Raw genomic sequence first — 142,461 nt, 5'->3', positions numbered from 1 at the left:
TTTACTCTGGGAGTAGATGAAACCCCATCATTGACTTTATAATCATCTCAGGGGCTTTCTAGAGCATCCATCCTGTCCATTTTACAGCCTGGAAATTGCATCATAAAATTCATGCAGCCATATGATCTTCCCTTGCATTTATCTCTGCCCCCCAACCTCTACGTAGAGGGGGGGCCTGGGCTTATTTAACATGAATGGCAGCCTCTGCTCTTGGTCCCACAGCCCGCGCTCAGCAGCTCTCCGGCAGGAAGGGTACAAGTTCAAGCCCATCTGCACCACTGTTTATCCTCTGCCCTCCCTCCCTACAGTCAATTAGACTTTCAGAGGAAATGGTTATCAGCATCACAAGTCCCCCCAGCATTTAGCAGAGGCAATATTTTTAAAGATTAATGGCCCACAGCCAAGACTGCTTCTCCCTCTACTCTGTATTTCTTTATGCAATTTACCTCTTTAAATCCAGTTGAGACAATTCCACATGACGAGGTATTTTTTTCCTGCAATATTTTGAAATTATTTCTTCACTGTCTTCACGACCCCATTGCTGTTGCTGAGATGTTTGATGCCAAGGAGCGTTGTGTTGCTCGGCAGCGGGTCTGTCTTCTCTTTAGAAACTTTTCAAGGAGGGGAACCCGGAGTTTAAGAACCAGGTACCAGAGCTGCCCACGTCAAGTCCACTCCCCCGTGTGCTGATGGTAAGATCTGGGGAAGTTACTTAAACTCCCTGTGTTTCCATCTGCTCGTGGATAAATGGGCATCACGACAGTCTTCACATCTCGGGGTCACTGTAAATGCTCCATAAATTCGTGCATGGGAAGTGCTTAGGGCAGGATCTGCCAGCTAGCAGGACGGATAAAGCTATCTATTACGGATGTTCGGATTTTCTCTTTTCCTTCGATAGACTTAAATTTTTCTCTCACATTTAACACTGTTTATCCCTAGCCCCTGTCTCTCACTCCGTGAAAACTTTCCATCAAGATGGTTCATCATTCTTGAATTCCAAGCCCTCCTAAGTCGCTATTTCTTCAATTCTCCTCTCCCCTCCGTTTATTTTCACCTTTCCTTCTGGGACCTCGGGTATAAGATTGCTGACGCTTCCTCAACGCTATGCCTTTCTGATGGTATAAAAGAGAGCAATCTGTCCTTCCAGCCCGTTTGTTCTCGACTGCAGGCATTTTTCTGTGGGGCCCATCTATCTATCGTGTTCTTAATTTGAATGTCCTGTTTTTCTCACCATGCATTTCAACTTGATTGTGTTTTATTAACTTCTTGCTCCTGCTTCCTATTACCAATAGCCTCTCTTATCTCTGTGGGGAAAATTATCATGCTTATTTTGAATTTATAACCCGCCTAGACCATTAATTTTTACTTTCAGAATATAGCTGAATCTCAAATTCTTGCCTTTGTTCTGTAATGGCTGTGTCCCTCAGATGTGTGGTTTGCTTTCCCCGTGACATTATTTCCCCTGGAGAGCAATAGACATTAGCTCGTGCCACACACAGTAAGGATGCATTCACTGGGTGACACTGCCTTCTGGGACAGATAACTACACAACTGCAATGTGTTCTAATTACAGAATTTTGTTGCCTGCTACCATCTGTCATGTCCAATCATTATGTCCCCTAGCGATTAAAGCCCTCTCCTTGGAGACTAAAATTTCCAGACCATCAGAAGTCTAAGCATTGAAGATGGAAAGCAAAATCCCTGCGGTATAGTAAGAAACAGCTACCACTGTCCAGTGCACCGCTTGATTGCTGGGTGTGTGTATACAGGCTGTGGCAAAGACCGAACTCTCTCTGTTTCAAAACACATACTTCATCATGTTGTATGGAACCCCAACTCTTCAAGGTGTTGTCTCCTAACTGTCAATACATCTCCAGGAAGCCATGCCAATTTCAGTGAGGTCAGGCAATCAGGCTGATGTGGGGCACAGTGGTGCCAGCTCACTCCACAGATGTGAGTCCACTGCCACCCTGCTGGACTTGGAGATGTGCACCCGGTCAGAAATGATACTGCACAAAGGCATGATGGTGGAAAAAGCATTCTCTGAGCCAGGGGCAGAGATGCTAGTATAACCACTACTCAGAGTAGGTGCCCAGTGTAGTGAAGGTAGATCTTTGTCCCCTTCGTGATGGAAAAAATCCAAGGTAATTAATACCACTCAGTGATTGGCTGGTCCCCCAGGGAAGGGTGCAACACCAGGGACTTATTGTTCCACACATTTAGGAAATTAGCCATTTTAGCAGTAGGGTTAGCCTGTTCAGTCCTAATAACACTGGGTCCAAGTTGCTGAGCCCATAGACTGAGGGGAAGGAGGTAGTGCATCAGGAGTTGTGCAAATTTATCTTAGCCATCTGCTCACACAACATATAGAAGCTTCCAGTCACAACCAGGCTCAGTCCCTCATGTGCGATTTGCCCTAGAGGACAGCCCGATGCTCTGTGCATTCCAAACTTATGGGTAAGTGGACCAGAAACACTCAAGTCATGAAAGGAAGTTCAGCCCACATGGTCCCCTGATGTCTCGTGGTTATGGTTTCAGTCTCTCCCAAGGTCCAAGAGCTAGAACCTGGTTCTCAAGAGAAGAAATTCCCTCTTTGCTGAAGAGGGAATAGACTTCCTGCAAAGTTGTAGGTCTGCACTGTGGTCCTTCTATTGATGCTGCACAGAGGCTTCATACAGTCTGTACCAAGGACACTTTGGTATCACTGGATCTGCTCAAGCATGGGATTGTATAACACACTTGTGTTACAGCCTGAACTTGCTACAGAACCTTCTCCTGCTCTGGTCTCCAAATGAAGCAGACAGTTTCAGGTGTATATGCATATGGGTCGAGGCACCACACTCAAATGTGTCAAAAAATCCAAAAAGGATTTTATGCACTGTGCTTGCTAGGGAAGCTCAGCATGGAAAGCTCAGCTATGTGAGTATCACAACATTTTCAAGACCATTAAACACCCAGAAACTTCTCTGAAGGGAAAGGAACTCAATGTCTGTAGCGTTTATATAAACTATAGTGTATATATATGTATATGTATATATACAATAACAGTACTCCAAAATTCCCCCCAAGGGATGCAATGTGGCTTTGGTTTTTCATCATGGTAGGAAGAGAGAATCTTGAGGACCTCCACTTAGCCCTTCCTGCAGGAATGTCTCTCACTCCCGGGGGGAGAGATTCAATATAAAGATTCTTGAAATTGCCAAGTTTATCCATGGTCCTTTTACTAGACAACTGGGGGGCTGGCCACAAGGCAGGCCCATGAAATAGCTGGGTGCACTGCAAGCTGGATGTGAATTAATCCCCTGACCGCCATGAGCTCCTGCTTTGAAGGATGAGCCACAGTGTCATTTGTGGGCTCAGAAATCAGTGCTAAGTCATTGTGCCCAGTAATCTCCAAAAGGCCTGGGCACTTTCTTTTCCCAGAACACAATTACTTTAGTGAATAAATGGCGACATGCACAAGAGGAGAAAAGCTTGGCAGGAGCACAATAGGTGGTTGTGGAACAGCCCCACACTCAGGGAGGGGTTCGCTTTACCTCTTCCAGACGTGGACTTGGCAGTGAGGCGGACTTGGCTCAGAGCTTCCTGCTCCGCCACCTTGTTAATTCTGTGGCCCAGAATAGAGCTGCTCGTGCCTCTGTTTCTTTGTTATAAAGCAGGGAACAGTGTGGCCGTCATAAATCAAGCCCCTACCTACCAGTAGTCGGCAGCTGCCATGGATGTGACAGTCAAGCACCTAAGCCCCAGGAATCTACAGTGGCAAGACAGACACAAGGCACAGGGACAGGGCTGCGGCAGAGGCAGAGCCTGGGGGTCACAGTGGCTTCTTCATAATCCTGCATCACAATCTCTTTCCCCATTGATCTCTCAGCCTGAAATCAATTGCTAACTCAAGCTTTCGATAATCACAGCACAATGCGATTACAGCAGCTATTTTAGGGGTACATGATCAAACCCAGAATCTGCAATATGCCCTTTCTTTTCTGCCTTCCACAGAGAGCTCTGGTCAGCAGTCAGAGGGTTGGGCTCCCTCTCCCTTGGCACCCCAAGACTTCCCTCAGACCTTAGCTTCTGCCACAGACTGCATAAGCAGGTGGGCCGGAGCCTGGGGCACGTGGAGACCTTGAAGCCTGTGTCCAAGGAGATAAGAGAGAAGAGCTCCATGTCATTGGTGGGACCAGGCCAGGGGAACAAATGCCAGCTGCGGGACGGTCCCAGGCCCAAATGGCACGGGTCACATGCAGCGTTCAAGGGAGCAGGGAACATGAGGTCACTGTGGCCCTGGCCGTGCTATGCAGGGACACTCCAGGAACAGAAGTGGGGAGAGGCAGGAAAGTGGGGACAGCAGGTAAGACACCGTGCACGGAAGGTGAGAGGGGATAATGGGCAGCCTGCAGCCAGACAGAGGGAGCAAAGGGAGCCCGCCATGGCTCTCATGCCCAGACAGCCGTGACTCCAGGGGGGCCACAGAGCACAGGGCGCCCCTCCACAGAAGCAGGGTGCCGTCTGGAGTAGTCTCCCTCTTACCTGTCCAAACCTAAGGGGTGCGGGATTCAGAGCACAGGCTTCACCATCAAATGGCCGTGTATTTAAACCCCAACCTGCCCCCCCAAATATACATGGCTGGAGATCCAGCCATGGAGGCAAAGCCCTGGGGGCACAGGGATCTGGGGTGTCTCCACACAATTTAGCACTTGATAAACAGAGCTGGTGTTGGTCAGAGCAACCCCCTCCATCAAGCATTGGCTAATTGGGGAAGAACCGTTGGAAAGAAAAAAATGTGTAACACGGGCTGCGCGCACCTGCCCACGGCGCACACGGCGGTCCGGCCCGCGGGGTCTCCCCATGTCCACTCCGCGGTCGGCGAGCTCCGGCACCTCCAACCTACCCGCCAGTCCGCGCTCAGGGCACACACCCCGGCACACACCCCGGGCGCGGCACCCCAGCAGCTGCCGCGCGCCCCTGCGTCCCGGCTCCGCGCGTGTCCAGGCCGCGCGCTCTCCCGACGGAAACCACAGACTGAGGCCTCCCCGACAAATGGGGGCCGGAGGGGTGCTGGGGCGACGCTCCCCAACGTGGTGGAGCAGAATCATCGGGACAACACGCAGCGCCGCGGGGTCCGGACACGCAGGAGGCGCCCACCCCCCGCTGCCTCCAGGCTGCGCGCCCTGGGCAGGCTCCTTCGACTCCCCGCGCTAGGGCGGTTTTCCCAAAACACCCACCGTCGCGCTCCTGCTCTGCTGAAGACCGTTCAAAGCTGCTGCTTCTCCGACAAGCGAAGCTCAAATCCCCGCCTGGACCCCACCCCAGCCGCCCGGTTGGTGGGGTTCTCTCCACGACCCCCAGCACCCCGCCTTCTGCAGAGGCCCGGCATGCGTCCTCACCCACCTTCTCCCCCTTCAAAGGCCGGCTGGGGTGCTCTGCCCGCTCCCTGGAGACAGGGGGGGCACCCCCACCATCCCCCACCTCCCCGAGCGCTCCCACAGCGCTGTGCGCCCCCGCGCCCCCACCTGCGTCTCCAGCGGGTCAGTGCTTTCCTCGGCCACGACCACTTTTATCTAAAAAAGAGACGGCATCTGGCGTATTAGGAAAACACTCGGGCTGGAGGAGGGCATCTTGGGGTGGTGATGGGGAGCGGGATGTAGAGCCTGTGCGCCCCGCTCTCTCCCTGGGGGCCCTGGCTGCTGACTGAGCTCCTCAGAGCAGATGGGGCTCCACGAAGGCCCCGCGCATCATTAAGGAAACAGGCTCGGGGAGGGAGCGATAGTAATGCCTGTTTTATCTTGTCTCCTGTATTGTTTCAAGCACGACCCTGGTACATATTTGTTGGAAGAATTAATGAATAAATTAATTAATAGACAAACAGACATGGGTTCTTCCCAGCCTGGAGGTAAACTCTCAAAGGCAAGATTCGCAGGTTCCCTTGGCCTTGTGGAGAGGCAGTGCGCTAAGAGCTGAGTCTGTAGCCACTTAATCTTTCCCTGGAGAAGCAGACTTGGGAAGAAGCCAAAGACACTATTTACAGAAGAAGCCCAGATTCTGCTCCGTCTGACACATTTGCTGCAAACTCGGAACCAACTGAAGATCTTGCTGTCCTAACTTCAGATGTCTGTGACCGGCAGACGGGCAGAAATGGGCACTGGTATTAGCGTTTTAATAAAAGTGGAATCTAGCAGGATCACCTGCTCCTTGCCTTCCACTGGGGGGTGAGCTAACAACCAGTCATCCATCTAGGATCTGCGGGCATATCAGGGAGGTGGGGTTTTAACACATACCTGGCCATAAGTATCCACAGACAGAGGTCTAGAATGTTCCATGTCACTCTAAAATGCTCCATGCAAGCATGCACACTTTGCATTGCGATACCTACAGTGAGTGTCCCAGGAGGATGCTGAGTTTATTTGGCTAACTAGCAGGTGTAACACCAAGCCTAGAGATGGAGAGAGTTGGGTTGGATCCCAGTTTGACTTTTGACGAAGAGATGGTAACAGGTGACTTAACCTCTCTTGGACTTATTTGTAAAACAGGAATAAAAAAAAACAACAACAACAGTACCCACCTCATAGGGTTGCTGTGACAACGGGAGGATTAAATAGGATGACACACCTGCAAGTAGGCCAAGCCACATCCCACCAGCCAATCCCTGATGCATGAGCACCAGCCCAGCTGGGCACAGCGAGACCTTGGGGAGGGGTGGGTCATCGTCATTTGGCTGTCATTTGGATCTGGAAGGTGCCAGAACACCCTGCCCCTGGCAGAAGCTACCATGTCTTCATGCAGGTCTGGCAATGGAACCAGGCTGACATCTGCTGGGGCCAGTCTAATGAGGAAGCCCCGTCCCCAGACCAGGTGAGAGCTCCGGGACCGCTGAGGAACTGTGTCAGTGCCCCTTCCCACTGTAGGGGTGTACGAGGAGGCAGTCCAAGGGGGGAAGGTGACCTTGATGTGATCTCAGCAAAGTAAAGTCCCGAAATCCAGGCGAAAGCAGGGCCTTCCAGGACCTTCCAGAGTTCAAGCGCTGGGGGTGTTCCCAGCTGCAGCTTGTTAGAGGTTGCCGGGAAGTCTCCGATGGAGTAGAGATGGGATTTCTCCACAGCTAATCCCTCCCTAATGCTCCGCAGGCCTTTATTGATTTCTGTTTTAAAGGAAGACACAGCTCACAAAAGCGTTGAGACCTACCATGCAATCAGGGAAGGTTCCTCGGGCTAAATTACAATAGATTATGTGATTTTTTGCCTCAAGGTTGCCATTCAAAAGGACTTAGGAAAACACTGGAGTAATTAGCCACGCTGATCAGGTATGTTCGGGAACAAGGACACATTATTTCTAGAATGCACACTTCAAAGTAATTTCACAGCTCATTCCTGATTCCATCGCCTCATCCTAGCTTACCCAATTTAGGAAAACAGGCATTTTTAAGCACATCACCCAGGAGAGGAAACTGAGGAGCGATAAGATAAAAGCTCAAGTCACCTAGCAGTGAGTGACAACACCCACTGCACCACATCACCGGCACCTTCTTGGATAAAGATAGAGGAACTGCATTAAATGTGGGAGTGGGCCAGGCCAGGCCTGGGGCAGGTGCACACACCATTGGCATCGGACCCAACCCACGCAGTCTGCCATGGATACTGCAGATGGCACGTAAACAACAGAAGTGTACCTGTCAGTCTGGGGGCTGGAAGTCCAGGGTCGAGGCGCTGGCAGGTCGTGTCTGGCGAGGCCCCATTCCTGGCTCATGGCTGGGATGTCTTCTCTCTGTGTCCTCACGTGGGCGCTCTCGGGGTCTCGCTTATAAGGGCACAAGTCCCATTCAGTACCATTGGGATAAAATTAGAATAATTATGCCAAAGCCCACCCCCATCTGCCAGTACCATCACAGTGGGGGCTGGGATCTCAACATCTGAACTGGGGGCACAATATTCAGGCCTCAGCAGCATCCATGTCATCACGGCAACTACTCCAAGGAGTAGACGTTGCTGACCCCATCTTGTAGAGGAGAAAACTGAGGTTTGAAGTAACCCATAGTGCAGTGCTGGCCAGTGGCAGACCCCAAGTTGGAGCAGAAGGATGAAAGCGAGTCACAGTCCTATCCAAGTAGGTCTGCGCCCATGCGTGCAGCTGAATGAGTTGGTGAGAATGAGGACGTCACATCACGTCACAGAGGACCCTGAGCTCCCAGAAGTGGGGTTAGGAATGGATAGAAGCACCGTTGTCGCCAGCCCAGATGCAGGAAGTCCCATCTCCAGACACAAGATCAGTTTACCCTTCCCTCACTGACTTGATGTTCAGAAAATCGCGTCCTTTTCTTAAAACCTGCCTGAGGGAATAAACACAATTAATTTCTTGATTAAAATTATTAAATCAAGTACCATCTGCAGTAAGAATATGATGAGAAGGAAACGCAGAGTATAAATAGGCTCCGTGATGGTGTCCCGTGGGTGAAGAGGCCGCTGAGCAGGGAGCAGGTGCTGCAGGCAGGCCAGCAGGGCCCGACCGGCGGCCAAGTTGCCGGTGTCAGGAAAGAACCAGACTCCTGGAGGCTGAAGTTCAAGCCATTACTGACGCTGACCTTGGTAATCCACCTAAACATTCTTCCTCTGTCCTTCCTTTTCTCTCTCTTCCCTCTGTTTCTCCACTTTCTTTTAACACATATTTGGGTAGTTACTATGTGCAAGACGCCAGTGAAAGAAGAGCAGTGGGCCCTGGGGTCTACACCAAAATGGGGAGGCAGGCATATAAAGTAACTGTCACAGGTGAACGTGAAATGGCACTGCGGGGCAGCGTGATGGAGAATGAGGCCCCCTGAGAATGTAGAATTAGAGGGTCTGATCTAGGCAGAGAGGGAACGGGAGGTTTCCATGAGGAAACGCACCTGCACTGAGACATGAGCCACAGCAGGATTAACTTGAGCAAGAGAGTAAGAAAGAACATTCCATGAGAGACAAAGTAAGTCAGAAAAATAAAGACTGGGTGATTTCACTTATGTGAGTAAATAAGGAAGCAAAATAATTATAAGCTGGCAGACACTGGTAACCGAACTGAGGTTTCTGAGGTTACAAGGGGGTTGGAGGGTAAGGAAGAAAGAGTCAAAGGGGTCCAAAGGATGGTGGGGTGAGGAACAAAAAAGAAATTCCACTCTTGGGCATTTTCCAAAGAATAGGAAATCATCAGCACAAACCCACATGTTTCTCACTGTTCACACAGCACTGTTGACAAGTCAGGACATGGAAACTTCCTAAATGTCCATCGCTGAATGATTGGACCAAGATGTGGTATAGTCACGCCATGGAGTATTATACAGCCCTGAGAAAGGATGAGATGCAGCCATTTCTAACAGAATGGAGGGAGTTGGAGAGAATTACGTGTAACAATGTAAGACAGGATGATAAAAATAAATACTGGACCTTTGCCTACCATCAAATACTTTGAAAAACCAGTGGGTGTCAGTAAACACCCTGAGGGCTCTGAGGTTAAAGGGCAGGGGGAGAGAAGAGGGCAGGGGACACAAGGGATGGTGGTGAGGAAGAAATAAAAAGTAGAAATAAAGATTCCTGGGAAGCTCCTCCATGGCCCTTTTCCGCATATCTCTATGGCCAGAATTCAGTCCCATGACCGGAGGTGAGGACTTAAAAGACGTCGTGCAATCTTAATGTTGAGCAACTACACACCAAATAAGCATTTTTATTATTACAGAAGCAGGAGGGAGGGAGGCAGGCAGGAAGGAAGGGCGAGGAAGAGCAGTAGAGGCAGGTGGAGAGAGGGCGTGGCAGGGTAGGGCAAGAGAGTAAGAAAGAGCAGGCCGTGAGAAACCAAATAAGTCAGACAAATAAAGACTGGGTGATTTCACTCTTGTGAGTAAATAAGGAAGCAAAATAATTATACGCTGGCAGGGGAGGGCAGGATGACAAGCCTGGGGCAGAGGAAAGCAGACAGGCTGCTGTAGGACATGTTAAAAATGTGAATGTTTTATCCTAAAACTAGGCTACAGCTAAAATCAGCAGACTCCAAATGGTGGAAGGATTGTAAAAGCGGGTTGCTGGGCAAACACGACCAGGAAAAGACACCTCAGCTGCCGATCTTACAAAAAGCGGCAAAAATACACCTCGCAGAGTTGAGGAGCACATTCCAAGGTGTCAGATGGAGGAAGGGGGTGGGACCAGCTGGCAGCAGGAATTCCCTGCGTTGGGGTGAATTTTAAGAAGTGGGAGACACAGTGCAAAACAGACGAAGACAAATTTGTTGGAAGCTCTACCTGTGAGCAGTGGCCTAAGGGAAGAGAGGCTTGGCACTGCAGCCAAGCCACAGAACACACTAACTGCTCATCTTCATTAACAGAGGGAACTCGGGCCTCCCTGATGGCCTGGGGGTTAAGTCTCAGCACTATCACTGAGGCCAGGGAGCTGATCCACATCATGCAGCAGACCTCTCCTATTTCCCCACTGTTGCCCTCAGCAGTGTAGATCCGCCTGTTCTGCTCCCCACTCTGTCTCTGGTGAATCTTCTCACCCCCGCACCTCTGGCCTGCACCCCAGCTCTTCTATGCAAAAATAATTAAAATCTTTGAAAAAAAAAAAAAAACAGTGGAAAGTTACATGATCACACACATGTGCACAAGACTGTGAGTCACAGTACATCATTCTAGACAACTTGGGTGTCCTAAAAGATAGTCTATAAGAGAGAAAAAAAAGTATTTGATACTAGAATAGAAGGTAGACCAGCGCAGAATCCTTGTCATGAGAAGGGTGAACAGAACAAAGAACTTGAATGGCAAAGCCGTGGAGTTGGGCACTCTACCAGAGGCTCCCCATGCTTTCTCTGCTGTCTTGAAATAGAGTGCCCAGCACAACAGATGCTCAGGAGAGCAGGCAGCTAACAATGGCCACCACGAGTGCAGATCTCCCAGGCCCCAGGTAAAGTCCTCAGCTCTTGAAACAGTTTCTCATTCCTGTCCCACAATCACCCCCCATGAGGACATTACTATTATTGCTCCAATTTAAGAAAAGAATAAATTGAGGCACAGAGAGGTTAATACCATACTGAAAGTCACACAGCTACTCCGTGGCAGAGCAAGGATCAAAATTCAGGCAGATTTAACCCTACCTGCCCTGCCCCTCACAGGGTAATAATGTGGTGGTGGGAATCACCTGTTAGAATCACAGGCTCTTAGGGAAGAAAATAAGCCTAGGCTTTTACTTATTCAAACACACTTTTCTCAAGGGCAGTCTCTGTGCCAGGCATCTGGCCAAGAACAGGGGGTACAGTCATGGAGGAAAACTACACTTCTCCTGCAAATTCATTTTCTCTTAGAATTCCTAACTGTGGGTAGAAAGAAAAGAGGCCACACTAGGGCCTGGAGCCAGCTCACGGGGACTTGCAGAAGCTGATTATTCCATTTTCAGAAATTTTATAAATGTGGTCATTATTGAAGGTCTTAGATAAACTCACAATAAGTTATCTTAATAACACAAATCACCATTTGCTAATTGGTGTACTTGTTTACTATATCTGGGCTTCATGCTATTTGCATCGGTTGTCTCTATGGTGGAAAAACTATGTGCGTCTAAACATCTCTGCCCGAGTTCACATTCCACACCTATCACACTGATATCTTGAAATCGGCCACGGAAGTTTATACCACAGAAATCAGCAGACGCTACAAATCAGTGCTTGATTTATTGTTTTGTTGATTGTCTAGACTTGAGAAAGTGAATGGAGAAAATGTCCACAATGCAGATTAAATGTCAAAGTATATTGGTTCTGTTAACACAAAAATTTGAAGAATTGTCTAGCACTAAAAAGTGCTGACCTGGCAAAGAAGTGGCTCACGCCTTTGAAAACCAAGGAAAATTCTGACATACGATTCCATTGTTTCCCATTCATCTTGCTTATTAACAGATAAAATTTTCAACAAATATTCATATGAAACTACTATTCATTCACCAATTATAATAGGTTAGCTACAGATAAAATCAACAATATACTAGGGAATCAATGACCCAGGAAGTAGCCTTCATGATGAATGGGATTCAATGGAAAATATTCATTTCTTCACTTTGTTGATGGGGAAATTCTGAGGCACATTTCTGACTGTGTCTCCAAACTCTACATAGAAATCTCCTTCAGTCATAATATGATCATCTTCCTTCCCTTTCTTGATTCATTTTCTCTACTCCCCTACTGGTATTTCCCGGATTATCTCCCACTAGGCAAAGGAGGAATCACAGCTTCATGGATGTTATGGATTGATTAAAATACAGCCCCAACTTATCACCTCTTCCCTTATCCAAATCCTTTACAATGTGACTTTATAGCTCCTCCAAGCAGCCTTGAGTTTGCCTTCAGTCAAAGGAATACAGAGGAAGGTCATTGGCTGGTTTTCAACTCCAGCTTCAGAAAGCCTTATGCATTTTCATTGTCTCTCTTTCTCAGTCCATCATTAGAAAACACTCAGTTATCCTACTAGAAAATGACACAATTTGAGCAAACCACCCCTGTTGTGTAAGTTGAGGCCCCAGATATCTGAGAGAGTCCAGTCCAGAGTGACAAAGCTACCTAGCCAAATTTCAACTGTATGTATGAGCCCAGACATGCCCAGTTCAGTTCAGCAGAACCTGTCAACTGATTCAAAGACATGTAAACAAAAATAAATGCTTATTGTGTATGGTACCAATCTTTTGTGAATAGTTATTACATGCAATATTATAACAAAAGTTAACCTGACTGTATATCACATTTTCCCATCTAATAATTTGGAATTGTATCCTAGATATTTCTAAAAGATATACTGTAGAGATTCAGGATTCTGTTATATTCCTCTCAAGCTTATTCATTTAGCCGACAGTTAACAGTTAACTTGCTTGGATTCAAACTTCAAACCTTGTTTTCCCTTCAGTAACCAGCAGTGAACTTTCTATCCATTTCTTTCATTTTATTTGTATTACTTGGAATTTGCAAACAAAAAATAGCATGGTACAGCAAGAAATTTGGGCAGTTTATACACAGAATTTAGGTTGCTTCCTCTGTTTCTCTCATGTATAGATTTCTCTTCTCAGTTTAGCAATGTGGTGGTTTTTCCAAACTTAGTTCTCTTTATCTCTCAACCAGTAAGACTTCAGGTGTCTTATCTGAACTTTTGCCACAACTAGAACTGCTGTCAGGTGCAAATTTATAAAAATGGTAAATTCAGTCAGGGCTTATTCTTTCTTTCAGATGTCACATTCCCTCTTGGCATTTTAGCCTGTCTGCTTTTATTTTTGTTTTTTCATTCTGCAGGGCTGTCACAATTTTTTTTAAAACATAATTGGTCCAGAGCTTATAGTTTTATTAGGAGATGGGTTGATCTAGTACAAACAACTTCACAATTGCTAGAAGAAAACTTCCAGCAATAGATACTTGATAATGGGTTAAAAGAACCATAGCTCTTTTTATCAAGGTAGCTTACATTTAAATAAGAAAAGTTGGGAAAAGACCACTGGAGTCATCTAGTGTTTGCCAAAATCAGGGACTCAATTGATGTTTGCTGAAGCAAACTGAATGACAAATGTTGGGATTTCAGAGACTGATTTGTACATCTGTAACATGGTTCTAATCAATGGTTTATTGACTGTTGTCCAGATTGATGCTGCAGGAAATGTCTGAACTACTCATGAGAGCCAGAAGATCAAAAGACCTGCAAGAACTGTTTGCTTTTACCCTGCAAGGACAGGCTGGGAAATCACCTCCCACTCACAACAAATTGTCACAGTTCTAGCACTTTTATGAAAGTTTACTTAGTTTATTACAGAGAGTTACAGTTCCAATAAATTTAAAAAGTCTGGGAAATTCACAGACCTTAACAGGAGATGGAAAAATCATGAAGGAGTACTGTTTTTTGGAGCTTCTGAGAACTAGAAGTTGTATTACAAGGAAAATGTCCTTCCATAGTGAGATATGCATATTTGATCACACAGTTTATCATTCCAAGCAAGTCATTTGTGAGTGTAAAGGGAGATTCTAGTAATAATTATCCCAGGACAATGGGAAAAAAATTATAATGACCCAGCAAGTTGATCCTATAAGACTAAAGGTGTTGCATGCCACTGCTCTGTCATGGGCATATTAGAAGATGGTGTAGCCTAGATGTCTTACAAGCTATAAAATGGTGGCTAATGCAGATAACCCATGCCATCTTATACACTGACATTATAGCTCTGGTACATGGGTCCTGAAAATTTCAGCTTTGGGTACTTGGGGAAGGCAAGAGGTTGAAACAATACCCTGGCGCCAAGAGCTGGTTGGGTTTCAAGCTGTCTTCCAAAGATAGCCGACATCCCGTGTTCAGTATCCTGAGAAGCCTGGAAAAGTGGGCTCAAGCCACGTAAACACTGATATCCTATGTAGGTAAGTCCCGCCATTCTATGGCGCTTCTAGAAGCCATGGTGCTTCTAAGTAGTTTATTTATCTACTCATTCATTTACCAAGCTGGGGGCCTAGACTAGGGGCTGAATAGATAGTGGCAGCTCAGAGGGCACCCCAGTTTATAGGGGCCAAGGTCTGACTTAGACACTGAGGCCTCGTGGGTTGACCAGGTGGTCAGGCTTCTGCTGGGCTCACCGAGGTTCAGCCCCACCTTCAGGGTGAGCAGAGAAGAGGCAAACAAATAGGAATGTGGGAAAACCCAAGCAGCGCCTTGGGATGAGAGCTTGGAGTAGGGGAAGTTGCTGAGCTTGCAAGTATTAGGCTCACTCCTGGAACTGCTGAAGCTGAAGCTGAGAATCCCCAAGGACCCCCACCTTACCTGAAGATGACAATGACCTACCAGGCAGGTGGAGGTGCTGAGCCTGATGACTGATGCTCTGCAGAGCTGAGGAAGTGGGGCCAGCAGCTGACCTGAGAGGCAGGAGCGTGACCGTGACTGAGAATGGGGAAGAGGAAGGAGCCATCGAGGAGCACCAAGAGAGTGGAGACAAGACTGGCCACTTCTCCACGCCCCTGGGTGGCAGCCCACGGCAACAGACCCAGGACTTCCTGGTTCAATCTGCTAATCCTCAAAGACATTGGCATCAGCTGTTTTTGTTTTTTTTTTTTAATACAAGAACCAGGGTACAGGCCAGATGCGCAGGAGGGTGAGAGGATTCAGTAGAGACAGAGTGGGGAACCGAACAGGCAGACTGACTGAAATACACTGCTGAGGGGAGCAGCAGGCAAGACAGGAGAGGTCTGCCACGTCATGTGGGACCCTCGCTGGCCGCCTGGGATCGAATTGGCGCTGCAGAGGCTGCGGACAGCTTCACAGCGCGTTGCTCAACTGCCTGCGCCACCAGGGGAGGCCCGCATCAGCTGGTTTTATCTGGCCATTTGGGACTGGTGACTGACTCCCCGTGTGTGACTTAGATAAGTGGCAAGCTTGGGCTGGCTTGTGTCTTTCTGTTTTCCTTCTTTTGTCTCTCTTCCCATGCTTTAAATTCCTGCTTTTAGGATTTAAATTCACCAATAAAGAGTCTGAGACATCCTGAGACCCAATAAAAGCAGAAGCCCAGGTCCCCAGGTGTGTCTGAGGGGCAGAGCGCATCTGAGCTGGGCCATGAGCCAAGATGGCGTCCGAGAGGGCCAAGGTCGGGAGATGTGGTCTAGGCCCAGAGCAGGCTTCTGCACCAGGATCTGCCCCTTGCATGTGCCAGCCAGGCCCGTGCAGACACAGTGGCCATCAATCGGCCAGTGCAGGTCACGCTGAGGCCCAGCTTGGATTTACGATGACACACATTGATTTTGGCTCTTGGAGGGTGTCAGCTCCCCTTAAATTAGAAGATTTATCTGTACGTGCTGCAGAGATAAGTGGCTTTGCTCATAAATACCTTTTTTTTTTTTTTTTTTTTAACTATGAGTGCTAATGGGCTGAGGACTCCCCACGGGAGAGGCTAAAGGGAGCTCCTGCAATGTCCCCTGGCTCAGCTCTGAGCTGGCAGGTGGACTCAGCGGAGGATGCCCGCAAGGCCTCAGTGTCCCCTACCCCCTTCATCTAACCTGGTCCAAGGAAAGGATGTGCCTGCCACCTTGCGAACCCAGCATGGTTCTAAATGACTCTACTCACTCCTCAAACATGGACACAGGCACCTAGCACTTTGCTGGGGGTCAGGAGTGGGCAGTGCCAGGCCGTAAGCCCGGGGCAGAGCCTGGCACAGAGGAGGCAGCCAGGTCTCTGATGGATGGACTGAAATGCTGTCATTTGAACCCAGGCCTGACTTGTTCTAAAACTCATTCCCAAACTCTCCACTGTATGTCAGGACTGGGGGGACCTGGAGGTGGATGGCAGGGACTCACGGTCACTGTCACAGTTCCCAGGGAACATTGGCCTGTTGCCCTGCACCCTGGAAAGACAACCTGGCAAAGGGGACATCCCCACCAAAGAAGAAGAGCAGGAGGGAAACATCCTTTTGATGTTTGGGGCGGGGGAAGGCAGGGGGCAGGCAGGGGGCAGGTGTGAGTTCAAAAGGGGGCTGGGGAATGTCAGGGAAGAAAGTTAGAAGCAAGCTGAGATCAGAAAACCCAATTCTCCCCGACATGAGGGCCACGGCTCATGAAGGGGGGACCCCAAGAGCACTGAGTACTGGTCACCTCTCTAACCAAACCCAGGGTGGCCACACACCTCTAGAGGAGCTGGGATTAGACTGGGGGCCAGCACCACCATGTGGGGAGCCCCACTGTAATGAGGCAACCAGGCACAGAGCAGGTGGGGGGTCCAGGCCTCGGGGGTGGGAGTGAGGGGAAAGGGAGGTGGGACAGTGGCTGGAAAAAAAGAAGAAACCCCAAAAGAAAAGGAGCGCAGGCTGGGAGGGGCAACCATTTGCACAGGCCCCCAGCAAGGCTGCGGACCAGCCCCCACTAAGATGGGTTTGGCCTAAGGTCAGCCAGGGTCACGCCAGGCCCCTCCTACCCCGGATCAGTGGCTCTTACATCCCTGCAGGGGATGGAGCTGAAAGAGGCCCAGGCTCAGGCCGTCTGTGGTGTCAGCGCCTGCATAAATCATTCAGGCAGGGGCCAAGGGGGGCGAGGGGGAGCCCCGCTCAGCGCCCTCCCGCCCCAGCACCTGCCCCTGCCCCGGCCCTGGGGTCCTCGGGTCCTCTCTCTGCCTGGGACAGCACCTGCCTCCGGCTGGCAGCCCGTGACGCCCGTCACACAGGGGACGTCCTCCGCGCGGGCGCTTCCCCCACCCCAAGTCGAGGGGGCCACGCCGTGGAGAGTGACCCTCCCTCCACTGGCCTCCGCCTCACCCCTGCCATCCATGCGGCCGGCGGCTGCACGGGTCCCGGGGACATCGGCTGGTTTCTCGAGACACCCCAGGTTCCCTCAGAGCCGCGGACGGGCTTCCAGAGGGACACAGACGCTGCATTCTTTCCTCTGGCCTGGCCCGGCCCGCGCGGGGACAGTCTGTGCCGGCGAGTCCCCGGGCAGACGTCCCGTTCCTGGGTGGCAAAGGGTTCCTGCCCGGGACATCTCCTGCGCCTGCCCGGTCCCCTCCATGTGGCCACACCGTCCCCAAGGGGAGGAGGGGGGAAGCGCACATCGTGTGGTTATTTTGGGGTGACGCTGTTCTTTCCCTGTTTGCCTCCCGGCGGCTGGTTGTCACGGGCTGTTTATGGAGCTGGAGCGCGGCCAGCCTGCAGGTGGGCGGCGGGGGGACAGGCCCCTCCCGGCTGGTGCACGCACGTGTGAATCTGGGGTGTAAGGTGTGTGAGGTGTGTGCTGCGTGTGTGTAGCAGGGGGTACTACGGGGAGGTGTGTGTGTTGTGTGTCTGTCTGTGGGGGTGGGGTGGAGGACGTGGTCTCCAGGGCTGACCCACTGGAGTGTTGGGGTGGACCTCCCTCTCTGTCACTCAGCGCCCCCCAGCCTGGCCATGCGGGGGCTGGGCAGTGGGAATCAGCCACACGGAGGGTGCAGGGTGAGGTCAAGGCCACATGTTTGCTAACGGCCCAAGCACATCTGGGCTGGCCGCCCAGGGCCTCTGGAGGAACAGGGACTAGGGGCCGGCCCTGACTGGGCCTGAGGATCCCACCCTGGTCCAAAAGGGACCACCTGTGACTGTTCATGGAGTGGCCCCTGAAGCGCACTGTCCCCATGCCCTCACACCACTCCCCTCTCCGCCCCTGTTCTGTGACCGTCTGTCGCAGATGGTGGGCTGACCCCGAAGTGGCCAGGAGGAACTGGACATGCCCACAGGGCTGGCCCTGGGGCTGGGAGGCAGCCCTGGGTCACTGGTGGCTGCTGGGTCATTACCTACCGCTGGCAGCTGAAAGACGTTGGGGCCACAGGGAGCTCATGAGGTCGAGACAGAACCTGGGAGATTAGGGGCTGAGGAGATCAGGGCCAGGCCAGCGGGAACAGGATGAAAGAGAGGACTCAGAAGCACCACCGGTTATGTCCCCTCCGCCCGCTGGCCCTGCCTCCCGCCCTCAGGCTCCCCTCCACACTGGCTGCCGCAGGGCTGGCACTGCTGTCCCCGGCCAGGGCCAGAGGCGGGGGCCAGCTCCGGTGCAGCGGGGCCTGAGCCCTGGTCCCGGCGCTCACGCCAGCGGTCCGCCACGGGCAGGTCACAGGCCCTCTCTGCCTCGGTGTCCTCGCCTGTAAGCTGGCGGTACGAGGTTCAGACAAGACGGCCTCTGGCAGGCGGATGCAGTCAAGGGACTTTAACTTAAAAGTCAATGACGGCAGAAAGGTGGGGTGCGAGGGGTGCCCGCCTGCCCTTCCGTCTGGCTCCTCAACGGACCCGGGGGGCCTGTCACTCTGGCAGGACGTCTAAGCCACACGTGACTTTGTCGCAGCCCCCTCCCTGCCTGGACAATCCCGGGGCTGGACAATCACGGAGGACACCTCGCCCCCCTCCAGGGGTCCACTCAGGGAGGTGCTGAGCCCAGGGGAGAATGGAAACACGGCTTCAGGGTCCTGCCGCCAGGCCTGGTGCTGACGTGGGTCCAGGGCTGGGCGGGACCCAGCGCCCGAGAGGACGCCGCTGTCCACGGCAACCGGGGACCAGGTTGTGATGGAATCAAGGTTTCTAATCGGTTGGCTAAAATGGGGGGATTATCCTGGATTATCTGACCCCAGCTGGGCCAGACAGTAAAATGGAAGGCGGCGCGATCTGAAGCGTGAGAAGGATTCCACCTCGCTGCTGACTTTGAAGACAAAGGAATGGGCCCGCGCGGGAGGGCCAGCTGTCCACACCCCAGAGAAGTGGGGGTCTGCCGAGAGCCCGAGTGAGCGGGAAATTGATTCTCCTCTTCAGAATCCACAGGATGCTGGAATCAGCTGGAAGAGCGCGTCCTCGGGGAGCACAGGCAGCCGAGAGCGTGGCCTCAGCCCGCCGAGACCTGGGCTGGACGCCGACGTAAGAGCGAGAAATGAAAAACGTTGTGGAAGCTGCGAAGCGTGTGGGGATCTGCTATGGACGCGCTAAGAAATGCATCCAGGCCCCGTGAGCGGCCTGCAGGGAGCTGACCAGCTCGTGCCTGAGCGAACTCTCCAAGGGCGAGAATCTGAAAGGACAGACGGGAACAGTCCCGGGGGTCACACGGGGCCCATCTTGAGTGCTGACTTGGGGTGCAGCTGCCCACAGAGCCAGGGCCGGGAGGAAGCAGAGACGGGGGTTCCTGATCTGGTTCTGCCCTACATGGCTAGGAGGATTCGGCTTCAGAATAACCAGCATCTGGAACAAGCCCTTCCTGGCCCTGCCGGCCAGACTGGGGCTCCCTCCTTGGTCTCCCACCGCCCTGGAAAAGACCTTTGTTTCTCACTTGCATTGTCCCTGCCCAGCCATCTCCCACCTTGCTAGGCCGGGAGCCTGGGCCAGGGCTCAGAGGAGTCAAGTTCGCCTTGGCCTGGCCCGGACTAGGGGAGAGCAAATGGGTGCATTTAAGAAAAAATGGATTGAATACGTGCGAGCCTGTGGGGAAAGTGATATTTCATCCCGGGGAACTGGCTGGGTCTCACCTGAAGGACGGAGTCACTGCAAATCCAGGAGAGGACAAGGTCAAGGTGCCCCGTCTAAGGTTACACTGTCTGTCACCCACAAGGACAAGAACTCATCCTGGCTCAGAGTCAGGAAAGTTCCAGACAGAAAAGGTCTTGTAGGTTGGGGAAGATCAGGACAGCGGGGAACAAATCACTCTGATGGGAGCTGGAGGGAGGGGTGCATCTGTGTGTGTGTGTGTGTGTGTGTTGGGGGGCGCTCAGCTGACAAAGCTCAGGGGCAACAGCACAGGACCTGCATTTTAGGAGGGGACTTTCCTGTGCTCTCCAGGAAGGGCAGCTGGACCATGCTGAGCCCCCACCCTTGGCAGAGGCAGAAAGCTTTCATTATTTTGCAAGCTTCAGATTGATCATCCAACTTAATTAAGATTGGCCCATCCTGGGGACATCCTTCAGCTGCTGGCGAGGCAGTTACAGGAGGAGGCTGGGGTGGGTGGTGAGGGTGCTGATGGGGAAGAGGAAGGTAACTGGAGGGGGAGTGGCTCCAGTTCAGAGCCTAATCCTGCCCCCCACCAGGGGCTTGCTAGATGCCCTGGGGATTTGACCTCTGCAGCATCTTAATCAGCCCCCAGAGCACCTGGTATTGGCCTCACCCTCCATTTCTAATCACTCGATCCTTCTAATTTCCCACAATTTAATTAAAGTTCTGCCCCTTATAATAAAATCTCATCTTCCTCAGAGCAGTATTAAAAGAATTAGGAGCCACTAAAGTCAGTCCTGACTGTGGCTGAGTGCTATCAGAATAGAAAGGAGGCACAGGACCCCCAGACAGTCCCCTTTCCGGCCCCCTAACACAGAGCAGGGGGACAGGTATCCTCAGGATCACACAAGGAATTAGTAAAAGGATCCTCACCAACTTCACAAAGGCCTCAGTCAATGATTTGAATTCATTCCTCTTTAAAATGACATCTTGGTGAAAATTCAATGTGGTTATGGGTGTAAAAGGACTTGGTGTTGGACATCAAAATGCAGCACACACACCCTTTTAGTTTCTGTCAACCAGGCATCTGGGACAGGGTTCAGCAGCCCAATCTGGGCCTCCATGTAGTTCTGATAGCCTTATTGGGTAAGTAGCTAGAAATGCTACTGGTGGATCATGTTATTTCCAAATAACAGAAATCCGAATAAAGAAACTGGTAGCTCTATTCAGTGGAATACTACTCAGCCATTAAAAAGATGAAATAGTACCTTTTGGACAATAAAGATGGAACTTGAGGTGCTGATGCTGAGTGAAGTAAGTCAGAAACTGAAAAACAGTTACTGGACAGAATATAAATTTGTGGAATATAAATAATGAAAGAAAACAGACTAGAAAAATACAGTAACTTACTCAGACTCTGAAAAATATGGAGGGGAAGGAGGCCAGGGGAAGGAGCGGGGAAGGAGCAGGGAAGGGGGTTAATGTGATGGTCTGGCACGGAACCTTGGTGGAGGGTGAGTGAAGCACCTGCTCATGTGCAGGTGTGAGGTTCTACACCTAAAATTATAGTTTTGTAAACAAATGGCAAATCAATAAAATTTGATTTTTAGAAGTTTGAGAAAAAAATCTTTTTATCAGTACCAACTACACTTACTTGTTTCCTACTACAGCACCAATGCAGAATGGATGCCACCGAGCAGAAACGGGCCACCCCTCCACACCCATCGCGGACCTCCACCAAGGTGGCCCATGGACTTGGAACCTCCAGGAAGCTCCTGCAGCCCCCCCACCCCCCACCCCCCCGCTGGTGGGAGATGGCTAGAGCGCCATGTCTCAGTTTCCCAAGTAAACCTCTGGGCTGACCTTCACTCCCACACCCACCCTGTGCCTACAGGTTAGGAAGCGATTCTCTAGGCTTCCCATGACCAAGATGCACCAGGGCATGCCCTTCCCCGTGCACCAGGCAGCAGGGTCCAGTCCTGAGAGCTCTGGACTCTGCCCTGTCTTCTACAAAATTATAACCACTCTAAATCCTGGCCTCCCAAACCCCTACAAAGGGGAAAAGCTGGACTGTGCATATTTTCTATGTGCCTGGTGCTGGGATTTACTGGAAACTCAGCAGAATGTTCTGGACTGTACTTTTCTCAGCAATCATAAGTGAGGAGAGATGTGGAGGAAATCACACTGGCCTTCGGGGCTGCAGATCTGGCTCCCAGCCCTGGCCCTGCTTCAGCCCCACTGTGTGATGATTCCATAGAGATTCCCTAGCTTCTCTGCGTCATGCATATTTTATTCTGAAAATCAAAGAGATTAACTTGGATCAAAAGCTCTCAGCCAGGGACACATGGCCCCCGACAACTCACTGAAGTTGTGCGCATACACTTTCCCAGCGGTGACACCTGTGGCTTTCATTAGAATCTCCAAAAGACTCCTTGAGCCTATAAAGGTTAACATCACTGACCAGATCAGGGGTTCCCCAGAGTGTGCCCTCCCTTCCCCCAAGTCACGGTGACCTCAGTGCCTCCCTCCCCAGCACCTGGGTTTTGGTGGGAGGTCTGCCACTTGCACCAGCCTCTTGCTCCTCTGGGGATCTTTTGTTCCTTTAGCACACAAGCTTCATAGGGGCAGAGTAAACACAGTCTGACTGAGCTGTATAGGGAGAGGAGGGCACACATATCGGGTCCTGGCATTTCTGCCTGGCTTCTGGTGCCCAATAAGCGTGGGCAGGAGTTGCTGCTGCTGGCTGTGGTCACCCTTTACCCACCCCGGGCACTGGACAGTGTGCAGGGCATTCATCACAGAAACTCCCCAGTCGCCAGGTGCTTAATCCACACAACTCCAACATATGAAAATAGTTCCAGCAGGTGCACTAAATTTTAGGGCCGCTGCAGACTTTGTGACGCCTAAGACCCAAGCAGCTTGGAGTGTGGACACACCATGGAAAGGAGTTACCCAGAGGGTCACCTCTACACCAGCAGCTCCCCATCTCTAGACTGGCTCTTTTCTCCCCTGCTTTATTGAGGTATAATTTACTCATCATCACAATGATACGTATTTAAGGTGTAAAACCTGGTCCTTTGATTGACGTGTGTACGTTGTGAAATGGTCACACACATAACCATACCCTGACAGTTAGCACCCGTGTATGTCTATGCGGTGAGAACACCTAGGTCAGCCTCTTAGCCTCGTTCAAGTCTCCAGCACAGTTTTGTTTACTATAGTGACCACGCCACAGAGAGCATCTCCAGAAGCTGTTCACCCTGCCAAGCTGAAACTCTGGACTCTCTGACCCCATCTCTCCATGTCCCCCACCCACCCCAGCAACCTGCTATACCCTGTGTGTCTATGATTTTGACCCTTTCAGGTTGCACATGCGTCCCGATGGGGTGTTTGTTTTTCTTTGGCTTATTCCGCTTAGCATGACGTCCTCCAGTTCCCCACGCTGTTGCAGATGGTAGGATTTCTTAGTGAATAATATTCCTGTGTCCCATTTTTCTGCTCACTCATCTGTCAGTAGACATTTAGGTGGTTCTCAAAGCTTGGTTGTATAACTAATGCTGCACTAAGCACGGGTGAGCTGATAGCTCTTCAAAACTCAGGTTTCCTTTCTCTTGGCTGTGTCTCCCACACGGATTGCTGGATCACCCCATAGCTGCGTTTCTAACTTTTTTGAGGAGCCTCCTTACTGCTTTCCATAGTGGTTGCTCCAACTTACATCCCCACCCACAGTACACAAGGGGTCCCTTTTCTCGGCATCATCATCAGTCCTTGGTTTCTTTTGTCTTTATGACAAGTCTTTCTTGCAGCCCGAGGTGAGCTCATTGAGCTCTTGATCTGCATTTTCCTAGTGAGAAGTGAACCTTTACTGGTACCTGCTGATCCTCTGTGTGTCTTCTTTGAGAAACGCTTGTTCAAGTCCTTCGTCCATATTTGAACTGGGTTACTTATTTTGCTATTGTGTTCCTTAATTATTGTGGATATAAACCCACTATCAGATGTACGGTTGGCAAATATTACCTTTCATTTCACTGGTTACCTTTTCAATCTGTGAATTATTTCCTTCGCTATGCAGAAGTATTTTTGTTGATGACATTCTGTTTATCTTTTTTTTTTGCTTCTGTTGCCTGTGCTTTTAGTGTCATATACAAAAAGCATAGCCAAGATGCTTTTCTTCTGTTTGCTTGTAGTAGTTTTGTAGTTTCAGACCTTAAGTTGAAATATTTAATCCATTTTTATTTTTGTGTATATATATATAGTGTGAGTTAAGCACCCAGTTTCATCCTTCAGCATGCTAATATCCAGTTTCCCTGAGCTGGCTGTGTTGTTGCTCACCTGTTGAAGATAAGTTGACTGTAACTGTGTGTATTTCTTCCTCTCTGTGCAGAACAGCTCTCTGTTCTGTCCCACTGATCTCCAGGTCTGCTTTTCTGCCTGTGCCACACCGTTTTGATTACTGTACCTTCGTGAGATTTTGAAATCAGAAATTTCTATCTCCACGCCAATGTGTTTGCTTTTCTTACTCAAGATTACTTTATCTAATCAGGGTCTTTTGTTATCCCATATAAACATTAGGTTTTTTTCTTCTCTATTTCTGCCATTAGATTGTGATAGGGATTGCATTGACTCGGAGATGGCTTTAGATGGTATGGGCAATTTAACAATATTGATTCTTCCAACCCATGCACATTGGATCTTTCCATTTATCTGTTCTCCTTAACTCCCTTCATCAATGTTTTATAGTTTTTAATGTATATTTTTTCAGCTCTTTGGTTTGTTCCTAAGGGTTTTTATCTGTTGCTATGAGATATTTTTAGTTTCCTTTTGAGATAGTTCACTCTGTATAGAAACACCACTTGTTTTTGTGTTGATTTTGTATGCTGTAACTTTACCTAAAGGCATTTATTAGTTTTGACAGGTTTTCATTGTTTTTCTGGTTTTCTCTATCTATGATCATGTCATCTGAAAATATAACTAATTTTATCTCTTCTTTTCCAATTAGATCCCTTTAATTTCTTTTTCTTGTCTTCACGTCCCTGGTTAGAACTTCCCGTATTACAAGTGGTGTGAGTAGACATCCTTGCTTTTTATTGGCTCTTAGAGGAAAGAAAAGCTTTCAGTTTTTCCCTATTGATTGGGATGTTTATTGTGGGATTTTCATAGTTGTTAGTGCGTTGGGGTAAGTTCCTTCTGTACCTATTTTATTAAAAGTTTTTATCATGAGTGGTTGTATTTTCAAAGTTTCTATGCGGTACTGAGATGATCTCTCATTCTGCTAAGGAGCATCACATTGTTTCTGCATGTTGAATCACCATGGCCTCCCAGGGACACAGCCCCCTTGTGTGTGTCATCTTTTCAATGTGATACTGCAGTTTGCTAACAATTCACTGAGGGCTTGTATTTCAGGCCACGTATGAGATGGGGGAGCCCAGTCCCACTGCCCAGGGATGTTGCAGTCCTTGTGGTGTCTCAGCCTCTTATGCTAGCTCAGCCGCTCCCATCGCGTATCTGCCACGTCTCTTGATCGCATCGTTTTCTCGACTTAATCTCATGCTATTTTGTTCATCAAGGCCCCTAAGTGTACAAAATCCACTGCTAATGTGCTGTGTAAGGACAAAATCACCCAAGGATGCTTTCCACAGAATGTATCGACATTGTTAAGCCACGTGTGGCTGTAACTCAATGAGGAAGGTGCTGGTCTGATCTCCATGGCAGGAACGGAAGTCGAGGCTCAGACAGAAAGTGTGACGTCCCGGCTAGGAGCTGCGAGCCCTTGATTCCACCCCTGGCTTCTGACCTCTGGCATAGCAAAGGCTCAGGTGGTGCCAACATGGTCACAGAGGTTTCGAGAGACCCCTGGACTTACTGGGGCAATTGTAATTAGTATAACATGTTCCAACCTACAAGAGGCAGAAGCCAGAAGAGACAGAAGCCAGATGGGCACTCTCCCGCCAGGCCCAGTGGAACCTTTCCCTCTGGCTGGTGTCTGTCTAGATGGTGTCAGATGCATGTGACCCAGTACCCATCACAGGTAGCTCTGCCACTGGAAGCGCCTGTTACTTTCTCCTGGTCCTTGAGGAAACCCCACCCCGGGTGGTGGAGGCCACTGTCTGGGCCCACAGGTCTGGTTTTGGGGAGGCTCAGGAGGGAGGTACAGGATGGAAGGACTCAAGTGGTGAGCTGGGGGCGGAGTCAGCACCACAGGGGCTCTGGCCCAACACAAGGCCTTCTGTCTACACAGCCTTTCTTTCCCCCTTTATCTGTTTCATGATAGTTAATAGAGCAAACCATTGCTGCCTTCCTAGCCTGCAGGAAGTTTAACAACTGTTATCTGCCACGAACCACTGAAGCCTTAAATTGCGGCAAGCCCGGTGACAGTGATAGATTAGGATTTTTTAAATCAGACCCAAACCCGGTGCTGTCATGGCTAAGGGAAGGGCTGAGTTGATTTGAAAATAATTTACTTAGGGAATTCTGTGATGCATGGTAAATTAAGTCTCCCTTTCAGCGCACCTTTTTCCCCTCCCCAGCCAAGTATCCCTCTGCTGAAATGATTGCCAAAGACTTCCCGACGTGACTTCCAACTGTTACTGCTGAGAGGAGGTGGAAGCAAACCTGGATTGCTACCAAGGGCAAGGGGTACAGTGGTTTTGGAACTATAAAGGGCTGGGTGGGGAGAGCAGGTAGAATTCACAGCTCTTTTTACTCCAGTCTTGAAAGACAGAGATGAAGACAGAGGCAAAAGTCACCGGTGACAACCGCTAATGAATTTCAAATACTTATTGAAAGAAAAGTTGTCTAAACTGGCTATGAGGGCCTCCCCTGGTGGTTCAGTGGTTGAGCCTGGGCTGCGAAGCTGCCCGCAGCCTCTGCAGCGCCGGTTCGATCCCCGGCTGCCAGCGAGGGTCCCACATGGAGCGCAGACCTCTCCTGCCGCCCGCTGCTCCCCTCAGCAGTGTGCCTTCTGCCTGCTCTGCTCCCCGCTCTGGCTCTGGTGAATTCTCTCACCCTCCCGTGTGTCTGACTGTACCCAGTGCTTGTATAAATAAATCTTTTTAAAAAATAATAAATAAATAAAAATAAACTGGTTATGAAATGTGTTGCCATCTCCTCAAAATGCAAAACCATTCAGGCTTTACATCTGCTGCCCTTCCATGTCACCCTGGGCACCCCTGGCCCCGCTCTGCCCTGGTGGCTGCTCAGCCTCTGCCAGTCTGTGCACCCCCTGCCCTCTGATTGCCCTCTGAGTTCTGTGAGGCCCTGGGGACCACATGTCCTTGGTAAGTTGCATCCTCAGTTCCCGGGCCTGTGCCTGGCCGCCAGGTCGGGGGTGCATGAGGGCGCACTGGGGCCGGTGGGCGGGACGGAGGTGCTGCAGGGCTGGAGACCAGGACACTGTGTCTCACTGCCTGCAGGCCGGGCCTGACACACCAGGGTCAGGCTCCCTTTGTGACCTGCCACTGGCACTCGATAAGGAAGTCACCCTGAACAGCAGCAAGGAAAATAAATATTTATTGTGTTCCTACTATGTGCAACACAACGTATCGGGGGCTTTATTATACATACGCTATCAGGGCAAAGCCTTAACATAAACTAGGCAAACGGGGTGGAATTACTGACCCCATTTTATGGGTGAAACTGACTCTTCATACGGGAGCCAGCAGGGCCGATCACAGTCACCCACCTCCCCTCCCGAGCGACGGTCCCCGCGCCCAGCGCTGCCCCTGGAGAGCCGTCCTCCCTCACAGCCCGCTGAAATGTGAACGTGCACAGGGACCTTGGGTGGCCCATGGGCAGCAGGCTCCCACAGGCCATCCCCGCGGGGCCATTAGCCCAGATCTTCTCATGATTTCGGGGTCCTTAATGACAGAGAAGAGACGCGCTTTGGATGAGCCTCTGGAATCACCGTGTGCCGTTTTCGAGGTGACAGGCCTGCAGGCCTCAGCCAGGCCTGAGCCCCGGTTCCGCGCAGTCTGCCGAGCGGCCGTGCGCCCAGCCCCAGCGGCACATGGCCCGGCTCTTCTGGCGCCTCCCGTCTCGCCTGGAGCACAGAGCACACTCAGTGCGTCGTCCTACTGTGCGTTCACATCAGGCTCTTCCACCAGAATGGGACGCTCTGAGGGCGGAGACCGCGACCCCACGCCTGCGTCCCCCCCAGGGTCCGAGGAACGCTCATTTCAGAGCATGGGCCGGGTCTGCAGGGGCCCCCAGGCCTTGCTCAGTGAACCCTCTCAGTGAGTCATGGCCGGAGCCAGCAGCTGTCATCAGACCCACTTCAGGGAGGAGTAAACTAGAACTGGGGCCAGCAGAGGGACACGCGGGGCTCCCTCCGGCAGGGCCGCTCAACCTCACACCACAGCCCACCCGCTGCCGACAGGACCACCCTCCCGGGAGAGCTGCTCCGGCCTCTGCACCTGCGACCTCCCCAGGCACTGGATAAAATCAGCATCTGTCCTCTCTCACCCCTGTGCTAGATTCTGCCTGCTGGCTGCCTCTGCTCCTCCCCTCACAGTTGCCCAGCAGCCAGGTGGGAACATTCAAGCTCGCGCCGGCGCCCACCAGGGGCAGGTCCACGTTACTCTCTTTGGAATTCCCTCCCCTGTGCCCCTGCCTCCCCGGCCCTGCGCGTGCAAAGCCCACCCGGCCCTTTCCCGCCTTGCGGACAGCAAGCACTCGGAAGCTTCCTCCCAGAGGGGAGCAGGCAGTGGGGTGCTGAGGCCAAGTGCAAGGACGGTGGACTCCACCCCCTTCACCAGAGCCGCTGTGACTACTAGAAGGTCCGTGTCAGAAGGGAGGGGTCTCCAAGGAACGAACCACAGCCCACCCAGACTCTACAGGGGTCGCAACGTCACAGCCTCGGGGCTGGCAGGGACACAGAGGCCCCGGGTGCAGAGTAGGGGCTCCAAAGGCTCAGGATTGGTCACAGGGACCGGGACAAAGCCCGAGTCACACCAGGTGCCTGTGGAGCCTTCGGCCGTCAGGGAACCGCTCTCCCAGGCACGGACCGAGAGGAGGTGGCTGCCAGGTCGAGGTGGGCAGCGAACAACCTGGGCGCCGGGTAAGAGCATCAGCCTTGAGGGCCATGGCCAGAGCAGATCTAAGTGCTGGGAGGGCAGGGGCATCGTGGTCTGCATGTCAAAGACCTGGTCTCAGCAGGGGCGGTCCAGGGGGATCCAAGACTCTGCTTCGGGCAGGGGGATGTACCAGCCGCACAGCCCGCGGCAGAGGGGTGCTCAGGCAGAGCTGGTTGTACCCCGCCCACCTCACTGGGACATGAAGAGTGGAAAGCGCACTTGTTTGTAAAGCAGATTCCAAGTGGGTGGCTGAGACTCACCTGCAGAGGATGGGAGGGCATCAAATCGGGGTTACATCGGGGTGGCTCCATAGGACAGCAAGGTCCCCCAACACATGAGCAGCAGAGACTTTGCAGATGAAGCCAGAACCCCTCCTCTCCTCTCGGAGGTGATTCAAAGCCAAGGACACTTGCTCGGTGGCTCGTGTCCCTGCCCCCAGGCTGCGGAGAGTGCAGATGAAGTTGGGGTCAAGAAGCTGGGGATGGGATGGGATCTGGGAAGCTGATGGGGGCCAGGGGGTCTCTGTTTGAATCTTGAAGCAAAGGGGCAATGTGGCGAGGGCAATGCTCAGGGAGCTGATGCAAGTCTTCTGGAACCAGATGCTGTAGGGTAAGGGGGTGGTCTGAGTTAGAGGGGGTCCTGTATTGCTGGTGATACGCAGCACCTTGCCCTCTCAGAGCAAGACAAGGAGACCCCCATGTAACCCCAGGACAGACTTGTGCTGCACCTTCTGTGGCCTCCCCGTCTTGGGCCCCCAGGTCCCTGAAGCCCCGCCTGGCCGGCGGCCCCTGTCCATGCTGTGTGTCCCCTAGAGCTCCTGGGTCGGCTGCCCCAAGGCCTGCTCGTCCACGGGCTGCATTGCCTCCTGCACGTAGACGATGAACTCCGAGGCCTCCCCGCCCTGCGTGTACACGGTCACCGTCTCGATGCCCTCCACGTCGTCGGAGGACACCACGAGGTGGTGCTGCTCGGCCAGCTCCACGGAGGCCTGCTGGAGGGTCTCCTGGATCATGACCGTGTGGTTGGAGCTGGGCTCCTCGTCGGTGACCTGAGGGAGGGCAGAGAGAGGTCACACAGGTCCGGCTGGAATAACAATAGACGCACAACCACGCTTTAGGAACCTCTAGAATGTTCCAGAGCTTGTCCACGTGGCACGTAACCCTCAGCAATGCTCCCTGCACGCTCTCACCCCCCACTCCCCATTTACAACCGAAGAGGGTGATGCTGGACGCTGCAAAGCCACAGCTCCAAGGTGCTGTCGCCAGCCCTGACATTCTTTCCACACTAATTACGCGATTACCATAAACTCTCCAAACGTGGTCCTGTGAACACAATTCACCGAAAAGAGCAATAGAGACAAAGGCAGATGCGCATTTCACAGCAGCCCTGCAAAGACAGTGGGGAGACCCTGGTTATCCAGGACACCCCTGAGGCGCCCCGTCCCATGGTTCGCCTGCTGCCTGTGCTGGGCTGCGTCTATTCTCACCAGCCTTCTGGAGCGATCCTGCCAGTCCTGCAGAGGCCGCCCACCCGGAGGTCCCCTTTCCGCACAGTGGGTGCAGGCGCTTTACAGAAAGCAGAGTAAGAGGAGGTGGGGAGCTGCCTGACAGAGGGGCTGGTGAGGCATCTGCATTAGGCCCTCCCGCCTTCATGCACCTCCAGTGCTGCGTGAGTCACACTCAGCAGTTGTGTTTCTGCAAAGCACACACGTCCTTCCCTGTCCTTTGGGATCCCAACGTCACCCAGTCCTGTGCACTGACGGAACCCTCCCCCACAGCTGTCCCAACCGCCTGCACACCAAGTCTTAAGCCCTGGGCACTTGTGTCACCATTTCACAAGGGGGACACAGAAACTTCTAGGGGTCCAGTGACTCCTCTGAAGTTAAACAACTGTAACGCAGCAGAAGCTGGACCGTGGTCTGGGTGACCCAGAGACCTTCCTCAGCTGGTATGAGTGACAGCGACGAACAGGATGCCATGTCACCGACCGACAGGGGTACCTTTTCCCTCTGCCCACCCGTTCGTGGCCGGCTGGACGACGGCTGACTAGCTGTCAAAAACTGATCACTCCAGGAGCTTGATCTATCAGCTCGGCTTCAGATTGCTCTCGGCAGGAGAAATCATGTGGCTTTCGCAGCATCGTAATCCCCCGAGGCGGGCACTCCATGTCCCCCGTGCGGGATCTAATCCATCTTGCAGCTGAATTATTAGCAGCAGATAGCTTAGCAGAAACCCTCAGCCCCAGGCCGTATGTGTGATTCACCAGCTCGGGCGATGGCTTCTTGGCCCCGCCACCCGCACTGGTTCTTCTAGAATCTAGACCAGCTCGTGCCGGGCTCCTCCCGCTGGAGCGGCGTCCAGGGCTCTGCACAGGCCTCCCACGCCCACCTTCCCCTCCCAGCTGCGAGACAGCTCAGCCAGGCTGCATGGGGCCCCCGGCCACGCACCTGTGAGGGATGACAAACAAATCTCTTTCAAAATTACATGGATTCCGAATCTTCCAGGGAAGCTTCCCTGCCCGCCCCCAAGGATGGCCAACACCACGATGGGCGAGGACACTGAGTGACAGCACCGGAGAGCCAGGCTGCCCGGGGTGGGAAGGCAGGGCAATCTGCTGTGACGAGGCCTCCGCTCTCGAGGCAACGAGCAGAAGTCAAGCTCGGCCCTGGGCGGGGAGGTGACTGGAGAGCAGGGAGGAGGGAATCTCCGTCATCACCCCCCAGGACAGGCTGTGAGCCAGAAAAGCACTTCTGTGGGAACAAGAGGGGGGAACGCCATCGACTCCCCAACAACCTGAGCTTAACGGGAGGAGGAAGCAGGCAGAGCATCCCTCGATTCCTGGAGGGCGGGAGAAGGGCCGAGCGCCCAGGCAGCCCCGCCTGAGGGCCATGCCGAGGGCACTGTCTGCGGTCTCGGGCCTTTAAAGGGCGGCAGCTTTCTCGGGTCTCTTGCTATGTAGTTTAAAACCCCCAACTTGATGGAACAGTGATTGCTTTAAAATAATGAAAACAGAATTTGAAGCTTCACATGCATCACTTTCCAGCTCTCTCCCCCAATTATTTTGCCAGGAGTTTTTGAAAGTTGGACACTCGCCCTGTGGGGGACGAGGTCAAGCTGGGCCCCTCCCTCCAGAGGGCTCTCCCTCTTTGCTCCCCACACTCTCAGCCTGCCGACCTGGTCTCCCAGCCGCCACGGCGCAGCTTCTCACTGTGGGCGGGAGCTGGGTGGTCTGAGGGGGGCCCTGGAGTGGCCGTGCCAGGCAGGCCTTGGGGAGCAGAGGCCTGGCTGTGAGGAGCACCAGCCTCCTGCTGGCCCTGACCGCGGGAGGGAATCAAGTCAAGGAGCCCAGCTGCCTCTAGAAACTGGAGAAGGCAAGACAGGAATTCTTCGGCTTCTGGGAAGAGCCCGTGGTGGGCAAAGGCCCTCCGCAGGGGCCGACCGTGGGCAGCCCAGCCCTGCTCCTGGTCTAGGGAACAGCAGGGAGGGGTGAAGCCCCAAGCAGCAGTGAGGGCCCTTGGTGTTTTCTTAAGTTTCCTTTCTTTTAAATAACTAATGTTGACTCAGATGCATAGGACTTTATTTCCTACACTGGTGCGTCTTACAATTAACCTATTTGGGTGGTTTTGCTGTTCAAATGTGAATTTCCTCCTCAGAACATCCTAAAGCAAAATGGGGTGTGTGGGGGGGAAGAAACAATTTATTTAAAGAAAACAATTTGGTTTCAAGAAGGAGCCGCTGGCAGGGGTCAGGGAGGAGCAGCAAGGACTCTTCCTTCTGAGCCTCTCCAAACGCTCCCTCCCCACAAGCGTATTTTCAATGCTCACACTTGAGAAAAGAGAGAAATAACAGGAAATCAGTGAGGACATGTTCCTGTGTCCAACTGTCAATTTAAATGCTCTCACTTATGGGCCAAATCTTTTCCATAACTCATTTAAAAACAGGAAAACAAATTATACTTCTTCTCGGTTCGGTTCTTTGCTCCCTGCTCCCTCAGGCTGCCGACCTGGTCTGCCGTTATTTTCATCCCAGAAACGAAAAACCCAAAAGACTGGAGATTAATCACTTTCAAGCATCATTGATAAATAGTGATGTATAAGATTCTTTTCCATTTACACTAAATTACTAACAGAGCATGTAATTTCGTTTCTATGGGAAAGAAAACTTGAAATTTTTAAATATCCAAACCAACACGTGCACCATCTAGAAACTGGTTTTGGCCTGTGAGAGATACAGCTAACACAGGAAACCTGAAAGTCATCTCAGAATACATCCCCCAACAGCAACGGTGAAGCCCTTGCTCTGCGATGTATAGCACGTCTCCCGGCGAGGTGCTGCTGCTTTTTTCTGTGGTACTGATTTCCAGGACATAATTGGAAAATCAAAACACAAGAGCCACTCGATCCTACTCAACAGACATCTGCTGACTTATGGAGCACTGAGCGTGAGGGCCTGGGCGGGACCAGGGTGGAGCCCCGGACTGGCCCCCGCATGGCGGGGAAGGGAGAGCCTGGGTGCTTACCCGTCGGTGCCCTGGGGTTCATGACTTAAGCGTATTTGTTAAGCAGATGTAATTTCCCTACTGAAAAATTCTAAGCCAGAGTTTAATTAAAAGAAGAAAAATCAAGACCCATTTCTCTACTAAAACAGCAACATTTAAATTAAAAGGCAGGCCGGCTGAGTCTGGAGGGCACTCCACTCCCTGGGCAAGCCGGGTGCACGGCAGCACTGGTCCTGCCCATCGTCCAGTCACCCACTCTCCGGCCAGCATGTGTCGACAGCTCAGAGGGCAGGGTGCCAAGCCAGGCGGACCACACGGTGGTCAGGAAACCCTTCGGGAACATTTCCAGATGCAGTTCTGGAGCCTCAGCAGTGACACTCCTCAGCCTGTGTTTTCAATCAGCAAGAAGATCCCCTGAAGGGCCCCCCTGTTCCCTGAGCCTGTTTACATCACTGAACATGCTCATCTGCCTCATTCCTTGTGGGGCTGTCAGCCTGGAGCCTGAAGCACAACCAAGCTGGGCCCCATCTCGCAGCCTCTGGATCACGCATGACCTGTGACCCCAATAAATCAAGTCCCTGAGGAGCAGCGCATCAATCCAAGTCTACACAGAGGACGAACATCACCAGCGGTTGCACCTTCCTACGATTCCCATGAGCCTTTGACATGCATGGAATGAACAAATGCTCCCGTCCCCGCCGGGCCGGGTCGTCACCGTGCAGGAGAGGAGCCTCAGCGGGCTCTGAAAGGCAAGCTGGGGATGGAGATCTCATAAGCGCCAAGAGCTCTGGGGGGCGTTTGGCCTGGAGGCCAACAGGAACACTGGCCCCTGCAGACTGAGCCAGTCTGCAGCCCAGCCTCTGCCCAAGACCTCCTTGCGAGGAGCCACGCTTAGGAAGGAGGATGCCCAGGTCACTGCAGGGGAAGTGACTCGCTCCGGCTTCTATGCCGCTGGCCTCTGTGGCTATCACCTGCAGCCCTGATGGACTAATGCAGGAGGTGCTGGGGAGCGCGGGCGCGGGCACCCGTGCCTGGAGTGTGGTGTGGCCATGCGTGAGTGGGCACACTTGAGCCTGGACGCTGAGGCTACAAGGGCAGTGTCACGCAGAAACAGCTACAGAGGATGACCACAAAAGAACCCCGGAGAGAGCCCAAGCTCCGGCGCCCCGGCCTCCCTGCCCTGCCAGCCTGCGGGCCTGCCCCACAGCAACTGGCGGAGAAAGAGTTTTAAAGCCTGGAAAAGCCACTGGGGGGCCCAGGATGCCCCTTTGCCTGAATCGACAGGGCACATGCCCTGTGCTTGCTGGCACTGCCTCGTGCCCCTCCACCCCCACCCCAAGTCATGCGTGCAAACATGCACATGGACGAGCCGAGTCCTGACCGCAGCGAGGTGCCCCAGAATGTAGCGATAGTCCTGAGAATTACTCAGCCTGAGTTTCACGCCGTGCCCTGTGTTCTGGGCATACATGGGGGGCCAGGAAGGAGACAGTACTGGGGAGCTTGCCTCTGATTCATCAAAGGCAGGTGCTGGGGCCACCTCACTCAGGGTCCCCAGTAGGAGCAGCTTTGTAAATACCTTTGTTAATGCCAAGAAAACCCTGCCCCTTTCCTGAGTTATCTGCTTTAGGCTTCCTCCTCGTTCACTGTTGCACGATGTGGTACCAAATTTTCAGTCAAACTGGGGTAATTCTAGTAACACCCCTCGTCCAGGCCTCGGCTCAATGGTCAGAGATCTGCCCCACGACCCAATGGGAAGCCGTGTGAAGGTCTGCGGTGCCCAGCCGCTGCTGCATGAGCCGGGGCCGGGGCCCCACCCCAGCCTGGGTCTGTCCCAGTTCTGACGTGTTTGCTGCTGCTTTTGAGTTTTTACGCAGCCGGCTTCCATCTTCCATAACGTGACGCGGGTGAGAGTGGAGAGACAGGTACAGACAGACAGACAGGATGATCTCATTACCAAACAGCCGCCTGAGCGGATGGAAAGGCTGAGGACAGAAGAGGAGGAAATGCACAGACTGCATGGAGGGGAGCGACCTTATCCGCACGCAACACCTCCTTCCTCTCGGCTGCGCTGACCTGAGGCGTCCCTGGAGGCCCTCCTGATCCCGCGGCACCCCCCCCCCACTCCCAGGTCTACTGGCTGCTTGTTCCGTGTGTGTCCAGTGCCTCCACCTGCGCTCACTCCCACTCTGGGCTTCTTGGGAAGGAAATGAATGAAAAGTTTCCAAATTTTTTTAAATGTTCCGTGACTCTCCCCTACAACACACCCCATCCAGGAGCTACTGAAGACGCAATTCCATAGTTTTTGGAGGGAGAATGAGGAAATGTGCGAGACGAGACCCATTTCCTACCAAATTTGACCTGAGGTGAGTTAAAGCCTTGAGAACCTAAGGGGGCTCGGGAGGGGCTGTGCGTCGGGGTGAGGAGGTAAACCGGGGGCGCAGGGGAGGGCCCTTACCTGTTTCACCACAGTCACTGTCCCCGGCGCCATGGCAACCACCGAGGCCACGGCAGCGGCATCGTGCGTCTCAGCGCCCAGCTCAATGATCTGCTGGAGGATGTTCACAGCTGTGGGGTCAAGCCGGTCGCCTTAGGAAAAGCAAACAGGAGACCACTAAGGCCGTGGAGCTGGCGGTCACAAAAACAGCCCAGGACAGAGGTCACTCCTGGGAGGGTCCTCCCCAGAGGGTGCACAGGCCCTCAGTCAGGGCTCACTGGGCAACAGCAATGACTTGGATGGCACTTAGGAGCTGAGAGGCACTGCCTGTCCAACATCCCAGGGCCCTAAGGGGATCACTGAGGCTGACGCTGTCCCAATTTTGAAACCAACACTTCTGTGCGAAAACGCAGAGACTTGCCTTGGGCCATTGGATCGGTTACATCCCCAGGTCAGAACTCAAGTGCAGATGTTCTGAATCCAAACACAAGCAGAGGCCTGAGAAGCAGCAGCTTCCGGGCCGGCTGCAAAGCCAGGTCCCCTGGGGCAGACACGGAGGTGCCGGAAGGCCGTGCCCACTGAGAGGCAGTGATGGGAGCAGCGCCCAAGAGGTCTCCCCCGCCGAACCAACCAAGTTAAGGTCGGGTTCTGTTTTGGTCACCTCAAAAGACTGGGATCCATACCACCAGGGCAGCCACTGAGTGAGCCCGCCTGCCCACTCTATCTGCTTGAGCACCTGTGCCTGTCCCAGACACAGCTCGCTGGCCCTGGTCTCACAGCTCAGAGAGGGGAAACTGCCACCTGATCTGCACGTTTGTGCAACTGCACAGTCTCTGCCAGTGTCTGCAATCTCACGGACAGTTTCCTGAGGGAGACAGCCAATCCGGCAGAGATGAGACGGCAGGGACCTGCTGTGTTCGATGGAGAGGGTGGGCCCTGCGTGTATGGCAGTGCTCGGCCGAGCATCCCCATGCATGCGCATGCACACACTCGCCCCTCAAGGGAGATGCTGCAAAGGAGTTCTGCAGTGACCTTCTGCAGTGACCGTTGCAAATATCCAAGGTCAAACTATAACATTAACCTTAAAAACTTACTGAGCTAAGATTTTCATTTCTCAACCTTTTATCAAGCCCAACTGCCAGGGGCGCCAGATTCCCAGTGGAAGCCCAAAGAGCTGACACGCCTCTCGTCCTCTCCCTGGGGGCTCACAGGCTGCTGAGACATTTGCAAGCACATCATTCCAGCACCTGGTCAGTGCCATATCGGGAGGGCAATTCAGGGAATGCTAGAAAAGTGGGGTTCCTGCTGAGGACATACAAGCTGAACAGGGAAGATGAGTTTGTCAGAACACATGCTTGGAGCGGGGCCGAGGACAGGCCAGGGCCGAGCGAGTCACGTGAGGACACAAAGGCCACCCAGGAGCACACAGCTCAAAGGTGGCGAGGGTCAGTGCAGGGCCAGCCCCCGGAGGGTGGCCCTGGCTTGCTGGCTCACTGAGTTTGAGCTGAATTCTAAGAGCTGGAAGAGAGGTTTTGAAGGGGCCAGTGAGCTTGTGTGTGTGTGTCTGTGTGTACCTCTGTTTGTGTCTGTGACTGTTTGTGTATCTGTGACTGTGTGTCTGCCTCCATGTATGTGATTTTGTGTACATGTGATTGTGTGTGTGTGTGTGTGTGTACAGGAGGCTGGTGAGGACAGGGAAGCTGCCTTGGCAGGGTGTCAGCCATCACTGAAGTGTTGAACGTGAAGGAAGGAAACACAAATTCAGACAAGGCCTCAGCTCTGGGAAGTACTTTTAACAGCAGGGCCTTGAGCTGCCCCCGTCATGGGCTGCGAGGCGGGAGTGCTGACTCCCCAGTTCCTCCGGCTCAGCAGGCCATGAGCACAGCCCTGGCAGTTAATCTTCCCTGAAGTGCCTGGCACAAAGGAGGGTTCGGTGCAGTTTTCCCACAACATGGGGCTTCGGGATTTAAGAACAAGGCGAACTTGCCGGTTTCCTGATGCCCATCTCCTCTCCACTGGCCCTCCCTGGGTGCTTTCTGCCTAGCCCCCCACCCATAGGGGACTGTGGGCCTCCCCTTAGCTGGGGTCTGTCCCCATTTGGAAAACAGCATGAAGAAAATGTCTCCACGCACCACAGCCGACCACCACTAGGCTGGCACTGTGGTGTGTGCTTGTAGCTGCTCTGATGTTGAAAATGAGAATGGCTGACACAAAACCCTGACTTGAGGCTTTCCAGGAGAACTGGGCAGCGGCTCCCTGGGCCCCACTCTGCAGGCAGAGGCTGTGCCCTCTGCTCCGGCAGGGTCTCCTCATGCAGACGGCGCTGCCTGTCCGACATGCTGACCCTGAGGAAGTGCAGGAGCTAACAGCCTCTCAGCACTGAGACCTGGGACCTCTCCGCCTGCACCCTCGGGTGCATCTCCGGCAGAGCACGCTGCGCACCTGCTGAGAGGGGACAGCCAGACCTGCTTCTCCACAGCCTGCTCTGGGGAGCCACACGTATAAGGCACGGTCTCTGCAGAGGCCGTTCCAGAACATTTCAAAGGCAGAGCCTCCAGCCTGAAACAGGAGTGCTTCTGCCGGCAGGCCGCTGGGTCAGGGGTCAGGAAAGAGGTCACTGCTGGAAGCACTTCCTCAAATCCATCCACTCAGGGTGTCCGGGGCCAGGGGCCCTCACCAGGTGCCGGGGCCAGGGGTCCTCACCATTCTCAGAGGTGTATCTCAGGTCCTGCAGCGCCGCCACAGCCGCCTGGGTCCCCTGAACGTCCTCTTCAGCTTCCGTGATGTGCAAATACTGGGTGGAGGGCTCCTCGGGAGTTTCTGCTGCGGGCTGAAAAGAACTTAGTATCATCTGTGCCCTTCTGGAAGCTCACCAGCTGCCAAGAGGTCCCAGGGTGAGGCATTAAGCTGAGACAAACGCACCCCAGGGACGCTTTGCGCCATCTTGTTCCCTGGTGTCCCAGAGAGATGAACTGTTCCCGTAAACGCACGCTTCCCAAAGGCTCCAGGCCTGGTCTGCGGGGCGCCTACTGCCACAGCCAGGGGATGGGGGCCCACTCCTCACGAGAGGCTCCACACCCCACATGTGCCTGTGCACACTCCTTGCTCACCCTCCTGCATCCCCCTGCGGCCAGCTGTGGCCATGCCCAGCCTGGGGCCTTGTGCCCAGCGGCCACAATGGGTGGAGAGGGTGGGCCATGCCCACACGGAGCACGCGCCAGCTCATGGGCCTGGTCAAGCGTGTGCACTCGGGAAGTCTGGGAGACCAGTGCCGCTGTTTGCGTGGGGTGGACACGACAAGCACATGCCACCACGGAGGCTCCCTGTGCACAATGGGAAGAGCAGGGGAGCTGACGCGACACTCACAGGCCCTGGCTCCTCAAGGAGAGTCTCCCCCAGAGCCACACACTGGCATGGCCTCCCCTGGGGAGGGGGTGGGGGAAAGCAAATGTAACGTGGCAAGCAGGAAAGTCCCCGTACAGGACCAGGAGGATGTCGCTCAGAGTCTGCAAGAGCCAATGTCACCACGTCCAGTGGGCGGGAACTGACAGGGCTCGGGACAGCAGGGGTGCTTCTTTCACAGCCAGGGGCCAGGGGCATGCAGGTGTTTCCAGCCTACACCTAATGGGCGCCCACAATGACCTGACGGATGGTCACTGGGCAGGAAGAAGCCATGCCCTCGGGAGCCCCATGAAGCACAACGCGACAGCCCTGTCTGCGCATGAGCAGCTGCCGTGAGGAGGGAATAACACAGGCAGAAAGGTCGGGGGCGACACGACGCTCACAGAACCCAGAACCCCAGAGTAAGAAGCCACAGGAGGCCCCAACCCCAGCTCCAGCCCGCAGATATGAAAAGCTCTCCAAGCTGCCCAGCCAGCAAGCCCAGGCTCCCAGGACAGTCACCCCGGGGCTGGCCTGGGCAGTCATCTGGGTCCAGAAGTGCCGCCATCAACCCCAAGCCTGAAAAAGTTACCTCCCACTTGGGATCACCCTCGCTTTCCACCAGCTTCAGGCCATGCTTGTTCTTCAAGTGCCGGTTGAACTCCCATTTGGTGCCGTAGACAAAGCTGCAGACAGGACACTTCAGACCACCTGAAAACAGAGACGGGCAGAAGTGACCACAGCGTGTGGAGCAGCCCTGCCTTGGTCCGAGGCCAAGTGCGAGGCAGGCGTCTGTCTCCGGTGCTTATACTGACTTCACGCCAGCTCTGTGCCAGGGCAGAGTGGCCGCCACCACGTGCTTTTCAGGCAGAGAATTCTGCACACAGTGGATAAGCATTGCAGGGTCTAACTACACTTCACAGTGCAGGTATCAGAGAGAAATAAGACGTGGAACATAATTCTCTGGCCGAAGGGGTGAGTGGGGAGTGTTCCATCGTTCTTTCACTTGAAAATAACAAACCACTTAGAAAACACAGCAAACCAAAGGCAGCGGCTGCTCTTCCGGGTCTCAGCCCCTCACACCAGCTCGCCACTGCCACAAAGCCCAGGTGAACTTCCCATTAAAGGACAAGTGTGAAAACAGGCCACATCCTGAAATATCCCTACTTACTTAACTGCTTAAATTTTGCACGTGTTCCAGAAGGGTTTCAGTGCTTTAAGACAGTGTAAGACACTAGTTAAAAAAAAGAAAAAATCCAAAAATCCCACAAAAGACTATCTTTCCTAAAATCCCATCAGAAGGAGCAACTGAGTTAGTGACGGGACAAAAGTCACTCTGAGCGAGTGGTGCTTCCAAAAGCCAAGTCTGTCCCTGGAGGCTGTCGGCACACCTGGAAGGTTTTTGTCTCCAGGAACTGTCACAGGCCACAGTCAGGCTTGAACTGGACCTCAGGACCCCTCACCCTGAGATGGGAGCCCAGGCTTGGCCTGCACTCCCTGGGGCCAAGTGACTCGGTGTTTGCAGACACAGTTTTTGGTCCAGGCCCGCGCTCTGCACTCGAGAGAGCCCTAAACTGCACACAAACCCAGTTCTCTGATTTCAGAGCCAGACCTCCCACCAAAACACAATGTCTCTCATGGCTCCTTCCTCAACAAGTCCCCTGAAGGAGAATTAATGTATATGTGCATGTATTTATAATAAGCATATACAAATAAATGTGCAATCTATAATTAAATCCATATAAATAAATGGATATTTGTAAGCGCATGAAAGTGTATGTTTAGATCTGAAATATATCTGGGATGTGTGTGTGTGTGTGAAAGAAGACCAAAAATACTCATGCAAAGATTAAAAATAAAACCCAGAGCCTGTCGAGGAGGGGTCACCGAGTATGGAGCACTGGCCAAAGTTAACTGAAAACTCAGGGCATGAAACGGCCGAACCTCAGCACATTTTCCGCAAGGCAGTGATGAAAGTTTGGAAGCACCGGCCACTGATGGCATCATCAATCAGATCCCACGCCCGGCCCAGCCGCCACGGCGAACGTCTATTTCCTGCCAATCCACCCCACGGGTGTGAAGGATGTTCAAAGCAGCTTCCAGCCAGCTCCTCCAGTTATTTACTGTGCCGCCAAGGCCATCCATTCTCTGCCCCGTGATTCCCGGACATGGGGTGGGGGATCATCCAAAACAATGCAATGGCTCCAAAGAGCTTAGATATTTTCAGGAAAAAAAAAAAAAAAACATAAAAGAAGGGAAGGAAAAGGCGTTCCATAGCGATGCTCGCACGTGCTCTCATCTGGGCCTCTCGCCAGCAGGTGAGCAGGCTGCTGTGCCCCCGTCCTTGGCGAAGAGGTTCACGAACGTGCCGACGGCACAGAGGAGGACGCAGGCTTGAGCCTCTCCCCTCCCCACCCGCAGCTCCACAGCGGCCATTAAAGCAGACACAGGTCGCAGGCGCCCGTCACCCCAGGCGGATGCAGTCCAGTACCCTGAGCTCCTCTGCTGCTCATCTATGTCGGCCCGTCGGCCCTGCTGCTGAAGTGCTGAGGGACCACTTGGTTCATTTGTTTCACTCTAAGATGCATTTTGGGGCGACGAGCATAAGCGGGGCTTCACACTGACCCTGCAGACGCTCCGTACCCCAGTAGCGAGAGTTGCGGGGGCCGCCTCTGCTGGGGGGGCGGGGACAGGTCTAGGCCTGTCCAGCCTCAGACAGTCATAGGACTCGGGAGAGTCGCAACGGACATGCTGTTGGGAGCGAAAATGCTTCAGCTCAAGCCCCGGGGTGCAGACACGAAAACAACTGCATTCCCTGTGCGGTGACAGTGCCTGAGCTGAAGCTGCTAAGGGATTATTTACTGAAAAAGGAACCCCCCCCCCAAAAAAAAACCCACAATCTTTTCAATAGTAGAGTTTTTTACCCATCCTCAGGTTAAAAGTTCTAAATGGCTTTTCCTTTTCAGGGTAAATAAGCTGAATAATCAATAAGTCATCAAACGCTGGGTAATCTAAAGCTCACCCATAAACATGCTTACATGGCATCATTGATAACTGTGACGAAAAACAAAATCGGAAACCCCACCATGTTCAGCAACAAGAGCAGGGTTAAAGAAAGTCAGAACTTGCACGTGGTGCTCTGTCACACAAAGCCTTTGGGAGCTGTAATGGGGACAGGACAGCGGAGCCTTGCCCGTCCCTGATGTGAGCGGGAGGGCAGGGACGCCCACTTGTGAAAACGCAGGCACAGAAGAGGGGGTCTCGACACTGACCGATGACGTCACGGGGAGGGGGGATGTGAAGTGTGTGGCCACACAGCACTTCTTGCAATTTAGATTTCAACCTAAATGCAAATATTCTCCCAGCAGTGCAGGTAAATGACCGTGAGCGAGGACAAGGGTCAGGGAGATGGAGACTTTCAGCTGAACGCCCTTGGGTTCGGGCTGACCTGAGCTGCAGCAGCCCCTCCCAGGCTCTGGGCCTGCCGGCCGGGGCACCTACCTTGCTGCAGGAGCGCGTCCGCCACCAGCTCCCCAGTGCCCACGTTGGCGTACTCCTCGTTGGGGTGCTTCCTGTTGTAGTGCCGCTTCAGGGAGCCAGATATGTTGCAGGAGTAGTGGCAGTGGGCGCAGCGGAAAGGCTGTGGGGACACGGGGGAGGCTTAGGGGGTGCTGAGCCCAGGGAGGTCAAGTCCCTCGGAAAGAGCAAGAGGTGCAGCCCCCCAAAACAGCCCCCTTCACTACTGTTCCCTCTGAGCTCCGCCTGCCAGAGAGCTTGCGAGGTGCAGATACGCTCCCTTGGGGCACACCCCCGGGAAAACACTGACCCGGATGTCCAGTGCTGCCTCTGGGGAGTGACCGCGTGACAGCGATGGTGCCAGGTCCCCAATAGGAGGCTACTGTCCTCCTTTCTCTCCTTTCTTTCCTTCCCTTTCAATCCCCCCCACCTCCCCTGCGTCCCCCCCCCTTGTGTTGACAGGGGCTGGTCAGCTCCAGCCCCAAGGACGCTCTGATAGACAGAAAGAGGTCTGACGTGCCACGGCCCCGCCTTTCTAAAGCTAAAATAAAAGCGAAAACGTTTTAAGTGCTTTCATCTCTACGGAAGCCAACAGGGTGAAAGTATCTTTGGGATGTCAGCATTTACGCAGAAACCAAAAGGACAGTGCATGTGCTGTTTTGCAGGCGCTGGGTGGTTGGTGGGCAAAGACGCAGACAAACGAGACCGGCCCGCAAACCGACTGCAGGCCCCACGGCCAACCCCATCCTCCCGCGGCAGCGCAGACGCATTGCCCCAGGAGAGCTTCAGTTTCTTTCTCCCCACCCCGGAGAAGAGCTGCCAGAGCGACAGCAGAGCCCACAATGGCCCAGGTGAGCCCACAGGGGAACCCAGTGCCCGAGCTGCGGGTCTCCACGAGGATCTTCAACTCTGCAACGGTGGAAGGTGCTTCCGGGGGATGCTCTGGCCAATCTCCCCTCCCGGGGAGGCTTCCTTGCGTGGCCTCTGCAGTCTGGTCTCAGCCTCCCTTAGAGGCAGGGAGGCCAACCTTGGCCAGCGGCCCTTCCACTGCCCAACAGCGGGGGGATCAGAAGGATAAGCCTGCCGGGCTCTCCCCTCCATGGGTCTGTGCTGCTGCTCCTTCCGCTATCACAGCCTTTGACGTGAGCCCCACTATGCCCCAGCTTCTCTTTGAGGGACCCTCTCTCCTCAGTAGTGGTAACTGAGTCACCACTGTTTCAAGAAAAACAAGTTCAGACCTTTGGGGTGCTGCCACATCTCTGCTGGGGCGCTCACTGGGCAGCCCGAGGCGGAGGGGGTGCGTGGCCTTCCCCTGCCTTTTGCCAGGCGCCAGGCCTGGCTGCATCATCAACACGGCCAGTCTAGGGCTACTGACCTGCCGCTCCGAGGGGCGCCCTCGCCCACCTGGGGACGCGAGGAGAGAGACTGTTCTCTGAAGACACGCGAGGAGGCGGGCTTAGAGACCAGCAGGACAGCAGCCAGGCCAACTACATCACAGAACTCGGTTTCTGAGCGAGACACAGGACTCAAGGACACCAGCCCTCGAGAAGGAAGTAATTTATGGTGTGCGCTCAGGCCGCCTCTGGCCCGGAGGCAGGACCGCGAGAGAAGCAGGCTGTTCTTCAAACGGAAGGAAGGAAATTGGAGAGGACAGGAAGCCCCGTCTCATATGTGAAGCTGGTTCTGAAAAACCTGATTAGAAGACACCTAACCACGTTAAGGAGAGGCTAATCCGATTGCGCGTGGGCAGCAGGCGCGGCCTGCAGGAGCGTTGCAGACGGGGAGACACCGGTGCCGGCTGGGGACGGAGCGGCGGCCGGGCTGGCTTCTGCTCCCGGCCAGCGGGAGGCGCTCACCCGGAGGAGAGCTTCTGCGGTGCTCTTCTGCGTCTGTCCTGGCCAGTGTGCACCAGGGCGGCCAGGACAGCAGCGCCTCAGGTTTGGCAGCACGTGTGAAAGGCCAGCTGTGAGCGGGGCAGGTGATGAGGCCCAGGAGGCTGAAGGCGCAGGGAGAAAGGAACGACCCACAGGGAGCAGCAGGCACCTCTGGGCTGTGCCTGCTTCGTGTTTTCTTCATAAATGTCGTGTCTACCAGGACTTCTACACGACACTGCACGTTTTAAATGTTAAGTAGATTAAAAAACAAACAAGAAAACTGGTCTCAGGTGGTGAGCTTGACGGTGGCCCAAGAGCACCTCCCTGGGACAGTTGCTGAGTGTCGGCGGCGGACCAAGCCCGGACACTGAGTCCCATGCCCACCAGACGCCCAGGGCCTGGTCTCCGGCCTCCCTGGCGGCCCCTCCTGAGGACAGTGACCCAGACCCTGGCGCTGTGTGTGACAGCAGAGAACCCAACAAAGCCCAAGCCCAGAACATACAAAGAATCTCCGACCACCCCCACCCCCTACACACACACAAGAAAACAACAAAACAGTAGAAAAGCAGCAAAACATATGAACAAAAAGGAGGAGGAAAGAAATCCAGATGGCCAGAGAACACGTGAGGAGGGACTCGACTGCATGGACAGGACGAAAACAGAATGAAACCACACAGAGGCCAGCGCGAGCCCACCGGGCTGGTGAGACGGATGGTCACACCGGAACCGGGACCAAGAGCCTCAGGTGTGCCTGCGCTGGACAGTCTCGTGACCGGCAGGGAGGGACGCAGGTGACCGGCAGGGCACAGCAGCTGGGCTCCAGCGGCAACAGAAGGGAAACAGCCTGACCACGCGGGAAGACTGAGTGGGGCCGGGTCCTGAAAGCCCGGCGGGGGCTCTGCTCTGGCTTCCCGCGTGCAGGGCTGGCAGCAGCCGGGGCTGACCCCAGGCGTGCACGTGGCTTCAAGTGTAGGCCCATGTCTGCTTTACAGTCAGACCAGACATGAATTAAACTTCTTTTCCCTACTCTGCCCTGGGCTCTGTGTGTGGTGCTGGAGAGGACAGTTAAGAACAGAAGAGCCTGCGTCTTAAGCACGCATACGAGGCCGGCTTTGAGAGTGATAGCTGTCTGGGCAGAAATAAGGTGGTGGCTATGGAAAGGAGGCAGCCAGGCCAGCTCAGGGCCAGCGCAGGGCCAGCAAAGTGCTAGGAGGACTCGGCCCCACCCTGAGTGTTTCCCAGGATTCAGACAGGCACGAGTTCCCCGTCTCCCGCTGCAGCGCCTTCCAGGAGACGCTCCCGGTATTCCCCTCGAGAGAGCACAGCACAACCCCCCTTTCCCAGGTCTCACACAGCCCCTCCGTGCAGCTCTGGCCTAGAGCCGACGGGAGCCGACGGGAGCCGGGCACCAGGTGCAAATTAAACAAGAGAGTAAATGTTTGAAAACTGGGGGGCACCACAGATTCAAAACATGGCCTGGCTGAGGCAATTATCCCCTCACAATAAATAACAGCAAATCAATCGCACTAATTGTTCTTCATGCCAGAGCTTAGTGGACTCTTCAGTGGTCTCTGAGTATTGATTTCTCGGTAATCGCTTGCTGTCAAAGATGCAGTATTTCCAGAGGACAGACTGGACACAATTATACAGAACTGTCATTTAGCATACGATAATTTCCATTTTTTTTCCCCGAGAAGTGCTTTGAAAATCTGGACTACACAGAAACGGGGGATGGCACGAGGGCTTTCAGCACAGACATCTCAGTTCAGAACATTTCAGGGGTGTCCGGTCCCCGAGGCCTCCCCTCCTCCGCCTCACACACAGGCACATGCTCAGAGGAAGAGAGAGGCGCAGAGCCAGGAGCTGAGCCCGAGAAGCCGCGCGACGCCACCCACAGAACCCCAGACTCCTGGCTTCTGCCCCGTGGCTCGGTAATTTCCTCGCAACTTGGAGCATGTTCTGGCGGCTGAGTTTATGTCAGTCAGAATTTTGCTTAAAGTCTTTGCTGCGTTTTGACAGCCACGCGTCTAACTGCGTCGCATGAGTCAGGGCAGAGGTGGGGGACACTCCCTGCTTGGCTCCAGGACGCGAAGGTGGACTCGGGCGGCGGGCAGGCAGCCCTGGCGGCAGGGACAGGGACTGCGACCGCCCTAAGGGATGGCTCCTGAGTAGGCACCTCCCTGGGCTGTGGGTCTCGGTTTCTTCATGTACAGTGGGGATCGCAGTACCCACTTTTCAGGGTTCCGGGGGCCAGGCAGACCACATCCAGGGAGCACCTGCTGTCGTGCCTGACGTGGGGCTGTCGTGTCTTCTTCATCCTGACAGACATGGAGCTGAACACTCAGCCTCGTGGTGGAGCTTTCCGACGGAAAGATGAAGCATCTGGGGGTAGCAAGTTTCTGAGGCTCACCTGGAACTGTTTCTAAAAGGTGCTTCTCACCAGGCTGCCGATGCAGGCACGTGCCTCCTTCCGCTTCCTTGCCCACTACGTCCAGACTGGAAAACAGGAGCAAACGGCTTGCACAGCCCCCTCCTGGCCGACCTCCAAACATCACCTCCGTTCAAGTCGGCATCTCAGCCCCTCGGGCTCAGATGTCTGGTGTCTCCCGTATACACGACTCGCTTCTGCTTCACATGGACAAAATCACCAGCCCTGGGGGCCTGTTCCATGATCAGGAACAAAAGGAAGGGTGACACTCACTCCCCATGACTGGCAGACATCAGTCAATCAGATGGGTTTGCCAATTGCTACAGGTTTTAAAAGCTATAGGTTTTACGTGATAGAATATTAAATTCACCTGATTACAACAGGGTTTTTACGTAAGCACAGAGTTGGAATCACTAGTCAGCTGGCTGGGCCTCCCCAGCACACAGCATGTGAACTTCTCACAGCCGTGAACGTGCTTGCGGCTGCTTCCCCTGAGTCCATGGCTTCCCCAGACCAGTGAGCCCGAGGACAGAGGCCGGGTTCTGCCCAAGTCCTGCCCAGCATAGCCCCTGGCACACCAGTGCAGAGAAGGGAACAGAACCAACAGTAAGCTTCCACAGGCTTTGCCTCAAAAATTCAGGTGAACATTCAGTACTTTATTTGCACTTATGCTGTCTCTTAAAACTCTAAATGCTAAATTGTGGGGCCACGTACTCCACCTGTAATACTAAGGAAAAGTTCGTCAAAAGGTAATAAAACCAGCGGTTGAAATATCCCTTCTCAATATTTCTGTGAAAATACTTTAGTTATGTAGATTTTAATTTGACTACGGATTTTCATTTGACTCCTCAAGCTTCAAGCCATACATTTTTGAAGATTTGATTGAGTTTAGGTAAATGTCAAACATAAATTTAACAGTGTCTTTTCAAGATGATGGTCCGGCCAGTTTCCCTTTTGAAACAACACAGCTGAAGGTTAGAGGGCCCAGGAGAGGCCAGTCACCCTCCCCAAGTCAAGGCAGCGGCTGATGGAGCTCGGTGTAGCACGCCCAGCTGGTTCCAGAAATGAAGGATTCTAAGAAGGAGAGGTCAGCATTAAGTCACATGGAACAGTTTCCAAAATGCACAGATTTTGAAAACTGCTGACCTAAGAGTGATTTGTACTTTCTGCAGACTTGCACATTCACCCAAATGTCTGGACGGCTTTCCAGAAGTCTCCTCTCGGTGCAGTCAGCACCTCCCAGAGCAAAGGCCCAAAGTGCAAACTCCCTCTAGCACCTGGGCCCAGAGATATCTCCTGCCTCCGAAGGGCGGGGAGCAGTACAAGAGAAGATGAAGGGAGGAGAGTGTGGATGAGACCCTAGCCAGGGAGTCAGCCTTGGGGCCAGACAGGCCCAACAGTGCAGGCAGCACCACTCAGGAGAGACATTTGCTCTGCTCCAAGAAGGCGGCAGATTTATGAAGAGCTCTGTATGAGAAATGCACCTGGGGAAAGGTACTCTGTGTTAAGTAATATATTTATGGGGTCAGGAACACTTCAAGGAATGTACCACATGAGTGGAATCAGGTGACTATGACTCCCTGAGCAAAGAGAACACATCACAGGCACAAGCACGGAGAAGCTTAACCAAGAGGGGAGGAGAGAGCCTGCTTTGTTCTGTGTCATGCTCCTCTGCCCTGGTGCTTGGGTGCCTCCCTGCTGATCTGACCCTTAGATTCACACACACTGCACAGTTATTTCCAACCAACAGCCCTCACAGCTCCATTTCCTGCATCTGCAAGGGCAGCTGCAGAAGCCGACCTGGCCAGCGGTGCTGCTGAGGCATGCCCCGCACGCATCTGCAATTTTGATAGATCCTGCCAAACAGACCTCCTCAGGGATGCAGCCATTTCACTCCCAAAGACAGCAAATGAGAGGATGGCTCTCTCCTCACAGCTTCAGCGAGCAGTGTGCTGCAGGCTTCTGAATATTTACTAAACTGAGCAGTCAGTCATGGTCTCTTAGTGTGGTTTTACAGGCGGTACAAGGAGGATTCTCAGGACACTGACTCTTCTCTGCACGACACCACAACGCACATCGTCACATGTCTGTGTGCCATGAAGAGTATCTATATGTGTGTTTTCATGAAATGGGACAACACCTATGAAATAATGACAAATAAAAAGTCAGCGCTTGTCACGCCTAATGCTCTCTGGTCCTGTGCTGGACTAGGAGGCTCCTCTAACTCCCAAAGGGAAACATTCTCAGCAAGCCATCTGGCAACTCACGGAGGTCACATTCTCCAACAGAGTCTTATTAGCAGTAAAACTGACATTTTAATCTCCATCAAAAAAAAAAGCAGATTTACAGGATGACCTCAATCCTGACTAAATTCTACAAGAAAAGGACCAAAAGGATTTTCCCAATCTTATTCAGCGAGGACATATTACCTTGATTTTTAAAATAAATATATAAATAAAAACAAGTAATTTAAAAAAGGAATGCAGGAGTTTGTCCTTATCACAGTGTTTCCTGACACAGATTATACCCTGTATATTCTATATCTAGATCTCCAAGAGCAAATTGGTTTCTTCTTGCAAGTCAACCGCAGTAGATGAGTAACGTCTGCCTGTAGTTCTCAGACCTCATCTGGATTCCTGAAACAGACTCCTGAGCTCTCAGTAATGTTTGTTTATGCTGAGGAAGGGGGTGGGAGGAGGCACACGATGTATTTTCTGATTCTGATGAATATTTTCTACCACAGAGTAGATATAAAAGGAAGGAAAAAGAAGTGGGGGTGCAGTGGGCAGACTAACCACCTCCCTTCCCCCAAGATGTCCACCTTCTAATCTCTAGACGCTTGCCTGGCAAAGAGGAACTGAGGTGCCCCGTGGAACTGAGGAGGTGCCTCATCTGTTCTTAAGATGAGGACACACCTGGCTTCTCCAAGTAGACCTGCTATAAGAGGGGGAGAGGAGAGTCACAGAAGGGATGTGTTGAGGGGTGCTCTGAGCCAGCTTTGAAGAGGGAGGGAGAGGTCACGACCCAAGGCATGCAGGTGCCTCTAGAAGCCAGGAAGGGCAAGCCGGGGGACGTTCTCCAGAGCTTCGGAAAAAGACAGCTCAGCCTCACCCCAATTTTAGCTCAGAGGGAGCTGGGGTGGAATTCTGAGCTGCACGACTGAGATAATGAGTGTGCGCTGTTCAGAGGTCACGGCAGTAACCGAGAGCAGGGCAAGAGTAGCTGCTACTGTCAGAGAGGAGGGTGGCTGGCCGGAATCGATTCCATGTCCCACTCAAGTGAGGAACACGACTTAAACTAGTCGTACCAAAGTGAGCCCCCACTGGTGGGCTGGGGGAGGCCGAGGCTTGGTTCCCGCTCAGGCCGCTGGGCAGGGAGGATGCCGACATGCACAGGGAGCCCTGGGCTCGAGGCCGCGACCCCCATCCACTCAGCTGGGTGGCTCCTCCGGAAGCCCCATCCTGGGCGGCCACAACGGGGTGGCAGACACAGCCGAGAACTCCATGTGGGAGTGACGCCTTCCGTCATGCTGCCCCCAGCCCGCTGCCCTCACATAAGCCAACGGTTCCACAAATCTTAGAAAACAATGAGGATTTCAGGGCAGAAAGCCTGTTCAGCTATGTCTCGTTAGGAAACATCCTCACTGAAACCAAGGGTGGCGCGAGAGTCCACTTCTAACCTAGACAGCGAGGGTCGCTGAGCTGGGCCCAAGGCGCTCATGGAACAGGGAAGCTGCTGAGCTCTCCGGAGGTCCTCGGGCTGAGAAAACCAAGTCCCCAGAGAAACTCCTGCGAGCTATGAACTGTGACACGTGCTCTTAGCTCTGACGACACAGCACGTTCTCGGGGGGGGAGCCCCCCACTGAGAGACGGCAAAGCTCCCCTATGAGCCGTGGGGCTCCCCTATGAGCCGTGGGGCTCCCCTGACAAACCCCGTCACATGGACTGCAGGCAGCTCCATCACGGCAGGCGCACGGCCTCGGCTTCCCAGCCCCCTGGCCCCTTTCTGCCACAGCGAGTAACTGAGAAGACCAGTGAGGAAGGCGCAAGCTCTGGCCCCTTCCCAGCCTGGACATCGCCCCTTCCAGCCGAGGGGGTTCGCTCTCGGGCTATTCTGAGCAGACGAGCTATCGATGGAGAACACAGGCTGGGCACCATCGTGATGGCCACTGACCCGAGCACCCGGGCGTGGTGGGGTCCGGCCACTGCCCTGTGTCTCAGGGGACAATGTCACCTCCCGGGTACTGGGGGGCTCGAGGCACGGTGCGGGCAGACAGGCGAGGCTCGAAAGCGCCGCCCGAGGGTGTGACCAGCAGCCCCACACCCACTCCCCACCAAGCACTGCAGGGCCTCGTGCTCCCCCTTCCTCTGCCATCACCACCAATCTTGAGGGTCAAGCTGCCGAGTGCCGAGCTGAACGTGTCCTAAAGCAATTCACTGGACCGCAGCGCCGAGCCGTGGCCAAGCCCACCTCCGTGAAGGAAGCACCAGCGAACCGGGCAAAAGAACTCGGGAAGCGCCATTTCTGCAGCTGCTGCATGGGAACGCGGGGGCTCCGGGAGCGCCACCTTCAGTCTGTATGACAACCTGCCCGTGGCCGGTGCCCCCAAGCAAAGGGGGTGCCCTGCCCCAGCCCAGGTCTGCAGGCACAGCCTCGTCCCCAAGTCCACACTGGGTGATTTTCCGGCAAGCTCAGGGCTATCCCTAGCCTGCATCCCTCACACCCCCAGCCTTGGTTTCCAAGGCACAGAGGATGCAGCACTTGTGCACACAGAGCCCGGCAGCAAGCAGGCCTGAGGCGCTTGGGCCCGCTGAGGGGATGCCCATAGAGTAAGGGAGGGATGCCTCTCCCTGCCGGCTGAAGAGGAGGACTTCACCGGCTCAGCCCAGCCCCTGGCCTCGCAGGGGCCCCTACCTTGAAGGAGGTGTGCTGCTCCATGTGCCGCAGCAGCTGGGGCTTCTGGGCCGCCGTGTAGTCACACACCGTGCACTTGAACTGCTTCCCTGTGGGGAGGGAGGGGAGACGTGAGCGTTGCAGTTGCCTGAGGGTGACCAAAAGGCCCAGGTCAAGTACCCCAAAGGACCTCTTGCATCCCGGGCTCCCGAGTCGCAGAGGGGAGCAGCCCGTGGGTGGAGCAGGCAGGGCCTGCTGTCAGTGAGGACTGACACATAACACGGAGCAGGTTCCTGAGAAAGAGCGAGGGTGTCCAGGCACCTATAGCAAAGAGCTCCAGGAAGGGGATGTGGCACAGGCCAAGCTGGGTGGGCAAGGCAGAAGCAGGTCTTGCTTCCAGGCCCTGAGGTAGGAGGTGTGGAGAGAGCTGGCTCTGGAGGGGCTGCAGAGCCAGGGCATCAGGGCCGCAGCTGCTCCCTGAGGGCGTTAGCCCAGAGCCAGAAGGACCCACAGAAGGCCGTGCGGGCGAGGGCAAGGCAGGGTGTGCCAGCGTTTCGCTCTCATTGGAGGGTAAAAGGCAGACCCCGGGGATGCTAGAAAGAAAACTAGAGAAATGCAAAGCACCGTTCTTTGAAGAGGACTAATGCTTTAGGATTACGCAAATATTCAAAAACAGGATGAACAGGCACACATGCAAAATCCAATTAATGGCTATATAGGGCACACAACACTTTCATCCTGATCAGTGTAAGTAAAACCTCAGTCCGTCACAGTACAAACCCATGCAGCATAAACATAAACACGGCCTGCGTCTCACCACGCGTGGCTGTCCACCCCGCAGCCGCAGCGGAGGAGCCTCCCGGGCACCTGGCCACACACTCCTGCTCTTCCCGGGCCTCACACTCCGCTCCTTCTCTGGGTGCAAAGCTGCCCGCTCTGCAGCCCCCAGTTCTCCCGCCCCTGCCCTGACAATGCCAATGAAGACTGGCATCTGGACATTCTTCACTGTACCTCCAAACTCCAGTCGGAGTCCAGCATGTCCCGTGGCTGGACTAAGTGCCCGCCCCTCCACGGCTCCCACACACAGCCCACGCTGCTGCCCCGGCCGGGACTCCGCAGCGCTGCCGCCATCACCAGCCCTAAGATGGGGGCTGCCCCCAGCTGCCCACGGGCAGCCCCATGCCCTTCTCCTCTGACACCGGATGCAGGAACACAGTGCACGTGCCCTGCGCGTTTTCTCAAACTGCAAGAAACCAAGGGAGATGCTGTGCATCTGACGTAACACACTCACTGGGCACAGCCAAAGGACATAACAGTGTAACACGTCACTGCAACAACCGTACCCGTGACACCCAGCATTGGACCCCACGTTCCAGATTTTACTCATCTCGCAAATCAGGGTCTCTTTCTGGCCCTATCCGGCTCCCTGGAGGGAGCCTGGCTCTGCTCCTCAATATGCAGGGGCCGCTGGAGACGTGGGCGGGGCACTCTTGCCCACCAGAGATGGGCTCAGACGTGGGTGGCAGGAAAAACCGTCCCCTGACAGACAGGGGTATAGGCAGGGGCCCATTAGATTTATTCGTGGATAAAAACAGTTATACTATCATATTAATTATAATACATGGAAATATTACTTAGATAAGTCTATTTTAAAATTACAATATTACCTTTAAGCCTACTTACACCTTAACCACATGTAACACAGGCATCGCCATGTAAAGGAAAGGTGCCATGTTCCTGCCCCACCAAGTGAGGGGCGGAGCTGAGCGCTGAGGCGAAGCCGTGTGACAGGGGAGGCAGGTGGGCTCAGAACACATGATGGGTGACTTAAAACCCATGATGGGTGTTTTACTGCAAAACACTACCCTTTCCTCTCTCTGTGCGCGCCGATTCTATTAAGGTTCTCTGACACACACACAAATACGCTCTGTCTCTGGGCGCGCAGCACAAGTTCTCCACGGAACCCCTCGGCCTGCCTGCTAACAGCAATGATGTCCTGACTTCAGCAGAACATGAAGCAAGATCGAAAGAGAATTTTTTTTTTAATTAATTGATTTTCTTAGACCATCGGACTGTGGGCCCGCTTGAAAGGCTGGGGTGTTGCACCCCACAGGCTGCTGCACACAGGCCAGAAGGAAGGGCTTTCAACACAGAACTGCACATGAAATCAGTGGATCCCGAACTTGCAGGTTCAAAAGAGTTCCATCTTCTACAAGGCCACCCCGCCTGACCAGGGGCCCGGGGTTTGTGGGTGCTCTTCCAAACGAGGCATCTGTGCATCTTTGTCCCTCTTCTTCATAGTAGCCAAATCTCGTGAACACGGGAGTGGTCATTCCTAGTCTGTGGGGGTAGGATTTAGCTTTCGTAAACAGCCAGAAGTCATTTTGGCCGAGTCTCACCACTCAGATGGACAACAGAAAGCTGAGCCTTCCCATGTTCTGGAGAGACGCTCTTGAGGAAAGCAAACACCCTGAGCTCACTGCAAAAGCACTGCAGCGAAGAGGAAAACCAGGCTCACTGCAGGAACACAGGCCTCTGGCTACGACTCCAGAAGGCAGCGTCTGTTCCTGTGGAACTCTTCTCACTCGACCCAGAGGCCCCGGTGTCAGTCACCAGACACAGGCAGCGTGTACCGCATGCACCGCCATGTGTCGCAGTCAGAGAAGCAGCACCAGGCAGTGGTGCCCAAGTCGCGGCAGCCTCTCCTTGAGGACAGGAGTGGGGCCGCAGGGGAGGGGGCGCGGCCACAAGGGCCTCCATGTCCATGCAGGTGAGGGGGTGGCTAACACAGGGGCTTCCTCTGAGATAGCCTGTTGAGCCACACAGGTACCAACCCTGCACTGTGCGTGTATGCGGCACTTTAATTTTTTAAAGGTAACAAAATATAAAAAAACACAAGAACAACACAGGCTACCTTCCCCTGAGGCCCTTGGGAACTGGCATTAAATTAGCTCAGGAGAGACAAGAAGTTCCTGCAAACAGGTCTGGGGGCTGCCTGAGGGCCGGGGCAGTGCAGGCGGCTGCTGCAGGGCGAAGGTGAGTACCCAGGCAGCCCCTGCCCCCGTGATGGCCAGGAAGGCACCTTTCGGAGGCAGGCCGGCTAGAGGGGCCCACGGCAGACGTGACAGCCTGCTCCGAAACTCACCCCTCACTTCTGTCCGCCATAAATATGGGGGTTCTGGTACAACTCCCCTTCCAAAGTGGGAGAGCGGGGGAGACGTGTCCTCTCACACTGCTTCTGTTCACCCCTCAGAAGGCTGGTCATGTCTCCCGAAAGCTGGCTCTGTTTTCAAGTTTTCCTGGAAGTAGTGTGTTTCTGTGGGAAAGGTGACTTGCAGCCAGCATTTCAGGGACAGCTGACCGCTGAGCCTTGGGGCACAGGCCGGACCTGGCACTGGGGCGGTGACTGAGTTCAAGGCCACCAAGCAGTAGGGCACAGGGCCCGGCGGGGGCCCAGGGAGTCGGGAGGGGGAAGATGGGCATGAGGAAATTCTGATCATGCTGCCTTGGGTTAGACAAAGGCAGGGAGCCAGACCTAAGGGCCCAGGGACTGCTGTTCCGAGGAATGAAGACGCAGCGGCAGGCGGAGACCCCCATGTTCAGGGGGGGCCATCTCCACTAGAGGGGCGCAGCAGCCACTCCTCACTTGCTGGCAGCTGCGGGGGCTCAGCGAACCCCCAGCCAGCAAGTAGCACTGAGAAAACAGACAGCACCTGCCGGCCCCCTGTACCTCCTACAACACGCGCCTCTGCCTGATGAGGGTCCCTGAGGACGTTTCCAGCTGCTGAGTTCCTTTAAATATAGCCCTCGATAAAACGAAGGCGGCTGGAGCGGCAGAGAGGTCTCAGACCATGATGTGCAAATACAACCATCCCCTTCATGCTCAGCATTTGGTTTCCACCAGAACACAAAGGAAGGCAGCAATGGAAAATTCCTTCTGATTTAAGGCAACGGGCTTGAAATACCTGTTAAATCACCTCCGTCCTGCCGCGTCAGACTGTGTGTACCTCCAACTTGAAGGCGCGCTGAAACACTTGGAGAAGGAAATCTGCATAAATCTAAACATCACTAGTAATAATACCTAGAGGCAGAGAAGTGAAAATGTCTTGTGACTATTTATCCAGTCTTACTGAAAAGGTGGCATTTTGCATAAGTAAATTTTTCAGAAAACTGACTTTACCCTTTTCAACCGTGATACCCTATAAATATTAACCGGTGCATGGCGCCTTCCTAATGAGAGGCGACTGGGAGAAGAGCAAGTTGATCTCGCCTAAATGACGCCGAAGACGTAGATTAGTAACTACAAACATCCATCCTGACGCCGTGTGGCTGAGATGACGGTGTGAGAAGCCTGACGACCAGCAGAATAAGCACTTGCACCCGATGCTCAGAATCAAGGGTCCACTCAGGGTGGCCCCAATTCCCTGCCCTCAGCCACTGTGGTGGCTGGTTACAACCTCCAGAGACCTGCCCAGGCCTCACCCCCAGAACCTGGAAATGCTGCTTTATGTGGCAAAAGGCATTTTGGAGATGTGAACAAGAATGTGGGGGACGGCCTCCTTGATGGCGCAGCGGGTTGAGCACAGCGCTGTGAAGCTGTCTGCAGCCTCTGCAGTGCGGGTTCAATCCCGGCCGGCTGCGGAGATAACCCCATGGCGCAGCAGACCTCTCCTGCCTCGCCTGCTGCTCCCCTCAACAGTGTATTTCGCTCTGTCTGCCTGTTCTGTTCCCCGCTCTGTCTCTGGTGAATCCTCTCACCCTCCTGCATATCTGGCCTATACCCCTGTCTTGTATAAATAAATCTTTAAAAAAAAAAGAATCTGGGGGACGCTAGCCCCAGGGGGATGCAGGTGGGCTGGGTGAAAAGGCAAGGTCTTTAGGGAGTGGCAGCAGGGCCGAGTTGGAGGAGACGCAGGAGTGGAAGCAAAGGGACAGGAGAGACTAGATGCAGCTGTGCTGCTGGCATGGCTGCTAACAGGCGGGCCCACATGCCAAAGGTCTCAGGCAGGCTCTGCATGCTGGAAAGGCTAGGCAACATGTGCTCCCCCAGAATCTCCGGGACTGAAGTTCTGCTGGGCCCTGGTGCCCAAGCTCTCCAGAGCTCACACAGAATGTGTCACTAAGCTGTGGGGGGAATGTCGCAGCAAGCCTGGGAAGCTAACCCACCCGTGACACAAAAGGGGGAACAGAGCGCTCATTCAAGGTTGCACAGGCAGGAAGGCATTCCAACCTGGAGAGCCCTGGGACTCCCCCGTTCTGCTCACAGCCTCTCTCGTAGCCTGGCATGCCAGGCCTGCCACCTGGGAGGAGAGAGGCACCCCAGGGAGCAGGCAGGCGTTCTGCAAACTCGTTTGCAGAGCACATGCCCTCAGGGCTGGCTCCGCGGTGACTGGTGCCATGGCAGATCAGCCCCAAAACAGCTACAGCAATAAAGATACAGTTTGAGAAATCTCAGTACTTTAAAGCCTGAACTTCAAGCGACTGCAGACTTAGAGACTGATGATTCCCTGTGATTAGTATATCAGTTTCGATACAAGGAAGACTGGATCGGCAAGGGACATGGAAGGAGCAGAAGGCAGCACAGTGGATCTTGTGGTTTATAAAAACGTGAGAAAAGTGTTTCAAGTAACCTCAACAGGGTGCACATATAAAATGGCACCCCGGGGCCTCCCCGGTGGCGCAGCAGTTGAGCGCTGGGTTGTGAAGCTGCCTGCGGCCTCTGCGGCGCCGGTTCGATCCCCGGCTGCTCCCCGGCCACCGGAGGAGGGTCCCACATGGCGCGCAGACCTCTCCTGCCGCCCGCGGCTCCCCTCAGCAGTGTCCTTCAGTCCTTCTGCCTGCTCTGCTCCCCGCTCTGGCTCTGGGGATCCTCTCACCCTCCCGCGCTTCTGACTGTACCCAGTGCATGTATAAACAAAAAACACACAAATAAATAAATAAATAAATAAAGCATTCCTCTATTAAAAAAAAAAAATAATAATAATAAAATGGCACCCCGGCCCTGGAATCAGCCCTATCGCACCCTCTGCCAGACACCGCCTTCATGGAGAAGCTGCAGACTCTTAACCGCATTCTGCAGCTGCCTCCACGCCCACCCCGCCCCACGGCCTTTGATCCAGGGGGTTGCTGGAGGGACAAGGACATCGAGGAGAGATCAGGCTTGTGAAGCCAGTGAACTTGAAAGGCCAACCAGGAGGGCGGCTCAGGGGCGCTTTCCGGAGCTCCCTGGCTGCAGGCGTGTGCCTGCTGAAGTGAAGAGCCGGGTGAGTGTGCTCCTCCCTCCCGGAGGGACTTCACTTTGCAGAGGGAAAGAGCTCAGGTCTCCCTCTCCAGAATATTTCAAGGTACAGCCGTGGATCTGTTATAAGCTGCAGCCGTGAGGGATACAAGGAACTTCCTCCTCTCAGACCTGATTTCCACACTCAGTCTCCACTTGTCTAATTACAACCCAGACAAGAGTGCTTGAAGCTTGGATAATTTCTCTTTGTAAATTTTACCAGAAAACTTCTTAACTCAAGTATGTCAGAGTAGGCTGAGTTGGGGGTGGGTGGGGAACCCAAAGGAATTAACACTGAACTTGAAAGCGCTTCCTTTCTGGTATTTCGAGGAGTCTTGTTTGGTTATATAACCCAGAGGCAGAGGCTGTGGGGCCTGTAACGCCCCCTGCCTCAGTGGGCAGGCTCCTGCACAGGCCTCTCAACGGCACATCGTGTCCAGACGCCCTTGAAGTCAAAGGGGCGTGGGGGGGGGTGGCACTGTTTCTGCAATAAACCCTCACGCCTGGTGGCAGACATGCCAAGGGTTTAATCGGGTCCCTTTCAGATCAATACAGACATCGAGTGGCAAACGGTTTCTACACCACCTTCGCCCAGACTGACCTAGCCCCTCTGAGGTGCAATAATGAGGTCCTTTGGGAAAGAGGAAAGAATAAACAGGGCTACGTCCCTTTAAAAAGGCTCACAGATGTGAAAAATGAGATTCGTAAGCGGCTAAAGGAGAGGGTAATTACTCAATCCCTTTTCACTTCATTAGAGACACCCGGTGCTCTGTGACGCCTCACTCACAGGCATCCGACCCTGCCCTGCGGAGCTGAGGGAGCTGGGATGTGGGGGCCCCCCCCCCCGCACGGCAGGCACTTGGCCGGTCTCCAGCGCAGCCCATCCACAGACAGCCCAGTGCGGCGGGGTGAGGCTTCTGTCACTTCACCCTCAGGGACTCAGGCCGGGGTGTGATTATCCCCAGTTTACTGACGAGGAAATGGAGGCTGAGTGCACGCGGCAGTGACAGCCCTCCCTGCTCTGTGCCGCACACAGGCCCGCTCCGCGGGCGACCTACTGAATTACTCTTGATACAGTAAATACCCTTGAAAGCAAATCAGGGCAGGCAAGCCTTAATGCAACATCTGCTTCTCAATAAAAGTGAATAATATGTGGGCCTCCCTGGTGGCTCAGGCGGTTGAGCGCTGCACTGTGAAGCTGTCCGCAGCCTCTGCAGCACTGGTTCGATCCCGGCCTGCCGGCGAGGTCCCACATGGTGCAGCAGACCTCTCTTGTTGCGCCCGCTGCTCTCCTCAGCAATGTATTTCGTCAGTCTGGCTGTTCTGTTCTCGGCTCTGTCTCTGGTGAATCCTCTCACCCTCCCGTGCCTCTGGCCTGTACCCCGGTTCTTGTATAAATAAATAAATCTTTAAAAAAAAAAGTGAATAATATGGTTACAGGCAAGAGCCCAAGACTCATTGAGGCCAGATGCTCTTCATAACCTAACCAAACAGCTCCAAGCTTTATCCAAAGGAATAATCATTAACTGAGGGAAAACTACGATGTACATTAAAAAAATGAGAAAAAAAGGAGTAATATGTGTATGTATAGTTATTAAAGTAGTATCTTACAAAAGGCTGCACCAGAACAAAAATCACTGAAACAGAGCAAACTCAGAATGGCCCAACATCTTGAGAAATTCTAGCACTTTAAAATGAAATTAAAAACATTGATTTCTCTATAAATATGCTGTCAACTGATAATTGTTTAGGAACAAAGTAAGATTCCTCCTACACACCATACGTCAATATAAATTTCAAGATTATTAAATGTCAGAAATGTTATAAAACCATAAAATAAAACTTGAGGAAAAGAATTTTCCCCTAAGATGGGAAAAGTTGCTTTTATTATAGAGAAATCACAGAGGGAAAAAAAATCATAAAGGGAAAGATTGATAAATTTAAATATGCCAAGCTATTTAACTTCTGCCTATAAAAAGATACCATAAACAAAATATAAATGCAAATGGCAAGTTGGCAATAAATATTTACCAAATGTGACAAAATCTTGAGATCCAAGAAGCTTTCAGACATCAACAAAATAATGAGCACTCCTAAAATCAGGTAAGGGATGGAACAGACTTTTTTCAAAGCTTTGTCAGTCAGGACCCAGGGCCGTGACCCAGGCCCCCATCAGGGTGGCCTTGGAAACGGGAGACTCTGCTGTGTCACCAGAGACAACAGATATGTCCCAGCAGCCTGGGAAGGCCTGGTGCTCTCGGGGGAGGGTCAGACTAGGGCACACACCCGGTCGCTCCCTGACTTCAGGGATTTCCGCAGTTGACTCTTCAGACCGCAGAGCATTAAGGCTAGAAGAGACCCAGGGAGAGCTAGTCTCACATCAGCACAACAAGGACGAGGCCACCCAGGCAGCCGTCTCCTTGTCGCACCTGATGGCCGAGGTCCTCAGTCCCAGACTGCTGAGCATCTGGAAATAAGACTTTACAAACACTGCGCCCTCCCAAATGCATCGGGGACAAAGTGAAGAGAAACAGGCTAATCTCCCATGTCTCACTGCAAAGTGCTCCACAAGGCCTGCGAGGGCTGTCACCGGACCACAGCACATCACTGCCCATCTGCATTCCTTTCCTCCGGAATCGCTCAGAGAAGCAAGTGAGGTGGCAGACAGAAGAGGTGGGTGTGGCACTGTGAACCCCTCCTCACACGGACCCTATCCATCCCTCCACATCCACAGTTGGTCTGTGGGCTCCTTGTTAGACACGCCCCAACTCCTCCAGGTCTTTCAGCGTGGAGCCCGCGTCTCAGAGCCTGGCTTGAGGACATCACACCTTTCCTATGTGGGTCCTCTTGCCCCTGCCACCATGGCCCGGGGGACAGTCCAGACCTCCATGGCTCTGGAGACAGCCACTGGCACTATATTCATTAGAGATTTCAGTGAATAATGTGCTACCACATTAAGAACTATCGGTAAGGGGCCTCCCCCGGTGGCGCAGCGGTTGAGCGCTGGGTTGCGAGGCTGCCCGCAGCCTCTGCAGCGCCAGTTCAATCCCCGGCCACCAGCGAGGGTCCCACAAAAAAAAAAAAAAAAAATACCGGTAAGGCTCATCATTTGTGGAGGTGTAGAATTCATAATACGAATTCTTGACTTAATGCTTTCATTACTCAGAATATAACTATTTTACTGTCGTTATATTTTTAACTGTTCTGATTACGGAATTTTTAATTTATGGCACACTACATAATTTTGAATCGCTATAGCTCTGGCTTTTGTTCAGCCTTAGGCAAGTCCCAGATCCTCAACTCTGAGGCGCCCCAGCTGGGCGGTCAGCCTCTCCACTGAATCTCCTGAGTTAAACCAAATTTGTGCCCCAGACTGACCAGTGCATATACAACAGATCAATTCCCCAGAACATTCTAATAATAAAAGCAGGCCTGATGGTTCTATCTCCCTCTTGGCTCAGAAATAAAAGGCCATTGTTGCAATCACTATGGCTTTTACAGTGAGCTCCAGTATGTGGACATCCAGTATGAGTTGTGCAAGAACAACAATGTATTTATGACTATGGTTTATTACTCTTGCTACATGGAAAACTCACAAGTCATTCACGCAACTGACACTTTGAAGGAGAATGCAAATGTAAAGGCCTTTTGAGGCTTAGGGCCTGCCCCCCTAAAGCAATTCTGCTACTTTTCCTCTATGGCACCCCATGCAGGAAGGCTTTCTAGCCACAGGGACCACCACCCACCCTGACTTACAGCCTCCCCGGTGCTGGGCGCTCGTCCCTCATCATGCTTACCTCCACCACAGCTGCCCACTGGTCAGACTCCTGGACGGCAGAGGGGCCCTAGAACCTACCTTTACAGTGGCACATAATGAGAGCTTGTACTAGGTGAATGAATAGAATGAGAAAGCCACTTAAATATACTCCATCAAGGTCAAGTCTGCCCAAATACTGTGTGCACTTGAAGCTAAGCTCCACTTTGGACTGAATACTCAGGACACCCTGAGTCACTGGGACGGAAGGTGCATCCACCGGGAACAAGGGCTCAGCTGGGGGTGGTGGCTGAAGAGGACGTGAGGTTCACGGTCGAGGCCTCCTGGAGAGGCCTCTTTCCCTGAGTCATGTCTCCCCCAAGCCCACCCCCAACTCACACACACACACTCACACGTGCACCCGGTGTTAACAGGCATGAGCTCGGAGTAGCAAGCCATGGGAGAGGTATGGCCGTGCCTTCTCAGAAGGCAGACACGCAGACATGCAGTTTCCTCCAGACCTGCGAGGCCTGCGACAAGGCGCAGGCAGAGAGGAAGGGGCTAGCGGCCGGCCCGGAGCCTGCACTCACCGTCGGCAGTGTGGAGGAGCTTGTGGCTTTTCAACGTGCCTTTGGATTTGAATTTCTTGCCACACATGTCGCACAGGTGGGTTTTCTCAGTGCTGTGACGGTTCATGTGAGCCTTGAGGTTGCTCTTGCTGCGGGTCGCGTACTCACAGAGAGAGCACTTGAAAGGTTTCACACCTGCCGACAATGGGAGGGCAAAGAGGTGCACGCACAGTTGTTGTGGCTGTCTCCACACCCACACCCTCTCTGTGTCAAGCAAGGGTGGCCCCAAGGCGCGGGGCAGTTCCCATGACACCCATCACCCCCACTGATCCCTCGACTGGATGCCCTTCCCAGCCGGGTACCAGGCACCTCCTGCCGCAGCTTCCCTGCCCTCCCCAGGGGCTTCCCTGGATGGTCCCGCACCCCATGACTCCACTCGCTGGGCATCCCCAGCACACTGCCGTGAGCCCCTCGCTGTCTCCCCACAGACAGGGAGTCCTGCGGGCACAAACTTGTGCTGCTTAGACAGCGGACGTTCTTTAAATCCACGGAATTAAATAAACGGAATCAAATTAAAAGAACTAAGGGCCTCTGCAAAAGCCAACAGCACCAGGCCCCCAAGTCAGATGTGGAGCAGAATATTTCAGCAGCAGTTGTTACTGTCGGCTGACAGCTCGCTCCCTCCCCTCTGCCAGCAGCCGTGAGAAGCCCAGGAGCAAAGGCTGAGGTGGACCTGAGCAGAGGAGCCCGGCGCTGCCCTGCTGCCAGGGGAAGAGCAGGCAGGGCGGCCACCACCAGCCGCGTCATGCCACCGGGGCCGAGCCCGGACACGAGGTGGGCAAACACGCAGGGTGAGGCCAGCATTTCCACCCTTGACCTCTCCCACCCAGACGCTGCAGTGGGGAGACCGAGGCTTTAACACGGGGCACAGGCGCTGGTGGATGAGAAGGCCGCTCCCTCCGTGGCTCGCCCTGGCTCCCGCGCTGTCAGTCCCACTACTCACTGACCCTGCAGTCTCCCTTCCTGACACTGCTTCCCGGTCGCCTAAAATGGGCCATTCCTATCTCATATGGCAGAAAATACTTAGCCCCTCACCCCCTCTTGGAGCCACCATGGTTCCCGGCTGCAGCATGGCAGGCTAAGCCCAACCGCTTAGCTTCCCGAGCTGGCCCCACGGCGCCAAGCCTCAGGCCCAAGAGGGCCACAGCCTCTCAGGCTAGGGGAGAAGCAGGCATCTGCTCTCTGCAAGAGGAACCCGACTCCACCTCCCCATGGTCCTAGAGTGGTTCATCACACTCGTCTGCACAGACGAGCACCCCAAAAGCACAGCCTCTATGCCTCCACTGCTCCGTGTCCACACAACCTCTGCCTTCTGGAGTCTTCCTTCACCCCAGGGACCAGAACTCTCCATGCTTGCTGAATCGGAGCACTGCTGCCCTCTGCCCCTTCACGCGTGCACCCACCAGCACTCAGCGCTGGCACACGTGGCGGCTGTGCAGCCCGGGACAGGAGGCACTGCGACCCCTGCAACTCCCACTGCCACGAGAGCTGTGAGGAGCTGCACCCCGTGCTGGCAAACGCCGCCCAGTAAGCCACACCCTCCATCACCGAGGTGAGCTGGCCACAGGCCGCCCCCGGTGTGTAAAGGGTCACTGGACTCCCGTGCGAGCAGCCAGGAGGGAGTAGGGACACAGCGCGAAAAGGCCGGGCTGCTCATGAACTCACCCTCGTGGGCCCAGATGTGGCGCTGCAGGTCCGAGCCGTTCTTCATGAAGTAGAAATCACAGTACGGGCACTTCATGGCTCTCTTTCCAATCAGCCCTTTCAGCTGAACCCTCCTCCCCAGAACCTCGGAAATGGTGCTCATGGAGACCTCTGCAAGAGACGCGGGCGAGGTCATGGCAGGCGGGGAACCTGGGTCTCGAAGCGAACGAGCCCCAGACTGAGCCCCGATCAGCCTAGGCGATGCCACGGGGCAGGCGCGGTGCTGCCGTGCGAGGAGCATTTTGCCCAGAATAGTAAATCAGAAGCTAATGAAGGCTCAGGCCTGATACCTGTTACATGCAGATGGAAGCAGAGCATGACCACCTGCAGAGAAGCCGGGGCTCTGCCAGCAAGTTGGGGCGGGGGCGGGGGGCCCTGTGGAAACCAGGTACTCAAGCGACAAAGGAACTAGGAGCAGGGCGATTAGATCTGGATTCAAACAAATGTCGTGTCAACTGGAGAAACTTCAAATAGGCTAATACTAGCTGATGACAAGGAGTTACTGTTAACTCTGTTTAGGGTGGGGAAGTTATACGGTATCAGGAAACACTTTAAAACAGTCTAGGAGAGGGCCCTCCCCGTGGCACAGCGGTTGAGCGCAGGGTTGCGAAGCTGCCCGAAGCCTCCGCGGCGCCGATTCGATCCTCGGCTGCTCCCCGGCCACCGGAGGAGGGTCCCGCATGGCGCACAGACCTCTCCTGCCGCCCGCTGCTCCCCTCAGCAGTGTCCTTCGGTCCTTCTGCCTGCTCTGCTCCCCGCTTTGGCTCTGGTGAATTCTCTCACCCTCCCGCGCTTCTGACTGTACCCAGTGCTGTATAAATAAATAAATCTTCAAAAAAAATGAAAATAAAAAAATAAAACATTCTAGGAGAAAAGCCGGGTGGATACGTGGGCCCGCCTGGCAAGCTGCGCATGACTGTTGAGGCTGAGGCAGACAGGTGCGCACGCAGTAGCTTACACGTCCTGTGCATTTGGTATATATTTGGAATTTCCCACAATAGCTTTAAATCATGGCAAAGGAAAGCTTTACAGGTGTTCATGAGCAAAAGTTGAAATGAGCATCTTCGGCTCACACGGGGCCAGGGGTTCTGTGGGACACGGCTCCCGTGGCAGCGACAGAGCCCCAGATCCTCTGCCCCACCCACGCTCCAGCACCCCCCTGGCAGGGCCTAGGCTACGGGAGGGTACTCCATTTTTCTCCTTATCGTTTTTAATTGGTAGTCAGTTCCTTAATGATGAGGAGCAGACACAAAATAAAAAGCGGCAGAAAGGGGGCTGGGGCTGGCCCACCTGTTACTCATTCACGGACCCCAGCAGCACTGAGGTCTGCAGTCTGAGCTCGCAGCCTGCTGGGGTGGGGAGGCACTGCCCCGTCCCTTGCAGGCTCTGGGACTGTGCCAGTGACTAGGCTAGGGGGGAGGGAAAGCACCGGGAAGGTGGGGGCACAGGAGGGTCCTCCCCCTGCCTGGAGGCATTAAAAAGGCTCCCCAAGGGCGGGTTTTGAGGAAGAACTTAGTCCGTACACAGGACACAACAGGCAGAGAGAAGGAACCGTGTCCCGGACAGCCTGTGCCTTGGAGTGAGGGAATGGTCACTCCTGCCAGCCCAGACAACTCGCCCTTCATAAAACACCACGCAGGCAACAGCAGGACTGGAATGGGGAGCAGGAGCGACCTCAGGACCGCACTGGAGTCACCCACTTGAAGACATTTGGGGTTCACAGTAAAAGTGGGAGGAGCGCCCCCCGAGACTGTGGGAGACACGTCTACAGACCAAGCAGAAGGACAGGACGAAGGGCGGAATTACAGCAGCTCCCCAGTTTGTGGTCCCTTGAAATTACTCACATTCCACCCCTCTTTATTTGCATTTCAGCGCAGCTGGCATCCAGGCTGTGCTTCAGAGTAAACAAGCATTTTAAAATTGATCTCCCACTCTGAACGCCTAACCTTACCGGGATGGTTGGTCTTGATGTGTGACTTTATCAATCGATCTTCTGAAAAAGACTTTTCACACACAGGACATGAGTAACTCCTTTTGTCCTTAATAGAAAGAGAGCATAATCAATTTCCTATCTCATTAAGCCAAAATCTACAAAAAAATAAGCACCACCAACCACCACAGCCAGACGCTCAGCGACCCTGTCCCAACACCACGTGCAGCCCCACCTGGCCCCACACAGCGGGGGTCCAGAGCAGCCGGGGCAGATCAGCTCCATTGCAGAAGGGGAGGGTGGCCTCTGGAGACGACAGTCGCGCTGAGGCAGCTGGACCAACGGAGGGCAGGGCTCGCCCACCGCGCAGACCAGCACGGCGCCAGGACCCAGGGCGGACGTGGCCCCCGCACCTACTGTGGGACACGCGTCGGGGCTCACGGGAGCTATTGCTGTGCTCACGACCACTCTCACAGGACAGGCCCCCCAGACCTGTGGACGCTCTCGCTGGCGTCAGGCAGTGAATGAGGAACACGGACCCCAGCTCAGGGACCCCAAGTTCAAATCCTGGTTTCTGCACTTAGAAGCCAGGGAACTTTGGGAAAGAATGTAACCTGGAGACGCCTCAGTTTCTTCGGCTGCAAAATGACAATAAGAACAGTGCATCCCACACAAGAGTGCTAGGAGGATAACGGAGGTTAAAAATAACTAATGGGCTTCAAGTTTCGGGTCCGGCTATAGGCAGCTTAGAAGTCTCCAACCCAACAACAAATGAAAAGCGGAAGAAACTGAAAAGGCCTTTTTTCAGATGCAAAAGGGACATCCCATCCAGTCACAGGGCAAGCCACTGCCCTCCCCCCCAAATTGGAGAGACCAACAGGTGAATACGGACAACTCCAGCTTCCTAGAGGGAAACGCACAAGAAAGGCACACGGATCGTTAAGAAAGAACTGAAACCGTCTTTGTTGGCAGATGAATGATCATCTATGTATAAAATCCACAAGAGTCAACGAAACGGAAGCAAAGCAGCAACTTTGTCCCAGCAGGGCTGCAGGACAGAGAGACACGCAGGAGCTCACTGTTTTCCTACAGACCAGCGAAGAGTAAGGGGAATTTGACATTAAAAACACAGTATTATTTACATTAGCGCTGCACAAAATGAAACGCTCAGGTACGAGCTTAATAAAATACCGCAAGATGTACGGGAGGAAAGCCACAGGACTCTGACGAAAGGACTCCAGGCAGAATGGCAGGAGTGGAGAGCGATTCCACGCTCACGGATAAGAAGACACGACGGCAGGTCAGGCCTTCGCAGCGTCATGCGTCCACTCGGCGCCGTCCTGAGCCACCCCCGACAAGTTATCTTAGGAGACTGATGGCGTGTGGCGCTTCTGTGACCAGAGCAGCCAACACAACGGAGGAAGACACTTCGGGGGACTGACGCTGCTCAACCTCGGGACCCTGCAGAGGCGCCGGGAGCCCCACGGACAAGCTGAGCCCTCACCTGTGCTTCGCCGCGGTGGGCGGGGGCGAGGACCAGCAGACAGACGGCTGGGGGGGCAGTGTCCAGGAAAAGGCCACTTACATACTTGCAGCCGGCTGAGCTTGGATACAGGAGCACGGGCTGGACGACGGAGCAAGGACTGTCTCAACAACAGGCGCTGGGCAACTGGACAGCCACAGACCAAAAAAAGTTGATCTCGACAGGCCCACAGACCCTTCCTAAATAGCGATGAAAAGCGGGCCACAGAACTAAATGCAGAAGGCGACACTCTAACACTCCATCACAGAGAGGACAGGCGCGGGTGAGCACGTCAGGAGGACACAGATGCCCCACACTGTGTCCCAGGGAACTGGAAAGTGAACCAAGACACCCCTGCGCCCTGAGCAGAACAGCCCCAGCCTCCGGCGACCCGAGTGCTGGGAGAGGTGGGGTCACGGCAGCTCGCGGGGGCTGGATAGAGCGCGGTGCTGCCCACACACCTGAGCAGACTGACCACGCAGCCTATCCACTTGCTCCTAGATACCCACACACGGGTGGGCACATGCACTTTATTCTGTAGGTGAGTGGGTTCACCCCAACTATGGAGTATTACCCAGTGGCAAGAAGAAATGAGCTGTCGAGCCAGGAGAACTACGTGCAGAAGGCTTAAAGGCATATAATAAGTGAAAAAAGCTAATCTGAAAGGGCGAGGTCCTGTGTGATCCAACAACACGACATTCTAGAACAGGCAAAAACAAGGAGACTGTAAAAGCATCTGTGATGGCCAAGAGGCAGGTGAGGAGAGGAGTAAACAGGCCGGCAGGGCAGGGAAACCCCTCTGGATACAGGTCATTCTCTGTGTGTCCAAACCCAGAGACTGTCCACTGCCGAGTGCACCCTGGGATAAACCACGGGCTCTGGGTGATGCTAAGGCGTCAGTGTCAGTTCACTAAGGTGTGGCATGTGGCTGGGGTGGGGGGAGCGTGTATGGAGACAGCTGTAATTCCTGCTCAATTCTATCTGCTGTGAGCCAAGAAAATAAACTTACCATATACATGCACATGTATGTCTACAATGCAATTTATTCACACACACACTCGGTGCTCAGAACAATGCCTGCTCTCCGGCAAGCGCTGATCGCCTGGAAGACCCGGCTGCAGCATCTTCGGTGTTATGCACCTGTCTCAGAGACAGCCGGGGGCCATGCACCCCAGAGCTCTCCTGGAGAAGCTGAATGAGCTTCCCCCGCACCACTTTGTGGATTAGTTGGGCCCAGCATTCCCTAGCACACACTCGGATGTTTAAAAAGGCAAGTCCCTCTGAACAACCAGCCTGGGTGCATTTCCCACCAAACACCAGGAGTCCAGCGATGCCTCCAAGCTCAGGCGTCCACGGCTCCAGCTGTCCTCATGAAACTGTCCTGAGCTCCCTGCCCGGCCAGCGCCACACCCACCTGCTGCCTTCAGGCTGCCCCTCATCCTTCACTGCCCTCCTCTGCCCTTGACCCTGTGGTCACACCGCCCTCCCACAGCCCAGCCAAGGGGCCGGTGCTGGCAGCCCTGTGCAGCCTGGAGGAGGGCGGCCACCCTGGCCCCAGGCGCCCAACATCAGAGTTGATGACGACGCTCAGAAGGGCTTTGAAGGAGTTTACGGTGATCTCCTCTGAGCTCTTGCTATTTGATTTTTTTTTCTTTTAATCTCTGATAGTCTGAAAGCAATTTATCTTGGGGCTTATCTGGGCCTCTCGTTCCTTGATGCCTTTGAAGATTGGCAGAAGGACAGCAGCGGTGGGAAGGAGGAGAGGGCACACTCTTAGACTCATTCCTTTCTCTTCTAAACCCTCAGCTCCATGCTGGAGATGAAAACCCAGCCGGCACGCACACTCAGAAGGAGCGGCGGCTGAAAAGCCCTCACAGAGGCCGGGGAGACCCAGTCCAGCAACAGTGAAAGAGCACAGCACCCCCCCAGCTTGTTTGGGACACAGGACCCTTGGGAAGGAGTTCTCAGGGGCAGCAGCAGCCCAGACTGAGGGGGGCTCCTGCTCCCCTCCCAGGGTGCACCTGACCCGGCCTGCTGCTCTGTGGCAGGTGACCTGGTCACCCAGCAACTGGACGGTCCTCGAGCCTGCAACTAGCAGTGGGTGGGGAGATGAGCTCTCTTGCCCACCACGTGTATTTTGGAACACAGGTACTATCAGGTTGAAGCAACAAGGTGGGGCACCCCACTCTGAACAATTCCTTGGGGATAAGAGACCGTGGAGATGCAACCTGCGACGTTCCATGGCTCTCGCGCACCCAGAACCTTCCAGGGCCGCTGTCTGTGCGGGGCTCTGCACTCGGGACGATGGGGTGAGACGTGGCACCGTCCTAAGGGCTCAAGAGCTGGTGGAGAAGAGACAAGCCCACTCACAGAGTCCAAGCCGCATCCGGACATGCAGGGCGGTGAGAACGGGGAGGTACGCTTAGCTCGGGGCGGGCCAGCCTCAGGCACGGCTCCCTGGCTCCCAGCCTGGACAGCAGGCTCATCTGATCACGCCAGGCCCCAGCTCGGAAGCCTGGTCTTGCTCACAGGAAGCGCTGGTGGCCCCGGTCTCTGGATTTGGACAAACACCTCAACAGGGCGGCCCACGAACAAGGGGTCTGGCTTGAGTCAGGAGAGACCACGATCGCGGAGCTCTTGGAAAGGAAAAACCTTACGGCAAGGGCATTTTACGTCAGTATCATTTTCCTCAACTTAAACATACATAATGAGATCACTTGCAGCAGGCGCCACGTTCCGTGCGTCATTCGCACTCCCCACCAGCAGGCGCGTGGAGACGCGTGGTCAACGTGTACATCTTCATACACAGCACAGGCCGCGGCTTCTCCAGGCGGGGCCAGGCACTCACTGCAAACATCTGTGGACACGCTCACGGCCCAGGCCAGCCGCGCCTGCGCCCGCCCCCCCTCTCCTCTCGCCATCATACCGGGGAGGATGAGCACGTGGGCCACCTCTCCCTGCACACCTGGCCCTGCGGCGGCATCTCACCAAACCCCACAGTGGACCTGGAGACAGGGATGTTGTCCCCACTTTACAGACGGGGGTCAGAGGCTAGTGTGCGAAGTCGGACCCCTCAGGAGGGGCAGAGTCAGAGCTGACCGCACGTGTCAGCACCTGCGGGGGCTCGTCCTCTGAGGGCAGAGCCAGGTCTCACCCATACTGAGCACCTGGCACGTGGAGAGTGCAGCCTCCAGCCGACTCACGAACTTCAGAGTCACCTCTAAAGTGCCTCAAAGGGAAAAACTGCAAATACTAGCAAGGGAAGGGCTGAGATTAAACTTCAACAACTTCTAGGAAAATGTGTTAGTAAGCGTCAGAGCAACCTCCTTTTCTTAGGTCAATGCAGTCACACCCCCCACTTCAGCCCCTGCTTTGCTCTGGGAGTGACTTCAGAGGCCGCACAGCCCTGCAAGGCCACCGAGCACCGCCCCCCGCAAGGGTGCGCCAGCCTCCAAGAGCCTTATTGGCACAAAGCACGTGTGGCTGACACGCACAACCACCTCGCAGTGGCCGACAGGGCAGTGACGGGGACACGCATGCCTGGCGTCCCCAACGCCTGTGTGCGGGAGGAACCAGCTGCAGGAGGCTCCTTGCTCATCAGCCCAAGGAGACGCCTCACCTCTGAGATGGGAGGATTAAGTGGGATTAAGAGGGCCTGGGCCGCAGGGTGAGAACAGCAACTATCACTGCCCCTTATGCCCGCTGCGGGCTTGAGAAGAGAAAGTCTAGTCTCTTCAAAGAAAGAACTAGAACCACAGAAACTTGAAAAAAGAAGTTTCGTTAAATGCCACTTTATCAAGAAAAATGAAAGCTGGTTACGCTGGGGGTGGAATAACTTAGAATGTGTGCCCGAGGTCCCTGTTCACCCAGAGCCCCAGGGACTGGGCAGGAGGCCAGGCACCAGCATCCAGAGGTTAGAAATGGCTGCGCTGACCCCCAGGGCGCTGATACACTCAGGGGCAAGTAAGAGGGGGTTCGAAAGACACAGCCAGCCTGGAGGCCACGCTCTTTTACGGCCTCCTGGGCGGGCTGGTCCTTGGCTGTGTTCCAAGCTCTCTCAGCCCAGAGCCACAAGGTCCAATGGGAAGCGGAACAAAGGGTAAGAACCATGCTTCCTCCAGGCCAGGCGCGGAGCTGTGCATATTCCCACATCATCCTCACCAGGAGGGGTAAACTGAGGCCAGGATGCTAAAGGACTCACCTTGGTAAATGGGCAGCCAGGGCTAAAACCAGTTTGCTTTAAGGCCTTAACTGCAAGCCTGCAAGGCTTCCCCAGAACCCTGCTCTCCTGCTGCGCCACTCCTCACTGCACAGGGGTTTCTAGCAAAGTCACCCTACGTGACTTCTGCCACCTCGGGATTCCCTGCCCTAAGGCAGTACCAGAAGCAATGCCAACCTAGCAGAAAAGCTGCAGGAAACAGGATAAGCACATCTCAAGCCCTGCTCAGACAGACACAGATGCATGGCGTGCTACCCACAGCCGCACACAGCAGCTGGACAGGCAGGGGCACCTCCCACACCTAGAGCATTCCATTTCACGTCCCAAAAGCAACCCTGGGTGATCCCTTCACATGTGCAAATAGACGGGCACAGGGGTAGATGTTTATGGGCGTGCAGGTGTGTATGCTCACATGTACACGTGTGGGTGTGTCTGTGTGCAGTGTCTGTGCATGCAGGAGTGTATACGTGGGTGTATGTGAATGTGTCAAAACATCTGAATTCTTAACTTACACACAAGATGACTGAGTCTCAGAAAGGACAAATGACGTTCCTAGGGTCGCACTGTGCGCGCTGGAGACGGTGCTTGAATGCAGGCATCAGAGCACACACTCTCCCCTCCCCACTAAGCTCAAACGCTGACTCCCCCGAGCAACCAACCCCTGCAGCGTTAGCGATTTTTATGCCAGAAGACAGTGGAAGCACATCAAGTTCTAAAGCCGCCTTGTGTGCCGTCTGTGGCATAAACAGAGATGCAATTAAGACAGAAGCGCAGCTGGGGCCAGGTGTGCCTGCTTTCACTGTCTTGGCGCACTCTCAGGTGCAGCCTCGAGAGACAGATTAGAATGTGCAAAAGTAAACATGCCGTCATTGTGCTACATGATCTCCCGCCAAAGAAGGAAACACCCCTCGCCAGGGCGACTATCAACAGCGCCCTCAGTGAACAAGTCACGGTTTGAAAATGCAAGTGCCTCCGAGACATCCTCTCAAGGAGAGCGCGTCCCAAAGGCAATCAACGACCTGGGGTCTTGGGCACTGACTGTGCCTTAGCCGTGACGCACACGCCATGCCTGGTGCTCTACGGGCAAGGTCTGCGGTCATCGCTCGGTGACATTCAGTGGCAGCTATTATCATCATCCCTGTTGTTAATAACTCCTGGAAATGTCACTTAGGAAATGTGTGTTGGATTCCCACTCCGGGGCGCTTTCCTCTGCAGGGAAAGCAAACGTGTTCAAATGTGGGACCCTCCGTGACAGCAGCCTGGCACCAGGGGGCTTGGAAGGTGAGAGGGATGTCTCCATTCCGGGTCTACAGGCAGCGGGGAAATCTACGTATGCACCGATGTGAGAAAGCAAGGAGCACCCAGGGGGACGGGGCTGCCGCTCGGGCGTGCTACTTACCAGCTCAGTGTGAACTTTGAGATGTGCCTGCAGCTTATATTTATCTGGAGTCGAGTAGTCACAGCCAGCAGTGGGGCACTTCAGCAAGATGTTACTGTGTTTCTGAATTACATGGCGTTTAAGGCAGTTTTTGGTGATGGAAGAGTAATGGCACTGGGAGCAATAATACAGGTGTTCCCGGGTGTGGGTGCGCACATGCATGTCAAAGTGCACTTGGTACCAAAAAAGTTTGCCTAAAAAAATATTTTCACATGAGAACAAGGAAGTTTCTTTTATGCTGAATCTGATTTTTTTTTTTTTTAATTATTCTTATTTCTAACGACTACATGTATCTCCCCCTCGTGCCTGTCCGGGTCACCCTCCATGCTTTGCACCACATTTCTGCCTGGAAATTACTTCTCAGAGGTGGGAATTTGCAAATCTTAAGGGTGCTACTCTTTTTGCAGGCTGTCAGAGCTAGGAGGGGAGACGCATGTTTACGGAGGACCAGTCACGGTGCAAATACCGTCCCGCGCATGCACGAGTGAGCCTCTACGGCCTTTCTCGCCCGGGACACCCACTGCTGTGCTGCCAGCTCTCCGGGAAGTCTGGGGTCATGCTGCCCTGGGGGCTGGAAGTTCTATTCAGGGGCGTCCCTACAAGAGCTGCTGCCACTTCTGAAACCTCTCTGCATACGAAGCGCACGGCCACAACCTAAAGCTCTACTTTAAACTCGCATGGACCAGAAGAAAGACTCTCCAGGGTCACAGTTCTGGCGGAGGCCGCGGGGCGCGCCCCAGTGAGCACGCCTGACCCAGCCAACACGGCTAACTGTCCAGCCGTCCGGCTGCCTTCGGGCTCCACGTGCTAACCGGCCACAGGTAGGCCACCCATTCACTGCTATCTACCGTGGAGGAAGGACAGCTCGCTTAGGAGGAGTTCTTTGCAAAGAGACATGAGCTCAAATCAAGCACCAGGTGACCCACAGCCAGGTGGGGTCGGATGCGCTGCTGGGAGGGCGCACCCACCAGCTGCAGGCCCGAGCTGCCCCTTACCACAGTATTCACACTCCAGGTCCCCGTACACCTTCCGGATCCGCTCGCACAAGTCAGTGTTCATCCGCCTCTTGTGTAAGCTGTCCAGGATCTGCATGAAGGCGGGGATGCCGGCCCGGGGCTCGGGGGTGGGGGCGCAAGAGTCAGACTGGCTCAAGGCCAGGTCCCGGCCACCAGCCACCGGAGGAAGGTCTAAGGCCTCAGCCGGGGCCGACCTAAGACACCCACTGGGATCAGGGCCCCGGGACGGGGAGGCAGCCACGTCCTGCCCGGCCCCTGGCGGGCTCTGGGCTCCGGGGGCCTCTGGGTGTGCTGCCTGGCCTGGGGCCTGGGACAGCAGCAGCGTGACCTCTTCGCCTGGAGTGTCGGCAGTTTCTCCACGTGGGGTGTCCAGCGTGCCCTCGGGAGGCGCGTGGGCCTCTGGAGAGGGAGCACCCTTTTTTAACAAAAACGCTTCTGAAGCCACCGTGTGTGGGTGAAGCTGAGCAGAGACCACAGTGGCTTCCAGCTCGCTGGGGGGCAAGGGGGCACTTTCGGCCTGGGCCTGGGGGCTGGCTACAGGCATGGCCTGGATGGGCACGTCCGCAGAGGCCTCTGGCTCCTTCGGTCCCGCCTCAGGCTGTGCCTCCCCCCGGCAGGATGTGTCTTTGGGAGCGTTGACGCCCTGGAAGACAAACTCCTCTTCTGCCAGCTGCAGCTGGCCCCCCAGGGCTTCCTGCTGGATGTCCCCCCCGGGCTCCAGGAGGCAGAAGCTCTGGTTGATGGAGCTGGTGAAGACCAGGCTCTCCTGGGCGGCCCCGTGCGCCTCCCTGATGTGGGCACGCAGCCGGATGGAGCTGACGAACTTCTTGCGGCAGAGGGCGCAGACGTACACGAAGGGGTGCTTCCTGACGTGCAGCTCCAGCGCCTGGTACTTGGTGGCCCCGTGGCCACAGAGTTCGCAGGCAAAGGGCCACTTGTCGCCGTGCACCAGCATGTGGCGGTCGCGGTCCAGCTCGTTCTTGAACTTGCGCTCGCAGATGTGGCAGTCGTACAGCAGCTGCCGCTTGCCCTCCCGCGTCATCAGGCACAGCTCGTGCAGCGCCTCCTGCACCTTGGGGTCCTGCGGGTCGTGCGTGTCCCGGATGTGCTTGATGAGGTTCTTGACGTCCGAGTACTTCTTCTTGCAGAAGCGGCAGTGCTGCTTGATCTTCTTGTGCACCCGCTCGACGTGCACCTTGAGGTGGCCCTTGCTCAGGCAGGTGAAGGCGCAGTAGTCGCAGGCGAACTTCTCGCCCGTGTGCTTGCGCAGGTGCACGTTGAGGTTGGCCTTGATGGCGCTGGCGTAGCTGCACTGGGAGCACTTGTAGGGCTTCTCGTTGGTGTGGATGCGCAGGTGGGCCTGCAGCGAGTGCTTGAACTTGAAGACCTTGTTGCAGTACTCACACGTGAAGATCTTGAGCTGGGTGGGGCCGAGCCTGCAAACAGATGACAGCACCGTTAGGCTTGGGGGCTGCACCTTCCGATGGCCTCTAGTTTCCCCTGGGGACCAAGCACCACAGGCTCCAGGGGGAGCTAAATGAGGCTAAGCAGGGGTGGCAGGACCAGAGACCTCATGTGGTCTCCGACACAGGCAGACGCAAGGGTGTCGGCTGCTCACGAATTCCCAGTCCAGCTCGCTCTAGGGACAAGGAGACAGGGCGGCAGCAGCTGCTTGTAGCGTGGAAAGTGTTGGCAGGCCTCTCACCCGGCTGACGACAGTCGGGAAGAGCTGCTGAAGAGATGCGTGAAGTGAAGCTCACCGAGAAAGGGAAAAAGAGGCAAGCGAGAAGCAGGGGACAAAGGGGTGCCCTTTGCCATGTCACCCATAAGCAGCTGTGTCCCAGGGCTGGCCTGCATGTCTCTGGGATGTTCGAGAGGAGCCAGCCTCAGTGGAATGAACCAGCCTGCTGGTTCACTCATTCATTCAACTGTCAGGGCTGACATTGCCCTTTGCTGCGAGCTTCCTGGGACGGCCAGCCCTGGCCCGGCCCTTGTCCTCCCCTCTTCCCAGGAGGCGTGAACGGATGTGTCTCAGCGTGAGCGGGGAATGGGATCTAGCTTTCACGAGGTGGCCCTGCCTGTCCTTGCTGGTGAACTGCACCTGCCCGTGGACAGCAGGCGATACGGCCGCACCTGGCCACAGGAGCACGGGGGCCTGGAGGGCCTCGGTCAAGGATGTGGGGAGGGGCAGGAGGCCAGGTCTGACTCAGACCCAGCCCCACCCCCACAGCGCTGCCAGTGACGCAGCTGAGTTTTGCTCCCTCCTCTCTCTGGTTTAGATTCAGACAGGGGACCCAAGGCTGCTGTTCGACTGTCACTTATTAACCTCACACATCATTTGTTAATAAATGACTGTCATTTATTAGCACTTGTCAACGTGTGGCAGGCACCGTGTTGGATGAGTGTTCCCACGGACAGCCGCCGGGGACAGCACCTGCAGGCAGGGCGGGAGCAGGAGGCTTCCCCTCCTGCCTCGCCCACCCCCGGGCCGCATGTCCAGGTTACCGGGAAGGTCCCTGGAAACACACCCCTCATGCTGCCAATGAGACAGCCCCTGGCTGGGCCTGCGAAGCCCACATCGGTGGGCCAGTCTCACACCACTTCCGAGCCACGCAGGTCGCCTTGTCTTTAAATTAAAAATTTTAAGTGATCGTGGTCGATAAGCACCAGAGGGTACGATTCGCATGATGTAATTAAGATATTCTGAGAAAGTTACTAGTATGCCGGCATGCGACACCCAAGGCTAATTTAAGGAAATTAATTTGGATCTTTCTCAAGTGATAAAGATATCCAGGCGGTGATACATTTTATTGTATAGAGAACACAGAAGGAAGAAACCCTGGATTCACGATGTTAATTAAATACACAAATCATGGTATTCCCCCTCTGATGCAAAATCTAAATGGTCTTTCGAGAATCTTTTGTTCTGACTTCTTGTATTATTAGACAAATACCTGGCAGAGCCCTTGGTGCTTGCTTCTTGCGGGGGGTGGATCCGATGAAGACATGCAGCGGCCTGCCACTGCCTCTGGCAGAAGGCGGACCAGGCACAGGCCACCAAGTCCACAAACCTCCAGCCAGCGCTTCCGCTCCAGAGGGTCCCTAACCAGTCAGGGCACGCTCGCCCCTGCGCTGCAGAAAGCATCAGGCAGGGGGCAAAAGGTCAGGTCCTGGATCCAGTTATCCCACTTCTGGGCATGTATCCAGAAGAAAGAATGTGGAATTCGAACGAAGGTGCAATCTGATTGCAGGGTTTCCCATAATGCTTAAGAGCAGGAAGCTGCCGGGTGAACAATGGCACTTAAGAAGCCAAGGGGAGGGCGGTGGCCCGGAGGAGGAAATCCCATCCTGCAAGGTGCGATCAGGGACATAGAAAGAACCAGTGGAGCGGGGCTGGAGCCCAAGGCCCAAAGGAAGCATTGGGGGGAACAGCTGGAGGGGCAGTCTTGGGACACCCCGCAGACACGTTCTCCCAGGAGCCACTTGAACCATTAATGGGTAACAACCAAGTGGGCATTTTGCAGACATGCAAAATGGATGGGAGGCTGGCAGCACTTCCTCAGGATAGCACCACAAGCCAGGCCCGTGGTTAATTGGAGTAGCAAAGGAAAGTAAGTGTAATGTGATGAAGGACTAAAATCAAGACACAAAGCTGCATATAAAATATAAATTCAATTTACAAAATATATGGGCTGAAAAAAAGGCTGGAAAGGAAATTTATTAAAAATATTAACAGTGAGGCCTCCCTGCTGGCCTAGGGGTTAAGTCTCAGCACTACCACCTCAATGGGAGTTTAAAACCTGGCCAGGGAGCTGACCCACATGGCACAGCAGACCTCTCCTGTCTCCCCACTGCTCCCCTCAGCAGTGGATTTCAGTAGATCTGCCTGTTCTGTTCCCCACTCTGTCTCTGGTGAATCCTCTCTCTCTCACACTCAATCTCTCTCTCACACACACACATAGACACACACACCCCCACCTACACCCCAGTCCTTCTATGCATAAATAAATCTTTAAAAAATAATATTAACAATGGTTATCTTCAGGTAATAAGATTACAAAGGATTTTTTTCTTAGAATATTCTGGACTTCCAACATTTTGTATATTAATAGTCTGCACCATATTTATGTAAGAACCTGGCAGATACAACCTAATCGATGTATTGATATAGCCTAACAGGGCAGTTATATTTTACAAAGCAAAATCCTCATGCAGAGAGAGTCTTTCACAGTTACTTTAGAGTTGACACTACAAAACACTAACAGAATGCATGGCCCACGGGATAGAGCCTAGATCTCCTGATTAAATATTGAGCGTATTTACCTGGATGGAGATGAGTGTTCAGCTGGGACTTTGCCCAGCACCCCTTGAAATGTGGTGAATGTAATTAGCTAAAGGCTTCAAATCAACCTGAGTTGAGACGAGAATAATCTTCAAATTTAATTCCGTCACAGCTTTGCCAAAGGAATGAGTATCTTCATAACTTCCTTGATGGACTCAGCTGCTCATGTTTGCCAAGACAGAGGGCCTGGGCTAGGAGGCGGAGCCCCACCTGCACTGTCCTCGACTGACCCTTTCCTCCCCCACCGAGCGGGGTGTGGCTGCGGCTCAGGGGCTGGAGGTGGTGATAGTGGAGGGGGAGCCGTGTGGGCTGGTTCTCAGGTTAAATCACACCATCAATATCCTCACAGATAACTTTGCACACAGTGTCCTGCTAATAAGCAACTCACTGGTCCCCTCGCCCTCAGGCGGTCACTGCCGGCCGCTGCTGGAGCCCCCAGACACTCACCTGCTGGACTTCATGGGCTGCTCGTACGGTGTCTGCTGAATGGCGTACTCCTGGTAGCCCCTCCGCGGAGCCAGGTCCGCCGCAGGGGCCTCGGGGTTTGCTGCTCCCGTTTCCGGAGGCCCGGCCTCCACTGGAACAATCTTGGTTGCACCTGGGATGGAGGCACAACCACGGAATGTGAAAGAGGCAGCCAAGGGCCAGACCCACCCCGCACGGGGCCGCCCTGGCAATGCCTGTCCTCATTAGGGTGCCCCAAGCCATCAGTGGCAAGGGAGGGGGGTGAGAGAGTGTGTGTTTGGGGGGGATCGGGCAGGTTTTCCAATAATTAATCAGAATGTCCTTCTGAGGTACATTTTCACTTTACTTATTAAAAGACAAAAATATTTAAGGAGACAGACAGATGGGCAGATATATATTTACTTATAAGATTTTACATAGAACCACAGGTGTCAAGAAATAAATGTAAAACCACCAAAATAAAATCAAGTAGCAGAATCGACTGTCGGCAGGAACTGAAGAGTCCGGGAGTCCAGTCCGTGAGGACGTGATCTTACCAGCTTGGGGCCTGTTTCCGACCTATGAAATAAGGGTTTGTGGGGGACACCTCAAAGGTCAGCTTCCCTTGTGCCATTCCACGGTGCACGACGGCCGAGGCCTTTCCAGTAGCGGCACTTTCTGTGTGTGTGCACGCTCGTGTGCAAGGTGCACTGAGGGGAACGCTCCCTCCAGCCCTTGTTTAAGAAACCACTGCGTCTAGAGTTGGCTGAGAAGAGGACGCTCTCCTGCCATTCTCATTTCCTCACACCCTGAAGCAGGCTGACGCAGACAAGGCGATTTTCCAGAAACTTCTGCCAGTCACATCATTTTATGTGGCTCTTCTCTGCGCATCACCTTACTCTGCACTGAAGTGCATTTCCCTCGTAAATAATGAGTTACTACTAAGGCTGTAGCTGTTCTTAAAATCCTAAACTTGACTTTTCAATTCACCGACAGCGATCATCCCAAATGGAGGGAGAAGGCCCATTATTACACTTGGGGATCTACCATCATACACTCCTTCTTATCTAAAGGCTCCCTTCATAGAAGAGACGTTTTTTAAAAGATGTATGACACACCCTCGCTGCTTCATGTAGAAGAAAGGGGAGATGAGGTCTCCACTGTTACCTAATACTGGAGGCAACACATTCAAAATGCAAAAAGACGCCGGGTAGCGGGGACACACCGCCTGCTGGGTGCTGGAGGCGCAGCCACCTCGTCCAGGCAGAGGGGGTGCGAGTCACACAGAGCAGCACGGCCAAGCTCGGTCGTAGGGGGAGCAGACCCAGGATAGGGCCAGGTACGGGGCCAAGAGAAGCCGCACCGTCCTCGGCCCCCCCCCACGCCCCCTGCTGGCTACTGGGAAGGTAACAGGCTGCTGGAGGGGTGGTGTTGGCCCAGCAGGAGCAGCCCCCAACACCCTTCCTCTGCCCGCACCCCCAGGCGGCCCCGGCAGATGTGCCGGCACCCGCATCTCAGGCCCTGGAGGGGAGCCTGTTGGGGGAAGCTGGGGCTCCGGGGCCAAGGGCCCATGCAGCACACGCCACGGCCCGCCGCCATCTCCGCTCACCATGCTCACCTGGGATGGCCTCGTGAGCCGTGAGAACCACACTTATGATGGGTTTCTTGGCGCCAGAAATCTGCCCAGCCTCCTTGCCCGAGGAGACCTTCTGGGCTTTCTCGGCTCTCTGGGTCCGCGGCCTCTTCGGGGCCTTGTCCCGCTCGTCTTCCTTACACCTCCTCTCCAGCTCCAGGTCGGACTCGTTACCTGAGGAGCAAACAGCAAGGGTATCAAACACCCTTTCCTGGCCGCGGGAGAGCTGGGAGGGAGCGCAGCCCTTTCACGGCAGTAAAGGAGACAATACCCGTGGCAGCCGCATTGCTCCACCGCGTTGATCCACCGCGCCCCGCAGGCAGGTCTGTCACGTCGGCCCGTCTCAGGCTCCAGCCTTTCGTGAGATTCCATAAATATCCCCTGCGCCCCAGCCACAGGCCCGACCCCTGCGTACCCACTGTCGATATAGCAGCAGAACCCCATCTTATTTCAGGGGCCTGGCAGTCTTCGGAGGCACCAGCAGCCCAGCGGAGAAGGGCTCCAGGCCCCAGCGCCGAGGAAGAGGCTCAGTCGCGTTCACAGGTGCCCTCGGCGCACCAGGCATGGGCTGGGAAGCTGAGAAGGCCCAGGCCCGCCCTGCACACCCTGCGCCTGGGGCAGGGCCAGACATGCCAGCAGGGGCCGCCGAGGCCCGTTGCTGGGCTTCAGGAAGGAGGCAGACGCCACTGAGAGGTCAGAGAGGCTCTCCAGGGAAACAACGGGACATGAATTTAAAAAGCAAGGGTTTGTGCCTCGGTCTGGGAGGTAGGAACACGTAACACAGGGGAGCAGGGTAATGGCGGGGTCGGCCCAGGAGGCGACTCAGAGGAGGACGGAGACAGGGGTGAAATGCAGCCACTCGTCCTGGGCGGCCTCCCTCATGAAGAGGGAGGTCAGGATGAAGCCAGCGGAGTCTAGAGGACAGTGAAGGCCTGTGGGAAGTCGGGGACCCCGGCTGCTTAAAAGTGGCGGCTGGCAGCGGGTCTGGTGGCGTCAGCCTGAGGATGCACGTGCACTCCCAGCTGGGGGCTGAGCCTGGGGTCACCGCTGCCTTCGGTTCGTGCTCATCCAGGAGCTGCAGGGGGCCCCCACCCTACCCTCAGCCAAAGAACTGGCGTTCTGGGAACTGTGACTTTTAATTTCTCAACATCTGTGCATTATTGCTCCTCAGCCCCAAAACATTATCATAACTCTTTGTATTTCATTTCCTTTTAAAACAACACTTTCAAAAAGTAGAGATACTGCAAAATGTGGAAGGTGATCCCTAGAAAGGGAAGCAGATGTTCACAGGTGGGGGTGCACCCCATGGTATGGAGAGTCCCCCTACAGCCAAGCCTGTGCCCTCACACGTGTGCCCCCCCATGGTGCTGAGACCCCCCCAGCAGAGCCTGTGTCCCCACACATGCACCCTACAGTGCTGAGACACCACTCCCCAACCCCCCCACCCCCCCCACCCCCACCCCCACCCCACAGCAGAGCCTCAAGCGGGGAGAGCAGATCCAATTACAAAACTGGAGGCCACAGGGCTTAAGGAGCAGACCAAGCTGTGCCCCACTTTCAGGGCAATGAGCGTGAATGCAGCGTCCCCCGTGTTCTAGGAAGTCACAACATGCCCCTCCAGCGCCCCCACCCTCATCCTGCACCCACTGCAGCCAGCGGCACCAGCCTCCTCCCCCATTTCCACACCAGCCACAGGCGCCAGAGGGCTCCCCGGACCAGAGCAAATGTGACTCCCCTACCATCCTGCATCCGCTCCCCGCTCCCCTCACCCGCCCCTGACGCCACGTCCACCCCACTCATCCCCACTCACCCCCCGAGCCTGCCGCTGCAGACCCTCCCCACCTGCTCCCGGGCTCCTTCCCCGCACGGCCTCAGGACCTGGCAGAAGCTCTACTGGTGCTCATCACGCTCCCGCGGGGAGCTGGCCACTTCCGCCCAGCCCCAAAGTCTGAGCAACGCTACAGCATGGACTCCGCTCACCTGACGCGGACACGCAGCCGCCACCACGTGCCTGGTTTCAAACAGAAGGTGCTCGATCAAAGCTGCTGCTCAGTCAAGGAGGAATGAATGAGCCACAGCAGGGGCTTGCAAATATTCCCATTTTACTCCGCCCCAACTGTGTGCACACGCCCGCACCCATGTCCACATACCGGTGAGCACACACGGACACTGGGGATGCAGGATGGTAGGGGAGTGACATTCGCTCGGGTCCGAGGAGCCCTCTGGCGCATGTGGTTGGTGTGGACATGGGGAGGAGGCTGGTGCCGCCGCGCATACACTGAGTGTATGGCCACTCGGGCACATACACACGTGCGTGCACATGGTCACACACACACACACACAACACACACACACGCACAGCCTCAACTCTGAGGACCTTCTCTGACCTTACCGAAAAAGCCAAGCCACCGTCACAAAATCTCTCAAGCGAGTGCCTTTTACCCCCAGTCTCCCTACTCTCTGCCTGCCCTCCCCTCCTCCCCTGAGGAGCCCCTCTGGGGATGTGAAGCCCCATGTCCTGGCCCCACACCCTCAGCGGGTGGGACTGATGCCCCCCCAGGCCTTCACAGAGACCCGCCATGCAATGACAGGCAAGCACGGAAGAGCTAACCCCACTCAATCCTACATTTGGAGAAACGAGCTCGCAGCATTCACTCACTCAGCGTTACCACTAACATCCGAAGGACCTATTCTAAATTGCCCAAGAACTAATTAAATCTCAGAATACCCCAGAGAGGAAGTGTTATCAGCCACATTAATAAGAAGCCCAGAACAGTCGTCAGAACAGCCGGCTGGTAAGGGATTCACCCTGGGGCTCTGCCGCCAGCCGCGCTAACACAGCAGTTCAAGGGACAGACTAGGGCCTCGCCGGCTCCGTCCAGCTGCTGAACGTGCATCTCCCCTGCCTTCGCCTTCCTGCCTCCACACTTCCGCCTCAGGCTCTCTTGCTGGGAGGGAAGCCAGGTGAGCACCTGCCTGAGATATGCGCACACGAGGGGAACAGGTCTCTGCCTTGCCAGGACCCCCATTCTTGCTACAGGGTTATTGTAGTGAACCCTTCAGCAGTCCCACACCTGCAGCCTTTGTCAGGGACATGGCAAGGTGATGCCTCCCAGTGCCCCCGTGCCAAGTCACCCTTGAGCGAGAGTTCATGACCCCTCCCAGGAAGCCACCAGGATGCACCCCACAGATGTGTGGTCCTCCTGCCCCCCTCTGCGCTGGCTGCCCCTCTCCATCTCGTCACCTACTCATGTCTCTGTCCTCCCCACCAGACACTTCAGCTGCTCATGGGGAGACTCATCTTGCTCAATTTTGCTCCCCCAAGTCTGCTTAGCACCCTCAGTGGCACCAGCTCGGCAGGCAAGGGGAAGCCTCCCGGGCAGCGAGGATGCACCAGGCACAGTGGGCCTGGTGAAGCCAGGCCACTCTGAAGGCTGCGGGGCTGTGGCCTGGACCTGCCATTCCAGAACTTCTCCAGGATGGTCAAGGTGGATGGAGTCCGACCGCAGGGCCACCGCTGTCTCAGGAAGACCTGTTCCTCAGAGCACAGTCCAGAGTCCAGGCTCCTCCTCCCCCCTCAAGCCCTGCCTGCTGCGACCAAGGCAGCCACTGAACAAGACACCACGGGCTGCTCCGTGGCCCGGCTCCAGCGGAACCAGCTCTGCCCCAGGCTGGCTGCCAAACCCCCAAGTCCAGGCAGGAAGGGACAGGCCCTGCTTGCACTTGAGGAACATGGAACCAGGGTGGGGATCCGTGCTGGCCAAAGCGAAGCCACGCACCCGGCAAGCCTAAGACCACCCTCTGAACTGGGGGCAGGAAACAGATTCCTCCTCGCTTCCTCACCTCAACCGTCTGGAATGTATTTATTTATGAGGGCTGTAACATGGGCACAGCAGCAGGCGTACATGAGCCAGGAGGCCTGACTGCACCCGGGGACCACCACTCACCATGGCCACACCACAGGGCTGCTCGCCTCGTTCCCTGCGCTGTGAAATGGGGTAAAAACTACCTCACAGGGTTTCTGAGCAGGAAATGATTTAATATTTGTAAGACGCTCATGATAAAGGTAGGCCCACGGCAAGAACTCTGTGGACAATTATTAAATTTTTTAAATGCCGCTTATCAGTAAAGAGAGGTCTCAAGGGAGGGTGTTTGCAGACAGCTGGTGGGAGAGCCGGCGGCAGGGCCCACAGGAGGGCAGCAGAGGCAGCCAGAGGGTTAGGGAGCACCGAGCAGGAAAGGTGGAAGAAGCAGGGCAGGAGATAGGGTGGCAGGTGAGGGAGAGGCTCTGGCGACACATCAGACCACAGGGAGGAGCAGCTAAACGAACCTGGTGGGGAACACGCCCCGCAGCAGAGCCTGTGAGACTCCCGGCCTGGACAGCGGGCTCAAGCCTGAGGGCGGGTCTGGCAGACTCTGGGCCTCTGAATGCTCAGCAGGTGCATCCATGGAAATGGCGAGGAGCCACACGACAGCCCCACGTCACCAGTCCTCCCCCAACACGGGGGTGGCGCTGGCCCCCCCGAAGTGAAAGGGGGATGAGGTCAGTTCTGGCCAATGACGTTCGTGGACAGGAATGACCAATGTCAACTCTGGCCAAGATGAAACCCCTCGGGGCTCCCCTTCCCGCCTGCAGGGTGCCCAGCTGAGCTCAGCCCAGGTCCCCGAGGCAGCAGAGCCCCCAGAGGTCCCACAGGGAAGCATGGTGCCCTCAAGACAGCAAGTGCGGCTGTGTCAGGCCTGCAATGGGAGGGGTTTGTGAACGGGGCAGGACCTGCCTCCACAGAGTGACGGAGCCGGGGCTCCTAGGGGATAGGTGGCAGGTGGCAGCAAGCAGGCCAGTGGAGCAGCTGAGAGGCGGGAGGGGAGCACAGAGGAGAGATCACAGAAAGGGACTAGCAACTGCACCAGGGAACCCCCCACAATCCCCAAGCACCTCTATGTCAGTGGGGTGGGACACGGCTGTATCAGGGGACCCCAGCTTCCCACCCACCCGGCCGGAGCACAGATAAAAGGCAGCTTACAAAGGCACAAAGAGGCAGACCCGGCACCTCTCCCCAGAGCAAAGAGCTGTTCCCGAGGACCTCGCCACACCTCTCCACCCGCCTCTCCACCTGCCTCCCCACCCGCAATTCCAAAGGTGGCTCCACACTCTCCAGGCAGCTCTGAGCCCGCCAGCTGTTCTGCTGACATGAGGCGTCGCGAAGACTATAGGTTCATCTCAGGTAAGATCTGCACATAAATGCCTCGTCTTCTTTCGGAAGGACTCACCAAGTAAGAGCACATTCTTGCGACTCCTATGCACAAAATGACCCCAGAAATGACGAGCCCCGCAAGGTTCAGAAGCCACTTCTGAGACGTGGCGTATTGGTTTCTGTAGGCTGAGACATATTGCTCAAAAACACCAGCTGCTCCACATAATGGCATTTAAAAACCCCCATTCCTGGTTCCTTTTACTGTTCAAATGCAGAATAAAATAAATAAATGTTGAATACATATCAAAATTGTTATTTTACCTTGCCATGGTTCAGTGCAGGGAAAAAGCTTATTTCATTTCCATCTAATTGTTTTAACAAGCTACAGAGTCAAGGTCAATTGTTTGAAATGTCACTAAACTGCTCTTTACAGAACTCAGATTAAAACAATTATGCAAGAATTTCCCAAATTGCGCTGCTGTGCTTGGCAGACCAGGAAGTGGGGCGCCATCAGGGGTGTCAGCCACCAGGCAGCGGGGCGAAGGTCACGTCTGCATATTTTAGAGGCTTCACCAGGGGCCAGAAAGGGAAAAAGGCCCACGCTCCTACCTTTCCGTCTGATATTTGTTCAATTAAAGTCCATGTAGGTCATTCAAATCAATGGACTAGGAGGCCATTTTCTATGCAGCCTGTGACAGGAGGAAGCTGGTAATCTTATTAGAAAGGACTGGATCTGTCTGCATGGCTGGGGAGGCGGCCTAATTAATTACAGAGGAGAAAATAAACATGGAGAACCGGGCAGCGGGGGACCTGCATCCTTATAAGGCTAGAGAGGGAGCTGAGAGAGACGCGCTGAAGAACAAAACTACTTCTGTGAAGTCGACAGGGACTGGCTTTAAGGCGCAAACCAGTCCAGGCAGAGCGGGCAGGCACGGGTGCGGTGAGGGGAGGGAGTGACGCCAGCCCCACCTCAGTGCGCTGTGTGGCTTGGGGTCTCCTCCCTTCTGGACCTCCACTTCCTCAATTATGAAATGATGAAATTGGGTCTAAAAAGTCAACCTCAGAAGGGTCAAATGCTGCGCGCTTCATCTGATATAAGATTCTCTAAATGACAAAATCATGGAATTGGGGACTGGGTGGGAGCTACTGTGACAGGGTCTAGTCCCCAACACTGACGTGCGGCACAGTCCTTCCCAGGGGCGCTGGGCACCTCTGCCCTCCAGGCCATCCATCCACGCAGACCAATGCCTGGCCTCCCAATGCCACTCAAACCCACAGCGGGCGCGCCTGACCTCCCACGGGGTGCTCTCCGGGGCTGCCCGTTTATGGTGCTTCGCCGTTGTGCATTTTAAAACCCAATTATCTCACCCAGAATGTAAGCACACCAAGGGGAGACAATGTGTCTCCCCACGCTGCACCCCCAAAGTAACTACTGATTACCCCAAGACGTGCACGCAACAGTGCAAGGCCCCGACCGGCAGGTGCCTGAACCCCGAGTTCAGTGGCTGTCTTGCCAAAGCTGCGCTTTCCCGAGAGCCGAGGCTCGGCTGGGCCCGCGCCGTCGCCCACCAGTGTGGCACTGACCTGCGTCGCCGTCCTCCTCGGCAGAGTCCAGCACCACCACGCAGATGTGCTTGCGCAGCTGGCGCGCGTTGGAGAACTTGCGGCCGCACCTGCCGCAGGCCAGGCTGTTTGGGGCCGGGCTGCTCGCCTCCGCCGGGGCCGGGGCGCCGTCCTCGCTGGCCCGGGCCGCACTGGCCACCTGCTCCTCCTCCGCGCTGGCCTTCTTGGTGGACCCCTTGGGCCGGCCTCGCTTCCGCTTCATGACCGCAAACTCTGCCGGGGACACAAGCGGACACCAGGCAGTCACTGGGGGGGAGGAAGGGTGCTGGGGGAGGGGGGCAGGCATGCAACTTCCTTGTGAGAACGTGGTCGGCTTCACGTTTTACGAGAAAAAAATAACAGCTGCAAACGACCGCTGGAGTGTTACCGTCTTTGCATGTGTGTGTGACCGAAGTTGCAATATTCTGACTCAGAAGCGGCATCACCAGCACCCCCTCACGTGCTCCCTTGTGAAAACCTGGAAGATTTTAAATCTGGGCGTCAGCCGGCGCCCCCATCTCAAATCCTGCCCCATCTCCACTCAAGCCCAGTCCTCAGAGCTGTGGGGGACCGGCCACCTGGTCAGTCACTTCATCTTCCAGACACCGCCCTGCTCCCGCCCAAGTTCTGGCCCCACACAGCACCAGCCACAGGGCCTCGACCATCACTGGGAGCATCTCCAGGGGGTCCCTGCACCCCAGACCAGCCAGCAAAGCCATGGGGCAGATGCAGGCAGGGAAGCGCCCAGTGGGGCCTCGACCGGAAGAACCAACTTTGGGGGGAGTGTGCCCTCTCAGGGAAGCAGGCACATACGGGGAGAGGCGGCCCTTTCAGAGCTTCTGCCAAGCTGGGGCCCGTACTTGACCTGGGGTTCACCAAACAGCAGCAGGGGACCCCATGTTTTCCCCAGAGCTGTGCCCGAGCACCTGACAGCCACATGGGTGTGCAGACGTGTGTCATCGGGCACAGTGCCAGTGGCCAGGACACAGCGGGGCGCCCCGAAGCCAGTGTAGGGGTAGGGGTCACATTCTATACCGCGAGCACCCAGCTGACAGCAGCGCGGCAGGCACTGGTAAGTCCCAGGGAGTCACTGACGAGCAGAGCGCTGTCTGGCTGTCAAGGAGGAAGGAGAAAATGGGCCCTGAGCGCCTCGGAAGGCCCCGCGCGCAGCGGTGACGCAGTGAGCCTTACATCTTGCTGCATCCATAATTCAGATCCTCAAGACCAATTAGTTAGCTAAAAATGAAATATTCATAAATGAACTTGGAATAATTTAAGCACTGGGAACGAGCTGCTGCTGTCAACTCCTCACATTTTACAGCAGAGCCGAGAATCTGCGAAGTGGGAAAGCAGCGGCCGAGGTCAAAGCGTTGAGTGTGCTTCCTTCCACCCTCTTGCTCCAGCCTGGGCCCTCGCTAGGCCTGCCCCGGACCCTGAGCACTCTGTCCTGCAGGTGCCCTCGCCATTCCTCCCCAGGGCACCTTTGCCACCCAGCTCCCTGCCCGTGGTCTCCAGATCCCCGTCCTCTGCTCCAGCCCTCTCTGCGTCCCGCCTCGTCCACCGCCATCCCCTCCCCCTAGAGCCCACCATTGTTCTTGAAGTCTTTGTTCACAACTCTCAGACTCGCGGCCTGGCTTTCTAGGCCTTTTTCCACCTGGTTCAACCCTACACATGCATGCCTGTGTAACACACACACACACAAACACACACACACACTCACACACACACACACTCACAGAGCACCTCTCAGCTGCTCCCTAAACATGCACAGATCACCTCTGTCTTTTCCTCCCTGTACTTGTCCTCTTGCCTGTGACTATCTCCCACACCCCCAACCAGACCCCAGGCCGCATTTTCCAATCCTAACATTTCAGGTGTGCTCAGATCTCACACCTCCTCCCTGAGGCTGACCCTGGGCCGTGGGTGCAAGCTCGAGGGCACAGGTTCCTGAGAGCATGAGTCTCTCCCTGCCACCATGGTTACAAGCCCTGAGGCTGAGCTGGCGGTTTCACTCTCAGGACCTGAAGAGTCTGGAACAGAGATGGATACAGAGCAGACACTCGATAGGTAAACACACGCCCACCGGTTGTTTAAAGACTGAAAAGGAACATTTTGAAAATAAACTATTTCCTGGCGCCCAAGTTGCCAACAGGAAAAAAGAACAAAGCCACATGCATCTTAACCCTGGCCTGAATCCACAGTCTCAGGACAACATCCCCACAGCCAGGACACTGCCCCTGTAGACCCCAAGGCCCAAACTGGCAAGGGACAGAAAGAATCAACCAGATGTTTTTAAATTCAATCAAAAGATGCAAAAATTGTGTAAAAGAAAAGCCCATTGTAGCACAAATGTAAGAATAGGAGCCCTTTACTTGTGCACCAGTCAGCTATTATCTTAGCCTCATAAAAAACTTAAGGGATGGATGGAGCAAACATAATTTCCTCAGTAAGAAACAAGGTGCACAGAGGTGCTCGTAACTTGGCGTGTGGTTCAGAACCAGCTGCTGAGCACCATTGAGGGCTGGGGCTCTGCACCCTGGCCCGGCCTCCTTCCCCCAGTCTCGTAGCCTCGGGCCCACGTGTGTGTTGCGGAGGCCCAGATCTGTTTGCCTCAGGGCCACGAACCTCACACCTCTGTCCACTGGGTTAACATCACAGCATGGCGGGACACCCTCAGGCCTCGACCCTACGCCTGCAGGAAAACGAGGATGGTGGCCCCCAGCATCCATCAGCAGGTGATCCGCCCCCTGAGCTGCCTGCAGAGGGAGGTGTGGGGAGGGGCCCCAGTGGGTGCTGCACAGCCCAGCGCCAGGAGGCAGAGCAGCCCGGCCCCCGGGATCTCACCCCGCACAAGGCAGGTACACAGCGACCAGCTACTGCCTAAAGGAATGGAAGGAGGGGAGAGGAGGAGATGAAAGGGGAAGCCAGTTCCTACTGAAGGCCTGACAGGGGGAAGAAAAGATGGAGCCAAACAACTCAGGACACCCACTTAAACTCCCCCTCAAGCAAGCCCACCGCCAGCCTCCACAGGGATGACAAACGTGCAGACTGACATAGAAGCACAGTCAGGCTCACAGATACACACACTCACACGTGCTAAGTGACTGTGTGCATGAGTACACACTCACAGATACACTCACACTCACCCAGCACACACCCATGCAAACTGACCACATGCACAAACATGCACACTCAAACACGTTCACACACACATACACACTCACACACATGCAAACTCACCCATAAGCACAATCACGCACACTAACAGATACAATCACATATACACACACTCCCTTATGCACACACACTTGCACACACAGGAGGGAGAAGGAGCCTGGTCCATGGGGCAACATTTTTGGGACCACAGCCAGACATTGTTAGGAAGAGAGGAGAAAAATGGCAGGCTTCAGGCTTCTCTGCAGACCACTTCCTACATGAGCCAGAAAGATTAAAAGACTATAAAATAAACCAGAGGATTTAGGAACCTTCATGTGGTAAAGGGAGGCCAAAATAATAAATCAATTACTACTCAGTTAAAGATTTAATTAAACCATTTCAAGTATCTCTCAACTTAAAATGAATTGTGAAGGTTAAAACTGGATGGAGCTCATTAGAAAGGATGCCTCTACAAGTCCCAGCTTTATGGGCTCACACAGACAAAGGCAGGACTGGGGTTCTTTAATTAATGACTTTTAAAGAAATTTTCTCATATTAAAAGTCTGAGTTTAATTAAAGTCTTAAGAAATACTATTTAAAATTAAACTATACAGGCAACTAATCTGCCAGTTATGAGAGAGAATATAGCCAAGAAACATGTAACTCAAAAGTAAATTAGTTAATAAAGGAAAATAATGTAATCTGCATCAGCAATGAAGCAGAAGACTCAGCAGCACTGTACACCCACGAGAGCTGACACGTGCACAGAACACACACCCAGCAACAGCTGGTACACCCTCTGCCCACGTGCACATGGACTGATGTCCAGGAAAGAGCACCGGTGAGGCCACCAGCCAATTCTCAGTCAACTTATAAAGACTAAAAACCATACAAAGTATATGGATCAAAAGTAGAAATAAAAACAAAGAAATTTGGGAAATGCAAAAACAAATGGAAATGAAGTGGCCTCCCTAATAACCAGGGGGCCAAAGAGGAAGTCATGAGGGAAATCAGAAAATATAGAGGTGACCAAAACAAAAAACACAGCATACCACAACTTGTAGAACACAACAAAAGCAGAGCAATGTATAACTGTAAAGGCCGATATTAAATAACAAAGACAGACCTCAAATCTATAGCCTACTTAAGAAACTAGAGAAACAGAAATAAACTAAACACAAAACCAGCAGAAAGAAATAATGAAGATTAGCGTAGAAAGAGATGAAACAGAATACAGGGACCCTTCGTATCTGACCCCCAGTTATGCCTAAAACCACAGATAGTACCAAACCCTATATATGTTTTTTTCCTATAAGTACAGAGCTCTGATGGAGTTTAATTTATAAATCAGATGCAGTAAGAGATGAACAGAAATAACTAATAATAATAATAATAGAGAACATACAATCATATTCTCTATATAGAGTAGAGCATTAGAATAATATTCTAGAATAAAAGCTATATAAATGTGAGCTCATTCTAAAAATATCTTTTGATACATAATAGTCTCAAATCCTGTTTGGCTGTGGTTAACTGAAACTGCAACAGGGTGGTCCCCAGGAAAGGGGGAGGTTCCCTGCCCCACCCAAGGGAGGGTGGAGCTGAGCAGGAAGAGAAGAAGCTGCAAGAAGAGACTGAGGAAGGAAGCAGGATGGAGCCAGAAGGAGACCTGGAGGAGGCGCATGGAGCCTAGAGACACGTAAAGAAACTGCGCTTGTCTTTTGGTCGTGGACTGGGTGACACAGATGTGGGTGAGACCCGTGGGGAGGTGACCATGGCAGCTTTTATCTTGATGTTGATTTTGCTCTTTTCCTTCCGGGCTTGTCCAATTGTTTGTGACCCTTTTCTGTGGGTCCCACTGGAAGATGCTTTAGACTTGTGGCAGGCTTTGGGGCCTTGCTCTGGGCCGATCCCATATGGATGGACTTTTACCCACAAGGGGACGGGTAACTTTGGGTGCTTCATTTAGAAACTAGACTCTTTGCCTTACCTGTATTGTTTCCTAGTTTTATTAAAGTTCCTTCCCATTAAAGTCTCCTATGTTTTGTGTTGATGCGGCGGATGGCAGAACCCATTTAGAATAGGCAGGTTTGCGGGGCTTGGGCTGCCCCTCTCCCTGTCCTATAACAAAACCACAGAAAGCAAAACCAGCAATCAAGGGCCCTGCTGTATACCCAGGAATGAAAACTTGTATCGACACACATGTTCACAGAAGCAGTATTCGTGATAGCCAAAAAGTGGAAACCACTCAAACGCTCATCAGTGGATGGACAAATCACGCCAAGTCCATGTAGAGAAATATTATTCAGACATAAAAAAGGAATGAAGCTCTGACACCTGCTGTAACATGCAGAAGCTTGGAAACACCGTGCTAAGTGAGAGAAGGCAGCTACAAAGGCCATGGGCAATACGATTTCATTATCTGGTATTTACGGACAAGACAAGCCCACACAGACAGACAGTGGCCAGCGGCGGCCAAGGGCCGGGAAGGGGAATAGGGGAGTGACCTGTTAATAGGTACAGGGATTTTCTGGGGAGGGAAGATGAAGATGTCCTGGAATTAGGTAGTTGTGGTGGTTGCAGAACAATGTGAATAAACTAAAATGTACACATTAAGGTGAATTTTATTTTAGGTGCGCTTTATCTCAAGAAATAAAAAAAATGAACAACAGAATTAATGAACTGAAAGGTGGGTCAGAAGAAATACTCAAAATGCAGCACAAAATGAAAGAAACAGGGAAAATACAGAAGTCAGGATACAGGTGACAAGGATTTAATGTACGAATGAGAAAGAGCAGTGAAAAATAATGAGGCAGAAGCAATATGTACAGGCATGAGAGCTCGTACTTTTCTAAAACTTATAAAAGTCATAAATCTACAGTTTTATGAAGCCCGACCAATATTAAGCAGGATTTTTTTGTCTTTTAAATCCTACCTAGAGGAATCACAGTGAAACTTCAGAGCACCAAAAAAGCCAAGAGACCAGGGAATAAAAGCACTTAAAGGAATAACAGAAAGACAGGCGATGTCTCATCAACAAAGGCAGCCAGGAGACAGTCAAGTATTTTCAATGCTCTGAAAGAAAAAAAAAGTCCACCTAGGACTCTCTTCCCAGCAAAAATATATTTCAAGACTAAACATAAAACAAAAACAATGCCAGCCACACAATAGGCAGGAGAGCTCATGACCAACAGCCCCATACTCAAAGCAACATTAAAATTATTCCATAAATGAAGGAAAATGACCCAAGATGAAATGGATGGAGATTCAAACGTTGACAGGCCACAGGGTGGTGAATATACAGGTGAATCTAAGTGAACACTTTCTGCATGAATCTAAGTGAACACAGTACAGCATCATGAGGCTTGACATGAGAACAGGCAGACTTTGAAGACAAGGGTTAATATTCTCTATACAAAGAGCTCCTACAAATCAATAAAAGTAAACAAAAAATGGACAACTGCGATGAATGGCGAGCAGGGTCCGCCTTACTGGAGCCATCCTGCACGTCCATGTGAATGATACACCAGGTTCTGGCCTCTCAGACTGGCAAAGTCTGTTTAAATGAAACAAATCCCTTAGTTGACATGGATGTGAAGAAACAGGTCCTTGAGCCCAGTGGGAAAATGAAAAGTAAAGCCCCTTCAGGAACCTTCTGCTAGAATCCTGAAAACTTTTAAATGAGCATAATCGGATCACAAGCAATTCTTCCCAAAAAACAGGAAATGTATGCACTTTCCAACACTATTCACTGTGACATTTTTCTATTAGCACAACCCTGGGGAAGACATGTCACCAAGAAAAGAAAGGTTAAGGAAATCATTAAGTGTCCACAGCAGGAATCCTCTTCAGACAGTAAGAAGACCCTGGCGACGTCAGCCCTCAAGGGGAAGTCTGTCCGAGATATATTGCTGACATTAAAAAAAAAAAGGCTGCAGAAATACATCATGATCTCATTTTTGTTATGAAATAACAAAGCAACAACAAAGCATTTATATAGATTTCCATATGTACAAAGAAACTTCCAGAAGCACACTTTCTCAACTGCTAGCAGTATTATTTCTAGGAACTTAGAGGAAAGTTAGCCAGATGTGCTTTCTCATTTTATACAGTCATAATTTTTCTTTATAGCATGGCATAACTTTTGTCACTGAAACAAACAAACAAAAAGCAAGGAACAGTGTAATTGCTTTGATGGTTTACCCACTAAGCACCTGGCCCAGGAGACGCACCCAAGGGTGCCTGAGGAGTAAAGGGGAGCTTCATGTGTGGGTTCACCTGCAACAGCAGGAGTAAGGTCTGGTCCAGAGTAACTGTTTGGTATCAAGGGGCCTCGGCCCAGAGCAAGGATGACAGGCCAAAGGCCCTGCTCAGACAGGAAGAGGCCGGTGCTAGGGAGAACCATCCCCGGGTTGAGTAAGTGTGGGAGCTTGGTTGGGTTGAAGGGGAACCACTGAAGCTTCCTGAGCGAGGGGTGATGGGTGAGATGGTACACAGCCTAGGAAGATGGGGAGGCTGCAAGGCCAAAGGTTACAAGAACAGCCACACAACACAGAGGGGAGACACCCTTTGTCGAGTGGCGCCAGGACCCGGGGCTGAAGCATTGGCACTTCCTCAGCTGTTCCCCAGGAAGGACAGAACTGGGACATGTTTGTGGGGTTGCAGGAGCCCAGAGAAAGGCCTCTAGCCCACTAGGCCAAGGGGTGACTCTCAGGAACATGCAGGAGTGAGCCAGGCACAGACAGGCCAGACGCTTCCACACAGCCACACCGTCCCGTTGCCATGGAAAGTGGTAACAGAGGAGTGGCCATGGGGGCTGGTCAGGGGCAGGCCGAGAGGCAGGCGGGTCCTGGGAAGAGAGAGGCGTTCGGGATGGCGCAGAGGGGACAGTGGCATCTCTCACCGATATGGGTAAGGAGGGAAAGGAGGGAGCCAGAACATGTAACCAGCAGAAGACATCGATGCACGGAATCCCATGTGAAATTCCACCAGCTGGATCATTTATTCATTTATCATTCATAAGTGAAATGAAAAAGTCAAATTATTGTACCTCTCCTTTTTCATTCTAGTAGGAAGAAAGCTTAAACAAGATGGAATGAAAAGCTGTGTGACAACCCTTCTCCAAGTTCTTTACATGTCAATCTAAAGGATTTCTCTCTGCCACATGACCTTGACAGAAGAGATCAGTCAGTCTCCGAGTTGCTGCACGTTGGACCCCAGGAACAGGGGTACAAACACTCAATGTTCTGGACGAAAGCTTCGTTTCCATCTGTCTGTTGAGCTGTACTCTTCTGGAAGTTGAGGCATCTTACCCCCTCAGCAAGAGGGTGACCTTGAGGAAGGTGACCTTCAGGAGGCTCCTCCAAGGAGGTGAGGCTGGATAAGCCTGACTCACTCACTGAAGCCTTCATCACTCAAGTTACTGAGGCATGACTGACAAACAAGAATTGTATATATTTACGTTGTTCAGTGTGACTTCCTAAGATGTACGTCAAGATGGTTTAATAGACATACACATTGTGCAGTGCTCACCACAGTCAGCTGGGGAACAATCCATCACCTCACATCGTAACCTCATCTATGGTAAGAACACTCGTTTCGGCAAATTTCAAGTGTGTGATCATCACACTGTGCCATGTGCTCCCCAGAATTTGTTCTTCTGAAAGTCTGTACACTCTGACCAAGAACCCCCATCTTCCTGCCCACAGGAAGCCACCTTCTAGTCCCCAATTCTATGAACTGGAGATTTTAGATTCTGCCCAAGTGAGATCATACAGTATTTGCCCTATTGTGTCTCATTCATGATTAAGACTCAGTCATGTTTCGATTGGCAGGGTTGCCTTCTTTTCCACGCCTGTATACTATTCCATTTCTCTGTCCATGTTCCAGCTGCTTCATATCTTGTCTATTGAGAATAATGCACCAAAGAAGAGGCACGACTAGCTCTTTGAGATAGGGGTTTCATTTTCTTCAAATATATGCCCAAATATACGCTGGGCCATACGGTAGCTCTATTTTTCATTTCTTGGAGAAACGCCACACCATTTTCCACAGCGACTGCAGCAGCTTCCATGCCCACCCACCGCACAGAAGCCCCCTATCCACCGACATGTCTCTTGTCATCTGGAGTGAGGTGACAGCTCGCTGGCCTTGACCTGCACCCCTTGAGTAGTGATGGGAGCACCTTCACGCACCTGGTGGCCATTTAAATGTCTTCTTCGGAAGGCTGTCCGGTCTTTAGGCTGTTTTTTAATTGGGTTATTGGCAGATTCTTCCTGCCCAACATAGGCCTCCCTCCCCCTCCCACCCCCAAAGCCAAGAGTCCAAGCTGTGAGCTCTCTGCTGTGTGTGACGCCCCCTCCCTCCTGCTGTGGAGAAGGCACACTTCTGTCCCGCAGGCCTGAGCGGGCCCCATGAAGGTCATGGACACATCCGCCGGGTTTGCTGGCAGGGACAGTGACACAGCTCCTCCCTGCTCCTCCTCATTTCCCGTGACCAGATTCGGGCTGGGTGTTCTTAGTTTTCCTCTGATGCCACTGACAGCAACTAGCAGCACGTCTAAGTCCACAACAGCTCAATCCTCCATCAGGTCTATTTCTCTAAGCACCTGGGAATGGCCAGAGGGGCTCATTAACCAAACCTTTTTTGTCTGGAGTCTCTGCTTGTTATCAGCTCCAGACAGATGATCAATAGGCCGGCCTGTTTAGGAATGTCAGTCTGAATATTCGCGCAAGGAGCGAGCAGATTATTAGTGTGGCTAATGAGCCCGCGGCGGGCACTGCCTGCCACGGGCTGCACTTCTGCCTGGGAGCGGGCTGCTGCCCCTCATCGCACAGAGACAGTTTTCGGGGGTCTGTTCTGACTCTTGTTTGCAGCGGCTCCTCCTGCCTGGTGCATTTTTTCTTTCTGTGGGGACCTAATTACAGTGCCCACGCAGCTCTCCAATCCTCCCACCTGCTCCCTTTTGGGGGTGTCTGGACACTGCAGACAGGACGCACCTCACCTCGCACACTCACTGAGGGATGCTGTGTGCAAAGCTGCGCAGCCTGGACCCCGGTCCAGGGTGCACGACCAGCCCAGAAACGCGGCCGCTGAGATCATCTATCCTCACTCAGCAGTCATGGATGTTGTAACAGCGCCCCTTGGCTGTCTCCCGGGCCAGCGCCGTCTGCACGGTGGCAATTACACTCTCAGGTCATCCTCACTGGCCCCCCAGGATGGGCAGCTATGTCTTCATTCTTCAGATAAGGCAAGTGAGGCTTCAAGAAGTCACATCATTTGCTCCAGGTGATGCAGCTAGGAGGTGCCAGAGCTGGGCCAAACCCGAGCAAACGCATGCACATGACACTGTGGGAGGCTGCTGCCTCATTCCATCCACCCATCTATCCAGCCACTCACCCACCCACCAACAGGCACTGGAGAGGCACCTCCGGGGATGGTGTTCAGACACCACCTTATTTGAGCATTTCTACAACGGGGTAATTACTCTGGCTTCTGGGTTGGAAGTGTGGATTGTCTGCTTCCTACGTCTCCCAGACAGAAACCCAGAATCAAGGTATTTGAGAGCAAATCCACATTAGAGGCATCCATAGGCCCGCCCGGGCACGGTGCCCTCGCCCAGCACCCCAGGCCCTTACCATCTCCGGTCTTGCTTGGGTTGGTGGGTTCAGGGGTGCTCAGTGGTCTAAGGGGAATGATGATCTCATCCACATTAACCCCTTCTTCTGTGTGCTTCTCAGAAACGTGGGACAGGAGTTCCGACTGACTTGGTGAGAAAAGGTTGCAACATTTACACATGAAGATGGCCGTGTTCCCTGCAAATAAAAAAGGCAAAACATGTTATTTCATCCTTACAAGAGACGATGCACACTTCCACTGACCACTTAGCCTGGCTGCCCTCCTGTACTGGCCAGCCCGGGATCTGGCCTGGACGTGGCAAAGCCAAACAGAGCTTGGCACCCGGAAACTCACATCCAACCGTCACATGAACGGGCACTGACGGTGGCGGGTGCTCCTGCTGGCTCAGCCCAGGCACAGGGAAAGTGGAAGAAAAAGCCATTTCTCGGGAGCCAAGTCACCCTGCCCGGGCTGGCACAGGAGCTAGGAACCAGGAAGGGATCTGTGGCCTTTTAGTCACTTAATTCCTACTTAACGCACTATCACCGTTCACAAATATTTACTAATAGTCCATTATGTTCATCCCGTTATACCAGGAAGGAAGACATAATGGGAATAAAAAACCTCATTTTTGAGTCTGATAAGGCAATTACAGGCACATATAGGAACATTAAAGTTAGGATGCAATAACAATTAAAAGCTGGATTTTAAGGAAGAATTTTATGATGCAAGAGACAACAACCATGAAGCCAGACAAGTCCACAAAGTGCTGAGGCCGAGGCGTCAGCCAGCAAGTGCCCGCTGTGTCGCCGTCAGGCTGGCCGGCTGCACGCGGAGCTCCGGGATGCAGACACATGGGCCACCTCCCAAGGGAGAAGGGTCACGGCACCACGACCGAGGATGGTGTCACATCCTGAGGTCAGCAAGTGGCCTGAACTGAATGCAGGGTCAGGGACAGAGGAGTACAGGGGGCAACGGGGGCGAGTCCAGGGCCCAAACCGCTGCCCCTCCTGAGCTGGACTGCAAGTCTGCAGAGAAGCTGTGCACAGGGGGACGGGGGCTGCTGACAGCCTCCCTCTCTGATTTTCCCCCGGAGGCCGCTGGACAGTCTGGAGCACCTGGCTGTGGGCACCAGCCCTGCAGCCCAGACCTCTGCTCCCCACAAGGCTGAGGCACGCGCAGCCGGCACAGGTTGTCACCAGCAAGAGGCCCAGAACCCACCAAGGCACCACCATCGTCCACTACGTGAACAAGGAAAACCGTGCACAAAGCTACTCAGAGCGAAGGCCTGGAGCCACCAGCGAGCTCCAGGGGGCGGATAACACACACCCACACAAAAGTCAGACGCCGCCTCTGAAGATCACGTCCCCCAATGTCCCGGGTGGCGTGGGGGACCCCAGGAGGGCGGCTCAGCTCTGAAGACTGGGCAGCCCTTCTAAGCAGCACGTGTAGCCTGTTGCTAACCGACACATGGATTTACGGCGGGACGGATGGAGCATGGCGAGCCAGGCCGAGGAAACACACGAGATTCGATGGCTCCACCTTCCTTCCGTGGCTGACGTGCTTCCTAAGTAACGCTATGTGGCTTTTTAAATCTGGGAAGCTTACCTGATCTCCTGAAAGCAAGGTAACAGTCAGTCAGTCAGTCAGGACACAGTTCTGAGTGACAAGCCCAGGTCAGGACAAGCCCAGGTGTAGACAGGACTGTTCCCCAGCCCAGCGCACAGTAGGTGTTCACCAAGTGTGGGACGGGAAGTGCATCCTGCAACAACAAGCACTGTGCGTGGGGGAAGGCAGGCACCCTGCCACACCCTTGGAAGGCACCAGGGAGGCGCCTGAGTAGACCCTGAAAGGTGGTCAGGAGCTGGACTGCTGTCCTGGGCAGGGCACCGGGCCAGAAAGCACCGTGCTTGGGCTCACGGCCACCACAACCTTGCTCAGGTGCCCTCCCGGCCCCAGGACCCAGGCTCAGGACCGCACGCCATGGGAGCAGAAGGGCGGGGAAGCCAGGAGCCAGGTTCAGGACCTGGGAAATCCATCTTGGCGGCCCCGGGCCCAGGGTCTCTGAGGCGCCACGGGCCCTGCCAGGGTCAGCGTGGGTCAGAGCCACGGCTCACACCAGCCAACAGGCCCATGAGCTGTGCCCCTGGGTGGGCACCACTCTGCTGTCCTCGGGGTGAGCTCCCGCTGAAGACAAGCCTGTTTCAGAAGCCCAGCAGAGGGCGTGGTGTGCCTCTCAAACCCACTCTGTGAGTGCCCCAGGCCCCGGCGCACAGAGCTGTGCAGAGAGCGAGTGTAGACAGCAGAGCGGAGCGGGTGTAGACAGTATCTGCATCCCCAGATACTCAGAACTGTGGAGCCGCCAAAACAACAACAGAGAAACTATTTTCATTTTTATAGTGGGCTAATATGAAAAAAATGTATCTTATACCCCGAAATAAAATCCTAATTATGTTGTCAGCTAATTCTGATGAAGATGCTATAATTTGGATGCATTTTTAGGTCCAATTACTGTGCACTTATCCTTAACAAAAAGAATTCAGAGGCAAAATGATGTGTTCAGCACAAGGAAAATCACAGAAGTTCGGGGCTTGAGCACTCCTCTCTGTGAAGCAGCTGCCGCCTGCGAGTTTACTCTGGCCAGTCTGTGCTGGTGAAAAGGAAAATCTTAAAATAACTGCATAAGCAAGTCCCAGCTCTCCATTCTGATTTGCAAACACTCCCAGTCAAGAACAGCAGGGTCCCATCTGCCACCTCTGACTTCTGCCTGCTCGGCACCACCCTGCCCAGGGACCCAGGTCGGAATGTGGGTGCTGACCCCACTCCCCGCAGAAGGTCATGAGCTGCGATGGGGCCAGAGGTCCAGGAGGTTGGTGGGGCGCCTTCAACTCCGGGGAGTCCCTGGGAGCTGCCAGTCACAGGCTGTCTGGTGGGGGCTCTCCCACCCCCCCTCTGGCCACAGGCAACACACGTGGTCAGCTGAGCCCGCCTGCTCCCGAGGGACGCCTCCCCGAGTCTCAGGCCTCAAGTAAATGGGCAGAGGGTCCGCTCAGCCCTGAGCTCCAGGCAGCTCACGTGACCCAGCACACGGTCAAGGGCAGCCCTCCCTCTCTGCCACTGTCCACTGCAAATCCATCCCCAGGGGAGGCTGGAGGGGGTGGACATTCTGGGGCTCCTGGCCCTACACCAGCATGGCGGTCGTTGCCTTAGGCACCCCCATGCACATATATATTTTTAAAATGTTGCGGTAACTCTCTGTGGCTGGCAGGGACACAGAGCAGTACAGCTCCTGAGGGCTGCCTGGCCAGCAGACTCTCACCACACGAGCCACCGCCATGCTCCTGGCATCTGCCCGAAGGGACTGAGCGCTTCTGTCCACACAAACACGGAGCGTGCACAGCGCTTCACTCCGATCTGCCAGAACCTGACGCCTGCCTAGTGCCCGACAGTCGTGAGCGGGTGACTAAAGCTCGGGGGTCCGGACACGGGGCACTATTCAGAGCTGAAGAGGGGGTGCTCTGGAGCCACAAAGAGGCTGGGTGGACACTGCTGAGGGGAAGAGGCCCATCTGGACCAGCCGCCACTGCCCGCTCGCTTCCAGCTCTGACCTGGAAAAGGTCCAGCTGCAGAGATGGTGATGAGACCAGTGGATGTGGGTGGGGAGGGCGCGTGCCAGGCCAAGCCCAGGGGCCTGCGGGCAGGAGAGTCCTCTGCATGACACCCCGCTGGGTGAGACCCCACTGGGGCAGAGGCCACGAGGGCGCCCTGGTGTGGACCGAGGCCTAGGCTGGCAGGTCTATCCTTACAACGCCCCCACGCCGGGAGCAGCGGTGATTGCGGGCAGCTCTGCCCTGGGGGGCGGGGGACACGGGGAACCGCAGTGCTGCCCATTTTATCCTAAACCTAAAACTGCTCTAAAGAAAATTAAGTCTTAAAAAATACTAAGGATCCAGAAAGATGGAGTAAATGGACCTTCCCCTATGCTGCCTGCTGAGCACAGCTGAAAGCCCTTGTAGGGTAAATGATGCTCAGGCTTTTGTGCCGCTGGCCTCTGTGGCCATCACCTGCGGCCTGAATGCAGGAGGCGCTTGGGAGTGTGGGCGCAGGGCCCGCGGGCCTGATGGTGGACACCAGAGCGTGTGGGGCGTGCATGAGTGGGCACAGCTGAGCCTGGAGAAGGGGCATATAAGGACGGTGTCACAGAGGACGGAGCGCCACAGAGGACAAGAGGACCATGCTGCAGAGAGCAGTGGAGAGCGGCGACCAGAGGAAGAGCCCTCGAGAGTAAAGACTTGCCCAGGGCTGGGAGGCCTGCCAGCACCCTGGCCCCCGGGCCCCCCACCTGCCCTACGCCTGGTTGCCTCACTACAAATGGTGCAGGAAGATCATTCAAAGTCTGAAAAAGCCACTGAGGGCTCCAGGGCTCTCCTTGCCCGGTCTGCCCAGACACACAGAGAAACTGCCTGTGCCTTCCTGCCACTGCAGCCCTGGGAGGGGACGAATATGGCTGTGAGGGCCGGCGAGACGCCGCCAGCTGACAACCTCCAGGAGCAAGCAGTAAGCTCGGGATGCCGGGGTTTCCTTTTTTTTTTTTTAATTTATTTACTTATGCATACAAGAACTGGGGTGTAAGTCAGAAGTGCGGGAGGAGAGAGGTTTCACCAGAGACAGAGTGGGGAACAGAACAGGCAGACTGAGTGAAATACACGGCTGAGGGGAGCAACAGGCAAGACAGGAGAGGTCTGCTGGGCCATGTGGGTAGCTCCCTGGCCGGGGATCGAACTCATGCTACAGCGGCTGGCGATAGCTTGATAGCGCTGTCTTTAATCCCTGCAACACCCGGGAGGCCCCTGTCGGGTTTTCTTTTCACCTAGATGTCAGCTCTCTGGGGCGAACAGGCCAGTAAAAGGACGGCCTCCAAACACAGAAACTTCCAGACAACACCCAGCCCATGACAGTCAAGTCCCAGAGAACAGTGTGCCAGCCCAGCCCAGCCCCATTTCCATCCCATCCCGTTCCTCTCCTACCTCATCCCACCCCACCCCAGCCCAGGCCAGCCCTAAATCCATTCTGGGAAGCCTGGGCCCTGCCCCACCAGACAACTAGCCAGGCGGCCTCACTCCCTGCTGGGCTGGTATAGGTGGGCTTGCTCAGGCCTGGGACCTCACCCTCCACCACTGTGTTGTTGGAGCCACCAGAACAGTAGACGCCAGACCCCCTGCCTCGCCTAAAATGCCCAGGAGTCGAGGACAAGTCAGTCATTCCTTGTGATTTTCCATGAATCAGGAAAATCTCAGCTTAAATGAGAAAGGACACGTAGCCGACACCAACTCCAGGTGATAGGATGTTAAGATTATCTGACAGATTTTAAAGCAGCCATCACAAAAACGCCTTAACGAGCAAGTACGAACATGCTTGTAACAAATGAAAATCCTGAATGTCTCAGCAAAGAAATATAAGACACAAAAAAGGAAATCGTGAAACAGAAATGAAAATTAACAATTGAATGGGTGAGCTCCTGCAGAATGGACGGGATGCAGGATCAACGACCTTGAAGACAGGGTAAAAGCACTGACCTGAACAGCAGAGAGACCCGGAGAAAGCGAGCAGGCGCCAGGCACCCAGGATGGCGGCAAAAGCGCCAGCACCGGGAGACCCAGGGGAGGGGACAGACTTGGGACTGGAACATGACCCAGAGCAGTGACAGCTGAAAAGTCCCCAAACATGGCAGAGGACAGAAACCCACGTGCTCAAGGAGAAACTCAAAGAAACCCTCGCAGGACACACCACAGTCCAACGCTTGGCGGCTAAAGGGAAACTTGAAAGTAGCAAGGGGTGCCCGTCTGGAAGCTCGACCCGAGTGACAACAGCTCCTGGCACCAGGGGCAGGAGTGGGGCGCTGCCAACCAGTATCCGACATGAGCAAAAATGGGAAGTCCTGAGGCCCCCCCGGTGGTGCAGCAGGTTAAGCGCAGCTCTGTGAAGCTGTCCGCAGCCTCTGCAGCGGGGGTTCAATTCCTGGCCAGCCAGGAAGAAACCCACATGGCGAGGCAGGCCTCTCCTGACTCGCCCGCCTCTCCCCTCAGCAGTGTGTTTCATCAGTCTGCCTGTTCTGCTCCCCTCTCTGTATCTGGTGAATCTTCTCACCAGCCCGCGCCGCTGACCTATACCCCAGTTCTTGCATAAATAAATAAAATCTTGGGCCTCCCCAGTGGCGCAGTGGTTGAGCGCTGGGCTGCGAAGCTGCCCGCAGCCTCTGCAGCACCGGTTCGATCCCCAGCCACCAGCAAGGGTCCCACATGGCGCGCAGACCTCTCCTGCCGCCCGCTGCTCCCCTCAGCAGTGTACTTCGGTCCTTCTGCCTGCTCTGCTCCCTGCTCTGTCTCTGATGAATTCTCTCACCCTCCCGTGCTTCTGACTGTACCCAACACCTATATAAATAAATAAATAAAATCTTTAAATAAATAAATAAAATCTTTAAAAAAAAAAAACAAGGAAGTCCTGTGTGAGCCCAGGGTGCCTCGGGGAAGCGCTGACTGACCTTCCACAAGGGCCGGGCGGGAGTTGGAGAGTCCACACTCCTCGTGTCCACACTCAGGTCTGTGTCTGAGTGGGGGGCTGGTCACACACATCCATACCCGCGATCAAAGCGGTCAGAACGGAGCCCTGCCTCTGGGAACTGCGTGGCCTCAGAGCCACCAGCTGCCGGGAGGGCGCTGAGGAGGCCCTGGAGGCGGGGCCGTGGTCACAGACCCTGGGTGTGCTCGGAGCCACTACACCAAGCACCGAAAAATGATTCAAGTGGTAAACTCTGGGTCATGCAGATTTTACCAAAAACAAGGTCACCGCGGAAGAGAACCAGGTAAAGGCAGACGAGACCTCTGCTCTCTTGTGACTTCCTGTGACTCTGAGATTATTTCACAATACATCGTTTAGGAGGCACTGCGGCCAGTGAGACACCCAGGTCTGGTCTAAGCCTCGGGAAAGCGCGTGACCCTCGAGAAGAGGCGTGGGTCCTGATATGTCGTGACCCTGCCCCGTCCCAGCACCGCCCGCCGTCCCGGAGGCTCAGGAAGCAGCACGTGGCGCCCACCGAGGACCCCAGGGCTCCATCCAGGTCACCGTGCCTACCTTGGGGCCAGCGGGCAGGGCAGGCTCACAGCGCCCTCACCCATCACCGGCCCCCCATCCAGCCCAAGGCCGCCCGCCCGCCCGCCCGCAGCCACTGAGCTGCTCGATCACAGGCCGGATCAGTGTCAGACACGCTGAGGATGCACAGGCCCGAGCGTTTATCGAAACCCGCGAGAAGACAAAATGCTACGATACTCGGCGATTAAATTACTCTATTTAAAAGCTATACTTAAAAAAAAACCCCTTCCTTCCTCTCCTTGATTAGTATAAATCACCTCTCGGCTTCAGAGCCATCTATTACTTGGATTGATTAACTTTAAAGGGAGTTCAACAGCCAAAGCTGAGCTGCTATTAAATTATCTGTCTTAAGAGAAGAGCGAGCGGGTGGCAAATTCTTTCCAAGGTGCATTTCTGTTTCCTTGTTTTGCAGTCGCCCTTAAGTTATTAAATTCATAAGAGCTGGCAGCTTCCCAATAGGAGTGGAAATATTTTAGCGACATAAAGCCACATTTCTGTCACATCCAACATAATGAATAGAGCTTCATATGGTGTGGCTTAGCACAATTTAAAATACCTTTTCCTCTGTCTTCGGGAAAAGCGGTGTGGGCCCTGGCCCCTTAGTTTATTTGTTTTTTGTTTTTGTTTTGTTTTTTTAAGATTTATTTTATTTATACAAGAACCAGGGTACAGGCCAGAGGTGCGGGGGATGAGAGGATTCACCAGAGACAGAGCGGGAAACAGAACAGGCAGACTGACGAAGTACACTGCTGAGGGGAGCGGCGGGAGAGACAGGAGAGGTCTGCCGTGCCATGTGGGTTGCTCCGCAGCCGGCAGGGATCAAACCGGCACTGCAGAGGATGCGGACAGCTTCACAGCGCTGCACTCAACCGCCTGCACCACCAAGGAGGCCCCCTTAGTTTATTTGACGGAAGTTTTAACCAGCTGGGGCTACACGGCATGATCCACCGTCATCACCATCACCACCTCTCCACACTGCTGCGCCAGGAGAGGCAGCAGCAGAGAAGGAGGGAACCGCAGAGGTGGCCTCCAGGCTCCTGCGGTGATTTCACCTCCACGGATCCGCATTCCCTGAGACCTAAGGCGGAGTCCTGTGAAGGGGCGCTGATACTTTACATACTGCTAAAAGCGATTAAAATGCGCACGTAAACTAAGGCACTGCTCTGAGCCGGCCCCACCAGAGCCTCCTGGCTAGAGAGCCACACGCTGAACCCCAGCCTGTGAGTGTCCACTCCAGATTCCCGGCAGCTCAGGTCCAGTCGACCCAGAGGGCCGACGCAACCCTGGCCCGCCCCGTGATGCCCCCTCTCCTGCAGCCCCTCACTCCCCTCTGGGCTCGTCCCCCTGCCTTCCCTCAAACCCAGCTTCCAGGAGAGGGGTGAGGAGGGAAGCTGGTGTCTGGGGAGCCAGCACTTCCAAGGCCTCTCACTGTTGCTCCCAGGGCAGGACCCCCCACCTCTGTGAGAAAGGGGGAAGCGCCCCTTCCTTAGCACACAGCTCCCCCTGTCGGCAGGCAGGCGCAGCACGCTGACTGTGGGGAACAAGTCACTTCCCCGCTTGCCCAGATGGTCCCACAGACACGCTCCAGGGCTGGGGAGGCCCAGGGCCGGGTCTTGTCAGCACCGCGGGCTCCAGGCAGGGGCGGGAGCCAGGCTGTTTGCTCTTTCACGGCGGTGGAGCTTTCAGCTGCTCAGACCTCCGTGATGAGCTGTAGACGTATAACCAGGAAAAATTAAATTAAAAAAAAAGAAGAAATACTTAATGTTAGAAGTAAAGGGACAGACCGCAAGCAACACAAAGTCAGTTCTCCCTGTCACCGTGAGGAAGACGGAGATCCCCTCGCGTCGGCCGCGGACAGTCTGATGCTGCTGGGCCAAAGACGACCTGAGGCTGCGAGGGAGCCCAGGAGCCGCCGCGCCGGGAGAGCACCGCCGACACGGGGCACGGCGGTGAGGTGCACGGAGCCATCAAGCTCTGTCACCAGCGTGGACGCCCAGGCCGAGGGCGCGGGGCATGCGGGCCTTTGATCGCGGACCCTGCGCCCAGAGCCCGCGGGGCTCGCCTGTGCAAAAGCGCGCGCCTGTGCCGGAGGGGACGGAGAAAGGCCAGGGCGGCAGCACAGCAAGGGGCCGCTCCGAGACAGAGGACACCAGAGAAATACGAAGAAAGCTGGTCTGTCCCCCGATGCAGCATTAAAAGCCTGGAAAATCTACCGAAAGCTCCAAAATTATCTTTCATCTGCGAGAACTGACAATGATCCTCCCCGGCCTGCGAGGGCTGCAGAACAGGCAGGACACAGGTCACCGGGCAGAGGACACCGGGCAGGGGACAGGCATCCGGGCCGCAGGGCCCAGGGCTGGGACGGGGCGCTTCTGGCTGAAGAGTTTCTGCTTCTCTGAGGCAGCTCACGCTGCTGACCGGGTGTGGGCGCGGGGTGAGGCGCTGTCCTCCCTGGCGGTCTCGCCTGTGTGAGATTGCTAGAGAAAAATGCGTGGCCTGCAGATGACCAAAAAAAAATAAAAAAAAGAAAGAAAAGAGGAAATTGGTTTAACCAGGAACAAGCAGATGTAGGTTTAGACTCCAGGAGGAAAAGGCCTTCTTGACAAGAGTCCCAGCAACAGACACCTGGTGGGGTGGAAGCCAAGTCTTGAAACACCAGGTCCAGCGCTCCCAGGGCATCAGGAGGCCAGGTGCGCAGGGGGCACAGGTGTGCACAGGGCCCAGGTGCGCAAGGGGCACAGGTGCGCAGGGGGCCCAGGTGCACAGAGGGCCCTGGTTTAGGGGAGCCCAGGCAGGGAGAAGCACAGGAGCCTCCAGAACTGCATGCTCTAGATTCCTCGATGGGAAGGGAGGCATAAAGACCTCATGGCTCAAAGTGGCAGCCCAACCTCCTCAGGCAGTTCAGCTACAGATCAGTATTTACACCGCCTCCTCTTGTCCACACAGACCTTCACACTTCATCCTCCCCGCTGCCCTGTGAAGCAGCCAAGCAGATGGCAGCAGAAGCAGCAGCAGTAGCAGCATCAACACCTACCCACCATCACCACCACCACCGCCCACCATCACCACACCCACCACCATCACCACCACCCACCACCATCACCACCACCCACCACCATCACCACCAGTGTACATCTCTGAGCTGGAGCTCAGAGAATTTAGCGAGTCGCAGGAGCCCCTAGTCAGATAAATGACAACGTCGAACCGTGACCGAGATCCCCCAAGCTGACCAGCACACCCGCCCGCCCACCCGGCGGCCAGCGCACTGTGCCCGGGCAGGCAGGTGGCTGTGAGGAGCACAAGCCTCCGCTCCCAAGTCATAGCCACTGTCATGGCCAGGGAGACCCTTCGAAAGATTAATCACAACTAGGAAGAGTAGCTCCAGCAGAGGCGGGGCTCTGCTCGCCTGTCTGTTAAACTTGGTTACAGGTCACCCCAGGGAGCAGTAAGCTGGAAGGGGACATGGCCAGATGTGGGTGCTACCAACTCGCCCGGGCTACACACTTAACAAGCATGCCCACCACATGGCTTGGCAACAGGCTCAGGAAACAGGACCACCACATATGGGGCAGATTTTTTTTGCCAAAAAAAAAAATGAAAAGAGAACACAGAAATCATGGGGCCTTAATTCACATATGTGTGCGAGCAGCACCCTCTGGTGGCCCATCAGGGCGCTACACCTTCCGCTGCGGAAACGGACCCGACGTAGCCAAGACGTGTGGAGCGAGGCTTGTCGCTGACGCTGACCCAGACAGCCTCACCTGCTGCCCCAGCCCCTTAACCTGAGTGGGCTGGGCCCGGGGAGAGGGCTGGGATGTCACCTTGCAGGCAGCACAGCCGCACCCTCCAGAGGGGCGAGTCCTACACAAGGCTCGCGGCAGCCTGGCGCAGCCAGGGCCCGGCCTCCCGCACCACACCGGCTGGCCCGCAAGGCTGGCCCGCAGAAAAGGCACAGCTGGGCTCGCGTGAGAGCGGGGGCGGGCCGGGGGCTGCCGGGGTGTGCAGCTCTGCTGGGCGAAGCCGTGGACTTTGCCTGGGGACATCCTGCGGTCACTTCTTCTACACGCACTTTCCTACAGGTATGCTGCGTATCAATTTAAAATGTTGAAGGAAAAGGTGTGGGGCAAAGTAGACTGTTGCACGAGGAATCTCTCCGGTGGAAAGACACGGCGGGGTGAGAGAACAGCAGCCCCGATGCCCACACCTGGTGACACCGCCCTGCCGGCCGTGGGCCTCTCCAGCTCACGCTTCCTGGCCTGGGCAGGCGGCCGGCGGCCCTGTCCTTCGTGAAGGAGACCAGGCCTCAGGTTCTAGCTCGCTCCCGGCCTGCAGCACCAGGGGTGCTGGGCAGGCCTCTGAGCCTCGTTAGATGTTTTCCCAGGGGAAAGATGAGCCGCACAAATTAGAACTGGCCTTGGAAGCTTCAAGCCTCATCCAGGGGCTAAGCACGGAGACACACAGCCACCTGGACAGACCGACGCCAGAGATACACAGCACCTGAGCAAAGCGAGGCCCCCACCCGGCCCCCACCCAGCCCACACAGATCATCTGCAGGTCCCGGGGCCCAGCGGGCTGGTGTCCAGTCAATACACACCCGAATTTCTGGCAATATTATCACGCGTCTCCAAAAAAGCGATCAGCACACCGACCTGGACAGCTCACGAAGTTAACACTGTTATTAAAGGCGGGGAGAAATCCTGCCGCGTTCCCTGGCTGGAAGTGGGATTAACAAAATAAAATGAGAAACCTCAGCAGCCCGGATGACTAAGCCTGGGTCAGCAGCAGCGTGGGGAGCCAGGGCCCCTCTCCCTGGGGTGCGCCCAGCCGGGGTGCACTCACACTTGCACAACTGGGGCCACAGGGCTCCTCTCCTTAGGAAGCAGCACAAACACTTTTATGTAGAAAAACATCCCCCCACCTGCAAGGGGTGGGGAGTCAGAGGATGTGGGGAGCCGCCAGTGCAGCCACATCTCTGGCATCATCTGCGTTTTCAAACCTAAGTGTATACACCCACCCACCCTCAACCCGCCCCCAATTTCAGAGTGTACTGGAGGGCAGCGAAGCCTGAGCAGCGGGCTCTGCCTTGAGTTTCCGGCGAGGTGGGGCCTTTCTTCTCAGCCTTGAGGTGGCAGCACTGGGCCCGAAGCACCTCGCAGGGCTGGAGCGCCCATTTCTGCCTGAACTGCGGGTGCAGAGGCGGAAAGGGAGGCCACCCAAGCCTGCTGGCCTGCAAGGATGAGGACGGCACACGGGGCTTTCGGGAAGGCTTCCAGATGCTGGCAGGCCCTGGTGCAGGGCTGAGCAGGGGTCTATTCGGTCCACCAGGTGGCTGGTCAGACACAGGGACCCTATGTCCCCCATCCTCCTGCCGTCCCGCCATCCTACCACTGGTGTTACCTGATACAGACCCAGGATGGTGGTCCTACGTGCACACACGCACATGTGTGCACACGTGTCTGCATGCACACAAAAGCAGACACAACGAACAGCACACCTGTGTGCATCCACATGAGCACACTCATGAACATGTGTGTGCATCTATAATCAGGTCTGTGATACACGGTGCCTGTGAGCACACACGCACAACTACATGCACAAGACACAGCATGCATGTACCACCAATGCACATGTACCAAAGGCACATGTACCCACCAATGCACACAAAACAAGGTACGTGAGTACACACACGTATGTATATATATGCAAATGTGACATGACAGTGTGTGGGGGTTCGATGTATGTGCATGTCTGTGCACGTGGGTACATGATAGGTGAATGTGTGCGCTACAACATGTGTGCACACGTGCACGCACAAGCACACACACGACACATACAAACACACTCACTTTTCCCAGGGGAAGAAAGGCCCTAGCCAATTGGAATGCTTTTGGGGGAGGCTATGACACCCCAGCATCAATGATGACAGCGAGCAGAAACCGGGGCTCCAGATCCCTAGGACTGAGAGGCGTCACCAGGAAGCTCAGAAGAGAGGTGGGGAAATGCAGGAAGAAGGTAAATGAGCCAGAACTATGGCCCTGCCTGGGGGGCTGTGGGGAGGCCTGGGCGGTGGGAGTTCGGGACTCAGTTCACACTAGAGTAAAAAAGTGGCTCGGGGGCCCATCACCCACTTCACTACCAAAGCCCAGCCGCGCGTCCTCTCCACCAGGGGCTCAGGCGGGCACCGGTTCTCCCGGGCAGCATCCTGCAGCCCTCCTGAGGAGGAAGGGCTGGCCACCAGCCAGGGCTCCAGGCAGCCTCCACCCACCAGCCTTCCTGCCATCCTCTGCCCCTAGGTGGTCTGAGGGTCGTCCAGTGGGGAGGCCGCCTGCCCTTGTCCCCACTGCACCGTGGGGGAACATTGCAGCACACGAGGGCCCTCACCCTCATGGAGGAAAACACGGGCCCTGGAGACGCTGGGACGGCCCCCCTCCTGCCCACAGAGCGGTGTTTAAATTCAACACCCAGGGGCTGGTGCTGAGCAGGGGCGGCGGAGAGGAGCAGCGGAAGGAACACACGGCGTGTTCCAGCCCTGGGCCGCATCCTGGTAGAACAGGCTGCAGACAGACTGCGGACAGGGTTTCTGCACCCACGTTGCTCCGGTGGGGTGCTGGGATGGGCGCCAGCAATGGCAGGGGGTCCCTGCTCATGGGACCCTTTGCAGAGGTAACCCCTGGGAGGGACAGCCAGAGATGCCCTCAGCTCAGAGGCCCAAGACCCCAGCGAGGCCACGCTGCCCACCAGACATGGCTCCGCTGGGGTGAGTGCTAATTATCTGGTACCCACATTAAAACAAAACAAGTACAGGGCCTCCCTGGTGGCATAAGGGGTTGAGACACAACCTATGAAGCTCTCCGCAGCCACTGCAGCATGAGTTCGATCCCCGGCCAGGGAGCTACCCACATGGCGCAGCAGACCTCTCCTGTCTCCCCGCTGCTCCCCTCAGCAGTGGATTACAGTAGCTCTGCCTGTTCTGCTCCCCATTCTGTCTCTGGTGAATCCTCTCACCCCCACACCTCTGGCCTGTACCCCAGTTCTTGTATGCATAAATAAATAAAAAAAAAAGTACAATAAATTTTACAAACAGCACAGCCGAAGGCTATGGCGAAACCTTACTCCATTTTTAAACAATCAATGAGGAGCGTCACCCTTTTCTTTGGATCTTTCGTCCCTTGACCCCTGTGTGCACCAGACTCGGCGCCAGCACCCACAGAGCACGTGGCGAGGCCTGCAGACTCCTGACCTCCACCACCCACCGTACCCCCCCAAGATACGGACATCAGGAAACCGAGGGCCAGGGGCCCAGAGTCCCCACTGCCGGCACTGTGGCAGCCAGGGGTGTTTTCATTGATTAAGGTCGCAGGTTTCACAGCCACGGTCTGCTCAGGGCGCCTGCGGCCAGTGTCACAGGGATAAAGTGAAATACCAGCCTGTGTAAAACCCCAGTAAAACCCCAGTGTGCGCCCTGGACTGCCTATGGAAGCCTGAGCTGGTCTCAGTCATACCGTGTTCTTAAAATGTTATGCCCGGGGAAAGACCTGTCCTTTAATATGCAAAGGTGTCAAGGGTCTTTGCAAAGTCGGGAACAGAGCTCTAGTGTAAGCAGGGAGAACGGGGCAGCGAAGTCCCCACCTCCCACCCCTCGCCAGCCACCCACACCCGCCCAGAAAATGCCCTGGCCCATCCTTCCTGCAGACTAAGACGTGAAGAAGTGCCACGTGTGGTTCCCAGACACCCAGGTCGTTCCGTTTTGTTAAGGAAAGAGAAGTACGTCTATTTTCAACTTATCTTCCTTCGTCTCATAATTCAGCACTTCCCCGGGGCCTGACGCGTGCCGCACAGGACACTGAGTGCGCTGGAAGAGTGACACGCGGCCCCCCCTGCAGGCACGAGCGCGGGAGTGCGGGCTGTTCATGCAAACGACCTGAAGCGACTGTGGGCTTATCTGCGGCCCAGGTCCGTAGACTCTGGCCCGGGGAGGGCGGGTGCCGAGCCCAGGGTCCCGCAGTCCAGCCCGACCTGCCCTCGCATTCCCGGGTTAGTCTGGGCGCTACTCTGCTTACAGGGCTGGCAACTTCCCCAGCTCGGGCGACCTGCCCTCCTCCCTGCGGCCTCAGGGTGACCCTGGCAAGGCAGCTTCTCCCTGGCCTCCTCCGGGTCTCTCAGCCCAGGGCCAGCGGCCAGCAGGGTCTCCAGGGGGGCCAGCAGCAGGGCCACGCGCCTGCCCCTAGGGGGCGACAACGTGCAGGGGCGAGATGGGGAGCTTGCAAGGGGTCACTAGGCGGCCGCGGGAGGGCTAGGGCCACCCCACTGTCTTCCATTCAGAGCCTCCTTCTTCAAGTCTCAGCTCCAGCCTCACCCTGGGAAGGGCTCGCTTAGGCCCCCTTGACGGGCAGTGCGCCCTGGCCCTGCCCTGCTGGCCCTCCCCTGCTGGCCTGGGCAGCGATGAGCACAAGCTGCAATCATGAATTTAGTGGTGTGTTTACTTAGCCTCTGTCCCCCCTAATAGGCTGCAAGCTCCAAAAATATCACTCGCACTTAATTCAAAATAGTTAAAAGCTTACAAAGGTCAGTGTTAAAGGTTAATAAAGATATTTACTCATGAACAGAGCAACGCTGCATGCCCCTTGCCCGATGACTAGACCTTCCCAAAGAGCTCTCCTAGGGAGGCCCGAGAGCAAGGTCACCCCACGACGAGGCTGTCTGTGCTGGGGAGGGGGGGCTCCTGGGGCAGCCCATCGGCCCCGGCTGGGGGAGGCCAAGGAACCCCTCCAACTCCTAGGCACCCCGCTCTGCGATTAAAGTGGGGATAAAGGCAGAAGGGTGAGGGCAAGAGGGGACCCCAGGGCGGAGGAAGGAGGGACATGGGGAGAGGCAGGCAGGCAACCCCCGCCCTGTCCCAGGACCACCGCCCCATCGAGAACTTACTCCTCCAGGCTCCTCCTCTGCTCCTCCCTGTGCCCATGCCCCGCCCCCCCCCCCAAAAAATAGCGAGATTCAGTCCTTCCACGAAATGCAAGAAATATACTTACCCCACAATTCTCATACTTTTAAAAGTGGGGGGGAAGGAGGCCCACCATGGAAGGAAACCTAAACCAAACAGCACAGAAACTGAACTGAGCCCGCCCCCCGCCCCACACCCTGGTACCAGGAGGTGTTGACTCCAGGGCTGAACCATGATCCACCTGCCAGGGAGGGCAGCCCCAAGCAGGGGGTTTAAAGGGCCAGGCAGGGGGGCGGTGAGCTCGCTCTCCCTGGGCGCAGCCTATGCCGAGCGTGACTGGCGGTGAGTGTCCCGACAGGAGGCTGCAGCCAGGGGCCCGCGGCCACCACCAGCAGAGTCACCGAATGGTTGATGTGGGGGGCAGAGGAGGCTTCATTTCCATCTGGAGGCCTCAGGGGGCCAGCTGGAGACCAGGGGCCGGCGTCTGACTCCCACCCAGTGCATTTTATTTATTTTTTTAAAGATTTATTTATGCATGCACACAAGAACTGGGGTACAGGCCAGAGGTGCGGGTCTGGTCTGCTGCTCCCCTCAGCAGTATCTTTCATTCTACCCAATGCATTTCAAAGCAGCACCATCCCACTGCTGTCCCGCCCCAGGCCCCAGGCCCCAGAGAGTGAGATCTAATCTAATCAGAGACAAGGGGTGGCAATTCTGACACACGTCCAGTATATTCTGGGCCTGAGAAAGCAGGTGGCTGGATGGCGAGCAGCAGTTTTCTCCTGTCCGAGGAGGGATCGGCGTGGACCGGGACGGGGGTGGGACCTGCGCGCTAGGGCTGACGCGGGAGAGACCAGAGGAGACCAACGCTCTCCAGGATGAAAACAGAACCAGCCGTGGTGTGTGGGCAGCACCGTGCCCGTTGCGCCTGCCTCCTGGGGTCGTGGGGAGGCCAAGAGCCCTCCTGGATCCCTGAGCCTGACTCAGGCTCCACCCGAATCCCTCTGCTTCCTGGAGCCACTGGGCCTGGTGCCTCCGGCTGGAACCACGAAGGGTCAAGGGAGCCCTCAGGCCACCCTCACCTGCCCCAGCAGGACTCTTCTCCCCCCCACCGGACAAGCCCTCTGGGAGCCTCCCGTGGTCCAGGGCAGTACCCCCCTGCCTACCCTTAGCGCTGCCCCGCCCCGACACCAAATCCCCGGGGCGCTCCGAATGCCTGACAGCCTCCCGCCCCTCTGCTCAGTCCCCACCACCCACCACTGACCCCTCCAGCCATCAGGTGGCCCTTCCCACCTGGCCTCCCAGCAGGGAGTCGAGACAGAAAATTCAAAGGAAAACCTCAGTACGCTTCCCTGGTAACTCTGTTTTCTTCTAAAAATGAAGCAGAGGCGGAGGACGGGGAGGTGGGGACCAGAAACAAAGACAGCAGGACTGGAGCCTCCTCCTGAACTGCCACCCGGGCCCCAGGGCCCTGCCCCACCGCCCAGAGCCCCGAGCCGCGGCTCCCAACACCGTGCTGCAGACACCAGGCCAGGGAAAGGCAGGTGCACGCCCAGACTGCAGAGCCCAGCTCCAGGAGGGTGAGGGCACACCCCGGTGGACAAAGGGCTCAACCCCCCACACAAAATGTGTCTGCGACCTAGAGGAAGCCATCAGCCCCGGCACACAGGGGTCACGCTCCCAAACACCCCATCCTGTTCCTGCTGTGCCCCCTCAAAGGTCAGGCACAACTTGGTGGGCTTGGTGGAAATGAGCCTGCGTGGATGTGAGCTGAGCTGCCGCCTCTGGCAGAGGGGCCCCGGGAAGCTGGCCCCCGGGAGCCAAGGCACGCAGCAGCCGAGAGTGGCGGTCCTGAGCACTGGGGAGGCAGGGATTTCCAGGACCGTGTCTGGCTGAGGCCTGGGCTTAGGCTAAGCATGGGCTTGTTTAGGGTGCCCCCCAGGCACCCCAGGAACTCTTCCCTGCACCCCCACACCAGGGCACGCATGCCGACTTGGAAGAGACAGGCTGCTCCCATCCTACAGGAGCAGCAGCTGGGGCTCAAAGAAATCACAACCACCAACACCTGCTGGGGCCAAAATTCAGAGCCAGGCCTCTTAACCCCAAAGCCGGTGAATTTTGGGGGCGCACATTTCCAGGGGGGGCCACACACACCCAACCCAGGTGAGGCAGAGGCAGCTTGGATGGGCTGGCAGGGGCTACCCCCCGGTGGGGCTCCTACATGTGTCCAGCCCTTGACCTCCACCCGCTGGGCAAATCACTGTCCTGACAGTCCTGAGCCCCGGGCCCCACTCTTCTGGCCCTTCTGCCCTGCAAAGCCGGCCCTGCCAGGGCCCTCAAATAATCCCCTGAGCTCAAGCACGTGCACACAGCCAGGCAGCCATCCCCACAAGCCACACACAGGACGTGCCCCAGAGCCGCCGTCCATCACGCCTGCCCCTGCTGGCTCCTGCTAAGCCCTGACTTGTTCTCTGCCCCGGCCACATAGTCACAAGACACATACACGAGAACTATATCCAGACGACAATTAAAATTCCTCCAGCCCAACAGTTAAGGAGACAAGCAGCCCACTGTTTAAAGCAGACAAGTGACTGGGACGTTTCTCCAGAGGTCAGTGCAATGGGTGAGTAAGCACACGGAAAAGCACCACCACTGGCCGTCAGGGAAATGGCAGACAGGCCACAGCACACCCTTTGGAGCAGACAAAAGGAACAAGACCGACAACAACAAATACAGGATGGGGTGAGTGGAGTCGCCTCCACTGCTGGGGTGGCACAACCACTCTGAAGAACATTCTGGAAGTTTCTTAAGAAGTGAGGCGTCCCTCTACCCCAAGGCCCGAGAGAGGCCAATCTAATTCTCCAGACAGCCTCCCGAGAGTGCTCACCATGGCTTTATTCACAATCACCAAAAACTGGACAGACTCGGGCTTCCGCGCCAACCCCACCACGGCGCAGGCAGACGGTGGAACACCAGTGAGCGGCAGGAGAAGTTCACAAACTTTGTGTGGCGGGGAAGAAGTCCGACACAATACAAAGTTCACAAGAGGCCAAACTAATCTTTGGTGACAGAATTCGGGGTAAGGCAGCGATGGGGTAGGATGAGGCAAGAGAGAATGTTCTGGAATGAGGAGAAAGTTCTCTATGTGTTACAAGTGCGGATCATCTGGGTGGTAAAAATGCACACCTGAGGTCTGTGCATTTCCCGGCACATAAAGAAGAGACACACGTGCTCTCCCACGTCCACCAACAGCGACACCCACAATCACGAAGAGCTGGAAACCACCCACGTGCCGGGCACTGATGAATGGGCGAGGGCAATGCAGATACCCGGTGGGACACTCCTCGGCTACAAAAAAGATGAGGTCGCGCCATTTGCAACAGCATGGATGGACCTACAAGGGCTTATGTGTAGTGAAACAAGGCAGAGAAGACAGACACTGCGCGATTTCACGCATGCGGTACACAGAGAGGACAAACAGATGAAGTAACGGAATAAGAACAACCCTCTGGACTATGAGACTAACTAGTGGTGACCAGAAGGGAGGGGAGGGCGTGGACACGGGACCAAAGGGACGGTGGCGCAATGCAGGACGATCTGGGCTTCCAGCAGGGATCTCCCCGGAACGGACATTTATTATTTACTCTCGGCATGAACACCTGAAACGTATTGAATGTTCTAATGCAACGTTACTTCAATTGAAAAATAAAATACAGCCACGCAGACACACAAAAACCACCGTCAGGCAGTTGATGAGGGCAGGCCGGCTGGCCTCGCTGTGCTTCCACCCTCAAAGTGCTCATCATCAGGTGCCAATGGCACCCCACTGTTCAAAAGCGCCTCCCTCACAGACCTCCCGCACCCCCGCCAGCCGCAGCACCCGCCAGCCTCCCGAGCACGCTGGAGTGGGGGTGGTCACACCTGGGCATGGGGCGCAAGGGCTCCAGCTCAGGCGCCGCCTCCCCAGGAAGCTGCAAGAATCCGAGGTGCAGCAGGCACAGCCGCCGCAGCCCCACCCCAGGCCTGACTCCACCACAGCCCCTGGCACCTTCTCCTGAAGGACCCTGTTTTCCCCTGCGGGGAGTGCAGGGCGTCTCAGGACGGAACAGGTATCGTATCGCATTCACGCCACCCTCCTGGCTCCTGGCACAAAGCCTGGACCCCACATTTGGGTAAACTGGGAAAGCGGTGGCGGGAGAGAAGAGCAGCAGGCAGCTGCAGGGAGGAGGGGGCTGATAAGGAGTAAAAGGGGGTGGCGGTGGTCCCAAGACAGGGAGGTGGGAGAGTTTCTGACACAACGTGGACGCATCTTAGGGCTCCACAAGAGCCTGGGCTGAGCAGATGCCGAGCCCTCCCAATGCCAGGGCACCCCCACTTTCCAGGATGCTCCCCCCAAGCCCTCCCAGCCCCTTGGCTCCAGGGCCCTGGCCCTGCCCCTCCCCGGGCCCCCAGCCAGGCCCCCTACTGGCAGCAGGACCCTACCCAGGAGTCCTGCCCCGGCCCAGAGCCTGTGCAAAGGTGCAGATCTCAGGCTGCGTGATTGAAAGGAGCAAAGCAAAGGCTGCGACCTGATTTTAAACCCCTGCTTTTAGATCTTGCTAGAAGCAACTCAATTATCTATATAGTTAATGTTCCACTAAAAAAACCCAAAAATGAAACTTCGGACCCGTTTGGGTGCTTCATTCCCAGATATCTTTTTTTTCCTTTAAAAAATTCATCAAAGTCCATCCCTCCTTCCCAGACATAAAGGGCGTCAGGCAGCAAGGAGAGACAGGGTCCTGCTGCGGAGCGGAGACACTGCTCCGCCTGCGGCTTCGTCATTTGTTTAGTTAGTTATTTCCTCACATCACTGTTAATTCTTGAACAGTATCTGATCCCTCCCCTCAGGTGCAGCTCCCCGGTTCTCCACCACCACAGCCCCTCTGTGCTCTTCCACCTCCTCTCCTGCTGCCTCAGCTGTTCCCTCAGCCTGCAAGTGTTGTCTTTCCTGTCTCTCTGATTTCTTCTCTTTTTAAAGATTTATGTATTTATGCAGACAAGAGCTGGGGTACAGGCCGGAGGAGGTGCGGGGCGAGAGGATTCCCCAGAGACAGAGCGGGGAGCAGGACAGGCAGACTGACTGAAGGACACCGCTGAGGGGAGCAGTGGGCGGCAGGAGAGGTCTGCGCGCCATGGGGGTCAGGCCCACAGGGCCACCAGCATCCTGGATGCAGGCGCGCGGGCCGTGGGCTCCTCGGGCCGGCGGAGGTCTCAGGTCTGGAACTGCCCGGGAGCTCCCAGCCCTTTACAGCTGACGCCCGCCCTGGAGGAATTCCCAGGACGGTGAAAGCTGAACAGGATCCACAGCTCAGAACAGAGAGAAAAGTGAACTCCAGGCTCTGACCCGCCCTCAGAGTGAAATCAGCCCGTCGGGCTGGGCGGCCTGTGCGGCAGCAAGCGGGAAACTACAAAAGGAAACGCAATTAAGAGGCGTCTTTAACACACCTAATTCCTCACTGCCGTTGCCCTGGGAGGAACGTGAACTCCGCTCGGGCCGCGCAGTCTTTGAAAAGTCGTGCTGTAAGTTTTAAGGCAAGAGAAGAAACGGGGAGCCTTTCAGGAGTAGAGGAGGACCCCGCAGAGCAGGGAGCCAGGGGGGCGTCGCGGGGAGGAGTTCACCTTCCCGGAGTTGGCCCTTCTAGACCGTCTGCTTCGGGATCTCACGGCCTGTCCTCGAGCAACCCCAAACCGAACAACTCATCGGGAAACGAGCTGGCCGGGAGTTGACGGTCATACACTTAAAAACAATCTTGTCTCCTTGTTCACACCTGGAAGCTGAAGCAACCCCAGATGCCCGAGCTTTTTAAAATCTGCTCGGCAAACCCCAGGGGAGGAGGGGCGGGCACACATGCTGGATCAGCAGTGGCAGAATGGCCAAGGCAGCCAGAAGGCATTATTTTATTTGATATTATAATCTAAGGATCGTTATTTTTCAAAAGCATATCCAACGTCTAGCAGGGTCCCTGAGCCCCCACTGGGCTGGGTCCATCAACGAGAGGGGGAGAAGGCCAGGGCGGGATCAAGGCCCGACCACCTCACCACCCCGCCGGCAGGGCAGGCTGGCACGGGAAGCCTTGCTTTTCAACTGCACGGGGCAAATGCCTTGGGCTAGGGGTGAGGAGGCCTGGGCAGGGAGCCTCTGACTCCAGCTCCTTTGAGAGCTGAAGTGCAGGCTCAGAGAGCGAACTGGAAGGCGGCAGAGAGGGTCAGTGGGCTCACTCATTCCTCCATCCAATATACGCTGAGGTCCAACTGTTGTAGAGTAACCCCGATACAAAACGGGGTGCCTGACCGTGGGTCCTCACCCGCGCGCTTGAAAGGACTTATCCATGCTCTACTGCAGGCACACGCGAAAGGTTCCTAAAAGGTTTACTGACAAGGGAAGGGGAAATGAGGAAATGTACAGCTCAGGGAGAAAAGTGGGAGACAAAGTTTTAAATGAGTCTTACCCGACCCACCGATCAGGAATCCCAAAATGGCACTGAGAGCTGCCGCCAGCCAGGAGCGGTGAAGCCAGGAGGCGAGCGACAGCGAGCCCCCCAAGGCCCACGTGTTTGGTTTTTTACACCCAACCTGGCTGCCCAACTCCACCCTCAGGTCCCAGCCACCCTCCCTTTGGTGGTGATGGGATGCGTCTTTCCCAGAGTCTTGATGGCTTTAGTCTGGAGTGGGGGTGGGGTCAACAAAGCCTGTATGGGATTAACTCAGGACAGCCTTTCCCCCTAACACTACCGAGGGGCTGAGCACTCAGCTAGTGCAAGTTCAAGAAGAGTTTGGATTTCAGCCCAAGTTAGAGTTGATTTTTAAGCCCCGCCTCTGCTGTTTTAAACCTGTATGAAGTTGACCTGTCTGAACATTTTGTTCCTCAGCAGCAAATGACATGAAGTAGAGTTGGTGGGAGAAGTGAGCAGCAAAAGCAGATCCCTGCCCCCATGGCAGTTACCGTTAATTGCATGCGAAGGACCTCCAAGATCAAGGGTAATGCCCTTGGACTGGGTGGTCCGTGGAAGGCCCATCACTGCATTCATCCAGTCAGCCCAGAAGCCACAGAGGGCTGCCTGGAGGAAGCAGCATCAGCTGGGGACCTGCAGACGGAGGGTGTGACATACTGTCAATATTCTAGAAATCACACTTCTCTGGCCCAGCAGGCAGGAAAGCAAAGCCACTGTCTGTGGGTGGAGACTCCCACTGCGGTCCAAGGGTGAGAGAAAGATTGAACACCACGTGCCCAGCCTTCCACTCAACTCCGGCATTGCCTTTCTCTGCACACAGGTGGCGTCCACTTACCTTCAGGTCAAAATATCTTAGGAAGCAAAAAGATCTAAACTCATAGACAGAAAACAGAAGCCTGGGCCTCCCTGGTGCATAGGGGTTAAAGTCCCAGAGCGATCAAGTTATGGGCAGCCGCTGCGGCCTGAGCTCCATCCTGGCCAGGGAGCTACCCACATGGTGCAGCAGACCTCTCCTGTCTCCCCGCTGCTCCCCTCAGCAGTGGATTTCAGTGGGTCCACCTGTTCTGCTCCCCACTCTGTCTCTGGTGAATCCTCTCACCCCTCGCACCTCTGGCCTGCACCCCAGTTCTTTATGCATAAATAAAAATTAGAAAGAATAATAATGATAAAAAACCAGACGCCCACACCACGCCCCTGCAGCTTGATTACCTCGCTGATTACCCTGCTGACATCACCGTCCCAGCTCAAACCTGAGGGCTGGAAAAGGTCAAATTCTCACCTTGATATTCTAAAAACCCTCTGTCTAATTACCATTGAGGCTTCATTCCCAGGGTCTAGAGTGAATTGGAACCCTCCCCACCGGCAACAACGCTAACCCCGCGGGACACAGAGACCTTCCCGCACACACCCCGGCGCAGGGCGTGGGTCTGACAATTAGGGGGCCCGGCCTCTGACACGGAGGCAACGGAGACCAGGCGGCGTCGGGATTCGAACCTGCGGCCCTCTGTGCCGCCCGGCGGTCGCGCCCCCAGCCCCGCCCGTTGCCCAGGAAACGGGTCGCGCAGGCGCGCACGTGCTGCTTCCCGCCGCCCGCCCGGCCGCCAGCGTCCTAGCGCTTTTTTTTTTTTTTAAATAAAACCCCAAGGCGGCGGGATACGGCAGAGGCCGACGTGAGCCGCAGGACGCCGCTACGTTCGCTCTCCGCCCCGGCCGCGGATCCTTCCGCCGCCCGGAGGCCGCGCGCTGCGTCCGACTCCCAGCGCCAAACGGCTTCCCGCACGCCGCGCTGCGCCCCACCCCCACCTCGTCCCCACCCCAACCCCCCGACCGCTCACCTGCCGCCCGCGTCTCCATAGCAACGCCCCCGCCGCCGAGGAAAAAAAAGCCTCGGGCTCTTCCGGGCCCCCTCCCGCGCCGCCGGAGAAGGCGGGGTGCCCCGCTGATGCTCCGCTTTTAATTTTTTTTTTTTTAAGAAAAGAGCCGGCGAGGTTCTGGCGAATCTGCGGCATCCAACATGGCGGATGGAGTCTTCGCCCTCCTCTTCCCGGGGCGCCGCCGCGGCGCAGCGCACGTCATCCGCCCGGGCCCGCCCCGGCCCCCGCCCCGGCGGCACTGCGCATGCCCGGAAGCGCCGCGCCTCGCGCCCCGGCTGGGCGGGTGCTCGGGCCCGGGGGCGGCCCGGCCGGCGCGTCTCGGCCCCGCGGGAGGGCGGGAGGAGGCCGGGGCTCGAGACCCACGTCCGCCCTTTGCCGAAGTCCGGGCCGGCGGCCTCACTTCCTTGGGGTCGGCCGGGGCGCCAGCCTGCGGGGAGGGCCCCGCCGCCCGCGCGCACCTGGGACACCTGGGGCACCTGGGGCACCTGCTCGGGCCCGCCCCCGGCCCCGCCTCCCCGCAGCGCCCGCGCTGGGCCCCTGTGCCTCGCTGGCTCGCTCCTTCCCGTCAGGGGAGTCCAGATCACGGCCCAGAGGACACCCCCACCCCCCCACCGCACCCCCCAAGTCACCTTCCATCCTCTGAGGCCCCCCGGCCCCTGTCGGACGTGACTTTACCTGGTCGCTCCTTTAGCCCAGAGACCCGCGCCGGGCAGCTGCGTCTGGAAGAAATGCATGTGCTGGTGCGGCTGCTGTCTCTGAAGCTATGTGCTGCTCGTAATATTAGCCCCACATTGAGGGCAGTAGTGCCAGTTTCTGCTTTCTAATCAAGCTTCCTTGATTTGCTGCTCCTTTACGAAGGAATAGCACTTTCACCCCCCACCCCTCGCCTCCCCCGCCTCCTGTGCCCACCATGTTTTGTAGGCTCTAGATAACCAAAAGAAAAACCTGGCAAAATAAAAATTTTCTATGTAAACGCATTTGCAGCTTTAAAAATTAAACTACTGAGGACACCTGAAACTTATATCATGTTATACATCAAACTTAGCTCTAAAGATTTTTTTTTTAGTCAAAGAAAGTGGTCCACATGATACAGAGACAGGCGAAAACAGTATGAGTAAAGAAGACAAGTGAGAAGTTTGAGAAACACTGATTTATTCTTATGGTGCCCCAAACTGCTAATCTTCGCCTGGTACAGGCCTGCCTTCCTGAATCACCTCTTGTCCCAGCTGCTCCACTTGAATGTCTTCAGACAGCCCCGGAGCTAACCCTGTGTGTCCCCTGGCCCTGGCCCAGGCTCCCCTGCACTGGTGCCCACCTGCCCCGTTTCTCTTGGCGCAGCCCGTGCCCCAGGAGCTAGACCGCAGACATACAGGGCTGTTTCATCCTCGTCCCCAGAGCCTAGTGCACAGTCATGTTCATGAACGGGCGTCATTGTCACTTACACTTCAGTAGTAGAACTCCCAGACGCTGAACGGGATGACCATCTGACTTCTCAGAGGCCTTTCTGCTTTAGTCCTGAACCCCATTCTTGGGACATGGGGTCATAAGACCCCCCGGTCCATGAAATACATGTTCAGAGGTATCTCCTCTCCTCTGCCCCTACATTCATCCTTATGACCACCAGGAGTCAAGTTGGGGAGATAGAATTCTACCTCTTGACTAGACGAGAAATGTTCAGAGAGGTTATGTGACTTTTTGTGATCAAACAGCAAGTCAGCGCAGAGCCAGGTGTGGAAGAGTTCTTTCCATGCCCAGTTTTCTTCCCACTTCTGCGATGTGCCCAAACTACTCATGACTCCCCCCAAAGAGTCAGGTGCAAAATCTTTTAGGGTTCTTTCTCCACACACCTGTCACCCTACAACACAAGATAGGTGGGACCATCACAATCTTTAGTTTGCAAATCAACTGCTCAAAAAGCGGCCCAATGAGCTTTCCCCTTTTAGACTTTAAACATTTATAATCATCACTATTTTGCCGTGCATCGATTTCTGTCAGGAAGCGAGCATTGTCCTGGGTTGCTGACAATATTGGTTTTGTACTGGTGGCCTTTCTTACAGCAGCATGTAAATGTTGCTTATTGATTAGCTGACGGATTGCTCCTGGATGCTGAGACCAAAATGAATTTTGGTAATGAAGCAATTTAAAATTTGTCTCAAAACCCACTAACCTCAGATAGTCACAAAGTCACAAAAATAAAATGAGCTTGGGTGATGGTCATGGATGAGCTTTTAGGACAGTGATGACTTTCTCCATTATTCCATGGTAGTTACTTCCTTCTCTATCAAGACGTCTCTAAGAACCTGTTATTCCTGACTGGCCTGGTCACAGACAGGAGGAAACCACTAGAGACTGTCTCTTTCTGTGGGACCATATTTGGCTCTTCCATCACTTTGCTGAGTGACTTGCACATTTTCAGTCAGCAAACATCTTTGCTCCTTGCATTTGCCAGTAATATCTAAAAATGCCTCCAATTAATGGAAAAGCATGTGTGGAATTAAACATAAATTGTTCAAAATTATATAATTAATGGCATCCTGCTTCAATGATAGCACTACGAGAAACCAGCTTCCCAGCTGGACCAGATCACGGTCCCTGGAGGCCAACACATGAATGAGTTTGTGTTAATACATTTAGCACCATGAAATGGTCTTCAGTCATATAATAGTTGATTTTCATAATTGAATATATTTGGGGCCAATAATTTTGTAAAGATACATCTAACAGCTATATTACAAATATGCATTTACATGAAAACAGATTTATATGCGTATTTTTATAAGATGCCGTCTTGAAAGCACATTTTGATAAAGGAGACTGAAGAGGTGACCTCAAAATAATGGGTCTTGAGTCACACTGCCCTGGTGGGATTAATCAGAGACTAAGTGAAGTGTTAAAAAGTCAAACAGGGGAGACCTCCCTGGTGGCACAGGCAGTTGAGCGCCACACTGTGAAGCTGTCCGCAGCCTCTGCAGCGCAGATTCAATCCCGGCCGGCCAGCAAGAGTCCCACATGGTGCAGCAGACCTCTCCTGTCTTGCCCGCTGCTCCTCTCAGCAGTGTATTTCGTCCGTCTGCCTGTTCTGTTCCACGCTCTGTCTCTGGTGAATCCTCTCACCCTCCCGTGCATCTGGCCCGTACCCCGGTTCTTGTGTAAAAATTAAAAAAAAAATTTTTTTTAAAGTCAAACAGGCCCATTGTAGACAAAAAGCCATTGTAAATTTTATGAGGAAAGGGTATGCAGCCTGTCGCACGACATGAGCACTCTTGCCATGAACATGGTAACAGAAGCAACATCTTTTCTAGGTCTGTCTTTCCAGGGGCCACAGAGGGTCACCCCATCCCAATTTGCTTGTTCCCTCAGTCCCCGAATACTGCCCTCAAAAGTATTTTTCTTGAAAGTAGCCCAGGTTCCTCCCAAGAAGCTGAGCCCGTGGCTGGAGCAGGGGCAGTCCCAAACATCATGCTATGGCCGGGAAACTAGGATGCTGCAGAAAATGCTGGAGAGTTGTGGGAAGGACCAAGGAGTCTTTCCAAGGACTAACTAGATCTGCAAGTTCAAGTTGAGCCTATGAAAAAACATGAGTCTTTAATGATGAAAAGGGAAAAAATAACATTACAGGTACAGAGTTACACCCATAAATGTGTAATCACAAAGCAAGTAGAAACTCAAAGGCAAAAATAGGGTATTTTAGTAAGTTGGCAAGCGTGGCAGATGCAGGATCCTGCTTCTCCCTTAGGGTTCTCTGTCGACGTGCAATGGTAGATCTGTGCACACTGAGGAGAGCAAATGTGTTTACTCCGAGTCAAAGATCTCCAGAAAGAGTGGGAACTGCGCAAAAGCCAGGAAGGGCAGGTCAAGACCAGTGGTCTCATAAATAACCAAGTAGAAAGAGGATGAGTAATTGGTGTTGCATGTTAATGGCTCAGCCAAGTGTCCCAGGAGAATGGCTGATAGATTCAACTGCTCCGTGCCCCGCTAATGACAGAGAAAGGCTGATTGTGCACAACGCAGTTCACTGTAAACGGAAGCAGGACGCCGTGTGTCCAAGGCTAAAGGTACACGGGGGTAAGGATCGCAAACTCTGCTTATAAGCCTGTTTGACAGAGCCATGGAGCTTGGCTAAGAGAAATCACCCGACCGATAAATGCACCTTCAAGTCAAGGATTCCGTGTTCCAACCCAGAACCCAGCGGCCAGGGGTCCAGAGGTGAGACGCCAGCACACTTGGGAAGGAAACCATCTTTCTTAGGGTCTGATAACTGCGTTCCTGAAAATGTACGACATTAAGTTTTCTAGAGATAAAAAAAAAAAAATGGTCAAATCAATAGCAATTAGATTTGACAAGCAGACAGAGATGTGGGGGCAGTAAAAAGTTTTGAGTTCGTGAGGTACTCGAGGCCTCCCAAAGTTGCCCGAGACCCAGTTTCGTGGAGGCAGGACCACCTGCTTGTGTCTGAGCCTTCAGGGCATGCGACTTGTGAGCTTTCACATTTGATTCAATTGCCACTCACATTTAAGTAGTTTCAAGAAAAACTAGTAGACTTGTCAGTCTAATAAATGTCCTTTAAACCAACTACGAGTTGTAGTAACTGGACCGAGCAATGGACAAGGAGGAGGCACCCTGAGCCCCAGGCAAGGAGGCAAAGTAGAAGCCTCCGCAGGGCCCAGCCAGCGCCAGGCCCTTTGCTGAGACCTGAGGAACAGCTGTGGAAGGAAAAGGGTGGGAGCGAGGGAGGAGAAGGGGAGCTGAAGGCAGGGAGGCAGAGAAAAGGGGAACGGAGAAGAGAGGGAGGAAGAAGCAAGGCAAGGCGGGGCAGCCCAGCAGGTGAGAAAGGGAGGAAGCGAAGGGTAACAAAACACTGTTTTTATGGCTGGTGCATGAGCAGCCCCGACCTCCGTGTTCCCAACAGAGCACAGTTTGGAAAAGCCTGGGTGTCTGCCCTGATGCTGCGCAGAGAACCCCGGAAAATCCCCAGGGCACAGATTCTGGGCGGCAGCTTGGCTGGTCTGGGGCTGAAGATGGAGCCCCCAGGGCACCTCTCACTGAAGGTCTTCGCAGATATTCGAGTGTCTCAGCAGGTGCATGCACGGCCTTTCTGGGGTAGCAAAGAAGGGACGGAGGCCCAAAGCTGGGTTCTGTAACTCAGTGTCTGTCTGACTTGGACACGTCTCTTCCTCGCGCTGCCTCTCCTCCCTGGGCACCGAAGGCATCAGTCCACATCAGGAGCGTGAGAAGCAAAGAGGGCTGCTTTAGCCGCGAGGCCAAATGCAATGTTGGGGTGTTGGGCAGAGCCATTTCAGTCCACCAGGCAGCCACCTGCAGCAGGATGGGGCCAGAGAACATTCTAGATGGGGTGCCGGGAGAGCAGTGTTCTGATATAGACACTGCCCTCCCTCTGTGGGGCTGGACAAAGTCGCCTTAGAGTCCCGAATTTCTGTACACCGGCAGCGTCGGGGAGCACGGCTGGACTAGATGGTTCCTAAGATCCACTTCAACAAAAAAGACAAAGTGATGACAATAGTGGCTGGAAACATCTCAGAGGCCAAACAAGGCCTCCAGGGGAGCCGGCAATGCACCCCCATCCCTTCCAGCTGCAAGTGTACAAGTCTGTGGGGAGGGGCTGGCAGTTTTCAGGGTCTTGTTTGGGGGTAGCGCAAAGAAAGAATGAGAAGACAAGACATATTCAGGGACTAGTGGCCAGCAGGCAAGAGGAGACACCCCACCCTGGGGTGGTACCGGCTGGCGGGAGCGCCTGGCAGGGTGTATGCCCAGGTGCATGGTGCGAGCCTAATTAGTAAGAGGTTGTGCCCGGAGGTGCCTGACCCAGGTCTTGGCTGTGCATGCCACTTCCCACATGCTCTGCTGGCCTCTGCTCACCCCAGGGCATGCCGTGCACCTGCTGTTCCCACTGAGCATCAGTGGGTTTGCTGCTGAGAGTGGTGGCCTCATTGTAAATGGTCCGCTGCTTTGCTTCTAACCGTGTACGCAAGTTCCGGTGCCAACTGCTGTGCTGCAGCCTGGCCTCCATCACTGGAGTTGAGGGAGGAGGAGACATCCCATTTAATACAATTCTCATGCATACTTTCAGGCCCAGCCCAAGAGCTCACAGGCCAGCCAGAGAGGATGTAGAGTAGAAGAGGGGAATGTTCTAGTCCACTTGGCTGTTTGTCATGCATGTAACTGCTACGCCTCTCCAAATAGCTCACCCTTTCTTAAAGATGCCAGGCATTTATAAAATATTCTCCCCATAGGTATCATCTGTTGGACTCCTTCGCATCCTGCAAAACCCCACATCAATGTCCCCAGCTCTGTGAAGCCCTCCTCACGCCCCAGGCAGGGTGAGAGGCTCCCAGAGCCTCTGTCCACAATTCTGACTAGTGTGCATACCTGTTGGCACACCTGTCTTCCCTGTTGAGCAATGTGTTCCTGCAGGCCAGCACTGGGGGCTGGGGATCACATCAGTACACCTTCTCCCCCACGAGATGATCTGGGCCCACGTGGTTGAAGAAGTTGACAGGGAACTGACAATGCAGTGCAAGGTATTGACAGAACTGTCCATATGTTCGCTGACCATGACTTAGGAAGAATTTGTTATGAAAAAGAGATGGGGACATTCATTCACTCCTAAAGCATTTACAAAATGCCCACCGAGGGTTAAAACTCTAAAGACGAACAAACTGTCACGGGAGCTGTCCTCCAGGGTGTCACACCCTAAGGAGCACAGGTGCATAAAAGGAGCGTGGCACAATGTACCATTTACCGGAGAGGAAAGCTTGGGGGCAAGCAGGGGGGACATAAACCAGCCTCAGCGTCAGGGGAGACCACGAGAAGGGGAGCTGGCTGGTCTGCAGGGAGAGTGGCCCAGGCTGATGGAACAGCTTGGACAAGGGTGCAGAGGCAAGAGATAGCAGGCTGGACACAGGACACTGGTGGTGAGAAGAGGCAGTACTTAAAGAAAACAGGGGTCACCCTATTCTGTTCCAAGATGATTCTGTGGCCACCATCATTATCCAAATAACTGTTTGGGTTGTTCCCCCACAGCCCAACTGGAGAGACAATATATGGCCCACGTGCAAGCCTCACCTGGCCAGCCCCCTGTGACCAGCACCTTACAATGGAGACAAACTAGGTAAAAGAAATTTCAAGCCAGTAGAATGAGTTGTCCCAAGTTCTGTTTGAACAGGTGGACTATATCACAGACTGGCGAGCCCCATGCAAACAATTTGGCCACCACACTGGCCATGAGGCACCATGACCGAAAGCGTCAGATCCTGTCTAATGATTATCTCACAATTTACTGGAAGGAAAAGGCCAAGAGTCCACATGCAAAGGTGGACTGTCACCTGCCGGCACATGCCCAGGCATAGCCCAGCCCAGAACAAGCTGATGCTTCCTCCCACTCCCTGCCTCCAGGACCTACCATCTGACTATCTCCTCCTAACTCCCTTCAAAGAGGCTAAATTCTCCGTCTGGCACTGGTCCCCTCATGCATGAACCTCTAGTAAAGCCCTGTCTGGCTTGACATCCAGCACATTCTGGTGACTTCCTTCCCTGGAGGGCAAAGAACACACTCTGCACCCTCTAACACTGTCATTAAGAGAATCATGGCGGGCCTCCCCGGTGGCGCAGCGGGTTGAGTGCAGCGCTGTGAAGCTGTCCGCAGCCTCTGCAGGGTGGGCTCGATTCCCGGCCGACCAGGAGATACCCACATGGGGCGGCAGACCTCTCCTGCCTCGCCCGCTGCTCCCCTCAGCAGTGGGTTTCGTCAGTCTGCCTGTTCTGCTCCCCACTCTGTCTCTGGTGAATCCTCTCATTCTCCTGCGCATCTGGCCTGTACCCCATTCTTGTATAAATAAATAAATCTTTAAAAAAAAAGTGTAAAACAATCCTTAAGTAATCTTCTCTGGAGAATTGTGTTATAAAAAAAAAGAAAATACATCTATTCCATTTGACAGTTCTAACTAGTACTTTGATAAAGAACAATGACCTATAATTTACAAACAGATAAAAATCACAGATGCAGGAGATGAGCCAACCTCACGTGGTTTTCCTATCCCAACAAGTTCAGGACATGGGCTTAACCAGAATGCAGGGCACATGACAAATGAGAAAAAGAAAAGGACAAGTTTGCTGTGTTCCAAAGCCTGTCTGCATGAAAATGCAACGTTTTGATCAGTCTGGGTGAAGGACTGATGTGGCTCGGTTCAAGATTAATTGGCCAACATCCAGCCAGATACTGTCTGTCCTAACAGGAGCGCCGTCTAAGCAGAGACCAGGCTGAGAGCCAAAGCTGGGAATGCAAGAGAGTGGGGCCTGCCTGTCTTAAGTCTTTAAAGTTTAGCCTGGTTGCTCAGCATCCAGCAGCCGCTGCTTCCGGAAACCAGTTTCATGGCATGCTGGGAGTTGTAGTCCTTGGAACCTCAGCTCTCACCTGAGATGGACGTGGAGGCAGTTCAGGATGTCATTCACTAGCTCGGAGTTTGCTCCTCACCACTCTTCTAACCACATTAATTTATTGAATGGGGCAGGTGTTCACAGCACTCTGAAGAGATGCTGAAGAACAATGGATCCAGTCAGCCTTTGCTGCATATGAACAACCCAACACGCTGCTTGAAACAACAACCATTTCTTTTCACAGCCCCATGTATGTGTATACATGTAGATGTCCCCATAGAAAAACACTGATAAAGAGCACCCTTAAGAATTTCCTTCCTACAGTTTGTTCAATAAATGGTGCTGGGAAAACTGGACCTCCACATGCAAGAAAATGAAACTAGAACACTTCCTCTCACGGTGCACAAAAATCAACTCAAAATGGATAAAAGAACTGGACATAAGACCTGAAGCCATAAAATATATAGAAGAAAATATAGGTAAAACACTGTAAGACATACATCGCAGTAACATCTTTAAAGACTATCACCTAAAGCAGTGATAGTGAAGGCAAAGATAAACACCTGGGATTACATCAAACCGAAAAGCTTCTGTACAGCCATTAACCAAAACAGAGTGACACCTCACTGATTGGGAAAAAATCTTTGCACTCCATCCAACTGATAAGGGACTGATCACAAAGATATACAAAGAATTCACACGGCTCAACAAAAACAAAATAAATAATCCAGTCAAGAAATGGGCAGAAGAACTCAAAAGACACTTCTCCAAAGAGGAAATGCAAACGGCCAACAGGCATATGAAAAATGTTCAACATCCCTTATCATCAGGGAAATGCAAATCAAAACCTCACTGAGATACCACCTTACACAGTAAGAATGGCACATATCAAAAAAACAAGCAACCACAAATGTTGGCGAGGATGTGGTGAAAAAAGAACTCTCCTGCACTGCTGGTGGGAGTGCAAACTGGTCCAACCACTATGGAGAGCTGTGTGGAGGTTCCTTAGTCTACTAAAATGGAGCTACCATATGACCCGGCAATTCCAATGCTAGGGATCTACCCAAAGGACATAAAAACTGATTCAAAAGAACACCTGTACCCCTGCGTTTATTGCAGCACTATTTACAATAGGTAAAACCTGGAAACAACCCAAATGCCCAAAAATAGATGACTGGATCAAGAAGATGTGGCACATATACACCATGGAATATTATTCAGCAATCAAAAAGGATAAACTCATGCCATTCACAGCAATGTGGATGGAGCTAGAAGGAATCATGCTCCGTGAAATAAGCCAGAAGGAAAAAGAAAAATACTGGATGGTTTCACTTATCACAGGAATATAAGGGAACCAAGTAAGACATCAGTGTAAAAAAAAAAAATAATACCAGTACAAAACACAACAAAGCAAAACAGACAATTGTAAACTAGACACATCCTGCAGGGGAGGAGGAGGGAGAGGGGTAGCAGGGAGGGAGGGAGGAGCCCAGGGGACTGAGGTGAGGGTGCACGGGTGCCCTGGGGAAGGAAACTCCATGGGGACTCCACCTAAGGGGGTGGGGGAAGAAAATATTGTTTAAAAAAAATTTAAAAAAAAGGAATTTCCTTCCTAAACGGCCAACTGACTATGCGCTTGGCTGACGAGAAGGGAGGAAGACCATCTCACCCAGAGGCTGGTAGAGAAAGGTGACATCTGTGTAAGATGGACTTTAGCTCGTGTTTGCCTCCGACATTTGTGGGCTGCGTGACCTTGTGTGAGTCACACTCTTGCCAAGGTGCAGCTCACCCTCCTGGCCTGCTGCCGGCGGCATCCTGCTTCTCGGGAGCATCTCTGCCCTCGTGGCATGACTTCTCCCCTCATTTTGTTGACACCGTAGTGGGCCAGGTGAGCTCTGAGGCCCCAGGGCTCTCCTCCCTGGAGCGCTCAGTAAAACCAGGGTTGGGTGAGAGTCGGCAGCGCCCTGGGATCCACCCAGCTCACCCTTCCAAGAGCAGGGCCAGCCAGCCTGCCTGGCTCCCCCGCGAGCCTTCAAGTGAAGATTCCCTTCCAAGCTCCCTCCTGCAGCAACCGGTCCTCAGAAAGTGTCCTTCTGTCCAAAGCCATTTTGTTGCAATGTTGACAAGGAAAAGGCAGTTGATCCCTGACCACTGCCCATGTGGAGTTGGCCTGTGCAACCCCCGCACCCCCGTGTGGGAGGGTTTTCTCCAGGGACTCCATTTTCCTCCCACGCCCCAGAGCTGTGCTCTTGTGGTTTATCAGGGTGTCCGCCTTGGCCAGTCAGAGTGAGTGCGGGTGTGACTGTGCCCGCGATGGGAGGGCATCCTGTCCCTGGGGGGCCCTGCCTGCACCCTGAGCTGCTGTTAGGGGGAAAGAATGTCCTGAGCAAATTCCATATGGGCTCTGTGGATGCCACTCCCACTCCATCAAGACACTGGGAACAACAAATCCCAGGATCCCCAAAGGGAAGTTGCAAGGACCTAAGGGCGGAGTTAAGCAGCCATGTTCTCTGTTTGTAAATAAAACCAGGCATGTTAGCGGGTGGGGGGCCCACTTGGCTCCTGCTCTTGGCCAGGCAGGTTTGGTCTCTGCAGGTCATTGGGGATTCCAGGTTGGCGGAACGCGTAGGACGCATTTAAGAATTTATCTCCCTCTTTTCTCCCTGAGTTGTACATTTCCTCATTCCCCTTGGAAATAAACCTTTTGTTACCTTTTTGTGTGTGCCTGCAGTGCAAGTTCCTTTTAAGCAGGCAGGTGAGGACCCACAGTCAGGCAACCCGTTTTAGAGCAGGGTTGCCCTGTGACACTGTCACCACCCAAAACCACAGGTGGAAAATGAACAAATCAATGGACGCAAATGATTGTTTTGTATTAGAAGTGTTTGGGGGCTTACTTTAGAAATTTGGTGATTTTTTTGTGACCAGAAATATGCTTCAGGATGCAACTCTTCTTTGTATCAATTAGCCTGTGGCCACACTGGTTTCTTTCCACAGTGGTTTCTTTACCCTTAAAGCCACAGCTTCCGAGCACCTGTCAGCCCCGTGCAGCGAGAACTGACGCTCAGGCTATGCAGCATGGATGTGCAATTCTGGCCCCACCCTTACAAACGGGCGTCTTGGGCAAGTTCTCAAACTTCCTGTGTCTGCGTCCCCATTCATAAAACTAGCATGATAACATCTACTGCCCGGGCTTGCTGTACGGCTTGTAGGAATTATCACAGGATAACAAGCTTCCTTTGAAAATGTTCAAGGCAGTGTTCCTGCTGCACCCTGTGGAATCTGACATCTTGCAAACCTGATTAGTACTTTCATTTTCTCCACCCTGCCTTGCATCTTGACAGTGTTTGGGTCAGTGAAATTACGGTGCTCTCTGCAGAATTCAAATCACAGGGGCCTGCCTTGCAGATCTACGACCTGGTTCTGGTCTTCGCCCCGCTGCTGATGCGACGTCAGGGAGCAAGCAGGGAGGGCAGTCTGACCTGGGAGGGCAGTCTGACCTGGGCATGATTCGCTGCCAGTGAAGCAAGTCTGGTGAAAGCTGTGGGTGAAAGCTGTGGGTGAAAGCGGTTATTCCCTGAGTCCCCAGAGGGGGAAGGGCCAGCCCACTCCTGTGGGAGGGGACAGAGGTAAGCACTGCCCCCCGCCCCCCACCCCAAACACAGGCAGCCTCAGGGATGTTGACATTCCCTTTTAAATGCATCTGGCACAGTGACCACCTCCCAGGGAGGGTGCAGCCCCACCCCTAGGCCAGGCACCCAACCCACGTGCCCCCTGAATGTGCTGCAGGAGAGACAGCCACAGGCCTTACCACCCTGACCCACCCCCTCAACCCCAACCTCCCGGAACACCCCTGGTTCTCAGGAACGGTTGGTTGGAAGGAATCATTTGTCAAAACCTGTAGCATATACAGCACAAAGCGCAAACGTAAACTAGGACTTTAGTTGGTAATAATGGACTGACTGGCTCAGCATTGTAACAAATGTCCCCCCAGAGTAAGATGCTGATAATAGGGGAAACTGGGAGGGGGGGGCATGTGGGAACTCTTGTACTTCCCCTTCATTTTTTTGCAGCCTAGAACTGCTCTTAAAAATAGTCTATTAATTAAAAACCCATTAGGTGAGTGGGTGGAAATAGCAGTGCAATGGTTTTCAAATTGGGGTCCCCAGACCTCCCTACCTCCAGGGTGTCGGGTCCAGGGAGGGGAGGGGGCGTGTGTGGGCTCTGGACCCCTCACTGCTGCTCCTGTATCAGCTGGGCCACCCGGCACACTGATGAGATTCACCCCAAAAAAAGTGGTTTGTGGGTAAAATGTACAAACCACAGGGCTGCCTTTGTTCACAGAGAGGGAAACCGAAACCATCCAGCCGTGCTGGGTCTGGCGTTTACTGAAGAGCAGGACCCCACTGAGCCCCAAACTCTGGGCCTGCCTGGTCCACTACAGCAGCACCGTGTCCAGCAGCCAGGACATGGCCACAGCCTAAGTGCGGGATAAAGGAGGACGGTCCGGAGGAAGGGAGGCCTCCACACAGCGGGAAGGGTGCGAGGGAACGCCGTGTGGTGACGCAATTCTGAATGACAAAGACAAGGGCTGGCCGCTTCCATGACAGCCATTTCAGCAGAGTAAGTTGCTTGTCATAACCAGCAGGCACTGACGCACCGGGCGAGGGTCCTGAGCGCGAGAGGGCGGGTGGAGAGAGGGAAGCGATGAAGGGATGACGGTGGAGAAAATTAAAATTAAAAAAAAAAAACCCAAAGTCAAAAAAACAAACAGGGAAACAGGCTCAAGAGGGCAGGAGGCGCAGAAGTGCTCGCCGGGAGGAGGGGGTGCTGCGTCTCCTGACTGTGCTCTCAGAAGCCCCGATGCCCACGGCGCCTCGTCCCCGGCCGCGGCCCAAGGTGTCACCCTCCCTGACGTGCCCGCGCCCCTCCTGCCCAGGTGCCGGCACCTTGTGTCCGCCCAGGACCAGGACGGGTGCGGTTCTCCCCCGGCCCAAGCCAGGAGGAAGCCCAGAGGTTTCATTTCGACACAAGGAAAGCAGGTCGCCCTAACAAACCCGAGGTCTGGGGGTGTACCTGGAACGAGAGCCCCGCGCGAAGACCTCACCTCCGAGGCCCGCTGCTGCTACGGAGCCGGGGGTGGCCGTGCAGGGGCCACGCAGACGCGGGGAGGTTCAGGCGCCAGGCCCGGGGCCCGGGGCTCTCAGTGAGCGCTGTTTGTGCTGCTCCAGCACATCAGGCTGCCCTGCACCCTTGTGCCCGGTCCCCATTTTTAGAAAAGTTTCCATGAACTCGGAGCCTCTCCAGAGAGCGCGCTCTGCGGTTCCCACAGCTCACCAGCCGCTCTCTCCCGGTGACCACACGGCCTGCACCAGGCCCCCGAATGTGGCCAAGTGATCGCCTGGTGGAGAGCATGGGGGGAAACGAATAATTTGGGGTAGTGTGGGGAGCCCAGTGAGGGGGGTGGACACGGGCTGGCACAGGAAGGAGCAGCCAAAGTCATGCCCGGAAGTCGCCACAGCTCAGGGGAGGGGAGCCCTGAGTCTAGAAGGGCTGGGGGTGGCATGGGGGGTGAGGAGCGTGAGTCCAGGGGCAGGGCATTCCCCGCAGGGCACGGTGTGAGCAGGGACAGGCTGGGGGCTGGGGGCACTGGCAGTGGCCACTGCCCACGGAGAGTCACTTTCCAGCACACACTGAGCTTGCAGCCGCCCAGGCTGCTGTGAGGCAGGTGGGGGGACACTGCGACGGGGTCCTCTTGCCAGATCAGCAGTCTGTCCCGCGTCCAGCTTCCCCGTGGCCCGCTCCGTCCTCCTCCAGCGGCTCCCTAGGCTGGGCCTGGGATGCACCTGCCGCCTCTTCTGTGCCCTGCGCGCCAGTGAAGTGAGTCACGTGGGCAGAAGCGTGTCCTCCCCTGCTCCTACTCTACGACTCACCCGGGACGCAGCCCCACACGTGCTCCTGTATCAACTTCGCCCTCACTCCAACATCCGCGCCAGGAAGGCTTTAGAGCAGATTTTATCCGGGTCTATGTCTTTGGGGGATCGATGAACATCCCAAAATTATATACAAAATGTTGTTCCTTTGGGCACTTTTCCTAGAAAGTTTCCCAAGTTCTCATCAGCGCCTTAACGGGCCCTGGGACTCTTTCCATTGGTGTGACCCCCAAACAAAACCTCCCAGGAGTCGTGACCTCCCCCCCAAGCCCCGAGCACGCGTGCAGGGAGGGACATGGAGAACAGGGCTGAACTCGAGTGACCAAGCCAGTGACCATGCTCACCCAGCGATGGCTACTTCAACGACGCTTCATTTGCCAAAATTAAAAATAGAACCAAAGCGGTCCGTGGCGGTTCTTGGCTCCGCCATTCATCCATTCCAACAGCAGTTCTACTCGGCTTTTTCATAACGACTCGCATGTGCCTTCACATATTATGCCCTTTATACTCACAAATGGGCTCCTTCTGCTCACCCATCTGAAATTGAAATTCTGGAGAAGCAGCCTCCCTCCCTGCCCCCTCACTTCCCCCCCAGTGAGTTCTTACTTGTCATCAAATAAAAGCCGCATGTCATTCACAAGCCTCCAGCGTGTGATGAGCCCTTCACTGTAATGTCATGCCATTACTGTCCAAGGAGAGCTGACCCCAGGGTCCTGAGGGGTTAAACCAGGTGTTTCGCTGGCTGCAGGATTGAGCAATATAAAATACGAGTTGGGGTTTTTAAAAGGTAAATATAACAACAGCCAAAAATGTCAGCTGCCATTGGGTGTCATCTGTAGATCCACCCTGAGCCATGCCTGTAAAACCATGTCAGGGGCCTCCCTGGTGGCGCAGGTGGTTGAGCGCCGCACTTGTGAAGCTGTCCGCAGCCTCTGCAGCAGGGGTTCCATCCCGGCCGGCCGGCGAGAATCCCACATGGCGCAGCAGACCTCTCCTGTCTCGCCCGCTGCTCCCCTCAGCAGTACTTTGGTCCATCTGCCTGTTCTGTTCCCCGCTCTGTCTCTGGCGAATCCTCTCACCCACCCGCGCATCTGGCCTGTACCCTGGTTCTTGTATAAATAAATCTTTAAAAAAACAAACAAAAAAACCAACCAAGCAAAAAACCATGTCAGGAGGCAGGGCGTGGGCCCCCAGGAAGTGAGGGGGCAAGATTATGTCTGTCTCCATCGCAAGAGGAATCTGTGTCTCCAGGGGTCTCGTCACCCTGAAACAGGAGAGGAGCAGAGAGCATGGTCCACTGATCGCAGGCAAGAGAACTTAAGCCATCACTAGGGGGGTGTTAAAAAGGGAGTGTCATGGGTAGGGAGCACAGGAGGGTGGGGTTTGTAAAGAATGCAACATGATGGTCCCCCAGCAGCTCCCACCCTTCGGTCCTTTCTCCATGGTTTATACAGTGGCCCTTAAAACGCCACTGCAAGTGCAAAGTAGATGCCTCCACTTATCAGAAACTTGGGGGACAACACACAGATATTTCAGGGGTGACTTGGTGGCCCTGCTGCTGACAGTTCGGCAGCAAGGGGCCTGCCATCTTCGTCGCACAAACATAGCTGCCTGGGAATTCAAGGGCTCAGCGAGCTGACCTGCTCTCAGATTTCGTCTCGGGTGCATTCCGGCTGAGAGAGGAAGGCAGGTAGAACGGACGGTGAAATGGAGGCCACCCTTCACTGCTTCCCTGGGGACGGTTCAGTCTCCCTGCACCTTCAGCCAAACGTAACCCTGATGGAGAGCCACAGACTCGCAAGGTCCTAACTTCTGTATCCGAAGTTTGCTGATTAACGAACTGGGTCACGAAGGCCGGAACACTCAGGGACCTTTTCCAGAGGGAGTGAGCCACGGGACTGAGCCGGACGTGACTGTGTGAGCGCTCTAAAGTGGACGTCTGGGAACTTATCACTCTCCCCGGGAATGAAATGGGGCTGGGGTTGCTGGGGACGACGTGCTCTAGCAGGCCCGCTGCAGCAGCCCCGTGAGCCATGTCAGGCGCGGGAACACGCCCCCCGCTAGGGCTGGGGACACAGGGGCCTGGAGGGTCCAGTTGCGTGTCGAAGCGCACCAGCCGGCCAGCGGTCCTGGAGATTTTCAGCGTTTCCTGTCTATCTGGTTTTATTCGATCACACCTGTTGTGGGTACGTGGAAATTTTGCTGCGTGACCTCGGGTAACCAGAAAACTCAGGTTTTTCTAAGCCGTGTTATTCTGATCATGTAAATAAAACCTGGGGGTTTTCTAAAATTTCCAGGGTCTCACCAGCTCCACCATTATTTAAATATAAACTAGTTCACATGTAGAAGTTTAACCTCTGCTGGACCGTTTGCTTCCTGCAGGAACAGGCAGGAGATGGCCATCAAGATGTGGACAAGCGGCCAACGGTTCTGTGCTAACCCAGTCCACACGCCTGTCTTTTCCCTGGCAGAACACCAGAAACTGTTAGGCAGGCAGCTGCCGCCCTGGCCTGTGCTATTTTCTCATGTCGGGCAAAACATTTGGTTTTCCTAAGCTTCAAGTCTCTGTTGTGAAGATTAAGAGGGATAATATACACAGACGGAGTTGAACTCGCTTACTGTTCTGCAGTTGTTATAGCAAATCCTACCTCTGCCCAGACAACTGAGTCTGGAGGGCAGGCAGTGCTGACGGCGGCTTTCGGTAGCCGCTCCTCTGGAAATGCTGCTGAGCTCTGCAAAGGCAGGGCCCATATATTTTTTCTGCAAAATAAATTATTTAAATGTGCGACCGTGTCCAGATCATTAAGGGCGATGAGGTTGTGGTCTTACAACCAGCTCAAGCTCTTGCGGACCAGGGCAAGAGCCACGTCAGACGCCCCATGCCATCCGTGCTCCGGGAGCGCCGGGGGTGCTGGGAGCCCCGCCCTCCACGGGCAGTGATTCAACCATCCGATGTGCATTTTGAAAATGTGTATTTTCTTTTTAAAAGTCTCTCATTTTGTGTGCATTTAATGAAGCATTGTGCTGCAGTGTAGGCCTCATTCTGCTTTTTATCACAAAGCTCCGTGCTTCCAAGTTCTGTCCACGTTCCGGGGCAGAGGCCCAGCTTCAAGCACTGAGTGGTACAGCAGAGTCCACCTGGGTCCTATCCCTTGGTCTTGCACCCTGGTAGGGGAGGGGGGTATCTGAGAGCCTCCCGGGCACTGCTAGTGGCAAGGGAGGCTGATGTGGTCATTCTGAAGAACAATCTAGCAGTATACTCGGTCGCGTTCCGGCCATGCACCCTCTGGTGTGGGCATGTATCATGGCGGAATCTGTTACTGCAGGGTTGTTTACAGACTCCAGGCAAAGGGGAGGGGCTGTTGGGCACTGGGAACCGGTGTGTCCAGCTCTCCAGGGTCAGCTGTCAAGCTTGCAGGAATGGGTGAGCTATTATCTACATTCATCCATCACTAAACATCCAATTATATATATAATGTTACATTATATAAAACCACACATATGCACATATATGAAAGGAATAAATACTGAAAATTCACCCCTCGCTAATGATAGCTTGTGATTATCTCAGCCCAGAGGTCACCGATGTCCCCTGGGAGGCAGGGAGGCAGCACTACAAGATGGTGGACGTGGGGCCCAGCCTTGCCCACTCTGCCCAGGGACGTCGGTGGAGCCTGAAATAGGCCATGGTGGGAGTCATTAAACCACAGACATCAGCAACCACCACAAACCAGGGATTTCATGTTCTGACACTAATTGCTGAACATGGTCCAGGTCACTGAGTGCTGTGGGCTGGGGACGGGAGCTGTGACTGGAGCTCAGACAGGTCGTGAAACTTGCCAACAGATTATTTAACTTCCAAGTAGCAGAAACTGGATTCAAACCCAGGTGTGTCTTAGACTTTGTACTCTCATGAAAATTCAGCGTGAGTTGTCCCATTTAGACGGTGGAATTCTGCTGAAGTTGTTGCCGCGAGAGCATTTTATTTATGATTATCTTTAAAAAAAAAAATCCGTTGGCGGCCAGTACCTGGGTCCGGTATGAAATCAAGAAAAGCAGAGTTTTTACAGACACCTGCTTACCAGTTGAGCCTTGTGAGCTGCTGGCGTGAGAGCTTCCCTGGAACCCAGCACCCTTGCTACAGTGCAGATGAAAAATGAATGAGCTCAGCTTTCAGGGCGGCGCGGAGAGCAACAGAAACTAATCATTAAACATGACAGCTAAGACATTTCAGCCACTGTTTCCCTTTACAGCATGTGTCAGTACTTAGGGCTCCCTGCACCCCGAGGGCACCTGTCTCCACCCGTGTGGCAAACCCTGGTGTTGACACGGATGCTACCGTCTTGACTTTCCTTCGAGGGGACTTGAAGTTTAGCCATGCTCTCTCCTCATCGTCAAACACCTATTTTTCTCAGTCAGTCAAACAGACATCAACAAGCACTTACAAAAAGTCAGTCAAAGAGTCATCAACAAGCACTTACAAAGCCCGCACTGGGTACAAGACACAGGGGAGACCAGGCTGAATGAAGGAAGCCCTGACCTTCAGAAGTCAACAGTCCAGCATGAGACACGTTTTGAACCTGGAATCCTGATTAGGGCCACACAGGCGGGACAGCACCCAAGGCCTTAGCTTGTTCGGTTGCTGTAATAAAACATGGCAGCCTGGGTACTGGGAGCCACAGACTGCTGGTGAACACCAGACGTGAACCACACAGTTCTGAGTGATGGCGCCTGCATGCAGGACTCCCTTCCGGATCCCCTGACCCACTAGGAGACAGGCAAGCAAACTCTCCCGCACCACCTCCTTCACGAGGGTCTAGATCCCTTGGGTGACCTGATTGCCTCCCAAGACCCCACCTCCTACCTCACGACCTTGGGGCTCAGAATTTCAAGGGAGACACAAACATTCAGACCACAGTACAGAAGCTAAATTCAAGGTCTAAAGTGCCGAGTGGTCTGACAGTGCTGAGTGGCTTTGGCCAAGGAGATGGTAAAACAGGTCCTGGACCAAAGAAGCTGGGGTAGAAAGTTCTAGCTTGAATGAGATTACCCAGCAGAGATGGCACGCGGTCATCTGTTAAGCAAGGGATGGGGGACAGTGCAATGGTCTCGGAAGACATGGGTTCAAGTTCGTCCTCACTGTGACCTCATGCAAGAAGTAATTTCTCCTACTGGGACTCGAACT

The 142,461-nt window shown here is 54.4% G+C and overlaps 1 protein-coding gene across 2 annotated transcripts; it reads right to left on the bottom strand.

Moving 5' to 3' along the window:
- Positions 1–27,408: 27,408 nt before the first annotated feature.
- Positions 27,409–123,105, bottom strand: ZFAT (zinc finger and AT-hook domain containing). Of its 2 annotated transcripts, XR_008550516.1 has the most exons (17): positions 122,914–123,105; positions 98,518–98,694; positions 87,707–87,958; positions 80,913–81,101; positions 79,298–79,448; positions 74,488–75,944; positions 73,454–73,686; positions 66,335–66,422; positions 64,345–64,494; positions 62,641–62,814; positions 52,041–52,129; positions 42,810–42,948; positions 39,901–40,019; positions 38,631–38,757; positions 35,949–36,079; positions 29,257–30,044; positions 27,409–27,963 (listed from the first exon to the last, which is right to left on the bottom strand). XR_008550516.1 is itself a non-coding variant. In XM_037501491.2 (16 exons), exons 1-16 carry the CDS (start codon positions 122,930–122,932, stop codon positions 29,805–29,807), a joined length of 3,735 nt encoding a protein of 1,244 aa, XP_037357388.1. In that variant the 5' UTR covers positions 122,933–123,105; the 3' UTR covers positions 27,409–29,804. The 2 variants fall into 2 exon arrangements, 1 of the variants encoding a protein (XP_037357388.1); XM_037501491.2 differs by having other exon boundaries at positions 27,409–30,044.
- Between the last annotated feature and the right edge of the window lie 19,356 nt (positions 123,106–142,461).

This window comes from Talpa occidentalis, unplaced genomic scaffold (genome assembly GCF_014898055.3).
Source record: "Talpa occidentalis isolate TD23 unplaced genomic scaffold, MPIMG_talOcc4v2.1, whole genome shotgun sequence".
NCBI classification, from domain to species: domain Eukaryota; kingdom Metazoa; phylum Chordata; class Mammalia; order Eulipotyphla; family Talpidae; genus Talpa; species Talpa occidentalis.
Note: the sequence above shows the minus strand (reverse complement) of the source record. Positions and strands in the feature narration are given on the sequence as shown.

What these genes read in the sequence shown, in the direction of transcription:
- ZFAT (XM_037501491.2), bottom strand. An exon ending in CGAGGAGGACGGCGACGCAG is followed by an intron (nt 81,102 to 87,706) that starts GTCAGTGCCACA and finishes TTTGCTCCTCAG; the next exon opens with GTAACGAGTCCGACCTGGAG. An exon ending in GCTCCTCCACACTGCCGACG is followed by an intron (nt 52,130 to 62,640) that starts GTGAGTGCAGGC and finishes CCCTCCCCACAG; the next exon opens with GGAAGCAGTTCAAGTGCACG.